General features: G+C 32.1%; 5 protein-coding genes, 3 long non-coding RNA genes and 1 pseudogene across 18 annotated transcripts; 3 read left to right on the top strand and 6 right to left on the bottom strand.

The window, feature by feature from the left end:
• Nucleotides 1-19,242: 19,242 nt before the first annotated feature.
• LOC118064848 (uncharacterized) lies at nt 19,243-22,497 on the top strand. Its single transcript, XR_004690099.1, has 3 exons — nt 19,243-21,574; nt 21,651-21,790; nt 21,858-22,497. It is a non-coding gene; the product is annotated as an uncharacterized lncRNA (long non-coding RNA).
• A 3,323-nt stretch (nt 22,498-25,820) lies between these two features.
• Nucleotides 25,821-29,031, bottom strand: LOC118064875 (uncharacterized). Of its 3 annotated transcripts, XR_004690108.1 has the most exons (7): nt 28,673-29,031; nt 28,308-28,574; nt 27,641-28,004; nt 27,348-27,551; nt 26,580-27,275; nt 26,427-26,500; nt 25,821-26,356 (listed from the first exon to the last, which is right to left on the bottom strand). It is a non-coding gene; the product is annotated as an uncharacterized lncRNA (long non-coding RNA). The 3 variants fall into 3 exon arrangements; XR_004690107.1 differs by having other exon boundaries at nt 28,308-29,031; XR_004690109.1 differs by lacking the exon at nt 26,427-26,500 and having other exon boundaries at nt 28,308-29,031.
• A 34,052-nt stretch (nt 29,032-63,083) lies between these two features.
• LOC118064823 (uncharacterized) lies at nt 63,084-63,790 on the bottom strand. The gene is made up of 2 exons (XM_035079694.1): nt 63,697-63,790; nt 63,084-63,436 (listed from the first exon to the last, which is right to left on the bottom strand). The coding sequence occupies exons 1-2, from the start codon at nt 63,788-63,790 to the stop codon at nt 63,084-63,086; spliced, it is 447 nt and encodes a 148-aa protein (XP_034935585.1).
• A 10,750-nt stretch (nt 63,791-74,540) lies between these two features.
• On the top strand, nt 74,541-74,930 carry LOC118064822 (uncharacterized). Its single transcript, XM_035079693.1, has one exon. The coding sequence runs from the start codon at nt 74,541-74,543 to the stop codon at nt 74,928-74,930; it is 390 nt and encodes a 129-aa protein (XP_034935584.1).
• Nucleotides 74,931-79,120: 4,190 nt separating this feature from the next.
• Nucleotides 79,121-80,152, bottom strand: LOC118064821 (uncharacterized). Its single transcript, XM_035079692.1, has one exon. The coding sequence runs from the start codon at nt 80,150-80,152 to the stop codon at nt 79,121-79,123; it is 1,032 nt and encodes a 343-aa protein (XP_034935583.1).
• An 11,037-nt stretch (nt 80,153-91,189) lies between these two features.
• LOC118064874 (uncharacterized) lies at nt 91,190-112,489 on the bottom strand. 8 transcript variants are annotated; one of them, XR_004690104.1, is made up of 6 exons: nt 112,031-112,489; nt 110,799-111,644; nt 110,683-110,689; nt 110,315-110,356; nt 108,869-110,237; nt 108,436-108,789 (listed from the first exon to the last, which is right to left on the bottom strand). XR_004690104.1 is itself a non-coding variant. In XM_035079786.1 (3 exons), the coding sequence occupies exon 3, from the start codon at nt 92,120-92,122 to the stop codon at nt 91,226-91,228; it is 897 nt and encodes a 298-aa protein (XP_034935677.1). In that variant the 5' UTR covers nt 92,123-93,686; nt 112,031-112,169; nt 112,225-112,489; the 3' UTR covers nt 91,190-91,225. The 8 variants fall into 8 exon arrangements, 4 of the variants coding, with proteins under 4 accessions (XP_034935677.1, XP_034935676.1, XP_034935678.1 ...); XR_004690103.1 differs by having other exon boundaries at nt 110,799-111,631; XR_004690106.1 differs by having other exon boundaries at nt 110,315-110,369; nt 110,799-112,489.
• Nucleotides 112,490-113,374: 885 nt separating this feature from the next.
• On the bottom strand, nt 113,375-118,636 carry LOC118064820 (uncharacterized; annotated as a pseudogene).
• A 9,195-nt stretch (nt 118,637-127,831) lies between these two features.
• On the bottom strand, nt 127,832-128,346 carry LOC118064890 (uncharacterized). Its single transcript, XR_004690113.1, has 3 exons — nt 128,216-128,346; nt 127,934-128,060; nt 127,832-127,848 (listed from the first exon to the last, which is right to left on the bottom strand). It is a non-coding gene; the product is annotated as an uncharacterized lncRNA (long non-coding RNA).
• A 6,504-nt stretch (nt 128,347-134,850) lies between these two features.
• On the top strand, nt 134,851-136,703 carry LOC118064838 (ras-like protein 1). Of its 2 annotated transcripts, none has more exons than XM_035079718.1 (5): nt 134,851-135,326; nt 135,409-135,566; nt 135,775-135,918; nt 135,991-136,197; nt 136,442-136,703. In XM_035079718.1, the coding sequence occupies exons 2-5, from the start codon at nt 135,438-135,440 to the stop codon at nt 136,544-136,546; spliced, it is 585 nt and encodes a 194-aa protein (XP_034935609.1). In that variant the 5' UTR covers nt 134,851-135,326; nt 135,409-135,437; the 3' UTR covers nt 136,547-136,703. The 2 variants fall into 2 exon arrangements, with proteins under 2 accessions (XP_034935609.1, XP_034935608.1); XM_035079717.1 differs by having other exon boundaries at nt 134,860-135,326; nt 135,399-135,566.
• Nucleotides 136,704-144,179: the final 7,476 nt, after the last annotated feature.

Below are 144,179 nucleotides of genomic sequence, written 5' to 3'. Positions count from 1 at the left end.
TCCATAAGTAAATTCTAGATAAAATAAAATTTACTGATAAGAGAGCATTATTTGCAGGCAAAACAAATGATAAAGATTAAAACGAAAAATAAATACAATTTTTTATTGCAATTCGCAAGTTTGAATTACTTTTGATGTTAAGGAAAATTCTTTCAGATAATGATTTTCGTTGATTCAAATTTTCAATTGAAAATCATAATAAATTTTCTTTTAATTCCTCTTACCATAATTTTACCCGTGAAAAATGATGCGCTTTTATTGGCACTTATTTGATTTATAATTTAAAAAATTTTTCATCAACAGAAAATGCCTAAACAGTTTCGCTCAGAATATTCTTCTTTATATACCGCTTCATGGATTAAAGTTTTGTTTGTGAAGATCTGGTCTATTTTATATTACTATAAACATATGCACAGGTTGTACATAACATTTAGCATTAAAACAAGAAGGTTGGAGTAAGGTTTAGTTTCGACTTTATTTTCATTTCATTCACCTCAGAAGAAAATATAATAAAGTCATGATAAAAAGATTGAATGGAGGATCGAAAGGATGAATGGATAAAAAAAATGTAATATTTTTTGCCGACTCGGGTATTAATTTAGCAATATTGCAAAAACTGCTGTAACTAAAATGTATGTACCTTTTTATTATTGATTTTATTAATTTCATACATTAATACATTCCAAATTCAATCCATTTTGATATAGTGAATTTTACTTTAGTCATCACACAAATTACTGCTTTCACTACTTGTCCTAGAACTATTTTCTTCAATTGCTTTGTATTTTCTCGCTCGTTTCTTGGTGTTTAAATTAGTTTCCTCTGAAGATAAATCCTTATAATTCGTTCGTACTATCATTATTGCATTTAATATGTTGGTATTTAGTTTTCCTCTCAAATCTGAAAATATATATTTTAATCCGGAAAATAATCTTTCGACACTGACTTGTGTTGCTGGTGTTGCCAATACAATTATTGCAATTTGATATAATTCGGGGTGAACGAATTTATTTTTTTCCCAAAAATCTAATAAACGTGTTTCTTCACTTCTCTCTTGATCGTTATAAAATCGATGAAGTATAGGCTTCACATCTATTGCTGAAGTGTCCATTTTTGCTTTTTTTTTTTTGTGTAATTTTTCTATTAATATTGATGGCATCGTACCTATTTTTTCACTTGAATTATCTTCATCAATGTCCATACAGTGATCTTTTCGTTCTGCTTCTATTGTAGATGAGTTTATTTTTTGAAGTTTTATCCACACTTCTTCTAGATGATTGATAGCTGAAGTCTTCTGATCTTCTTCTAACAAACAGTTCAACAGTGGATCTAAGAAAATACTCCCTAATAGAGCTTCATTTTGTAATAATTTCTTTTCTCTATTCGTCATGCAATCAACAATATTCTTTGCAAATACGTTATCAATTCTTTGAATCTGCTCTTTGCATAATAGCCAAGTAGAAAAAAATTCGGGCATGATAAGTTGCTCATTTTGGAACGTTTTTATGGCCATTTTTGCTGGTTTTAAAACTTCCACGTAAATATTGATATTTTCCCAATCTTTTTCACTTAAATATTTTATCTCTGTAAGGAAATCCTTGAAATTTAACAAGGAAGCTAGCATGTCATGCGTGGAATGCCACCTTGTTACTACATCTAACACTGGTTTCGAAATAGTGGGAAATAGTTTTTTCATCTGGTTCATGACCGAATCCTTCCGTAAATATTTGACTGCTTTACGAGCCTTAGCAATCAATTTATTAATCTTGCTCATTTTTATGCCATCGTCAATGGCCAACTGCAAAGTATGAGCAGCACACCGGATATTTACTATTTTGCTGCTTTTTTCATCGGCGAAAATATTTTCCAGTGATTGGACTGTCTGGTCATCAGGATCGTCATTATCTACTTCGACTTCCGCTTCATCAGATCCATCGTCGATGTCATCTTCATTCAAGACTTCTTCATTTTCGTTATCACTATCCTCTGCTGCGTCATCACATACTTTGAGAGCTTCAAAATCTTGACAATTTCCTAGTAAAGTATGTAATTTGAGCATATTCGCAGCATTATCCGAGGTGAACGAATAAATATTTTTAATGTTGATACTATATTTTTCAAAAACTTCTAATATAACGGTCTTCAAATGTTCACTAGTATGTTTATCTGTTAGTTCAACAACACCCAAAGTCCGTATAGATATTTTTCCATTTTGAATAAATTGGATGTTCAAGCCAAGAAAAGAGCGTCCGTGACGTGAAGCTACATCAACTTTCAAACTGATTAATTTTTTGTTTTGCACCTCATGTTCAATCAATTTAATGATCCGGTCCGACTCTTCATATATATAAAGTTTAACACTTTCGGGTGACGTATTAAGCTTTTCATCTGGCGGCAATCGTTCCAAAATAGGTTGTGAAATCTTGCGCATCCCTGAGTCTTCTAGGATTGAGAAAGGCCTTCCGTTAACAGTCACGAGCTCCAAGATGGCGTTTTTAAGAGTTGATTTAGATAAATTAACTCGATTTAATAGTTGAGCCTCTATTTTTTTTATGCCCTCAATAGTTGACACTCCTTTACTTGTCTCTTTTTCTTCTTCACTTCGAAATCTTTGATAAATATCTGGGTGAGCTGACATCAAATGCCGAGTTTGGTTACCAGTATGTATGCCCTAAAAAAAATGATAAACAAAATAACCATTTCGAAATTTGTATAAGTGAAAAGTTTTTTTCATATGTATAACTGCCAGTAACTAAGATTTTACACTACATTTACCAAATTTTTGACAATTAGTATTTGTAAACAATTACATGCCCTGTTTTTATTTAATGAAGTTACTTTTATCAAAAAATTAAAGGAATTGACTATCTTGCTTAAAATATTAATTTCAGATTCTATTCAAATCTATTACAGTTGCTAATAGTAAAAAATCACCTTTAAAAATGTTGATTGTTTAGAACAATATATAACTGTTTTCGATGTGACTATGTTGTAGTGGTTAGGTGTTAGTGTAGTGAAAAATTCGTTTCAACAGTATTCAACTGTTTCTATGTATATTTATGGTCAATAATGATGACATTATTCAGTACATAAAACGATTAGTTATTATTCATAGCTACTTTTAAGTTTATTTCTAACTTTCCCAATAATATTTAATTATTAATATCTACGCAGACAAGAATGAATCTTGTAATATTTGCTTTAAATAAATTGTGAAAGATAAAGTAATTTACAATAGACTTTTGGCATAAGTGAGCATACGTACGAGCTATTCGTTGACTTCTTAACGTAATATTCACTATAAAAAATTTTTATAGTGAATTTATCATATTTTAGTGAATTTATTAAATTTTTATAGTGAATTTATTATATTTTTATTAAAAATATAATAAAAACATTTGATAATCTATTCTCAAATTTAAATAGAATTTTCTATACGTAGAGTACATTATACTATGTGGATTAATGATCGAAAGTGAAATATTTCAATTTATATAAATGTTATAAAAGGTTATTTAGTATTAGGATAGCCTAAAGGTTAAAGCGTTAGTTTAAGCTAAGTGCGTTTGATCGGTCTTAGTTTCAAATCTATATTAGAGCTTCTTCATTCCAGCGAAAAAATGAATTTAAAATCGAAAAAATTTTTTTTATCACTAAAAACAACTGAATATTAACGAATGACTAAATTGCGATACGACAACAATAATTTTTTTTTTAATTAAAGAACAACTATAAGCTCGTGCTGTGCTCGTAAATTTACTAAGTTTCGTTCTTTTTTTACTCTTCACTAGTGAAATAAAATTTCTTTGAAGTTTGTGAGAATACATAAATAAATGAATGAATAAATTAATAAATAAATAATGTAAATTGCCTATCGAAAATTTAAACTACCATAACCACCTTCAACCACCAAGTGTACAACAGTGTATATTAATTAATATACAGTTATAATAACAGCACTATTTGAATTAGTGCTATTACTATCACTGTAAATAATGAATATCCACTAATTCATTTTCATTGAATATATATACAGAATTAAGATTCAGATGTAATATTTAATGTCTCAGTTACAGGCAATTCAATTGAATTTTTTTCCAAACATATTAATTATACGTACACAAGAATAGGAACATCCGGGCAGTTGACAGGTTGCCTTCTTCGATTCCATGTCATATTCAAAAAATACTCTAATTGTACTTTTTGGGCGGCCACCACAACTTTTACTCATTTCACTTGATACTTCCATTTCACACTATGAACAATTCACCACTTAGAACAATTTCACAGTTGACCTAATCTGGTATTATCACTCGTAGTACAACACAATGTATAAAAGCAACTTCTCCGTTGATACTCAAAGAAGATTTGAAATATTCGTTCGAGTGATGCCCTTTTATACATGTAAAAGGTTGCAACGCTACCGCGATCAGGGCAAGTTGCCTTAATCCCTGACCGTGTAGGTGCCAATCTACCCAACAAATTTACTTATTTAATGGTTCTTACCTGTGGACGCCACTCGTTTTTTAGGCCAGAAAACGAGAAACCTGGGAAAGCTGGCTAGCTCTGGTTTACCTAAAAACCGCGAAAGGTACTCGCGAACACAAATAATCTTTACACCAATTGTATATGTTTAATCAAGGACTTTTATTAACGTAAAATTAAACTTATTTGAATTAATTAATGCAAAGAAAATTAATATCTCGATTAACAATTTCGTTAACGCGAAAATCTATATATTCAATTGATTCACAAAGTTATACAAATGTCGAAAATAATCGATTCAATTTAATAATAATAATAATTAGAATTTGATTGAACTTAATAGTGAATGAAATCAATCATAATAACCTACGATACCTATTAATGTGACTAAATAGTAGTGATAAACACGCGAGAACGTTCTCGAAAGCATTTATTTCTCGGAACAAAGAAATTCCTCAGCGAGGAACAAGGACAGATGGTCCTAGACGAAATTTCTGGTACCGGATCGCGAAGCACATACTCTCTCTCTCTCACACTTGCACACAGGGAGTATAGAAAGGAAAGAGATAGTAGATAGATGTAGATGGTTTCAGCTTACGGAAGCTCCTCGTCGTCTAAGTATCCCAGACCCCTGGTCCAACGGGGCTTACTTCCTCGGCGAGACATCCACAAATTAATTGCGACTGGTACACGGAACAATAACTGGTCCTCCAAACAGGTGGTAAAGCACACCAACCAACAACGAACTAACTTCACCTCGCAACGTCGAGGGCTTTTTCGATAAATATAGCCTAACTGGCACTTCACTATTGCTCTCGCAACGTCGAGAGACTTGTTTTCACAATTTTTACTTTAATTATTACTCCGCAACGTCGGAGAAAAGATGATTGCAGAGAATCAGAGAAGAGAACTTGACACCACGTGCTTACTCGTTCGACAACAACTCCACAATGGCGTCTTTTTGTAAAATTTCTAGCCGGCTGACCACGTGGTGATGATAGCGCCGCCAAAAATAAACTATTTTGACCTAATTGGTAAATTAGGTCAATCAATGATCGACAGGTCGATAACGTATCGACCTGCTGAAGGGCTGGGTGACACTCGATTCACCCATCTCGTTACAGCTGCCCCCCTCTAGAGTGGAAGTCAGCCCTGTCCAAATAGAAATCTGGTTCAGCTCACAGTATGGTTCTGGTTTGACGTGGATATTTGGTTCAATTTGATGTAGAATCTGGTTCGATATATGTTGCAGTCAGGTTGTTCCTTCGTAGAGTACTGCTCCGGTTCCAGGTAAGGAAAGGCTAGAGTAAGGGATAATTCAATCATGCCTCGCATTCATAGTTAGTTTAAATTGGTTACAGAGACGATGGCCTAATGTCCTAGTTCTTCTACAGCTTATTTGTGTTCGTCTAATCGGAATTATGGAAGATCTGGTCCTGTTAAATAAATTTTCTCAAAATCTTTCAAAAAAACTAAACTTTTATTTCTGAGTCAGGTACTCCACAGGTACGAGTCAACTACTCAATCGAACAGAAAAGAACGTAAAGGGGTAAGGATCATGATAAGGAATAATAGTCCCCATACGTGATAGCTTTTAAAACAAAACAAAGGTACATTAATGTCAAAATAAAATAAATAACCAGCGTTTGGCTGTAGTTTCGGCCTCTATGGCTCAGTTTCTTTATTTTATATCCTTTTACTTAGGTCTAGTAAGTCTTCAAAATTCCAATAATACTTAGAAAAAGAGAAGAAAAAAAAACAGAGATAGCAATGAAGACAGAAGTTTCAAAAATAAAGAACGGGAGAAATACTAAATTAACTATGTAGAAAAATAAATAGCAAAGAGGGTAGATGACGATTTCAGTCAATGTTCTCAAGAGTCCACTGGTCCGTTGGGCTACTTGAGTCCGGTTGATGTTCCTGGTACTGGTAGGTTGATAATCTTACCAGAGGATAATACCAACTGGTTTGGGTTGGCCACTGGTTCTTGCATAACTGGTGCGGAGGTTTTGTTGAACTGCTTTTTGTTCTTGTTGATGTTGATTTGTGGCGGGGCATGATCTGGGATGCGATCCCTACAAAATTTACAGAGCGGGTTCAACAGCTCCTCGGGCCCACCACACCCATCGCAACGCCTGGTTCTCGGTTTGTCATGACAATCCCGAAACGGGCAACTCTCTGTAGTCGTGCCGTCATAAAAACAGGCTCGGCAAAACCCAGACCTTAGCGGGATGCGACAGTTCTTGAACACATGCCCAGCTTGATGGCAATTTATGCAACCAGTACTAGCTTGTGGCCGCATCATCCAAAGGGTTGTCTGAGTTTCCACTGAGTTGGTTTTGGTGCTGGTACGGCTTTTGAGACGTTGATAGTCTTCCGCGAGCATAGAGAGATCCGATTCCCGGTCCCTCAACTGGTTCTCTAAGGAGATGAGTTTCTTCTCCAGGTCCAGGCTTTTGGTTCGGTGCCGAGACGATAACTGGTGCTCTAATTCGGTGATCTGTTTGCGTAAACTTTGGTTATTCAGAAGCGCCTGTCGATACTCGTTCTCGTGAGTGGCAGCCTCCTTTCTCAATTGCTGGCGCATTCTATCCAGGTTCGCTCTCATCTCACCAAGGGCCTGGTCATATGATCGCCGTTCGTGTTTCAGGTCTTCCTGGTTCCTGACATCTCGACGTAGCTGCTGGTTCAATATCTCAAGGCGAGATACCTCCTCTCGTAGGCGTGAGATCTCGGCCTCGGCTTCGATTTTGTACTTATCATGGTCGCTTAGACCGGGCGGTACAGCTGGATAGTGCTCGTAGTCCCGTAGAGGCCTAAAACAACGAAAATTCTATCACATTTTGGTCATGCTATTGTTAATAAAGCAGTAGAAAAGAAGTATAGAAGAGAAAGATAGAAGCAGAGTAGAAGAGAAGCGTGGGTAGGTATCAGGCATTCAATCATTCGAGTTCTTTTAAACGAGTACTTCGCCTAGGTATCTTCAGATCAGTGACATAGTATTTCCCCACGAATTTCCCATTTAAATCCTCCAATTCTACAACTAATTTCGATAGAACTCGTTTCACTTTAACTGGTCCGGCGAAACGTGGAGCTAGTTTAGCGGAAAACCCTTTTTCTGCGTTGCTGAGCACTCGATTACGATAATAAACGAGAGTTCCTGGTTCTAGATCTCTCTCAGCGTCAAACTCTGGGTCTTTAGAGCTGGTTGGTGGATCTTCTTGGTTCCTTTTCCGATCCTTAAGTACTTTGGCAGCTATAAAATCGTGGAATTCTACTATGCGATTAATTCGATCTAACCATTCCTTTTATGAAGACTGTAGTTCTCTTAGGTCTTCGATTTTATAGTTGCTTTCAGAGTTCAATTTGCCATAAGGACGTAAATGTCGACCAGCGTTTGCGTAGGCTGGTGAGACTCCTAAGGCAGCATGCTTCGAAGTGTTATACGCGAAGACGAGTTCGGGTAATTTCTGGTCCCAATCTTTATGTCTTTCTCCAACATACATTGCTAGAGCGTTCTTTAAGTTTCTGTTAATCCGTTCTACTGGATTTGACTGAGGATGGTACACTGGTGTTGTGAGTTGTTGAACACCAGCCTCTTTCAACAGCTTTGCAATATCCTTATTCACAAATTCTGTGCCATTGTCCGAGACTATTACTTTAGGAGTTCCCCAACGGTTAAATACCTCTGTTAGACAATGAGAAACTCGTTTGGCGTCCAATTTTGATACTGGGAAACATTCCAAGTATTTAGTGAATATATCCATAATCACTACCATGCCTGTTTTTCCAGAGACGCTTCTTGGTAATGGTCCTACACAGTCCACTGAGATACAGTCCCATGGTCCTGCAATTGGTCTGTTGCCAGTGGGTAGATTAAGAGCGTAAGACATTGGCTTCTGGGCTCTGCAGACCTCACAAGTACTGACATACTCTTTTATGTCTTTAAACATTCCTGGCCAATAGAAACTTTGAGCTACACGCCCATATGTTTTCTGCGTTCCCAGATGTCCAGCTTGGGGTGGTACATGGTTCTGTTCGATGATACCAGGTATTTCTTCGTTCTTCGGTATTGTTTTCCAAGCTGTATCATCCCCCAAAATCTCTAATATTGGGGTAGGGCGATAACGCTGCAGCTTGTTATCCGCTATTCTCCAGTCAGGATTCTGTTTCGGGTATTCCTTAACCTGGTTCCACTTGTAAGTATACCAGTCAGTATCTGGTTCTATACATGATAATTGAGGGTCGGACTGGTACTCGTAAGCACGACTGAGTGCATCTGCTGCTTCATTCAGGGTGCCTCTTCGATGTTCTATCTTCACGTCGTAGGCTAACAGTTCCATAGCCCATCGTGCAAGTCGTCCAGTAGGATCCTTCAAATTACAAAGCCATCTAAGGCTGGCATGGTCAGTAATGACGGTGAAAGCCATGTGCTCTAGGTAACACCGCCACTTGCGGACTGCAAATATGACCGCTAGGCACTCCTTCTCAGTGGTGGGATAGTTCAGCTCCGCACCCCGGAGTGGTCGGCTCAAACAACAAACCAAATATTCTTTCTCGTCTATCTTCTGAGTCAAAATAGCTGCTATTCCTGTATCAGATGCATCAGTATAGACGTAGAAGCGAGTACCTGGGTGTGGTACACAGAGAGATGGTGCTTTGGCTAGTAGTTGTTTTACTTTCTCGAATGCTTCTTCACATTCTCTGGTCCATTTCCATTCAACTACGGGGCTGCACAGCTTGTTCAACGGTGTTTGAACTGCTGCTATGTCGATCAAGTGGCGTCTGTACCAGTTGACCATCCCATTGAATCGTCTTAGTTCTTTACGATTCCTGGGTGTAGGATACTGCAGGATAGGTTGTATCTTACCGGGATTCGGTCTGAGCCCATGCTGGTCCACCAAGAAGCCCAAAAACTCTACTCGTTCTTTAGCAAAGTGTGACTTCTCAAAGTTAATAATCATATTAGCTGCGAATAGTTCGTCGAAAACCAACTGCAATTGTTGTATATGCTCGTCTAGGCTTGTAGAAACGATGATCCAGTCGTCTAGATAGGCAAAGATTCTATCAGCCCATACTGCTGGTTTTTTCTCTAGACATATTCGTGTGGTTATCTTAGTTTTCAGAATGTCCATGAGTTTCTGAAAAGTACTTGGTGCTCCTGTCAATCCGAAAGGCATTCTTTTGTATTCATGAAGTCCTCTGCCTTCTACCACAAATGCTGTAATCGGTTGACTGTCAGGGTCCATCGGTATCTGGTGAAATGCCTCGCTCAAGTCAATGGTGCTGATAAACTTGGCGCTATGTAAGGCATCTAGTATTCGTTGTAAATTAGGAAGTGGCCAAGCAGGTTTGATTGTCTTGTGATTTACCTTCCTGTAATCTACACAAAACCGATGGTCGCCGGTCTTCTTCAAGACTAACACTGTTGGACTGGCCCAAGGGCTGCTACTGACAATAATATATTCAATGTACGTTAGCCTATCCATCTCTTGATATATGATTTTGTTCACAGCTTCACTCCGACGATAAGGTTTTTGTCTGATTGGTTCTGGATCAGAGAGTTCGATGACGTGTGTGATCAGCGTCGTTGGGACTGGTTTCTTATTTTGAAATCTTGCTTTCTGTGCAGGTAGGAACTGCTCGAGTTTCTGAGTAACTTGTTCTGACTTAAGAGCGAGTCCTACTGGTTCTTTTTCTACTGGTGCTTCTCTATTCTCAGCATCCGTTCTGGTACTTTCTTCAACTGGTTCGAGATGGTTGCTACTGGGTTTTTTCCTTGAAGAAGTGAAGGGATACTCTTTTCCAGTGCCTTGAAAAGACCAACACTTGTTCTTAGTGTTGATAGTCACCCACCAATCCATCATGAAGTGTTGACCCAAGATCAAATCACAAGAAAGGTTCTCCATAATGTAGATATAAGCATAACCTTCCCATCCTTCCACATGAATTTTAAAACGAGCTGCGAACAGCGGTTTGCAGATGGTTACGCCATCAGCTAGTCTGGTTCCACCACATGGTACTGGATCACTGCCTTCAGGCAGGATTTGTGAGTCTTTAACGAACTCATGTAGCCTCTTTGACATGTAGTTTCGATCACTTCCAGTGTCTAATAGTGCTCGTATGGTGACACTACCGAATTTAACCGATGCTGTTGCTCTGGTGAGGTTATCTGAAGGTTTTTCTCCAACAGCTCGGTCTTGTTCATCGAAAATATTTGCGGATTGGAGATTTCTTGAAATCCAATCGCACTGGTTCAATTCGAGGTACTTATTATCAACAAGAGTGTTCAACTCTGGTTCTTCTTCTTCAGAGTATTCGTTCTCACTATCAGAAAATTCCGTAGTCGAACCTGCTCCTCCCTCTGGTGCGCAATTCGATGATTCATTGTCAATTGGTTCGCCATTGCTGGCCATTGCTGTAGTTACGGGTTCAATTTTCTTGTCGGGTTCCACCTTAGGCTCTTCTTGTACATTGGCAGGACTAGGTGGATCTACCTCAGACAGATTGTTGGTGTTAAGTTCATTTTCTGTTGAGTTACTATCAGAATCGGGTTCATCATTTCCCGTGGTGGTCGCTACGATGGTTTCTTCAGTACCACCTGGTTTTAAAATTTGCCTCGGAGAATTGTCTAGTGGCCCTGGTGGCTCCGAGGCGACTACTCGTTTTTTGAAGTGCTTTTCTTTTGAGCACAGGGGCAGTTGTCTTGTCTAACCCCAGTTCTCCAGCAACGAGTGCAATAGTCGACTCTCTCATTTTTGCACTCGAACACTGTGTGCCCCTGTTGAGCACACAGGAAACATCTGAGGGGTCGTTTTCTCTCAGGTGACTTCCTCGGATCTTTGTTAGCCGGCCGACGGGAGTCTCTACCTTTCTTTAGACTATTACTTCCCTTCTGGCTCCTGGGCTTGTCCTCAATAGCGAGTAACTCGACAGGATCTTCTTCCTGATCCTCTTCCATTGTGTCGGAGCTGTCACCACTGAGGACTGCTATCTGGTTCTTGTTTTGATTCGCTCTCCAATCGGTCCTTTCTTGAGCTCGTTTAGTTTTGATAAGGCTAACCGTCTTCTCGGCTTTTAAAACAGCTGCCACATATTTACTGTAGCGCGTATACATGGTAGGCTGTTGTATGTATTGCAGTAGCTCGGACCTAAGGCCACGATGAGTAACCGCTATTTTATCCTGATCGGATATAACTCCATCTCTCATTAAAAAGTAGCTTTCCATAGCCTGAATATACGTGCTAGCATCTTCGTTCTGTCGCTGGTTCCTTTGCCACATCTCGGCTTGGATTTGATAGTCTGCCTGTTCAGCTATGAAATAATCAGCGAACTCGGCTCTGAACTCTGCCCAGTTCCTCCAGGATTTGCAGCGTGATTCGTACCAAGTACGGGCAGAGTCTTGGAACACCCATGATAGCGCTGACACAATCTCATAAAAGTTGGCTTCTTCAGCAAAAACATTTCTCTCCAAAGCTTGTAGGAATACCTTAGCTGGTAGTGTGCTGGGAAATTTGATATTCCAGTCTTTGGCCATCTGAGCTATGGTGCGGTGACCGTTTCGTCCACCATCACAGGTAGTTCTGTTTCTATGAGGTGACGAAGCTTGGTTCTCTCGGATACCCTGTTCAAACCTTGTTTGATCAACTGGCACCGGTACAGTGTGCTGGTTCATTGGCGATGAACAATTGTTCGCAGATTCTAATGGTTGGTTCACAGGTTCTGGTTCTCGATGGATAGGGGCATGAGGTCTTGATTCTTGTACCAGACCAGACAGTCGGCCTAGTCCCGAGGATTCCGCTGGTTCTATATCAGGAATAATGGATATCCTAGGGTTTGGTCGGGGCGGGGGTGTAGGACTGCTTCTGACTGGTTCGTTAATCCTAGCCCGTTGCCTTGATTCTTGCAAGTGCTCCTTTATTTGAGCTACGGCCTCGTTCAACTTCTCGTAATTATCGCTGAGGTTCTTAAGGATTTGATTATGGTAGTTCATCTCCAATCGGTGTTCCTTTAATTCATTCATCAGAATCTCCATTGACTCAGCCCATCGGTGATCCATGTGTTGTAGGTACCGCTTCATAGTCTGAGTGGAATCATCCATAGACTGTGCTAACTCCCTGAGGATATGGTCTGTAGGATGAGGACCCCTTTCCAGGATGCTCTCACTACCAGAGGCTTTTGCGGGCTTCTTTTTCTTTTTAGTTGCCCCCGCGGGTACTTCCAACTGGTACACTTTGTTCCTGGTACGTCGAGTAGAGTGATCTGAGTGTGGAGCTTCACTCTCTGTACCTGCTTCTTGAATATTGGCTTGTTCTCCAGCCATTATCTCCTCTTCTGCTCCATCCGATAGAGCAGCTGCACCTTCTAGCTGTTTACTCATGATTTCTGGTCCTATTTACTATCGATCTAAGCTAATAAATTGTTAAAACGCGAAAGTTTTACTCTGATTTTAACTTTTACAATATTTAAGTAACAATATTATAATGATATTTATTTTATTTAGTTAAATTATTCGTTAATTTATCAATTTATTCAGATTGTTAAAATATTTACTCCGATTGACTATTATTTATTTGAGCTACCACGTACTAAGGCAGCAGGAGTAGGGAATAATAGGGATAATTTTATCCTAGAGACTATGGAAGGCGTTCGTTCCCCCAAAAATCTCAAAACAATCAAAAAAACAAAAATAGTATATAATCTCCCAAAACGCGGGAAAACAATTATTCACCAATTAGAAATTTTATTGTCTCGAAAAATATCTTTAATTACCAAATTTTACTTAGTAAGTTCAAAAAGAACCCGGATTTACAACAAAAAGAATAATTAAATTCAGGAGATAACCCAAAATAAAATAAAGTTTAATCAATAAAAAGAACAATAAAATCAGATTTATTTCGTATACTCCGAAAGAAATATTTTATTTAAATTTTAGTGAGTCTTAATATTTCAATTTAAGTCGACCTTCAATAGTCTCAGGTAGGTAATTTCCTGAAAGAAAATACACAAACAACCAAAAAAAAATGGTACAAGAAATAATAATTTTTACTGGTACAAAACAAAGAAATTATTTACTCACAAGAGTGAGGAAAACAACAATTTAATTTAGGCAAGGGAAAACGTTCTTTTCTGTTTTGAAACTCTCAATCTCAGGCTCACGGGTTCGAGCAAAAAAAAAATAATAATAAAAATTTTAATCAACAAGTTGGCAACTTCGAGCCCCACGTCGGGCGCCAAAAATGCAACGCTACCGCGATCAGGGCAAGTTGCCTTAATCCCTGACCGTGTAGGTGCCAATCTACCCAACAAATTTACTTATTTAATGGTTCTTACCTGTGGACGCCACTCGTTTTTTAGGCCAGAAAACGAGAAACCTGGGAAAGCTGGCTAGCTCTGGTTTACCTAAAAACCGCGAAAGGTACTCGCGAACACAAATAATCTTTACACCAATTGTATATGTTTAATCAAGGACTTTTATTAACGTAAAATTAAACTTATTTGAATTAATTAATGCAAAGAAAATTAATATCTCGATTAACAATTTCGTTAACGCGAAAATCTATATATTCAATTGATTCACAAAGTTATACAAATGTCGAAAATAATCGATTCAATTTAATAATAATAATAATTAGAATTTGATTGAACTTAATAGTGAATGAAATCAATCATAATAACCTACGATACCTATTAATGTGACTAAATAGTAGTGATAAACACGCGAGAACGTTCTCGAAAGCATTTATTTCTCGGAACAAAGAAATTCCTCAGCGAGGAACAAGGACAGATGGTCCTAGACGAAATTTCTGGTACCGGATCGCGAAGCACATACTCTCTCTCTCTCACACTTGCACACAGGGAGTATAGAAAGGAAAGAGATAGTAGATAGATGTAGATGGTTTCAGCTTACGGAAGCTCCTCGTCGTCTAAGTATCCCAGACCCCTGGTCCAACGGGGCTTACTTCCTCGGCGAGACATCCACAAATTAATTGCGACTGGTACACGGAACAATAACTGGTCCTCCAAACAGGTGGTAAAGCACACCAACCAACAACGAACTAACTTCACCTCGCAACGTCGAGGGCTTTTTCGATAAATATAGCCTAACTGGCACTTCACTATTGCTCTCGCAACGTCGAGAGACTTGTTTTCACAATTTTTACTTTAATTATTACTCCGCAACGTCGGAGAAAAGATGATTGCAGAGAATCAGAGAAGAGAACTTGACACCACGTGCTTACTCGTTCGACAACAACTCCACAATGGCGTCTTTTTGTAAAATTTCTAGCCGGCTGACCACGTGGTGATGATAGCGCCGCCAAAAATAAACTATTTTGACCTAATTGGTAAATTAGGTCAATCAATGATCGACAGGTCGATAACGTATCGACCTGCTGAAGGGCTGGGTGACACTCGATTCACCCATCTCGTTACAAGGTGCATAGTCGAACCTCCCTTAACATTATTTTATAAAGTATAAGACGTCCCACTTTACCTGAATGTTACTTTTACGAATGAGCAATTTTCTGTTTCTATGAAAATTTTGAGTAGGGGTAATGAGAAAATCAGGTAAGGTCCTTATTGAAGGAATGAGAGTAAGTCCGGCCCATAGACTTTAAGTTTGGTTGCAATAGAGGTGGAGCTGGATTATGTGTTAAAGTTAAATCAACTCTAGTGATTGGCACACTAGAAAAATAAGTAAAATTGTTACTTTGGCTCATCAACATTTATTGATTTAATGATCAACTCAGACTGGCCAATTACTAAATCATTCATAGATATGAATTTTTTATTGGCCAGTGGTCGTTGTCAATTATCCTCATTAAAAATATTCAATATATTATGTACTTGTTAAGAATGTTTCGGACTAGAGATTTAATAAAAATGCATCGTGTTTCTGGAGACTAATTGAAAATAACATATTTACGACTTTGAAACAGCTGAAAGTGTATGTACTACACTATATTAGTTTATTAATTCTTCGAGATACAACCCAAGCTACGAACAGTAATGTTCACCACTTCTTTTTGTTTCCATGCAAATAGGCAAAACAAGGCAAAAATAGGCGGTAATATATAAAGTGCATGATTGTCAGTAATTATTTTTTGACGTAGATCAGGTTTACCAACAAAAATTGTTCAGCATATTCTTTAAGAATATTAGTATTTGTTTTTCATCAGCAGCGTTTATTCACGATATTCCAATGAGTGGAGTATTTTGATGTAGACAGGTACTTGTTTCTCAGAATAAGTGGATTTTTCATTAAATGTCCACGGATTAAGCTCAATTAGAATTAGTTTGTGTCATTATTCTGATGTAATATGATGATATCTTCAAGGCGTATAAAAATCGTCGAATTATTATTTCCGTTGACGGCACGTTATGTGAGTTCGCCAAAGTAGATTCTAAATTTGTTATCTGCGACTTAGGCAAAATTCTTGTATGTACAATAGAGCTAAACAATTAAATTATAAATTTTTTTTATGACATTTCGTATTTATTTCTAGAGACTGAGCACGTATTGTTCACGTCTTCAACATTGAACATAAAATTTATCATTGTAATTTTATTAAGGCGTATAAATTAGCGCGAGACTCTTTTCTTCTGCCCATTTATTCATAATATTTATGAACAATTTGTGAATATATTCTATTTTTATAGTGAACAATAGAAAAGTAAAATTAGGGGTAGTGAAGGAGCACGCAATACCCAAAATGAATCCAAAAATCCATTGGACAATTATATTCATTTATTGGGTCCAATAAACTTCGGAAATGTATTGTTTTGCTACCTTCGCAGGCATTTTTTTTCACTGCTTTCGCTTTCCGAAAATTTATGAATAAGTTCTGAAAGGCAGAAAATTTATTAGGGGACTTAACCGTTCAGTCACAAAAGTCGAACGATTCTACCTAGGTTAGAAATGCAATATTGAGACCTAGGTTTATTACTCAACATCAAAGTATCCCATTGTTATTTTAACTCAGATTTCCAGTGTGCGCTTATGCGGGCAGGCAAGAACGTCTTGTCGGTCAGGTATTGGCGCACTTGGCAACGAACAATTTTTTCTCATAGTCTTAATATATGTTTCTGATTTCGAGAAACCAGGTTTGCCTATGCTTGCTGTAGATGACAATTAACAATTAAGTGTTCATCGTCATAACAATTGTCATATATTAAATACATAATAATATCGACAAGAATAATTTAACAATAATTCTACTTATTAAAAAAAGTAATTAAATAATATCTTATATATTTTGTTGAAGTAAATAATTAATTAGTCAGTTAAAAAAAAAAAAAAATTCCATAAAAAATTAATTGCTGCTATTTTAAATAATCATATTCTCTTCTGCAATACGATACTACTTAAAGCACCGTCTCGCTTAAATGCATGGGAACATGACGTTGTGTAAAAAAAAAGTTCGTTTTCAATTTTATGCATATGTTCTACTTGCTACTATATATAGAATATTTTACTACTAGAAATTTAAAAATTATGTTTATCACCAAAAACTTGGTGACGAATGAATTCCCCTTCATATATTGAATGAATAATTGATCTTCGCCTAAAAACGATCAGATAGATAATTACCCGACAATCCATGAATCCACCATAAGAGGTGTATGCAAGCACATTCTTTTGAGGTGGATGAGTTAACTTTGATTATTTTTATAGGTAAAATCTCTCATTATGCCATAAATTTTGAAACGTCCAGTGCTCTAGTGCTTCTGGTGTTCGAAGTATACATTTTAAACACAAAAAGTATTTGTTATGTGAATAATTATTTGAATTTATCACTGATTTATAAATAGTAAGTAAGTATAAAATATGAATAAAGTATAAAGTAAAATATAGTATGAAATGGAACGCCGAGGTAGAGAAGAATGCTTAAAAAAAATTCATAAATTTATTGAAGTAAGCTTAAAAATGCTTATAGTGGCTTTTTATCGTCAATTTTTTCATCTTTTCATGAAATACAATTTTTCAATATTTGTAACTTTATTACTTAATTTGTTATACCTTACAATTTTTCTTTATGTTCCATTTTTCTGTGGCTTCCCCTGATTATGCTCCACCATACCATTCAATCTTTCATTGTATATAATTCAAAATAATAAGATATAAAAGTGTTTATATTTTAATGACAAATCAGAAAAATTATCGACATAAGAATTAATTTTTGCGTTCAAAAAGAGGGATTGCATACACCTTTTATGTTGGGCCCACGAATTGAGGAGTTTATGAGGCCCATGCAGACAATTATTAAGGTAGGACAAATTCTTCAGAAAGGAGACTGTATTGTTAACAATGAACAATAAGGAGCCGTAAAGTTTTACAGCCCCAATTGAAACTCAAGGAACATTTTCTACTGAGGCTCCTAACTTTTAACATAGCAAGATTTTTGGTGTGACTCCACTTTGAGCTGAAAATTTTTATTTTTAAAACTAGTTTGAATTTGAGAAAAAAAAAATCTAAATGGTTAGTTAGAATGCGATATAGAAGTTTAATTTCATACTGAACAATAACAGTAAACTGATATGAATAAAATTTTTTATCGAATAATTGTATGGATTTAATTATTTTTTACATATTTGAATTTATAGTAATACTAGTTATTTCATAAATAGTGAGGTGTATAATGTAAAAAATAATAAAATTCGTCGAATAGTTATATCACTATTATTTTAATTCCATTAAGAACAATATAAAGTAAAGTAGTAAATGCTCAAAAATAAGATATAATCATTTGAAATAATATTAGGTAGATATTGACAATAAGAAATGGCTTTTAAAAATATACCACTCGTATACGAATACGTATATTGTTTTATTTTTAATATGATAATCTCATGACTATATGAAGAGAGTCATTATCAACGGTATTCATTACCATTCTCTTTAATACGAATTGTCAAACAGTTAAATACCGAAATACAAAGAAAATTGTAAATATAAGGAAGTACATTTAATACAGGAGCACGCGCGCAATTTTCAAAGTCAAACAACATTGCTAGAGTTAGTACGTAGGTGGGTGCCTGCTTGAAAAGTTTTCAATGAAAACACAATAGCAAATTATTTAAATTCATAAAAGATAATGAGACAATTATATTAAAAGCAGCAATAGACTATTATGAAAAACCAAATATAATAAAAACTAAGTTTTTTTTGAAAACAATCATTTCATATTATTTTCAATTATTGACGATTACCAAAACCAATTGAAATTTGATAAAAGCAATAATTTAACATTAAGTAAAATATAGTACAGAAAAAATTAGTTAATACTGTTGATATCAGAAGCATAATATTAACAAAACTATTCATAACTAGGGATTTATGAATGTCATTATTTCTGATATCATTTGATTAATAGTGATATGTATGATTTTTAAAATATCCAACTAAAAAATGTAAGTAATGAAAACAATGAAATTTTCAAAATTATTCAATAACTAGTTCTGTTATCATCATTTAACTATTATCAACAATATAAACTAATTTGTTTTGCTGTAGTATCCTACTTAACATTAGAGTATTATTTTTATTGAATTTCAATCAGCTTTATCATAATTGTTTACCTCGTAACAATTATCTAATAATTCAAAATACGTTAAATAAACATTAATGGTAAATAATTGTTTTCAATATTTCATTAATTGTAACAGCCTATTATTATTTTTAATATAATTATTTGATTACTGACGAGTATAAATTGTTGTAAAAAACTGTTTTTAACCGTATTTAGTTGATGCTATTCAGTGATTAGCATTAGCAACTGTTGAATGCCTTCTTTTTTATTTTCATTTATTCTTAAAAGTTTAATAATAATATTCAAGTATTATTAACAATATTTTATTTTTTACATCTATTAACTGATGTATGTTAAAATGAAGTTTGTATAGCGGCTGTGCAGCGAAATTAGACAAAGATGCAGACTCTGGATTTCACCGACTCTAAATAAGAAATAAGCTGATTAAATTTTTTTTTAATAAATTTTTTCGAACGGTAAAAGTTGACAGAAATGAATGAAAACAATAAATAGTGAACTATTAAATAATTGTCTATCAGCTTGACAGTAATGTATAATTGATTTAATATTAATACGAATCGTCGTTATTTTTACTGTAAAAAAAAATTCTATCAATTCATTTCTAATTTATAGTTCAAAGAAACGGAAAAAAAAGTGATATATAAAAATTTCTTTTACAAACAAAAAACTGAAAAAATAAGTAAGAGTATTTATGTTTAATTAATATCACCTCAATATAAAGAGGCGTGGACTTTAAAAAAATTCAAGCACACTATGGCTCTCGTGTCGTTGGAAATATTTTGGTGACTTGTTAACTATTAAATAATTTATCAAAGAGTAACACTAATATATAATTAATTCTTTATTATTATCAATCGTTGTTGTTTAAACTTTAAAAATTTTTAGTGACTAAAAAAAAGAAATATGTATTTATTTTGCGTCCGCAAACGTTGTTAACGTTCGAAGCAACTAGAACCTATCTATGCCAGCTCCATCTGTCGGCTTAGTTTCCGAGTGAGTAAAACTCTGGCCATTCGCTTCGCTTCCATATACACGACCCGTCAGGTAGACCCGGTTTAAGTTTATCATCATAAACTATTAGTGTCTTAACATTTTTATTTTAATCTTTTTTCGAGGCTACTACGATTTGCATTTAGGATATCAATTCTGAACGTATTTTTATGCTTACGGCTTTTTTTCCTCAATCTCTAATCTTATATTCAAAGAGCTCGAAAGTAAATACTCTAAACTTGAGGTACACAATATTAGTACTGGAAAATTTTTTTCCTATCAAATTCTTTTATTTTCGCTAAATGTTTTACTCATGTTTCAACCTGAATATTTTCTTTATGGATTCGATCGCTCAGTGAGCAAAACATCCAAAGGATCTAAAGTTTTGCTCCTAACCCCTGTTTTTAACTGATGAAACGTTACTACTCATGTGAATAAATGTAATCGAACATGTTATTGATTACGATTGTAATCGCTCTAAATGATCATATATCAAATCTTATATTAAAATTCGAATTTTTACTGTTTCCTTTCATACACACAAATTTATTACTTTTTTCTTGCAATCATGCCACATCGATTATTGACGATGAATAAGAGATTCTATTAAAGATTGGTATCACTTCGACTTCGTTCAACTTATCTTAAATCAACTTGCCTTGCTGCAATCATTGCTAAAAATGAAAAATAAATTTAAACAATCGTCTATATTTAATACTAATAGAATTTATAATAAATAATCGAATTCAAGATTATCACGAAAAATTTGAATTGTTTTACCGCAAATACGAGCTTTAATTAAACTAAAGTTACCCACGAAAGAGAATAAATTTCAAAAAAACATTTATTGTTATCTATTCATCTTTCGTGTAAAGTTAAGTTACTACGGCGATTCCGCAATATCGTAGGTTTTCAATTTTTTAATGATATCAACATATTTTCAAATTGTTCTACATGCAAAAAATGTTTAAAATCATGAAATTCCGCCAAGTTTGACTTGCCATAATCGCAAAACCATAAAACTGTTTTTATCAATCGTTTAATCAAAAAATCACATAAATGTGCGTAAGAAATTGTAGATCGAATGTTTGATCAAAGTATTAAAAAACATTTGATAGCATAAATCTTATTCAGAATTTTTCTTCAAGTGTTTGAAGTATCCTACTAAAACTGCCATTATTGGATAGAAGTAAAACTTCGCGCCATGTCCACGTCGCAAATGACTTTGCAAATAACCAAATTCTCATTTTTGAATAATGATTTTAAAAAAATTTTGAAACACCAAAAAAGTTTGAAATCAATAGGAGTGCTATGTCATCTATAAAATTGAGTCTTTCTTTCGTCTCTTTCGATGAATTGTGTAAAAAAATACTTTTTCGAATTTTCCCAAAAAGAGAAAAAGGAAGCATGAACTACAGTTTTTAATGAATATAACTCTGGTCGTGAAAGACAAAGGTGTTCAAATTCTATCAAAAATTTCTGGGCACATCAAAAGTGTAAAACACAGAAGAATTACGCTACATTAAAACGAGAGACTTACCGTACAGGTAAATATTAAATATTTCATTATTATTTTTCACCCATTTTGAAGATTACTATGATTCTAAATTCTATTTATTGCAGGAGGAGGTGTCAATGGAGCTTCGTTAGAATTGTTAGATTTGAAAACGAATGTAATCAAATCGGCATCAATTAAAGGACTGGGAAAAATTTACGATTCTGATGCTATGGAAAATGAGAGTCCAAACAAGCCAATATTTGAGGTAACCTATTAATTTTATTTATTTTACGATAAACGTTAGTATATTTGTATTAATATTCTAATTTTAGTTTCTTATAAAAAAAAAAGAAACTAAGTCATGGGCAAGATGTGCAACAACAAATCTAAAAACTGCATTAAGCCCTCCGCTCACACAAGTCATCACAGACACCCCTAACATACACCACCGAGAACCAGGTCCATCGCATGGCCACCCCGGATTCACTTTTAAAAAACCAAAAATGGATAATAATACAAAGAAACCACCGGAAGATAGCTTGAAATCTACTAAAGCTGAAGTCTTCGATCTCGTAAGAGACGCTTTAATAGATAAAAAAAGTTTAGAAAAAAAATTATTTGAAAAACAAATTAAACGCGAAGATTTACAATTAAAGTTTCTCAAACGAAAGCTTCAAGATTGTGGGGGAACGATACTTATGATATTTCAAATTAGAATAATTTGTTTGTGTTATTATCAATTAAATCTTATTTTATATAACTTTGATCTCAAAAATACATAAAAATGTATTTTAAAAGTTGATAATGAGATGAGTTAAAAAAAGTATCGTATTATTCTTATTTTCATTCTTATATGTTCTTTATACGTTATTTTTAGTTCATTTATTATTGTGTGTAACTCTTACGAAATCTAATGTTATTTTTTATATTCCAAGAAAAATATTCAATTACATTACATTCTACAAGTGATCCTAGAAATAATCGAATGTAAAAATATAAATAATTAGTTATATTTTTACATTACATTATATTTAAGATAACTTATAGAGAATAATATGATTAAACATTTTCCTATGATCATTAATAATTACAGAAAAATGATATTTCCAGCAATGTCTTATACTTTTGTAACAAATACTTATGTATAAGAAAATAGTATATACATTTAATAAATATTTTTCAAAAATAATTAATGACATCTGTTATAAGCAATAAAAAAATACTATTAACGTTCAGCATATTATTAGCTCTTCAATTTGGCTTCGATGACTAGAGTACTAAAGCCAGAGCTGTTTTAAGGGATTGCAAAGCTGATGCTACTGGAGTAGTAGTTGCTAATCAACAAAAATAGCAACAACGATAAACTGGAGTTATTGTAATGACTTATGTGGAAGAAGTTGAAGGTAGCACTAGTGCTACATGAGAATTTGTAGTAAATTGGAGAGGTGTTGATGTATTTAGTGAATGTGTTTCACTTTCTGTGAAAATAATTTAATTTAATGAATGCATGTAATTGTAATGAATTTCTTGGCTAATAATCTAATCATAAATGACAATTGAATCTACTTACCAACACTAAATTGGCTATTAAGTGTAGTACTACCTAGATACCAAGTGGTTTGTAGGGCTTCACTGCTTCCTCCACTACTTGATGATGAGCTCACAGATATGAGGTCTACGACTACAGCGATAGGAGACATGTGATATTGATACTGCAACTGAATTTCTAAATCTTGGAGCTGTTATAAAATAAAATTAACATTAGAAATACGATCAATCACAAAAAATCTTTCAAATTAATCTTTTGAACAATCTATGTCAAACTTAAGACTGTAATTGTTTAGTCTGATATGAGTGATCAAAGTAAAAATAATAAAGCTTTTTACTTACACTTTGAAAGTTGAGCGACGCTGATTGATCTGTCGTTTATTTGATCAGCACTAAGTCTATTGTCTAGTCAAGATTTATTCCTTATTCCCATACTTTAACAACGCACTTATCTTTGTAAGCTCCCGCACTTGAACGAAGTAATTTCAATATAAATTAATTTTTTTCTTCTTTTAAATACTTGTCAAAAAAAAAAAAGTAACAAGTAAAGTTTTTCGACTATAAATGTTCGACATTTCATATCAATAATTTTTCAATTGATAAATTTAATATCTATTAATATGTATATTATGAGAAAAAAAGTTATTTTTTTGTCAGGAAATTTTCTAGCTTTACTGAAGAGAATTAGATCTTCAAAGAGAAATACTTGTCTCAAACATTTTTTGCCTTTTCCTTGCAAAAATACAGTAACTCCATTGAATTATTTCAAAAAATCCGAGGTTTTCTTGACTATTTACAATAAACTGGAATTCGTAAAAATGTTTTTGAAAACAATAAAATATTTTCGATCATTGATAACAATAATTATTGGTACATACTCATGGAAATAACTATCGATAATGTGCTAACGTTCATCATTCACGTTGACAGCATCAAAAGTTTGTGGTATATTATCATGAAGAGCCCTGTCTATGACAGGAAGAGAAATCGCTTGCCTCGTGATATTATATAAGACAGCAGAAGCAATAATTACGGCCATTGTCTAATCCGATGTCCAAAATCTTGACCCTATTGTCAATACAGCAAACATCCGACCTCACACACCAAAGCATCGCTCCACCATCGTTCGACTTCGAATTTGGATTCCATTATATAGCATTTCGGCTGGAGTGATTGGATTCAACAACGGCTTCATGATGAAAGATAAATCTGGGTATGCAGGATCTCCTAGTAACACCGAATTTTGGAATTCCCCACTTTCGAAACATTCTTTTATGCGAGAAGTATCGAATATTGTTGCAAGGATTTTTTGTTACGGAATAATTCTTTAAACATACATACATACATACATATTTTGTCCGGCAGGGTTCGATCCCCGTTACGGCCATTTTTTTTTTTTCGTTGTTACAATTATATATAATTACCATAATTACCCATGCATATTACTTAAAAATTGATTTCTGAATTTTTCTAAAAACGACATCTATAGTTACTACGAATACTTTTTATTAAAAAATGTAGATCCCGAGTAAAAATGATCAGTTTTTGGGCGCGCCTAAAGGAGACCCAATTCGAGCTCGAATAATTTTTCAGGATCTCAACACCCCCAATTCGAGCCCAAAAATATTTTTGAATATTTTAGAACGCGCCCAAATCTGGGTTAAAACACGCCCAATTGAAGCCCAGAAATATTTTAAAAATCTAAAAAAGGAAAAAAAATTATCGTAAAAACTTATCATCAAATTAACTTTCGGTTGTGGAATCTCTGATGGAATGGTCATTAAATTGATTAATTTGACATAACAGAAACTTTTGTAACTTTTGAAATCGTCTTTCGCAATATTAATAAAAATTGAATTTTCAATAAAATCAATAATGTAAAAAAATTATATTTGCAATTATATAGTATAGTATATAACATAAGATACATGGCAAACTGGGTAAATTAAAGTAATTAAATGTAATATAATTTAACCTAAAAAATAAATTTTTATATTGTATTCAATACTCATTTCATTCACGGCCATGCTCATTTACGAAAGGTTACCCTAAGGCATCCACTTTATCTACATATTACCTTCAATGGGTGCCTCAGAGTACCCCGAATGCAATAAGTGCTGATGATGATAAAATGTACTAAAATTAAATACCCTAGAGTTCAAATAATGAAGTATAAATTTGAAAATGGCCCGTTTGCTATAATATTTTTTGTTAATCACTAAGAGAAGTAATAAGTTTTGATTCATACAAATTTCATGGTATTTACATAATTGTATCGAAGAAAATTTTGAAGAACAAATCATTTGAGATAATTTCTCATAAATAAAATACTTTTGTAAAAATGGTTTATTTGATCCACACTGTAGACACTAGCGCCATCTGAGAATCTACTGTCGAAAAAATAGTTCACGTAAGATACATGATAAAAAGAATAGTTCAAAACTAAAAGTGCATTCAAACGACAAGGAAAATTGTGTCAGTGCAGTAGATGCAGTCTCATATAAGTTAATGTTGTGCTAAAATTGGACCAAAACCGAGTTAAATGGATTATATATTCATATATTTATTGTTACCAAATTTTTTCAATCAGTAGGAATTTTTTTATTAATATTTTTTTTACAAAAATCTTAAAAATTAAATGATATGAAAAATATGAGTAATAAAAAAAGAGCATTTTTTCAACTTTTGTTTTAAATTCGAAATTAATAAACAAAATAAAAATTAAGTCAATCGTTATTCTTTGAACTTTCAATCCAAACTTTCATAAATGAAAAAAAGGAGTTTATAAACTTTCATTTAGAATTACCAATTTCTTGCTCTAAACTACTAGCATCTTCATCGTCTTCTGTACCATTAACATCACCTTTTTTTTTATTAGCTTTTTAAAATTACTCATTACTTAACATAAAGTATGGTACATGTTGAACTCTTGAAATACCTCTAAAAGACTAGAATCTTCTAAATTTCGTACTGAATATTGTTTCTCGAATTTAAATTTTGAATTGAGATTAGCAAAACAAAACAGGAATTAAATATTAACTGAATCATTTCAGCTGAGATTAAAATAAAAATTATCATGGAATAATCGGTTAAATTTCCTCAGCTTCCCTAGGGTGACTCCGACAAACCGGGTATGTTATCCTTTCTTCTTCTGCTTCTGCTAAGGCTACAATAATTTCACAACAGTTTCTACATAAAACTGCATGTCCACATGGCCGGAATCTATAAAATGGGTACCTTTTAGCACACGCTAAACAGATATCATCAGCTCGAAACCTGGGTGCTGAAATATGAAAAAGGTTTATTACCGATGAATTTCATACAATATACTTGCAACAGATAAGAAACAGTACCAGTAATTGAGAAATAGAGAAGATGAACTGCATAAAGAATGTAAATTTTAAAAGAAAAGGTTCCATTACTGAAACTAAATTTAGGAAAGTTGCTCAGAAATTATTTTTCACATGAAACTGAAAATTTTCAATCATTTTGTTTAAAACTCTTACCTCTTTCGAGACGATGATTTGGCACATCGTGTAAAATAATTTCGTTGAAATTTCCATCATTTTCAATGAATCGTACCTCTGGTAAATTATGATTTAAGTGAACTAGTGTCTCTAACTCAAAATCTGAATCAACTGTCACTTGATTAAATATTAAATCTTGAAAATATTCATCAATTAAGTTTGAAGAGACTGCTAAAAATGCGTTCCTGTCTATAAAATGTCCATTAAATAACGTCCACAATCTTCTTAATTTACTTCTTGAAGGATATATCTTTACACGAGCAGCAACAAGATAATCATTATCTTCTTCCAAACGATTTAAATCCTTGTACATAGAGTTGAACCATTTTAATAATACAATTTGCAAAGGTTCTAAATATTAAAATTATTATTCAGGTGTGATTGTGTTTTTTTCCAATTTTTATGAGAAACTTGACAAAATAAATCAAAGTTTTGATAAAATGAGTAATTATTTGTTCCAACAGTATTGATCCACATTTGGCCATAATATTTAATGAATTCTTCAAAATTAGAGTCTTTCATTTTAATCGAAAGATTATATGATAATTCAACAAAAGCAGGATAAATTTGATCGCTTGGTAACCAGCTCAAACAAATAAATTTTTTCAGCAATATTTGATGATCTCTATTATTAATTTTAAAACCTTCAATTTTTTTTGCACGGGTTAAAAGTATCTGTAATGTAAATTCACATTGTTCCTTTTTTTAAATAATAATTCAAAAACCTAATAAGTTATATCAACTTACCAGACAATGTGATGTAAACAAACTGTGGATGTTGACATTATCAAAAGTTGTTGAAATTAAGTGGTACAGATTTTGATTGAAATTATAATAAACTGTATCGATATTGATATTTGATTCTATTAGTTTATCATGAACGTTTTCAGCAATAACTTCATATATTGAAGTATTGTTACTGTCATTCAAATTCCATATTATTGGAAAACTCTGTAAATATAAAAATTGAAGAAAATGTATATTAATCTATGAGACATTATAAAACTATCTTATTGAATTAAATGTTACAAAAAACATACATAGTTTCGATGAGGTAAAATCCAGGTCATGATTGTAGAAATACCTATATCAGGTGGAACCAGAACTTGGTTGGTATCAACATATAAATCGAGCAGCTCATTATTTCTTGCTCCTATTTTTCGTATTAAACTATTATCAGTAATGACAGCTGCCTTTTTATCACGATGATTTACAGCAATATTACAAAAATTGATTGTCAAGGATCCTCTCTCGTATATCAATAAATTTTCATATATTTGTTATTGTAAAAGAGCTCTGAATATTGACAGCGATTGAGGTTCAGGCAAATGATGGTCTCGTTGCCACCGATTCATATTATTTTTAACAGAGTGAAATGGCACTAATCCAGATGCATCCGGATGTCTGTAAAAGTTACATGTTATTGAACTTGAAATTTCAATGTAAAATAAAATAGATGAATTGTTGACTTGTATGATCTATTGATCGTTATTATGGTGATTATTTATTTCTTTAATTCGCAGATATTCTTCAATTAGTTATCATGACTCAATAAAACTAAACTATCCAAAATTTGCATTTTTATACTATAATAATGTAAAAAGAAATTTAAAGTAATGTTTTTTATTGTTGTAGAGCTCTATGTACAATGCTCAAGCTATCAGAATTATATTAATATCATAAAAAAGTGTGTCAAAATTTACTCACTTCATTGAAACAGCACGATAAATCGTCCGAGTATTTGTGAGTCGTCTCCAGCATTCTTCTTGTAATTCTTCACGAAAGTTTTGCGTTTACAGCAAATTATTGTGCCTGAGATGATTTAGTCCAGTCATATTAGATTTTAAATCGTGAAATCTTGAAATGGATAAAATTTTAATAGACTATTTGTAGGGGATGTAGAATTAGTTTCAAGTTAGTTTTAATCGATTCTGTTTTTTAAGTAAAGTTGATTGAAATAAACTTGAGCTCACTCTGCAAATAGTTTTTTATTATTGTTTTTATTCTACCCCCAGTTACCCTATGTATCATTAGTTAAACTTAGTTTTTTTTAAAGTTTTACAAATGCTGACCTTGTGACGTCAGCTATCCTTTCCTATATTTTGAATACATAAACATAACCTTCCTTGTCTATCCCATGGGTTTTGTTTACGTTGTGTTTCGTTTAGGCACGTTTATTATGATTAAATACTCGCAATGAGTGTGACAAGCGCTGACATATCGCTTTGTTTCTCTCACAGCAGTATCGTGCCCAAAGGGTGTTCAATATTTTCATTGTTTTGAATTTTTCCAACCTTTAGAAGTCAATAACTTTTCACCTGTTACAGGTAAGGTTGCGAAGATGCGGACTTTTTTATGTAAAATTGTAGCCGCTACAACTTTTGTTTAAAATATTTTTTCATATCTGTTATAGTTCTCGAAAAATATGAGAACAAACATGAAAAAATGCATAAAAAAGCGTTTAAAGGGTGATTTCAACCCTTGCCCGGTGTCGGAGCTCACTTTTTTCTAGGGGAAACTAATTCTACATCCCCTACAAATAGTCTATTAAAATTTTATCCATTTCAAGATTTCACGATTTAAAATCTAATATGACTGGACTAATTATGTTCTTTCAAAAGTTGAAAGACATTATTGACAATTTTACATTGTCCCCTGCAAAAAAATTCTCGATATAATTGACATCGCAGCAATCTGAAAAGAGAGTAATTATAATCAATGATAATGAAATTATAAGCACACATTTCCAAGAATATCTAATAAAAAGTAAACAAACTTATATTAATTTGCATTCTCAACTATCGTTTGAAAAGAAATAAATTTTCGTTCGGTTTTCTAAGAATTGTTTTGAAAAGAGTGATACCAAAATGTAAAGATAAAATGTACATACAAATGAAGAACAACATGTAAACAACAATAAGTCTAGAATCTGTTTCTCTCTCACTCTGATGTAATATCCAGTAGAAACTGAATTCAAGTATAACATGCAATAATATATCATGTTTCAAATTTAAATAATTTTTTTTTTTAATTGACAATACTTATTAATAGATAATTATTAGTTTTACATAAATATACTTACGTTGCATAGCCCACTTCTCGATGATAAGAATGTCCGTCAAATATTCTGTGGTCACGGTGGTGAATGATTGGTAAGACCATGTTTACATAAATGTTCACGTAAATAATTAATAGAAAAGTTCAAAATATAAAATCATTTTCGAGAAATGTAGATATTGATTCAGTTTGGAAATGAAGAAAGATATTATTGGCACTAGTCACGTTGAGAACATACGCATGCGTTTATACTGCCGGAGCACTACCAATGTTCTCGAGGTATAAAAGGACCCGCAATGTGTTGCCCGAATATTACCGAAGTTCAAATTCTATAACAAATCCACGAATCTTCGATATTGCTCGGTTATATTCGGTTTATGAAAATTGATAATACATGTGTAAGTTCTAAAATAATTAGATAATCATTTTCACGGTATTTCAAAGTGATTAATATGCAGTGTTTATCATTTCATCATGGACCAGGAGTCTCGGATCGAAGACAATTAGAAAGCCAAATTTTTGATGGTTATTATTATCATTTCTCTAAAAAAATAAAAAATACATCGTAAGTACCAACTTCATTATTAATTAATCAAATTTTTTATAATATTTATGCAATCACATTCCTATACATATGAATATACAGGTAGATCCTTATTCTTATGCAATAATATACTTCTTATAGATATCTGGTTTGTATCCAAAAAGATTCAAATTATTGTAAAGGTTCCGGAAAAATATATAAAAAAACTATAAAATAAGGATGACTTGAGTTGAAGGTTCTAGAACGCTACAGAAAATTATTCAAACAAAGAAATATATTTTTACTCCAATTTTTTTTCCCACAACTCAAACTCTACTATATTAACAATTATTCAATGGTCTCTCAAATACCTTTTACAAAGTCTAACTTTACAAAACTCAAAATTAATTACTCTACCTTAATTCTTCAATTACATAAAATAACTCTCTTTCATTGTTACAATTCTGGATCTGGACCCACTCTTAATAACTTAACTTGAAACAATAAAAATCTTTTCTCTAATAAACAATACTGATAATCTTAACTCAAAATATCATCTCTGTAACGCAACTATAATTTCTTCTCAACTAATCTAACTCAAAATTCTTTCTTCCTTAACAAAGCTAACTTCTGACTCCACAAATTCTAACTCAAAATATTACTCAATAACGCAAAATATTTTCTCAATAAAATAAATCAAAGCAAAATTATTTAACTAAACAAATCAGACTTAACTAAACTACACTTACGACTACGAATACGAGAGCAAACCAAGCCTCACGAATTCCTTTTATTCCATCTTTTAATTCCTTTTAACTATAAAATTTACCTTTAAGTTCCCCAAATACAAACTCATCTCAATAACTTACAATTTCAGCCGAGCTCTAGATGTTAATAGTTTTACTGAACCTGGTCCTAGTTGTTCTGGCTCCTTTCACAGGAGCAGTACTTCTCCTATGTTCTCGCTTGCTGACTGCTCCTTCACTGGATCTTCATCTTCTCAAACTCTAGTCCTGGCTTGATCTTGACTGCCTTCTTCTGTAGTTTGCACTCGACAGACTCTGAGCTTGGCTCTCTCTCAACTGCCTTCAATCTCGGCTTCCTCTCGACTCTCTTGCAAAAATCTCAATCCAAAATTCTTAACCTTCGTTCTTTCATTCTCTGGTTCTTCTTGTTGCCCTTCCAGAGTCTCATTCTTTTCAAATTATCAAGGCACATTTCTCATTAGTGGTTATCTTCACGTGACTTTATTCTAATAAAAATAGAAATATTTAATAAATTAAACAATTATTTACTAAAAAAAAAGTATAATTGACTAAAATATTCAACAAAATAGCTCATGTGAGCTGTGACTATGTAAATTATTTAAATTATTTCATTTACTTTGGACTAAAAAGTCCCTAGAACATCCCTAAGTTGGCCAAACTGTGCCTTACATACTATAAATAGGACGTTATCCCAAAAATAACGTCACAATCTATGCGGATATTTTTAGACTTGTAATGTTTTTTTGTTGGATCTGGTAAAAACATGTATCAAATTTTTTTATTGATTTACTATTCAATTTTTACGTATATATTAAGTTTCCATTTGGAAAGTTGTTTATTTACCCTATTCATTGTTTTTAACATCTATTATAATAAAAATGCTTATGTATAAATTAAGTCGTTAACTTACGGTTGTAGGAAATTATTTCTATTTTAGTTATAATAATTTATGATTCATTCTAGTCTAGAAATTTTGCAGATCCTTTGCACGGTCATTAAAGTCCTGATTAACATAAAAGTAATAAAAAAAAGTGTACATATTTTAACTTTAAATAAATTTTGTACTAAAAAAAATAATTTTTTTAGTACAAAACTCAGAAGATTCTAGTCTTTTAGAGGTATTTCAAGAGTTCAACATGTACCATACTTTATTTTAAGTAATGAGTAATTTTAAAAAGCTAATAAAAAAAAGGTGATGTTAATGGTACAGAAGACGATGAAGATGCTAGTAGTTTAGAGCAAGAAATTGGTAATTCTAAATGAAAGTTTATAAACTCCTTTTTTTCATTTATGAAAGTTTGGATTGAAAGTTCAAAGAATAACGATTGACTTAATTTTTATTTTGTTTATTAATTTCGAATTTAAAACAAAAGTTGAAAAAATGCTCTTTTTTTATTACTCATATTTTTCATATCATTTAATTTTTAAGATTTTTGTAAAAAAAATATTAATAAAAAAATTCCTACTGATTGAAAAAATTTGGTAACAATAAATATATGAATATATAATCCATTTAACTCGGTTTTGGTCCAATTTTAGCACAACATTAACTTATATGAGACTGCATCTACTGCACTGACACAATTTTCCTTGTCGTTTGAATGCACTTTTAGTTTTGAACTATTCTTTTTATCATGTATCTTACGTGAACTATTTTTTCGACAGTAGATTCTCAGATGGCGCTAGTGTCTACAGTGTGGATCAAATAAACCATTTTTACAAAAGTATTTTATTTATGAGAAATTATCTCAAATGATTTGTTCTTCAAAATTTTCTTCGATACAATTATGTAAATACCATGAAATTTGTATGAATCAAAACTTATTACTTCTCTTAGTGATTAACAAAAAATATTATAGCAAACGGGCCATTTTCAAATTTATACTTCATTATTTGAACTCTAGGGTATTTAATTTTAGTACATTTTATCATCATCAGCACTTATTGCATTCGGGGTACTCTGAAGGTACATTGAAGGTAATATGTGGATAAAGTGGATGCCTTAGGGTAACCTGTCATAAATGAGCATGGCCATGAATGAAGTGAGTATTTAAGGCTGGGCAGAAGTCGGGAAGTTTCTCGGAGTTGACTTTACGCCCTCGCGTTGTGTGGCAAAAGGCCAAAGCTTGACATCAATTGAAATTGAGTAAGTAACAATGAAATCGTTCGAAAAACGATAATTTTCAGGGATGCACTACAAAAAGGGAGCTTTAAGGCACCAAGAAATTTACAAATTTCAGAATAATCTGGTCCGAACAAGACAGAGCACAGAATATATCTATTTATCTCCGTCTTATTTTTCAGAGAAGACTGCGAGTCCGAAAAGTTGACGAGCAAGCACATCCCCTACCCTCTGTTACCAAGCCTGAAGCTTATGATATCTAAACGTAAACAAAGCAAATGAAAATATGCTGGCTCGGTAGTCAGAAGGTTAGACAGTGATTTTACTGAACGGTGTTCGATTCAAATTGCGGCAAAATTTTTTTTAATTTAAATTGCATGCGATTGCAATTTTATCATGCCAATAATGAGTTTTAAATTTCAATTTTTATGTAAAATTATTTTTCAATTAATCGATCACAAATGAAAAAATATTTGAACAGGGCCATTAACCTTTTCCTGTACAAATACATTGATAATAGCCTTTTTTAACAACTTATTAACAGTAAAAAATAGTTTAAACAATCCGCGGCGAGTTCCGATACTTCGCCGGCAAGTTCTACTCCCATTCTCTGTGCCTAAGCCCGCAGCTTATAATTTTCAAGCATCGTCTAAGTTATTACTATCACAACAGCTCGGTGGTTAGAGCATCGATCTTTTATTTTGCTGGGCAGGGTTCGATCCCAGTCATAGGCAATTTTTTTTCCTTTTTGTTGTTTAAGTGACTTTATATACTTATAAATTAATTCATATATTTGATTATATTATTCTTCCAATTAATTACGGAGAACAACTTGTTTTTCTGAAAATAAGCTGAGGGTGAGGAACGAGTTACTATGAATTCTCTTTTTTCGAAAGTGTTGTCTTTAAAAGACAATAGGAATTGATTTTGAACTTACATAAATAACCAATTATTGTATCTATATAAAATTTTAATGAAAAAAAAAGGAAAAAAAAATTCGCTTTTACTGGGATCGAACCTTAATCAGTAAAATGAAATCTTAGTGTTCTACCTACAGAGCTAACACATCGTCTCTGATTTGAAGAATCTTTCATCAGTCATATATTTTATCTTCTCTATATTTTATATTGTTGGCAAATTTCTAGAGCCTATAGTAACTAATTGTTACAGTAAGTAACTATAGCTGTTACAGTTTGAAATAATATTTTTGTTAATTGCAAAAGCATACAGGTTTATACGGAGATCTATTGTTTTAATAGCTTGTATAACTTTATTTTCTTCTATTGTAGTATTTTTGTAAGTGAATTTTCATACTGATATTATTAAGGATTTGTAACAAATAAAATTTAACTTTAAAAAAAAAAACATCGTCTCTGACATTACGTTTATGTTTATAAATTGTATAATGCAGGCTTGAGTACGAAGGGTGGGGATAGAGCTTGCCGGCGGAGTGCCGGAAATCCCCGTGGATTATTTCAATTACTTCTAAATATTTCTGAATTGCTTAAAAGAAAGCTACGTTCTTATAGCTATAGTAAAAAAAGTGTTTATAACCCTGTTTATATGTTTTCCGACTCGGCGTCGATAAATTACATAAATAATTGAGAAAAAAAAAATCAAATCGTTAGTAAGAATTCATTTTAGCATGTTAATATTATAATTACATGCAAATCTAACAAATAAAAAAGAAAAAAAAAACTTTGACATGACTGGAATCGAACCCTGCCCAGCAAAATAAAAGAACGATGCTCTAACCACCGAGCTATTATGATTACGATACGATTTTATATGCTTGAAAATTATAAGCTGCAGGCCTGGGCACAGAGAGTGAGGGTAGAGCTTACCGGCGCAGTGCCGGAACTCGCCACGGATCGTTTGAACTACTTTTCAATGTTAATAATAATATGATTTACTTGTTAATAACATGTTAATAACATAACATTGTTAATACATGTAAAGATGTATAAGTTGTTAAACACAGACTATTATCAATGTATTTATACAAAAAAAAAGTTTATGGCTCTGTTTAAATATTTTTCGACCTAGCGTCAATAAATTCAATGAGCAACGAGAAAAAAAAATCAAATTGTTATAAAGGATTAATTATGGCATGTCAATATTATAATTACATGCTAATCTAACGAATGAAGTAGGAAAAAAAAGTGGTTATGACTGGGATCGAACCCTGCCCGGCAAAATAGAACTCTGACGCTCTAACCACATGGCCAGCATAATCTTGGTGTTGAGTTTATGTGTATTTGTTATTACACTACATGCTTTGATACGCCGACTTAGAATTGAGCTTCCTTATTCACATTTATACCTAATAAAAATGATAATAATGGATGAATATATGTATTTTAAGTTATTTTCAGGTATTATATTAATAAATGTTAAATGAGTATCATTATTTTCCTTTATTTTAACTGCAATAGTCATCAAAGTGTAGGGCATTGTAAAGTAATACACTATGTTTACATCACATACATATATTACCCGTACCCACACATACACAAATTACTAGCCAAAATGCAGGACACCATCAGTTCTGGATACGGATTGAGCATTTTTCCAATATGGATGACTGGGATCAACTGTAATCATGGTTCTGCCAGAGAAAAGAGACCTATACTTTGTATGGTCTCTCTTCTCTGGTTCTGCTATCTGTTAGACTTCTTTGAATGAATTCATTCATTAATGTTCAACGATAATCATCCCAAATCGTAGTTTTCTAATTTCTTCGTAATTATCCAATTTTACCACCTGAAATAATTTTTTTTATGCTTAGAAATGTTGCAAGAAGTGCGCTCGGCAACATTTAGGAGCTGAAATGAGATAGAAAATAAATAATTCACGATTGCTTTTTATAACCTTGTAGCGGCCATCTTGGAATTGAAGCGCGGCAAACCGATTCATAATTATTCAATTTTCTTTTTATTTTCTAGTTGAAAAAATTAGCTGTATAATCGAAATTGCTATCTAGCGCACTGCATCATGAAACAAGCTTTAATTCGGGACCAAAATTTTCAAGTAAAAACCTAAATTCGCGGAGAAATTAGAAACCTACGATCCAATGTATTTAGATACGGGAATCAGTCGCCTCTCTGACTTCAGCCCAGCCATAATACAATATAAAAATTTATTTTTTAGGTTTGATTTTTGAAAGTTACAAAAGTTTTTGTTATGTCAAATTAATCAATTTAATGACCATTTCATCAGAGATTTTTTTTTATATTTAATTTTCTAAAAAAATGAAAAATTTAAACTTGTTAAAAAATTTTATTTGCAAAATTACAATAAACAAATAATACATACTTGTGTCATAATAAAACTTAAAATTTAAATTTCAAACAAAATTATTCTCCTTTCATAGTTTATAAAAATATGACAACGAAATGCCAATAACTCTTTTAAAATTTCCGAAAAAATGCAGTAATGATACTTTTTTCACACTTACAAATGTGTCGATAGTTTCAAAATAATTAACATTGTTTAAGATAGTAGTTTAAAAATAACATTAAAAAACGTTTTTGTAATACACATTTTTTCTTGTCAAAAAATAATTTCTGATTAAACGTTTTCATCCCTGGCGGAAAAAATTCTATAGCTAACTACGTTATTGTATAAAGTATTGATGAATTTCTACAATTCTCTGTTACCAATCGACAGTACTTAGAAAATCGTAAAATAACGTAGTAATTCGATGAAAACTTTTAGAAAATTTAACAACTTTCTAATCATTTCTACAGCTGTAACTTTCATTTCTATTTCAAACTACAGCTTATAACTACTGACACATTTTTCAGAGTTCATACGATTTTCGATATCATTATGAAGAAACAGGGTTGAAACTCCAAAATATCCATCAATTCTAGTTGTTTAATTAAAATATCCAACATTGCTTTCGATTTCAAAGAAGATAATAAATAACAATCATTCGCTTTTTTTTAATCTATAATTGTTTTATTTCTTTTTTGAAGTTAGTTAATATAGACTCATATTATTGTAACCGTTGACAAAAATTCAGTATTCTTGAACAGAACTTTCCTAATCATGACTTCCGATTATATCATTGAAAATATAAAAATATCGTATTATCTTGATAACGTAGTTAGGCAAATTAAATCATAAAAAATTGGAGTTTTATAAATAACTACGCCGATCAACAACTTTCAAAATTTCGATTAACAAAAAAAAACTCATTCTAAAAGATTTCGTAGTTGAGCATAATTGATCATAAAAAATTGGAGCTTTACAAATAACTACGCCTATCAACGACTTTCAAAGTCTCCATCAATAATAGATAATGGAAAATTTTGACGTTTTGAATGAAGAAATGAAATATTCATAATGAATGTTTTATTTATTTTAAGCATACACATCAATCACTGAGACACCCTTTTGGGATTTTGCTTATAAAATATTCATCATTAACATGCATCAATAAACGTTGACCTCTAATAAGCTATGGATAACACATTTGCAATCGATGGCACATTCTTTTATATGATATAGACTTATATTATTTATTACGAGATATGCTCTTGTTAATTCTATAATTAAACGGTGAAAAATTACAATTTCAGTTTCTGTTTCATCATTGCATTCTACGTTATAACATTATACCTTTTTATCTATTTTGAGTGACAATAACAGAATTATTACATCTATTCGTTCGTCTATAAACTTCACTGGTAGATCGAAATTCATAACAAATCATTTCTTTATGGACTGTACATACAATTGATCTACCACAACAATTTTCTTTATCATCTGTTAGAATGTAATCTTTACCTGATCCAATTAATGTGCAATATTCTACTTGCAAAACATGTTCAAGTCTGTTACTAAATAATATATTACAGAATTCTATGAATCTCGTGTTTTTTGCAAACTTTTCTAAATAAATAAGTCAATTTTTATAAAAAGAATATCGTTTAGCAATTCGTACTGCTATAAGGTGCGGACTGCTTTTCATTTGAAGAAGCAATCTGTTGCCATTTTCGGAGGGAAAAGTACTATGGGCCCACAATAGACCCCAATTATAAACACTTCCACTCAAATGAGTAAATAAGCAGGGCGGGTTCTGGATCACTCTGCAATACCGGCCAAGTCAAAAAAGTGGCTTCTGATCCGCACTAATTACCGACCGCGATAACTTTGACGATAAGTTACCGACTTACCAACTGTAATAAGTTATCGACACTGATAAATTATCGGCAGCGATTTTTTTTACCGATCCTGATTGGTGATAAATTATCTTCAGCGATAATATTATAATTATCAGCAAAAAAAAAAAAACCGTAGAAAAAAAAATAGCGGTGATGTATCTCAAAGATGTTAGATAATGGGAAAAGGTTTTAGAGTAAAAACAATTTCTCTTTTAAGTTAATTTTTTTTTATTAAAAAAAAAAAAATTATAATATATTTTTTCTTTTTTATAAAAAGAAAAATGATCCCTTGAATGATGGTTCCCAAGTAGCATTAATCTACCTGTAAGAATCAAAATTATTTTCTTTAATAACTTTTTTCATATAAGTAAAACTAGAAAAACTAATCATAAAACAAGACTTACAGTATCATAACCATCATTATAGTCAGTGGAATCATCATCATAACTATTATCGTCATCAATTGTTGGAGGTGAAGGAGGTAGAAATTCTACCTCACTATCCGCCGATGACACAGTCGCTGGAGAAGGAGGTAGAAATTCTACCTCACTATCCTCCGATGACACAGTCGCTGGAGAAGGAGGTAGAAATTCTAACCCACTATCCTCCGATGACACAGTCGCTGGAGAAGGAGGTAGAACTTCTACCTCACTATCACTGTCTTCGACAGTGATGATTTCCTGGCTTAGAGGTGGTGGCACGACGGAGATGTCTCCTTCTATCCGGAAACATATGACGTTACCGGGGAACGTTAGGCAGGTAGCCGTCACGCCACAAAGTGTGAGGGTAGCGCCTTCTATCCCTCCCGTCTCTGCCCAATGATCTTCAAGTGTGATTAGGATAATAATTTCTAGGAGGGTGATTAGTAGGACGAACCAGGCCTCCGGGAAAATGAAAGTGCACATCTTTTTCTAAAAAGTAATCACGATTATTATAGATTTTTTTCAAACTTAAAAAAGAAAAATTCCCCCACTTGATAAATTATCATTTAACAATTCATGAAATTCACAATGACACTCAATAAATAATCATATTAATGCATAAAAATTAAAAAAAAACACACACACTTTTTATACTTGAATGAAGCAAAAGTCATTACTTACTTGGTATGGTTTGATCAGTTTGACTGACGAAAATGAACTAAATGTTTTGTTTTCAAAGAGGCCAATGGTAAAAAAATTATTGAACGATATTGATTTGAATCTATATAGAGTAGCCTTGATAACATCACTTAGCATCCAGTTACAGATAAAGAAAAGAATTTGACAACAAGAAAAAATTCTCACTAAAAAAAAAAATTTCTAAATCACATTTTTTTCATGCCTCTGCTATCTTCTTTTCCTCGCTCTGCCACCGCTTTCTCACTTTGTCTATACTTTTATTCTCCGCTAAGAAGCTGTGATTCATGCAAGAGTTGAAAGGAAATAATCGACTTATTTTATTTCATTTAGAAACGTTAACGTTTGACTCAGTCGGTCGACTGCATCATATTTTCCTCACCCTTATCTCTTTTTCATTTTGTTTATACTCTCATTCTCTGTTACTTATTGGAGTAAGACAGAATATATATTATGAATAATCAATTGAAATATTTCATTTACTGTATGAGTAATCATAACTGAACGTATTTTTAATGTAAAAAAATTATTGAAACGAAAAATTATTATCTTTTTTCATTTTATATTTTTTGAACTACGATTTATAATTATTTACGTTAAATAACTTCTTTAACAATAATAATAAGATTTTTATCTTGAGAAAGAATTTTTATTTAGGAAATAAAAATTATACATTTTTAACTTCCCACTGGGAAGTTATAGTAATGGGTCCGATTTTGCAAATCGCTAATTTTGACATATCTCCACGTTTTAAGGTCCCCAGAGTTGAATACGATAGTTTTTACGTGGACGTCTGTGTGTGTGTATGTACGTATGTACGTATGTGCGTATGTTCGTATGTGCGTATGTGCGTATGTTCGTATGTTCGTACGTGCGTTCGGAATTATTTTTCGCCTCGATTATCTCGAGAGCAAAAGATGATATCGACGTGGGACTGAAAAACTGAAAAAATAGTGAACTACCTAAATTCTGCAATTTATAAATTATACCATTTTTTAGACGGAATTTCGAGATCTTTTGAAAAATATGAATATCAAATGTTTAGAATAATTGTACAGAAATATGATGACAGTATTTCATAGAAAAAAAATTTTAAAAAAACGGAATCAGCAATAAAAAAATTTAAAACTTGTTTTGGGATGGAGAAAATAGCGTTGAGGATAATAAAATAGTCAATGATTATTGTTAATAATAAGAAATTGTGTTCATAACGATTAAACATTGTTAATAACAAATGATTATCGATCATAATAATATTTGAATAAAAAATTTTTTAATTGTTATAAACAATAAAAATAGAGATCGATGCAATATACTTTAATTCTTCTAACGCGTAATTCTTTCTTTTGCTGGAAAAAAATTACCAACTGTACGACATGAATGGAAACTCATTTTTTTTGTTTATAACAATTCAATCTGTTATACACAATGAAAATATACATCTATGCAATATATTTGAATTCTTTTAACGCGTAATTTTTTCTTTTGCCAAAAAAAAGTTACCAACCGTACGACATGAATGGAAACTCATTCTTTTTGTTTATAATAATTAAATCTGTTATAAACAATAAAAATAGAGATCTATGCAATACATTTGAATTCTTCTAACGCGTAATTTTTTCTTTTGCTAAAAAAAAGTTAATAATGAATAAATTCGAAAGCCTATTCTAGAATGAATCGATAGTTTTTACGTGGACGTCTGTGTGTGTGTATGTACGTATGTTCGGACGTGCGTTCGGAATTATTTTTCGCCTCGATTATCTCGAGAACAAAGAATGATGTCGATGTGGGACCAATCGCATCCGACGCTTAATTACGTAACTTAGAACTGATTAGATTTTCAGCAAAATCGGTCTAGCCATTTTTTATGCAGAATCAAAAAACTAGCAAAAATGGAAAACGACCTGAATTTTTCAATTTATAAATTATACCATTTTTTAGACAAAATTTCGAAATCTTTAAAAATATGAATATTAAATGATTAGAATACTTGTATGAAAATATGATGACAATATTTCATCAAAAAAAAAGTTGTGAAAAACAAAATCAGCAATGAAAGAATTCAAAACTCGTGTCAGGATTGAGAAAACAGCATTAAAGACACTATAATAGTCAATAATAATTGTCAATAATATGGAATTGTGATAATAACAATTGAACATTGTTACTAACAAGTAATTATTGATCATAGTAATATTTAAATAATAAGTTTTAAATTGTTATAAACAATAAAAATAGGGACCCTTTCTATATATATAAGTACTTTTAACGCATAATTTTTTAGTTTACTAAAAAAATGTTACCAACCGTATGCCATAAATGAAAACATACTTTTTTCGTGTATAACAATTAAATTCGTTGTAAATAATGAGAAAAAGGATCTATGAGGTACATTCGAATTCTTCTAACGCACAAGTTTTTCTTTTACTGAAATAAAGTAACTAACCATATCAAATGAATAAAAACAGACTCATTTCGTTTATAACAATTCAATTTGTTATAAAAAATGGAAACGGGTTCTATTTAAATTGTTTTTTTATTTTTTCCACTGAGAAGTTGGTCGCGTGGACCTTTCGAGTCGCACCCAGACCACTGCAGAGCACTGATATTTTTTTTCAATCATAATTAAGCTTCCATTCATTTTGTGTTTCCGAGAGATCTTAGAAAGAAAGCCATCTATTTAATATTTTCATAGTATAACAACCAATTATCTTTGGCATTTGAGAGTTATTCAATTGCAATTTTTCTATAAAATCCCAAGTAATTTTTTCAAAAGTGAATCAGAGCGGAAGTAAAAAACTTGTTGGTAATTTTATTTAAGTAGATAATAGATCTTTTTGTAAGAATTATTTATTTTTCCAAGTTCTTTTGGAATCATACTGACTAAATAATAAATCGATAACTAAATAAAATTCAATGAAAATATATATATATAGAAATTCCCAAATAAGAATTTAAAAATGCAAATTTTATGCTATTTCTGATTTAAGGATGTGATATTGCAAGAAAGTACACCATTGAACATGAGAATTTCTGTGCTATAAATGTCCTCAGTGATAGAAATTGTTACGACCTAAAAAGTGTCGTAAATTGATATTATTGACATTATTTTTTCCTTGACATGTTCTGGAAATTTTCAGCGAGAATGATGATGAAACATCATGCATTCGATTTTTTTTGGAAAATCAAGCAAGAATTTAAATGATCTCAGGGCTGATTCGCAGCTTCGACATGTTTTGGAAGTTTTCAGCGGGGGATGATGATGAAACATCATGCAAACGTTTTTTATATGCAAGTTTTCATTTATGATTCCATCAAAAATTGAAACATTCTGGAATCTTTGTTTTGGAGGGAATAAATTGTATTTATACCTATGCAACTCATGTTTAAAATCACTGATCAATTGAAACTGTGAGAAATACATTGTTATACATAATTCAAACGGTAAAAATGGATCTATCAAGAGTAAATAAAATTGCCAAGTGTAAGACGTATTTACCAACCAAAAAGATGGATACATTCAAACCGTCTAAAACGTATAAAAATTACTGGTTTAAAAGAACTTGGAACTGTGTATGGAACAAAAGTTGTGGCAACAGTAAAAAATAGCTACATGATATTTTTACCTCCAAGAACGGTGAAAATTTTGGAAAATCATAAAGAATTTGAAAATTGGTTGAGTTGGCCGCTGACAACAGATTATCATTGTTATACCATGGTGGAGCTAACAATTCTTTTGAATTCATAGTTAATGATAAAATGTAATCTAAAATTTTACATGTCAAAAAAAAAAGTGTAATGGATACTGTTGAGAAAATCTCAACTTGTGAATTTAACCTAACAGTTTAAGGATAGGGATGATTGTGCCGGAACAGAGCAATCGGAAGTCAGGTTTTATGAAAAATATATAATCTTTATTTTGAGCACTAACAGGTACACAATATACACTGAATGACCGTTTGTCACTGAATACAAGAAATAAATGTCGTTAGAAATCACTAAATGTCGATTGTAATTACTGAATGTAAATTGAATGTCTAAAAAGTACTCAACTTGGTGTGTTCAGTATTATTGACCTCCCACACGAGCTCAGCACGCTTCTCAAGTTGAGCAAGAATATAATTGTGCACGTGGCGTTAGCCTATCAATGCAAAATGAATTTAATGTAATTTCGTGAATTTTCTATGAAATGTCTTGAAATGTTAGTTGATTTTGATTGTAGAATAAAAATTGAATATTTCTGGTGGTTCAGAATAGCACTAGCACTAATGATTGACTTAAAACTTCAAGATTGTCTGAAAAGAATGTGAATGGCGTGTACACGTGAATGAGAACAGAAAAAGAATGGCGACAGGAACTTCATTAGTCATTAGGAACACTAAAAATTAGTCAAATGATTGACTAAATTAAGAATTATTGATTATTTGGTCGATTGGTTATCGACCCAGTCCCAAGATGGCCACCGAAGTTCCTGTCATCTGGCAAATTCAAACTTAGAATTAATTAATTTTCAACAGATACAATTGATGAAATGGAAATCTTACGATAATCAATCTAATCTAAAAAAATTTTCATGTTACAGAAATAATGAATACAATAAATAAGAAATAAAAAAAATTTGAAATTGTTGTTCTTTTGATTTAAACATTTCCCCTCCCTACATTTTAAGAAAATCGTTGTTTAATAGAAGTTATATTTGGTAATTAATATTCTCGAACTTTGAAGAAATTTTTTTTAATTATGGCACTCATTACAAGGTCATCCAAAATCGTATATAAATCTTTTTAAACACGCTTTTTCATCATTGTGATTCTGAAATTTGTCTAGTATAGTCGAAAAAATGAGTGCATTAAACTATTATTCTGATTTAATTAAAATGATGGAGGAGGCTTATGCTCTTCTACCATCTTTGAATTATGAATCTAGTGAAATCATTGATAAGTGGGTGCGAATTATTAATGACAATATTACTACATTAAACAGACATTTGCAATCGAGTGGTTTATCGGTTGGTGAAAAACAACGAATTTAATCGATAATTGCAGCACTCGCAACATTACATAAAAAGTTTATAAATCATTCAATCGTTGGAAGAAGCCTTCAATCAACAGAACAATTGATTCGATGGAAAGATTTAGAAAATATTTTCTAAAATCGAATTCGCACTGGTGTTGTCATTAACTTTCAACATTGAAATTTACGAGACTTCTTATTGGACGCTGAAAAGCTGATTACCGAAAAGTTGACAGATATAGTAACAAGTGAGGGAAATTTAAAAGTGAACTTTGTCCTTGCTTGTAAATTCAGTAATCAAACGAATGATGGAACAGTTGTAGAAATTAAGTACTTTAATGTTAAAAATGAAGCAATTTTGCCGTCAACAGATATAAAAAAACATTTTCTGGAAAATGTTGTTGACAAACTACTAACAAAAGTCGAGGATTTTCAAGAATGAGATTCAGGTTGATCACTTGTAGAAATTGAATATCTGCAAGTCAATATTAATCGTTATCAACCTCTATTAGCTGGACAATCTACACTTATACCTCTACCAAAATTTATACAACAAAAAAAAGCAGTACTAAATAATAAAAACAACGATCAATGATGTTTCTTTTGGGCTGTTACTGCAGCTCTTTATCCTGTTTTTGTACATTCAACAAGAACAAGTTCATATCCTGATTACAAAAGTGTGTCAAAATGTGAAGGTATCAACTGTCCCACAACCTTATATGATGTTCCAAAATTTGAAAAACTCAATGATTTAGCAATCAATGTGTATGGTTTAGATGTCTGCACGTATGGTTTAGATAATAATTGTGAAATTATTCCGTTATATTTAAGTAGATATTATAAAGTAGATGAGCCATGTATTCACGTGTTAATGGTACAAAGTAGAGTAGAAGTAGGTGATGAAAATAATATCAATCCAGTTTTTCATTTTTGTCTGATAAACGATCTTTCAAGATTAGTTGGGAATCTAATTTCTAAAAATGCACACAAACTATTCTTATGTGATAGATGTTTCAATCACTTTAAGATAGAAAAATCATCAAAAAGATTGTATCAATATGAATGATACGCGAATTTCACTTCCGAAAAAAGGTGTTGAAATAAAATTTAAAAATTTTCATTTTAAAGAGCCTGTGCCATTTGCTATGTATGCCGATCTTGAGAGTATTCTTGAACCTAATAATAAAGGTAATCAAAAGCATATTTCATGTAGTGTAGCCTATTATATGCACTGTACATATGACAATTCAAAATCTCGATTTAATCTTAAACGTGTCGTTAATTGTATGAACTGGTTAATGACTGAGTTGAAAAAAAAAGCTGAAACTGTCAAAACTTACTCAGAAAACGTAGTACCAATCAAACCATTAACATCCCAACAGTTAAACGATTTTTGTAATGCAAAAATCTGTCACATTTGTAATAAATCATTTTTACATGATAAAACGAAAGTACATTATCACTGTCACTTTACAGGCAATTATCGAGGCGCTGCTCATGTTAATTGTAATTTAAATTAATAAAATTCATGCATAATTCCAGTCATTTTTCATAACCTCTCAGGATATGACTCACATTTTTTTATTAAATCATTAGCTACATCATTCAAAGGTTATATGGAAGTATTACCTGTCAATAGAAAAAAATACATAGCATTTCCAAGAACAGTTGATCAGAAAATTTCCCACGAAAAAAGAAAAAAAGAAATATTTGTTAAATCACGATTTATTGATTCTTTCCGATTCATGAGCAATAGTATTGAAAAACTTGCAAAATTTTTGGATAATAACGCAAAATCAATTACCAATAGTTCTTATCCCGAGCCAGATAAATTTCAGTTAGTAACTCATAAAGGTGTTTTCCTATATGAATGTATTGACAGTTGGCAAAAACTTGACGAACGACAACTACCTGACAAAACCAAATTCTATTCGAAACTCAACGATTCGGACATTTCCGATGACGATTACCAACATGCACGCCACGTTTGGGATCAATTTCAACTAAACACCCTCGGTGAATATTCAGATTTATATTTGAAAACAGACGTTTTTCTGTTAGCAGACATTTTTCAAAATTTTAGACAAAGTTGTATCTCTACTTATGAGCTTGATCCGTTACATTATTACACTGCACCTGGATTAGCTTTTGATGCTATGTTGAAATATACAGAAATTGAACTCGAACTCTGGGACAATGTGGAAATGCTTAATTTCATAGAAAAAGGTATTAGAGGAGGAGTGGCACAGTGTTCAAATAGATATGCAAAAGCTAATAACCCGTATATGTGTAATGATTATAACCCCAATGAAAATATATCATATCTCATGTATTTTGATGTAAATAATTTGTATGGAGCAACAATGATTGAGTACCTACCAACTGGATCATTTGAATGGGTGAAAGATGACATCAATATTTCTAATATCTGTGAAATAATTAAAAATATCTCCAATGATTCTCCAGTTGGTTACATTTTCGAGGTTGATTTAGAGTATCCAAAAATCTTACACGAGCATCATAAAGATTTGCCATTGTGTCCTGAACACCGTAAACCTCCAAACAGCAATAGCAGCAAACTTATGACGACATTATTACCTAAACTTGAATATGTGATTCACTACAGAAATTTAAAACAATGTCTCGATTCAGGAATGATTGTAACTAAAATCCATAGGATCCTTAAATTTAATCAATCACCATGGATGAAGAATGTAGAATGTATGTAGATCTGAATATAGATTTACGAAAAAAATCTAAAAATGATTATGAAAAGAATTTCTATAAATTAATGAATAATGCAGTTTACGGAAAAACAATAGAAAACGTTCGGGAGTATAAAGATGTAAAGTTAGTTACACAGTGGGAAGGTCGGTATGGTGCAAAAAATCTCATTGCCTCTCCAAAATTCCACAATAGTATAATTTTTGACAATGCCATGGTAATAATAGAAATGGATCGAAAAAATATATATTTCAATAAGCCAATGTACGTAGGATTTAAAGTTTTAGATCTTTAAAAAATGTTTATTTACGACTTCCATTACAATTTAATTAGAAGACAATTTACAGACAATCAGGTAAAATTATTATACACAGATACAGATAGTTTAATTTATCAATTTCTTAATGCTGATATTTATGATTGCATCAAAGATAATATACATGAATTTGAAACCTCAGACTATCTATCAAATAGCCGTTTTAATGTTCCATTAGTTAATAAAAAAATTGTAGGCCTTATGGAAGATGAAAATAAAGGTGAAATAATGACGGAATTCATTGGTCTAAAAGCAAAAATGTACACATTTTACTGGGTCCAAACTTATGGTAAAGGCGGTCTTAGGTGTTTGTGGGTTGGTACAGCCCGGCCTCGTAGCAAAACTGCAGAAGCCTGTCCGTCCCGACCGTCTCGAGAATAGGTGCGTCGGTTCCAAGGTTCCCTAACAGGCGCTGCCTGGGTTCCTTTATCCCCGAGCATTCCCTTATCATGTGGAGAGGCGTCTCCTCTTCTTCACCACACCAACGTCCCAGCATCTTCATATGACGTCGAGTTAGCCAGTGCCCTGTGACGGTGCCTACGGCCACTCTTAGCCTTCTTTTATCCAGTTCGATCAGGTCCCTACTTACATGAGTTGTGGGTTTCCTGACGAACGCTCTGGTGTGCCTCATCCCCGAGGTCTCCGCCGAGTAGCTGGTAAATCTTTTGTGCATCCACTTGTCCCCCAGCGCCTTCACAAGTTCCCCGGGAGCGTTAATCTCCACTGGGCCCCTGTCACCTTCGCCGCCGGCGCCAATACGGGCCAGCCTGTCAGCTTTGGTGTTGCCGCGTATACCGCAGTGACTTGGTACCTTTAGCAACTTTAGTTTGTTGCGGCATGCCGCTTGTTTTAGTACCCTTCTGCAGTGGTCTACGAGTTTTTAACAGGTAGCCACTTGCGAAAGAGCCGTTAAGGCAGCATAGCTATCACTGCAGATATAGATATGCTGCCCAGTGCAATCTCTTCTGGTGATATGCATAGCGCATAACAGGATTGCGTACACCTCTGCCTGGAACACGAAAGCGTCCTGGCCCAGGGTGTAGGATTCCTCCACCCGTGGTCCCCCGCATCAGATTCCGGCTCTGGCCTCTCCCCCCTTGAACTTCGCCCCATCCACGTACCAGACAGGCCCCTTAGGAGTAAGCGATTCCTCGCCTTCCTCTAGCCAGGCCCGTCTGTCCATGAAGATGACTTCGTATCCGGGTGAGAATTCTAGCTTCCCGGGGCAGCGATCGACCTTTTTGCCACTGAGTCCCGTGGGGTCCTCCGGGCCCAGGATCGCCGCATGCCCTGCTCATCCACTGTCTATGGCTCCTCAAGCGGATGGCCGCCCTCTTCGCTAGCACCTCCACCATCAGTTCCGGCGGAGGGATGCTCAGTAGGCAGCCCATAGCTAGGGTTGGGGTCGTCCTCAGGACTCCCGTTATACCCAGCAGTGCCGCTCTATAGACTTTGTTTAGTTGCCTCCTGCAGGCGATCCTCCTGACGGAGGTCCACCATACTATGGAGGCGTAGGTTAGTTGGGGAATGACAACAGCTGTGTGCAGCCATTTTATTGTTTTCGGCTTCAGACTCCATGTGACGCTGAACATTCTTCTGCAGGTCCAGAAGGTAGCCGTGGCCTTCTTGACCTGCTTGTCCACATGTGCCCTCCAATAGAGCTTCCTATCTAAGGTTACTCCAAGGTAGTACACTGTTTCCGAACATTTCAGCTGTTTGCCAAAGATGCAGGGAGGCCTGAAATCAGTCCTCCTTCCTCTTGTGAACAGAACCAGTTCAGTTTTGCTCGGGTTAACCCTGAGCCCCCGAACCTGGCACCATCTCTCAACGACGTTGAGGGCCGTCTGCATTCTAAGGGACGGACTTCCTAAATCGTCGCCTGTGACCGTGATGGCCACGTCATCAGCGTAGCCTTGAACGCTGAAGCCCGCCTTTTTCAGGTTCGTAATAAGTTCGTCCACCACCAGGGTCCACAGCAGAGGAGATAGGACACCTCCCTGCGGGCAGCCCTCGGCCACTGCAGCTCGAACCTCTGTACCTCCTGAATAGGCGATGGCCGTTCTACTGGCGAGCAAGTTCATGATCCAACGTGCAAGCGTGACGTCTGCTCCGAAGTTCTGAACTGCCTTACCCATAGTTTTGAAGGGTGTGTTGTCAAACGCCCCTTCGATGTCTAAAAAGACCCCAATTGCCGACCTGCCTGTCTCCAGGGCTCTCTCCAGGCCTCCTACGAGGTCATGGAGGGCAGTCTCTACAGACTTGCCACTTTGGTAGGCGTGTTGTGCTGAACACAAGGGCCTGGTGCACAATGCGCTCTCTTTAAGGTAACAGTCCACAAGCCGCTCCAGCGTTTTTAGGACGAAGGAGGTTAGACTTATGGGCCTGTAGGCCTTTGCTTGGTCGTAGCGGTCCTTCCCCATTTTGGGTATGAATACCACCCTGACCGTTCGCCAAGCCTTAGGTATGTAACCCATGGCAAGGCAAGATCGGAAAATATGTACCAGTCTGCGCCATAGTCGCTCACCGCCCATTTGCAGCAGAAGCGGATAGACTCCGTCCGTGCCTGGACTCTTGTAGCGATCGAAGGTACCGACTGCCCATTTTACCCGATCGTAGGTCACCCCTCGCCTGGCGGTTTTCCAGTCGGCCCTTACGAGCCCACCTGGTCTATCAGCCTCGCTTGTGGTTTCTTGCACCAGGGTCGATCCCGGAAAATGCGTTTTAATGAGAAGCTCCAGTATGCCTTGATGGTCGTCGATCATCTCTCCTTCCGGAGATTCTAGGCCTCGGAGCGCCACGTTCCTGCCGGGGGTAATCAGCTTGCGGATTCTGGCTACCTCAGGTAGGGCCTCTAGTCTCTCGCAAAAGCTTCTCAAGGCTTGCCTCCTTACTGACTTGATCATAGACCTGAATCTTCTCCGTGAGGCTTTGTATTCAGTCCATATCTGATCCGTTTTGAGCTTTTTTTAACCTTTCCCGTAGGAGGGTTACCCGTAGGTTCTGCTCCAGGCCTTACCATGTCGGTCAGCCTGATCTGAGACAGGACCCTCCCCACCTTTGCCAATTCCTGGTTCTTCGTGGGTCTCCTTCGTGCCTCAGGAGTTGGCGTAGCCCGTCCACTGGTCTGAGGTTTGCCTTCTCCACAGTTCGCTTTCTCAAGCCCCTGTGATGGCTCCCTCAGAGGTGGGGGGTTGGTGGGCCCTCCTGGTGCTCTTTTCTCCTTCGAGATAGAGGCTGCATGCGTTTCCGCACGCCTCCTCTTTCCTCTCGGAGGGGGTACCACCTTGGAGGTCCCTGCCACCGGTAATTGTCTCTTTCCGGGTGCGGCCTGCTTCCCCTCCACAGCCTTTGGCGCCTCGTAGAGTCGAGCTCTGCCTAGGCCGCAGTAAGGACTCATTCCTAACCCTTTCAAGAGCTTTAATGACTCGTCGTCCACACCAATGACTAAGCTAGTCAGTGTTGGCGTCGCCTTCGTGCTCCAAACCCGCCAGAGGTTAGTGTGCAGTCCAGCGTTTTGGCTTTCGAGTCTTTTCAAGATCACCGCTGGATCCACCGGTGGCCCGGGAAACGTCGCGGTGACCCTAGAGAGTCTTGGAACTTTCTCCCTCTCGAGAACCTCGAGGTTTACTCCTTCCAAGACCTTTATGGAGGGGACTGTCTCCTTGAGCCATGTAGCTGCCCGTTCATCAGGACAGTTGATCCACAAGAGCCCTCTGTCGAGATTGTGGCCCTTGAATCCCAGAACAGTGCCACTTTTGATGGCATCGTCCAGGGCCCGAAGAAGTCCTGCCAGCACTAGTTCCCCTTGCTGCCTGCTGAGGGTCGCAGAAGGATAGAGGTCCGGCGCGATGGCCACCCTCTGGCCTCCCGCAGCTGCTTCAGCAAAGCTGCCAGGCCCAGGTGCTATGTAAGCCTTCTTTGCTCGACATTTTGCGTCGGGGGGGGAGGGGGGGAATCCTCCGACCTCTGCCTTTAGGTGTTACCCACGGCTTCCGTGGACGACCCCGACTTGGTGGAGCTAGTGGCCCCGGTATTAACCTTAAGGTCAGTCCCGGTTCCACAGGAAGTTGCCTTGCCTCCGGAGATTCCGCCGATTACCACAGGGGCCCCCAGCTTCCTTTGACTTGGCTCAGCCTTCACTGCGGCTGTGCTAGCCCCGGATTTCTCCAGTTCCAGCAGCTTAGCCTTCTTCAACCTCTTCTTCGCTGCCCCGCAAAGCTTTTTCTTATTGGGGCGTGACGGTGGATCAGGTTTATCGAATTTCTCCCCCTGATCCTCCTTGCCGGTAGCAGGTCGTTCCTTACAAGACAGCTCGGTTTGCATCTCGCCGTCCTCGCTGGTTCGTCCCGCCTCGGCTTTTCCAAGTCCTATCTCTTCGTCAGAAGAAATAGGACCCCCACTACTCCGAATGTTGCTTAGGTCATCCATTCGAGTCCCACGAGTGATGAGGAAATAAAAGTCCACCTGTGCAGAGCCTCTTGCACAGGTAAGGCTAGCTACAATAGGGGGTTGCCTGGTACCCCAAGGGCATCGTTTGCGACACAGTGTCCCAGTGCCATTCAGTCTTCAGCACGATGGCTTACACCTTGACTTGGGGAGTTAGTCCACGGTGCCTCTTAAAGTGTGTACACACCCAAGCTGCACTATCCAGCGGCTTCCCTCGTGTTCGCACTCGGTACGCCTCGCAGCCCCCGAGGCCTCCACTCGGTACTACCCGGACAATGCTCCTATCCGCCACCTAGAGACGCGCCCGGTAGGTGCTCAACCTATGTTCCACTCACTCGTTTATAGAGATCGCGGAACCCCGGGCGGGGTTTATGAAAAATATTATAAATTTTTTACATTAGTTTGTATTGAACTCATCTTCTACAAATAATATGACAAAATCATCTGTATTCTTATGGGTCTTATTTTTTTAAATTTCTTTTAACATTCGTTTATTAATTTTATCAAGACATTGAATCATTTTTTTTTCTCTTTTAATTTGTTGTTGTTCTTTATGAGTTAAAGATATCCATTTAATATTAGCAGCTTTATCTTTTGTATAACGTGGTAATTTTTGAGCATCACTATACATTTTGTCAGCCATTGTTTCTAGCTCTTCAGCTAAAGACATTTTGGCAGTCATTGTTTCTATCTCATCAGTTAGAGAAATTAAAAATCTTTTTTGTTAATCCAGCTATAGCGTATTTTATCGAATCCTAACCACTTGACGAAAGCTTGATTACCACGTTTTTTCAGAACTTTTTTTACCAAATAAATATCAGGGTAATGAACCTTAGGCAATTCTTTTTGATAAAAACCTCCTTCAATCGGTTAATCTTGATAGTCGACAAGCTTGTAGGTTACCGGATCAGTGTTCAATACTTGACTTACATTAAAGATTTCACTTGTCCAATTAGGGGTGTATTTCTTCTCAAAGACATGCTTATATTTAATTATGCGTACTTTGTCCCCAACCTAAAATTTATTTTTTTTTATTTTTTGTTGAACTTCAAGTTTATTATTGTAGATAGTATGACGTAATTGTTTCTCATTGGCTGAAGTAACATCAATCGGTTTCATTTTTATGGTTCTATGTTTGCTATTGTTATATGATGTCATCAGTTTTGGTAAGATGTCTATCCACTGGTAATTACCTCGCAACGTAAATTGTTTCTACATTTGACTTTTTAACGTGCGATTAAATCTTTCACATATAGATGCCTTAAGATTACTAAATGTGGAATACGTTTTGATATTATATTGTTTCATAAGTGCTTCAAATTCTTTATTGTAAAATTCTTTTCCTCTATTAACATGCAAAAATTTTGGCACTCTTTTTTGTGATAGAATCGATTTCATTGCATGGGCTACATCTTTACCATTTTTAGATTTTGTGGGCACAGCCCAAGCGTATTTTGAAAAAATATCAATAACAGTCAATAAATACTGATGACCTTTATTATAAGATTTATATGCTGTCATGTCAACTAGATTAGCTTGCCAAGTATCATCAAACCCACGTATATCAACATGTCGTCGTTGATAATTTCTTCTAACCGGTCTATGCAGCTCATTTCTTCCAATTGTTTAATACTTTCAGCTTATTTACGATTTGCTTTTTTCAGTAAACGTAATCGTTCTGACTCATGCAGTTCAATTGTTTCATTCAATTCTTCTTTTAGACGTTTACGATGTTCTTGTGATGAATCAATATGTTGCTCTACTTGAATATTGATGATTTTGATTCTGTCTCTATTTTCTTCAACAATTCTTTTTCAATTTGTTACAGTTTCGCGTAACAGACGTAATTCTATTTCAAGAAATTTTTTCAAAATTGTAATCTTTTCTTTAATTACTCCTAATCATGTTGTATCATTTAAATCTATTGGTTTAGCGAGATTACACAATCTCTTATTATCAATGTCAAACTGTTGATCCACAGTTAATTTGAATCCTTCACCTGGAGGTCTACGAACAGCGCTTTTCACAATATCTTTCGCTAACTGTCGTCCAAAAACGTCAACACTTATTTTTAAACCTATCACTTCAAAAATTCTTTAAAGAATGAGTAGCTGTATGGAATACATCAGATGTATAAATGATTTCAGTTTCACGCAATTCCTCTAAAATTAATAAAATTTCGTTAGTATGACTGAAATTTCCAGCAGTTTAAGATGCAATACGTAAACGAAGTCGATCTACAAGTTCATTGGAATCATCCCAATAAATATAATCGGTAGGATGATTTTGCTTATGTTTGATCATATATTGTAGTAAACTTTCTCCACTTTTTGGTATATATTTACTGATTATGTCGGTGAATTTTTTCAAATTCTTATCTACTCTGATACTTCTGTCAGGAAGATAATGTTCTCGATAGGCGTTTGTCATACTGATAATTCTGCCATAAGTGTTTTCATCTTCTTTTGTTATTTTTGATTAATCAGGTGAATTCATTAATAATAATTCCAATAGACCAGAAGTAGTATTGTATTTTTTATCACAAATATAAATAAAATTATTGTCGAAACCGACTTTAGAATCACTCATCATCAGTCGATTACCTTTTAACTTTCTTATACCATACTTTGTATCTGAGTCTTTGGACAGGAGCTCAGAATCGAACATCTTCAAATACCTTACTACGGGTATGTCTTCTATAAGAGTACTTTGATGGGTAATTGTTGCTGTTGTATAAGATTCATCATCAGTTATTTCATAATCAGGTGTGAGGCTTTTTTGCTTGCTTTCAACTTCTTCTTTAGGTTATTCTTTCTTTATTTTTATTTCTTGAGGTTCCTCTTCAATAAGTGTTTTGTTGAGTCATATCTCTTCCAAGTTTAATCAACTTATGCTTTTGGCGTATTGCATCACTAGCTTTCGCTATTTGATGCAATATTTTTTTTTCTTGTGGCAGCTTCGTAGTTTTCATGTTGACACTTTGACAATCACATACATAATGTACAATTTAATGTATTCACGGTAAATTTACACTTCTGGAGCAATCAACTCCTCTTCTATATCGTCCATTATTAAGATCACTGTCTTTATCAATTACCAAGAAGCCATATTTATCATTATTCCAGCACATTGAACATATATCTCGAAAATGAGAATAAGTCATGTCAGTATTTACATGATCATCGTAAATGTGTTTTAGATTCATTTCTATGTTTACTCATAGAAATATCTGTAGAGTTATCGCAAATAATTGCCATTGGATAGTTCGAAGTAGTGTATTAAATTTATCGTAATAGTGTATACTATGTTATACTGAGATTAAAGAATTGTCATTTTCACAATGATGGATATGAGTTTTTTTTCATGGAAATCGTAAAATATGCCAAAAAATGATTTATTTACCACACATACGTAACTTATTGTTGAAGAAGTCGCTCTATCTGTTCGAAGCAGAACTGAAAGTTGCTGAGTTGCTCCGAATACTTACGAAAATAAAATCACATATATTTAACTATGAGTTTTATATATTTTTTTGCTCGAAAAATTCTGTTATTATATCTATGCAATTTTATCTATCAATATATATTTGACGATTAAATACGTGCTATATGATAAGGATAAGTTTTAATATTTGATTAATTATGAAAGGTAGAGTTCGGAAATATTCAAAAAAGCTCAGCAGTTTTCGACTCTGTTCGAAACATACAGAGAAGCTAACAATCCAAGAGTGTGCAATAACGGTTTTTGATAAAGAAAATTTCGACATTACTTCTTGTTTTAGATAAAGTACCCAGAGGTAGTTAGGTATCTGGGGGTCTAGTTCGGCAAAGACCTTAACATTTCCACACATATTCATAAACGACGGGCACAAGCGAAAAAGTTATTCCATAAGAAGAGACGCTTTTGGCGAATACATTGGGGACTTAATTACCACGGTTGTTCAACTAGATATAGGGAGTGCTTCCTGCCGGTGATTGCTTATGCGACCCCGGTATAGAGCGATTTATGTAACGCTATCTTGGGAGTTGTCGCGCACGCTCACGCATCTACCCCGAGGGACGGCCTCTACATGGCGGTAGACGTCCCGCCTATACGCATAGCGATCGGTGATCTCAATGCGCGATATACACTTCGTACCGACAAAGCAGTTACGTACAACAATGATAGGCTTGATAATAATTGGATACGCCTGAACAACCTGATGACGCCAATATTCACGGGACATAGCATATTTCGTGCATATCGTGCACAATATGCCACCGAAACAGACCTAACCTGCCCTAATTGCAATAGGGGAGACGACGACACAGTGGAGCACTTCCTGCTGCACTGTCCTCCATATAGAGATAAATGTAGGGATCTCATATCGTTTATACGTTCGGAAACGAACGTTGACCTCAGCCTAACATGGCCTGAAATAGCGCCAAAATTCGTCCAAACGAATGACACATGTAAGGCCCTCGAACAACTTGTCAAGGCGTGCGCGGAAGAGAAATTGTTCGAGGAAATCAGAAGAATCCGTGAGGGGTTGCGAGAAAAGAGGAGGGTAGCGCGAACGGGAGCAGCAATGCCCAACACACAGAATTCTCCACCCCGTAGAAGTAGTAGGTCATTACCTACGCTGTAAAACATAGCTCGTGAACTTCACTGATCCACACCTAGGTGTTGTCGGAGCACCTAGGCACAGGTTGCAGACCTGCAACCTTCGCAGAACACCTGTAATCTGTGGGTCAATCGGATAGGGATTTTATTCTTCATTTCACCTTACTTAAGAATCTTCAATTATAAAAACTTTCACATATGTTAGGAAACACCTTACACTAAACATTCTTTTTCAGCTATCGACAATATAATGGTGCTCCCCTCACACCATAAACAACTGGGGCCGCTGACCAAAGTGGATGAAACTGGTACTACGGAAGACCGAAATCCAAGACCGCATCTGAGGCTGCAAAGTCGAAAAATGATATGCAGGAACAGGGTGCTTTCGGTCAATTGAGGTTAAACTCGTAGTGGTATGTTGCAAGGCCTTGAGCTAGATGCTTGTATCCTCGTGCCTCTCTAAAGGCGCGAGAATATTACGTCCCAAGTAACGCCGTCACTAGAAGTAGAGCTATTCCCAGAGTTATGCCTTATAAGGCGAGGTACTCAAACAAAAAGTCCTTCTCAGGACAGGGAAACAAGGATTATTTCTTGTTTTATTATACATTTAACTATATCTTATTGCAACGATACAGTTTTTTATTAATAATAATTTAAAAATAAGCTCAGTTACAAAAACCTGTAAGTATACGATTATAATTATCCTGTATAAATTAATTGTACTGGTTATCTATACAGTTAACCTAATTATGAGAATATCGTATTTGAGAATAAGTAGATCATAATAATTTATCAATATGCAAAGAGTAATAGAGTAATGTAAATTTTCTTTACATATCAAAAAAATTTTTTATTGCGTCATCAGATTTTTTTTATAGTTGAATAACTCCTTATTAATTCATTTTCCAGCAAAAACTTTGTTTGCATACATTTATGAACCATCCAAGAGAAAAACAAGAATAGCTTGACTGCTGATATTAATTAATTTGATATCAATAATTGTAATATTGCAAATGACACATACAATAAAAAATTGGATAAAGTAATTGAAGCTGATGAGAAAAAAGTAACTATCAGATTTGGAAATTAGCAGGTAATAATTTATTATCACACAAAGATAAATTTTTTATTATTGTTTGATTTTAATAGACAATATTTTTCTATAACTACTCTTTTTTTGTAGTGTATTCACTATTTTTTTTTTTTATCAATTAGTATAGAAATTTATTGAAACAATGACAGTATTGGTCTTTCTCCTTAAAAAACAAAATATTAAAAATGTACATCTTTTACAAATTTTACGTCCAATTTGATAATTTACTTTATTGTCAATTTTCTAATCTTGAATACAAAGATGATTTTGACGTCTATGTAACTTTATTATAGTTTTTATTATAAACATCTATCAATACTGAACAGCTTAATTGTCGTTTTGTATAGTATTTTTTTTTTAAATAATAATTAATTATTCTTGTTTACTAATGAAATGAAATATCCTTTATCTTTATTAATTCTATGCATTTAGAAATATATTTATTTATAGCTGTTAACAAAAAGTTAACTTTTGAATTAGCCTAACCGTTTAAGGATAGGAAAGATTGTGCCGGAACAGAGCAAACGGAAGTCAGGTTTTATAAAAAATGTAATATCTTTATTTTTAGCACTAACAGGTACACAAATACTGTACAACACTTGATTTACTGAACAATAGAATGAATGTCACTTGAAAAGTTATAAATATATATAAAATGATCACTTAAAAATCACTGAATGTCTGTAATATTACTTGACTTGGTGTGGTCGATATTATTAACCGTTCACACGAGTTCAACACGCTTCTCATGTCAAGTCGAATGGTGATTGTGCACGTTGCATTAGTAATGCAAAGTAAATTTAATTTCTTTAAGTTGAATTTGCAGTAAATGGTTTAAAAATACTACTTGATTTGGTTATAGAGTAAGAATATGAATGATCTTGTAGGTTCAGAAATGCACTGCAACTAATGATTGACTCACAAAAGATAGATTTTAGAGAACAGAATTAGAATGTTATGTACACGTGAACCAGAACAAGAAAAGAATGGCGACAGGAACATCATTGGTCAAGATGGCGACTGAAAATCAGTCAAATGAGTGACTAGAATTAAAAATTTTGATTATTTGATCGATTGGTTATCGACTTAGTGCCAAGATGGCCGCCGAAGCTCCTATGAGCTGATAATTTGAACTTGAGAATTAATTAATTCTCAACAATAGCATATGATACATTCCTCACAAAAAATGAAATATTCAAATGATAGTTGTGAATGATTTATAGATAATTTTAATTTTAGCAACAAAAGTAGAATTGCAAAGAAAAATAGATCGAAAAAGAACCCATGTACCGAAGTTGGATAAATCCGAGTTTGATGACAGTAATCAATCGGAATCGGATGAAGAAACCGAATGTGCAGCAAAAAAACGAAAGGTAATATTCGTTATTGAATTATTTTTTAAAATACATGGATCGACTAGTTTTGTTATAGGTAAATCGTGAGGATCTAAAAAAATCTGCACAAGATACAAATAATTCTATCGTTGTATAAGCATCTTGTACACTCGAAAAACAAATTACGAAAGACTGATGATAAGTCAAGGAATCAAAAACCTGTTCAAAAGACGGATGATAAGTCTAATAATCAAAAACTTGTTCAAAAGACTAATGAGAAGTCAAGCAATAAAAAAATTGTTAATGACAAATATAATAATAATAAATTGGACTGTAACAAGTCTGACGATAATAAGTCTGATAATGATAGTTTAAAAATCAACAGAGTTTTAAAAGAGAAAGGCAATAAAAATACAGAGATGGATCAGACAGCTAGCTGATATTGAACGGCGTAAAGGTAACAATGTAAGCGTAGGATACTAAAAAATTAGTATTAATGGCGTGGTAAGCAGGTTTAATGAGGTGACGGCTAAGCTTGAGGTACAGCCCTTTCGAGACAAGGGGCCGTTTCCGAAATAATGCAAAAAATGACTGCAACGTCCTCCTGTGGAACACGCACGGGTCAAGCAAGTACAGAGAGATAAGAGATTTTATGGAAAGGTTTAAAATAGTGATTTTACAGGAAACGTGGGCAGGAGAAAAAACAATAAAAAGCGCAATCAATGACACTCAGAGAAATTTCTGGTTCTCCCAACTACTTTGAAGAAGTTAAAAAAACATTGAAAACGTGAAAGTAGTCAGGGCTACTACCTCTAAGTAGTTTATAGGTCGAAGTTGTGTCAACTACCGAATAGTAGTTGATGTAACTAAAAAAATATAATTGATAAAACTATTTTACAGAAGTTCAAAAAACATCAAAAAATGAAAATTAGTCAAGCCAACTGTTTAAAAATCGTTCTATCAATTATAAAAATTAGTTTGCCACAACAGCAAACAATGTAGTTGACGTGACAATACGTTTGTTGTTGTTACAATGATCAGCGACTGTTATGATAACAATCCTGAAGTAGTTGGATGACTACTAAGGAACGGTTGCATTGACTACAAAAATATATTTGAATTTATCATGTTTGTATGAGACCATTCATAAGTTGCTGTAATTACTAAATTAAAGTAATGATTACCAAAAAAATAGAGTTACATGAAACGTTTATTAACAGTTGTGTAAACATACATTATATAGTTATTTGCATTTTACATAAATAGTTGTACATACATTTATTTCACAGTTCAGTCAATTACAATATGATATTTGCAATAAACATTTTGTATCATAGATTTTTGTAAATGATATCTAAACGATATCGTTTTTCAGTCATTGGATAGATATCGTCAAAATGATATCTAAACGATATCATTTAAAAGATGATATTCTTTCGAGTTCCTCGGAATGATATCTGGAAGATATCTATTCGCAGAGGTAATTTTGCGCATGCGTAGAGTATTGCATATTCTAACCTAAAAAGTGATTGATAGAATTCTGTAAATCAATAAATTTATTTACTTTCTTTTTCATAAATTGAGTAATCAGCTTAACCAGTAAAAACTCAGAAATGTAAGTTATCTATTGAAAACATTTTTTAAGGTAGATGTATCTTTGCATATCTACATACTTTATAATAATGAAGATATTCATTCATTCAAAATCGTTCTGATTCAGTGCATTCATCATCAATGATCACATAGACATATTACCAACAATGACTCAGCAGATTCATCTTCAACGAATTTTGAGATTGAGATGTCCAATTTTGAAATGTCTCACGAAGAAGCATCTCGTCTTTAAAGTGATATAGAAATACGTAAATTAAGTGACTTTGGTAGAAACGAGATTCTTGTTAGTGTACCTGATACAGTGAATTTTCCTATTGGAAAGACGAGTAGTTGTGATAATTTTGGAGCTGATGAAAATAAACATTCTAGCAAAAGTAAATTAAGTTTGAAAGATAGACTTGCTCATTGGGCGTGTAGTTTTAATATGACACATCAATCAACATCTTATTTATGAAAAATTCTTCGTACAGCTTCACCTAAAGAATTGTTAACATTACCATCAGATTCAAGAGTTTTACTCCGATCTTCCAGAAAAACTCTAATTCGCAGAGTTCCACCTGGAGAATATTTTCATTATCGTTTGTAGACTGCTTTAGAAGAATTTTGAAAGTATTGGAAAATATTTTTTTTCAGTTCTTGTTTATAGTGTGTAATTTTATTTATTTGGAAAAAGTATTATCTTTAAAAAATATGACGTTAACATTTGTAATGCATTAAACTATTAAATTTACTGCGATCATCTTGCTCCATTAATATTTAATTTACTAAACTCAAAAATTATTTTTTCTTCAAATAGTTTTATTTATCTCTCCTACGTATGATTTTTCCTCGTTCGTGTGAATACAGCGTACATTTATAAAAAAAATTGGTGGTGAGGATTATGTACAACATACAAAACGTGCTTTGCTCGGTATTTTGAATGAACACGTAGCATACGAAGTTACTTGGAGTGGTGCTCACAATAGCACTAAAGTGGATGGCATGAAGTTCATGAAAATTCTAATTGGTATTTGAATATATATCTTCTTTTATCAGTAGATCAGAATGAATGTTAAAACTTTTGAAGTTGTATGTTCTAATCATTGTTATAAGTCTGTGTAATCTTCATTTTTTGTAGTTTATTTAAAAATTCTGCATACAAATTTATATATGCAAATCATTCTATTGACCAGTCAATTGATATTACATTTCGTATATTTTTTATTTTCTTGTAATTCCAGATACGATTGTCAGTTCTGTGAAAAACGTTACACAGGATAAAGTAGTGGAAATAATAAAAAATTGGTTGCAGCATGCTGGAGATCGCTTGCCAAAAAATTTGATAAAAAAAAACCAAAAAAAAATTAATTATATTATTTCAAATTATAAATTTTAATGAAAACCGATATTAAAGAATAATTTTCCTCCTTTTCTTGCTTCTTTAATATCCTTACACTATATTTAGAAAAATAAGATTTGGTATCCATACGATATCTACTCGATATCTTTTCCTGATATCTATCCGATATCTTTTTTAGATATCTTGTAGAGCTCTGAAACCGGCGCATTAGATATCTGACCGATATCTGACAGATAACTTTCAGCATATCTGTCAGATATCGGTCTCTTAAGGTAAGATATCTTTTAGATATCATTTGGCTGAGTAGGAACTACCGTTGTTAAATTGTTAAATTGACGACATTTACGTAGTCAACAGACTACGTTTGAAATAGTTGAATCTTATTCTTTTCACTCGTTGCATTTACTACGTATCAGTAGTACAGACAACCATAATTATAAGATTGTAGATACACCAAAGGAAAGGTTTCTTGGAACGATAGACCATAGTTATGGTGACAAATAAATAATAGTTTTATAAAATCTTTATTTGGAGTTATACGAACATACAAATTGTCGTTTTTAGCACCACTCGAAAAGTAGTTCGTTGTAAAATCTTTTTGAAGTTGATAGAGACATGTGTTTTACAGCTACGAAAAGTACTTTTATTCTGACAACATAATTATAACATATTTATAAATAATTTATGTTGTCAGGATAAAAGTACTTTTCGTAGCTGTGAAGCACATGGCTCTAATAACTACGAAAAGATTTGTTAATTCTCAACCAAAAGTTAATTTAGTTAAGAATTGTTTAAATGAAAACTGCTGAATTTCTGTTACTGCACTTTTTTATTCTGACTAAAAATCGTCATCTTACTTTTTCAGCTAACTATACATATATAAAAATGTGCAGGTAAGCACATCCCGACCCCCTTGAAAAATATTTTCAACATATAAATCAAATGAATGGATGGAAAAATTCTGAAATATTCTAAATATTTAAATAATGAGTAAAAAAACGAAAATTTAAAATTTAAACTGATGAATGAACTTTGTCTTAAATTTTAATCGCCTTAATCTTCTTCTTTTTGACTAGTAAGAGGACAGACATTCACTAAAGCTCTCTTATGTAAACCATCTTTGGTTTTTACTAGAGCTACACGTGCTACATTATCTGGACCTGGATAGACTTTCAATATTGCAAGTCCTCGCCCTTAGAGCACCGTTTGTGTCGCTTTTGTAGCGAAGGGAGATAGTCCATATACTATCTTTTCCAAAAGTATTGGCGCATTTTTTGTATATGCTGCCAACGAGATAGCCTATTAGTTGCTGTATCTTTATAATCAGTTTCTGCTGGAGCTACGAGGGGCTCTTTTACTAAAAAATGACCGGGTGTCAACACACTTAGCTCATCGGGATCATTTGATAGAGGAGTCAACGGACGTGAATTAAGAATTGCTTCAATTTCTGATAAAAGTGTATAACATTCCTCGAATGTTAAAATGGTGTCTTTCGTGATCACCAAGAGATGTTTTTCCGTTGACTTTACGGCTGCCTCCCATAAGCCCTCGAAATCTGGTGTCTTTGGTGGAATAAACTTCCATTCAATATTTTGAGCTAATAAATAGTTAGATTGTTGTAATTGCTGTAAAAATTAGTAAACTTCTCCAAGTTCTCTAGCTGCCCCAACAAAATTAGTCCCATTGTCCGATGAAATTTGTGAACACATTCCTCTTCTAGCAATAATTCTTCGTAGAGCAGCTAAAATGCCTTAGTTGTTAACTCAGTTACTAATTCCAGATGAATTGCTTTAGTAGACATGCATATGAAGACGGCTATCCATGCTTGGGTGATATGAACTCGACCTCTTCGCTTACTCTCTTTTAGTTTCAGTGGGCTTGCATAATCAACACCCGTGTTTTTAAATGGCTTGATGTTTTCTTGCACTCTTTCTTTAGGTAGATTACCCATGATGATTTTAGGAAATTTTGGATTATTGCGAAAACTATCGATACATTTTCTAATTACTTTCTTCAAAAGATCAATTTTGTAATATGACTGAGAACAGTCTTCTTTTAGCTTGCTTCTCAGATTAACCCAATACTACCTTTGATTTTTTAAGTAATATATTACAATATATCTTTCCGATTTATCTCTACTTACTGATTTTGAAAAACTGTTCCTCACAACCAATTTCTTCTTTTTTTAAAATCTTTTTCATGGCCATTTCTTATAATAATACTCTGCATGCTTGCTGTTTGCCATTCACGTCTTCAACTAAAACCTGTGCTGTTGATAATAATACTTGACTTGCTGGTTTTTTAACGATATTAACTCTGGCTGCTAAAACATTATTAATTGCAGAAGTTTGATTTGTCTTATGAGTATAATGCATGACTGTTTTGGATGATTCTCCCTGGTCTGGTGTCTGCTGATTTTTTTGCTGTTCTTCTCGATTATAATGCAATTTTGTGTTATGTTTTTCTGGACAAGTCTTACACGATGATGCTTTACAAACTGCTGCATAATGTTCACTTGACAAGCAATTCAAACATAACTTATTTTCTTTAGAGAAAAAGAAGCTAGAGAAACTATCTTCTCAGATGATTTTTGCGATGTATTCTTCATGGTCTCTTTCTTAAATTTCCTTTTATCTATTATTTCTAAAGTACAACACCTGCCGTTTAGAAATGTAAAAAGTTATTCTAATGTCGGTCTTTTGTCTTTATATTTTTCTTTGTTTATTTCTTCTTCCCAGTCTTTTTGTATGTAATAATCTAACTTGTTTTTAATTATGTGTACTAGTATTTCATCCCAATGCTCGATTGGGAGTTTTAATGTTTTTAATGCTTTTAAATGTGACCTAACATGAATAATTCATTGTTTAATAGTGTGAGGTTTGTCTTTTTCTATTGCTGGAAAGTCTAATAATTGATTCATATGAGTGTTGATGAGAAGTCTTGGGTTATCATAATTTTTTGTTAATAACTTCCATGCACCGTCATAGGTCTCTGCTGTTGTATCTATACCTGCAACTTACGCTACAAATTTCTTCTGATCGTTATGATTTACCAGTAGTGTTTATAATGGATTTCTAGGAACTCTTTATACGATATTGTTAACAGAAGACGATGATGTTTAGCATCACTACGATATTCGTAGTAGTCGTAGCAGAATGGCATCTAATCCTTACTCACTCGTATACTTTTTCATCAATAGCTTGACATTATGAACACTAAATGAAGAGACGTAGATTATTGTAATTAAATGACTTACAATTAATTATTGATGTCTGAAATAAAAAACAGTTCATACGGACAAATATATTTCAATGAAGATCTTTTCTCAAATACAGAAGCTTTTTTCCATAATTTATAATTAACTCGAGTTCACTTTTACAATAAAAGTAAATATTTTAGCAACGAAAAATGGCAGAAATTTTGATATTACCATATAAATTGTAATTGGACATTATTTTTCATGTGTTTTTTGTACAATAATTAATGTATATGCAATACTTAATGAATTAAAATGATAATTTAAAAATAATACCTTCAACTTCAATTTTTATGATGAAATGATAGACTCCATCGAATTTGTTTTCAATTATATTCACCACAAACACTTTTTAATGTTAATTTTCACTTCAACTACAATTCACAATTTTCTTTGTTCGGAAAGTCACTAAAGAAAAGATTCTCTTCTGTTCGCCTCCACGAGGTTTATGCGTTCACAGTTTGTTGACGGACAATTTTTTACGACTTCTCTTATAGTTCGTGGCCTAATGCTAACACCGGACAAGTCCAATTCTTGTAGTAAATAAATACGAAAATTTTATGATAGTTGACACCGGTGATGCTAAGACTCTTGACAGTTTCTCTTTATCTTTCAAAATTACTCGATCAATTCTAAGTATAAAAAACCAATATTTATGTGAAAATTTTACGTATATTCAACCTACCTCCTCATAGGAAAGAAAACGTTATCTAAAAGATGCCTTCTAAAGATGTTTCCAATTGTAAAATTCAAATGAATGGCACAAAAGCATGGATAACCGTAAGTTCTCTCGAAGAAAGTTTAACAGTTCAATGTAACGGAAGGGACAATAAATATTCCATTCAAATAACATCAAAATCATCGAGATATATTGTAAGAGTTGTACCAGCGATAATACAGCCAACACCTCAATCAACGGCTCTTCATATTCGTTCATTCGATGTATCACTTTTTATAGATGATAATTTCAGCAAACTTTGTGATAAAATTCATTATACAATGTTTATCATTTCGAGATATATTTTGTCTGATGTGTTGTTCTAAATTTTTATCACAAATAATCCCAAGATTGAGGCAAAACATCATCATCCAGCCTTCTACCCAATCTTCACAACTCTCTTCTGCAGCTCTACATTTCTTCGTTCGACCTATCCGAATAAAAAATGAACATAAGTACCTATTTAAGAAAATAATGTTAGCAGCATATAATTTGTTACAAGAATTAGATTTGTCGGGAATCATAATTTCATCAAAAATTCTTGAAGGAATATCAGAAACTTGCAAATTTCTTACATACATTCATTATCGGCAATACTACAGGGAGTTATGATCGAGAAATGCAAAAATTATTCTTGCAAGAGAATCTAACTTTAAAGACAATTATCAAACTTGGCATTTGTTACAACAATAACTTTACTGGAGAATCCTTTGTTCATGCTACATCATCAGCAATTAAATCAATTGTATTAAAGGAATGTCACAAATAACAGACCAATCGCCTAGTGGATTTTTTGGAAAAGAAGCAACTTCACTAATTTAATAATAGATGATAATGATGCAGAGGGAACGAATGCATTTTATATTTTTATAAAAATCTTATGGAGGAGCAGTATCAAAAATCTTGATATTACACTTGACAAATATTTAACTTCAAAATGGGATATGTTAAGAGATTGGGATCAGCCTTTTACAACATCAGAAGAACTAACGATAAAAGGATTAGAAAGAGTCGAGAGTAACATAATTAATTGCTTCATGACTAATACACCCAATTTGAAATTAATTTATATTTCAAGTAAGTAGTAGTTTTGACCCGATTTTTTGAATTAAATGTTTTAAAAAAATCACTGTCATTGAATTATTTTATTCCAGATTTTCATATAAAAACGGAAATTTTAAGATTCGACTGCACTATTGTTGAAGACATAACATTGACAAATGTCAAGTATGATAGGTATTGGGATTTTCATTTACCTCTATTAAAATTGATGACTATCAACAATTCTGCTACGTCATGGAAACTATTAAAAAATTTTATATTAAACAATAGAACTGTAAAAGTGGTTGATCTAAGGAACGCGGGTCGCTTGTTTGAATTAGAGGAATTTCTGTCTTTACATTTTCAGGACAGAAATGATCAATACCTTTAAAATACATTTGTACTAAAATAAATGCTAAGTTAAGGCATCATGTCTTGTCAGGGATTCCTCTAATTAAAATAAGGTTCTTGTAATATGTTAATCTATAAGTCGTCCTTCCTTCAATTTAATAATAACATTATCACGCATAGAGCTCTATATTGAACTCTATGCTATTTGTAACGAGAAATTTTAATGATTTGCGTCGTTTTCTTATATTGTATGTTCTGTACCAATTTATCTATTGTAATTCCTAAGAATTGTTATTGTTGTTTAATTACAGAAAAATATACTTTGAAATTAATTAATCTAATTAACTGTAAGAAATATGAAACTGTTGACATTCATAGCATAGCGTTTAAGAATTATTTTGAAATGTAACATTACTTCAAAAGACCTTTTGTGTACTCTTATCATAAACACTTAAGAAATAAACAATTTGCAATTAAAAAGTGTTCAGTAAAGTTAAATGATTTATTGTTTTATGTAATTAGAAAGAATAATCTAAGAGCCAAAGAAAAAAGTAAGTTCAATCATAAAACAACTATAGATTTTCATAATTTATATATTAAAACAGACTACTAGATGTTCTGTAATTACCTTCCGTTCATGGCCCTCCTATTATACTCCATTTTATCAATCCTTAAATAATTTTTGTGACGGATATAATCATGTACTTTACGAATGCGTTGTCCTTCCTCCATGTCAATAACAACCTCAACACGTATGAAGCTCTGTAATACGTAATAATTGTTAGAAGTCAATTTTTATTTCTATCTGTGATAAATTAATGATGGACAAGAATGTTTAAAATTATTATCGTGTCTTTCTACATCAAGAAAAGATTTACATTAAAAACACAACTTTATTATTAGTTCTATTTTCATAATTCCGATAATTTGAAATATTTTTAAGTTATTCATTTACCTGTCGATAAATAGTCACTACAACTAACTTTCCCAGTTGCTCATTGACTGCTTTCATGGAGTTTAATCAACTGTGTAAAACATAGTTGTTATTTTCTAGTTCCCGCACCTATCAAAAAAGAGTTGGTCTGACTACTTTCATTAAGATGAATGCTAAAAGTTGTTCGAATCTTTCCAAATTCGTTTATCCAACTCTTTTTTAACTTCCCAGGGGGAAGTTATAGTAATGGGTCCGATTTTGCGAATCGCTAATTTTGACATATCTCCACGTTTTAAGGTCCCCAGAGTTGAATACGATAGTTTTTACGTGGACGTCTGTGTGTGTATGTACGTATGTTCGTATGTTCGGACGTGCGTTCGGAATTATTTTTCGCCTCGATTATCTCGAGAACAAAAAATGATGTCGATGTGGGACCAATCGCATCCGACGCTTAATTACGTAACTTAGAACTGATTAGATTTTCAGCAAAATCGGTCTAGCCATTTTTTATGCAGAATCAAAAAACTGAAAAAATAGTGAACTACCTAAATTCTGCAATTTCTAAATTATACCATTTTTTAGACGGAATTTCGAGATCCTTTGAAAAATATGAATATCAAATGTTTAGAATAACTGTACAGAAATATGATGACAGTATTTCATAGAAAAAAAAATTTTTAAAAAACGAAATCAGCAATAAAAAAATTTTAAACTTGTGTTGGGATGGAGAAAATAGCATTAAAGACGCTATAATAGTCAATAATATGGAATTGTGTTCATGACAATTGAACATCGTTACTAACAAGTGATTATTGATCATAGTAATATTTAAATAAAAAGTTTTAAATTGTTATAAACAATAAAAATAGAGATCTATGCAATATATTTGAATTCTTTTAACGCGTAATTTTTTCTCTGGCTAAAAAAAAGTTACCAACTGTACGACATGAATGGAAACTCATTCTTTTTGTTTATAACAATTAAATTCGTTGTAAATAATGAAAAAAAGGATCTATGAGGTACATTCGAATTCTTCTAACGCACAATTTTTTCTTTTACTGAAATAAAGTAACTAACCATATCAAATGAATAAAAACAGACCCATTTCGTTTATAACAATTCCATTTGTTATAAAAAATGGAAACGGGTTCTATTCGAATTGTTTTTTTATTTTTTCCACTGGGAAGTTGGTCGTGTGGACCTTTCGGGTCGCACCCAGACCACTGCAGAGCACTGATATTTTTATAATTACAATACTTTCGAGTAGTTGATGCAACTATATTCCTCCCAACTATCGTGGATAGTTACTCCATCAAGTTTTCTAGTTGCAGCAACTATTTTTCAGTTACCGCAACTACAAATATTAGTTGCCGTAACTAGTTTCCCTTTTTTAATGTAGATAGTTGGCTCAACTATCTCGATTTTTCTCAGTGCAGCTAAGCTGTGAGTTAAAATACTGAGCGAAAATGTCAAAAAAGTTGGAAAATAATAAGAAAAAAGGAAGGTTAGATGGCGATCAGATAGTTGCTATAGGAAAAGCCTGGCGATTGAATGGAGTGTCCAAGTGTGGAACTTTGGCTTGATAATAAACAAATGCAAAGAGTATTGGATTATAACTGTCTATAACAACTTCGGAGGGAAAGTATTAGAGAATAAGCTTCAAAAAGCTATTGAGCAGGGGCTGAGTAACTATGAGATGGTGTTTGTATGTGTGGATTTAAACGCAAGAATTGGGCAGGAGTAAGCTAGTAGGTAAGCAGGGCCGGTTCTGGATCACTCTGGAATACGGGCCAAGTCAAAAAAAGTGGGTTCTGATCCGCACTAATTACCGACCGCGATAACTTTGACGATAAGTTACCGGCCGTGATAAGTTATCGACACTGATAAATTATCGGCAGAGATTGATTGTGATTTTTTTTACCGACCTCGATAAATTATCTTCGATGATAATACCGATTTTTTACCAACCACGATTGAAATTTCACTATCAACAAAAATAACTGATTTTCAAAGTTTTGTCAATGTATTAATATTCTCTCAAATTTGCGCTACCGACTATCGGGTTTTTCTGGAAATAAATGAATGAAAACAGTAATCTTTTCCGTGTACACAATTCATTTATAGCAAAAAAAAATTTGATTAATACATGAATAATATAATCATAATTATATAATATATATCTTTTACAATATGTTAGTTTTCTCATTTGCGCACTCTAAGGTTTATACTCTATTATTCGATCATGTAAGATCAATCAATAGGCTGATGTGTTAGCAGAAAAAGCTTTTGATGATTTAAATTCGAGTAGTGCTATGTCTATAAATTTTTTTTTCATGAGTAGAAGTTCTGCTTCTTTATCATTATATGATGTTCGGAAATCTCTATACATATCATATAATAAGGCAAATTGATTGTGACTTCGGTCAAGATTCATGTTACTATATGGATAGCATTGTGAATTGAGGAAAAGTTTTGCATCCCTTCAATCACAATGATCGAAATGACTTGCATCTTTTGTAGCATCATTTTTGCGTGCAGTTTGAAATCCTAATATAACATAGCGGGACTTTTCCAATTGAGTTGATGTTTCTACGACTCATACGTGTTTGGTTGTGTTCGGCAGCATTGGATATTCATATAATTCCAATGATCTGAAACACACTGGAATCGGTGGGTCTTTTGCAATGTAACTTAACAATTCTACTTTTTTTATGTCTGCAACAGTGACATATGGAATGATCCATCAATTTTTATAAGCGTGATCGTCTCTTCAGGTTCCGCTGTAGCTTGTACAATTGCATTAAGATCAGTATTCGAACGAGTAAGTATCAATTCATTTTTGGCATTGACAATTATACGATGATAATCTTCAGCAAATCCTAATAGCATATGTAACGGTATCGAAACATCAAAGTATCCATTATCATTAAATAATCTTTCATTATCAGTTACCCAACCTGCATTATCTAAATAATTTTTTTGACCTGGATGAAGAGATAGATATCCCTTCATGAGACTTGTAAGACCAACATTTTTATTCCGATCAATCTCAATGCTATTCAATATCGTATTTCTTCAAATAAATAGCATACGACCATATTTACGAATCTTAATGTTGCTGCTACTGCATTTCCGTTAGATTTTGTAAATTTCCCCATCATATGAAGGGTTTGATATGAAGTTTTCTTCGATGACTGATGGGATTCAGGCATGATATGTTAGTTTTCTAGCTTCTTCCTACTATTGGTTTATAAACAATCCCCATCACGTGACTGATTTCAAATGTAAACGTATTGTTACAGTTCCACCACGTAAATTTACCAATTGACCATCTTGATCAACAATGCGCAGTTGTAAATTATGTATTGTCTGTACGGTGATTGGAAGATAAATGACGTTTGATGGAACTTCAATGATCTTATATCCTGGTGTAACTGATGGGAAAAATTCGTGAATCGTATGTACCAACTGATTATTCATGTATGCTCCTGTAGTAATATTACATTCAATCCTTAATGCATTAATTTTCAAGATAGACACTGGTAAGTCTGATGTATGAGTCAATTTTGGAATAATAACTCGTGGACTAAAGCCCAACAAACTACCAATAGAATCATGCGGTTTGAAATTTATTGTTGCATTTTCACTGTAAACTTCACTGTGTAGTTCATTATTATTGGGCTTTATAGAAATTGATAATTGAGTATCAGCTTTCTTCAAATAATTTTCAATGTCTTCAATTTCATAGCTTCCTGTGGGTATTTTAATACTTTTATCTGCACCATTGAGTGTATAATAAAATTTAGTATTGCCGTTATCAATATTTGGAATGGAATTGAAGGTTAACAATTCCACAAGTCCTAGGGTATATTTTTTAGATAATGATAATTCAATTGGTGGAAAATAAAACGCTTCTAGAAGGGACGTTTGTCCAGACAATGTCAACGTGAGTGAATCATCTATGACTGATGCTTATTGGAAAGTGCATATTTCTTTTATACTTTTCTACGTAAAAATTTTAAACAGAAGTGTCCGCAATTATCTGTACTGTAATCTTGATGTTTTTCATGATGGTACAGTATTTTATCAACATTGAGATACTTCATAAGCTCATGTGGTGGCTGCAAATTGCCAAAACTGTCATAATACCTAACTTCATTACCACGTTTTTTATATGCCACCCAATGTGTTCCAGGTCCAGTTTTACCATCGAGATTAATAATTGCTGATTCATTTTTCCACGGTGTAGATTTTGGAAGATCATTTCACATAAAAACACCACGAAAAAAGGGTATTTTCATGATTTGTGCATATTTTTTAAGTTCAATATCAGTCAGTGCACGATGGGGTGAATTTAAAAGTTTTTTTTTTGCCGGTTTCAAATACAGTCCTAATCCTCTCTTGTGCGGTTTTAGACGTTGGCCTTTACCCAAAGCTATTGCTTCCATTTTCTCGTTATGTCGTTTAGCTTCTTCTAATTGACGTTTGGCGTCTCTAGCATCATTAATTGCTTTTGCGATAGCAGCAGCGCCACCTGCTACAGCACCGACTGCACTTAAACCTGCAAATAGAGGAATAAGAGGTAAAATACCTCCCACTTTCGGCGGCATTGGTATAATACGTGGAACTTTGATTTTTTTCTTTCCACCAGCATCGCGAATAGTCTTTCGTGCAGCAGCTAATGCAGATTTAATAGGATCTGAACTGGAATTTAACATAAGCTTTGCTGAATTAACAACTTTTTGCAAATGTTTAACTCCCTTGTCCTTTTTGTTTTTTTCTTTCAAACCAATTCCCAATTTTGATTTAACTTTCATGGCGTTGGAAATTCCTAAAGCAGCAATTCGTTCAGCAATATCATTGTTCAAGAACGACTAACTTGTTACCTATAAAAGATGTAAATTTATAGCTAGAATGTTATTCAACATCAAGATGAAGTTCAATCAACAAGACATTAAGTTGCCTGTAATTAACTTTGACCTATCACGAGAAATACATATTAAACGTCACGGACAACTTTTACCAAATAGTATCTGGCGTTCTTTGTGGTCCATTAAATTGTGGAAATACAAATACTCTTTTAGCACTTCTTGTACATCTAAATGGCCTACGATTTGGAAATATTTATTTGTATTCAAAATTATTCAACCAAACTAAATATCAGTTTTTAAAAAAAATAATTGAACCAATTGAAGGTATTAAATTTTATGCTTTTAATGAGCATGAGGAAGTGGTAAAACCGGATGTAGCAAAACCCCACTCAATTATGATTTTCGATGATGTTGCATGCGAAAAACAAGATATGTGAACCTTTTTTTGTATGGGATGATGTAGAGATATTGACTGCTTCTATTAAAAACCTATTGAAAGCATTATCTTCCTGACAGAAGTATCAGAGTAGATAAGAATTTGAAAAAATTCACCGACATAATCAGTAAATATATACCAAAAAGTGGAGAAAGTTTACTACAATATATGATCAAACATAAGCAAAATCATCCTACCGATTATATTTATTGGGATGATTCCAATGAACTTGTAGATCGACTTCGTTTACGTATTGCATCTTAAACTGCTGGAAATTTCAGTCATACTAACGAAATTTTATTAATTTTAGAGGAATTGCGTGAAACTGAAATCATTTATACATCTGATGTATTCCATACAGCTACTCATTCTTTAAAGAATTTTTGAAGTGATAGGTTTAAAAATGAGTGTTGACGTTTTTGGACGACAGTTAGCGAAAGATATTGTGAAAAGCGCTGTTCGTAGACCTCCAGGTGAAGGATTCAAATTAACTGTGGATCAACAGTTTGACATTGATAATAAGAGATTGTGTAATCTCGCTAAACCAATAGATTTAAATGATACAACATGATTAGGAGTAATTAAAGAAAAGATTACAATTTTGAAAAAATTTCTTGAAATAGAATTACGTCTGTTACGCGAAACTGTAACAAATTGAAAAAGAATTGTTGAAGAAAATAGAGACAGAATCAAAATCATCAATATTCAAGTAGAGCAACATATTGATTCATCACAAGAACATCGTAAACGTCTAAAAGAAGAATTGAATGAAACAATTGAACTGCATGAGTCAGAACGATTACGTTTACTGAAAAAAGCAAATCGTAAATAAGCTGAAAGTATTAAACAATTGGAAGAAATGAGCTGCATAGACCGGTTAGAAGAAATTATCAACGACGACATGTTGATATACGTGGGTTTGATGATACTTGGCAAGCTAATCTAGTTGACATGACAGCATATAAATCTTATAATAAAGGTCATCAGTATTTATTGACTGTTATTGATATTTTTTCAAAATACGCTTGGGCTGTGCCCACAAAATCCAAAAATGGTATATATGTGAACGATTTAATCGCACGTTAAAAAGTGAAATGTGGAAACAATTTACGTTGCGACGTTATTACAATAACAATAAACTTAAAGTTCAACAAAACATGAAGAAGACTAAATTTAAGGTTGGGAACAAAGTACGCATAAGTAAATATAAGCATGGCTTTGAGAAGGGATACACCCATAATTGGACAAGTGAAATCTTTAATGTAAGTCAAGTATTGAGCACTGATCTAGTAACCTACAAGCTTGTCGACTATGACGATCAACCGATTGAAGGAGGTTTTTATCAAAAAGAATTGCCTAAGGTTCATTACCCTGATATTTATTTGGTAAAAAAAGTTCTGAAAAAACGTGGTAATCAAGCTTTCGTCAAGTGGTTAGGATTCGATAAAATACGCTATAGCTGGATTAACAAAAAAGATTTTTAATTTCTCTAACTGATGAGATAGAAACAATGACTGCCAAAAGGTCTTTAGCTGAAGAGCTAGAAACAATGGCTGACAAAATGTATAGTGATGCTCAAAAATTACCACATTATACAAAAGATAAAGCTGCTAACATTGAATAAATACCTTAAACTCATAAAGAACAACAACAAATTAAAAGAGAAAAAAAAAAATTAAACTCCTTGATAAAATTAATAAACGAATGTTAAAAGAAATTAAAAAAAAATAAGACCAATAGGAATGAAGATGATTTTGTCATATTCTTTGTAGAAGATGAGTTCAATACAAACTAATGTAAAAAATTTATAATATTTTTTTTTATTGGATAAATTTTTTTCTTTACAAATTATTTTCTTTTAACATAAACCCCATATTTACAATAATTTATTTACACTATTTAATATAAATTATAACCCCAAGGAAGTGTATCAGTTGTTTGTGCTAAAAGAACTCTTTTATTGTCTTCCCAACTTAATGCCAATTTTTGTCTACTAATTGTATGTACATTATGTTTCTCGCTGACTATATGATATTCCGTTTTACATAATTTTTTATGATTAAGTAAGCATTTTTTGTAATTATCAAATGTAATAGATTTTATTGTTGCAGTTTTGACACCCTTTGCTTTACTATATTTGTCTTTTTTATTTTGAAGTTCAAATGTGTACATTTTTGCTTTTAGACCAATGAATTCCGTCATTATTTCACCTTTATTTTCATCTTTCATAACACCTACAATTTTTTTATTCACTAATGGAATATGAAAACGGTTATTTGGTGGATAGTCTGAGGTGTCAAATTTATGTATATTATCTTTGATGCAATCATAAATATCAGCATTGAGAAATTGATAAATTAAACTATCTGTATCTGTGTATAATAATTTTACCTGATTGTCTGTAAATTGTCTTTTAATTAAATTGTAATGGAAGTCATAAATAAACATTTCTGAATGATCTAAAACTACAAATCCTACGTATATCGGCTTATTGAAATATATGTTTTTTTGCTCCATTTCTATTATTACCATGGCATTGTCAAAAATTATACTATTGTGGAATTTTGGAGAGGCAATGAGATTTTTTGCACCATACCGACCTTCCCACTGTGTAACTAACTTTACATCTTTATACTCCCGAACGTTTTCTATTGTTTTTCCGTAAACTGCATTATTCATTAATTTATAGAAATTCTTTTCATAATCATTTTTAGATTTTTTTCGTAAATCTATATTCAGATCTACATACATTCTACATTCTTCATCCATGGTGATTGATTAAATTTAAGGATCCTATGGATTTTAGTTACAATCATTCCTGAATCGAGACATTGTTTTAAATTTCTGTAGTGAATCACATATTCAAGTTTAGGTAATAATGTCGTCATAAGTTTGCTGCTATTGCTGTTTGGAGGTTTACGGTGTTCAGGACACAATGGCAAATCTTTATGATGCTCGTGTAAGATTTTTGGATACTCTAAATCAACCTCGAAAATGTAACCAACTGGAGAATCATTGGAGATATTTTTAATTATTTCACAGATATTAGAAATATTGATGTCATCTTTCACCCATTCAAATGATCCAGTTGGTAGGTACTCAATCATTGTTGCTCCATACAAATTATTTACATCAAAATACATGAGATATGATATATTTTCATTGGGGTTATAATCATTACACATATACGGGTTATTAGCTTTTGCATATCTATTTGAACACTGTGCCACTCCTCCTCTAATACCTTTTTCTATGATATTAAGCATTTCCACATTGTCCCAGAGTTCGAGTTCAATTTCTGTATATTTCAACATAGCATCAAAAGCTAATCCAGGTGCAGTGTAATAATGTAACGGATCAAGCTCATAAGTAGAGATACAACTTTGTCTAAAATTTTGAAAAATGTCTGCTAACAGAAAAACGTCTGTTTTCAAATATAAATCTGAATATTCACCGAGGGTGTTTAGTTGAAATTGATCCCAAACGTGGCGTGCATGTTGGTAATCGTCATCGGAAATGTCCGAATCGTTGAGTTTCGAATAGAATTTGGTTTTGTCAGGTAGTTGTCGTTCGTCAAGTTTTTGCCAACTGTCAATATATTCATATGGGAAAACACCTTTACGAGTTACTAACTGAAATTTATCTGGCTCGGGATAAGAACTATTGGTAATTGATTTTGCGTTATTATCCAAAAATTTTGCAAGTTTTTCAATACTATTGCTCATGAATCGGAAAGAATCAATAAATCGTGATTTAACAAATATTTTTTTTTAACTTCCCAGTGGGAAGGTATAGTAATGGGTCCGATTTTGCGAATCGCTAATTTTGACATATCTCCACGTTTTAAGGTCCCCAGAGTTGAATACGATAGTTTTTACGTGGACGTCTGTGTGTGTGTATGTACGTATGTCCGTATGTTCGGACGTGCGTTCGGAATTATTTTTCGCCTCGATTATCTCGAGAACAAAAAATGATGTCGATGTGGGACCAATCGCATCCGACGCTTAATTACGTAACTTAGAACTGATTAGATTTTCAGCAAAATCGGTCTAGCCATTTTTTATGCAGAATCAAAAAACTGAAAAAATAGTGAACTACCTAAATTCTGCAATTTCTAAATTATACCATTTTTTAGACGGAATTTCGAGATCCTTTGAAAAATATGAATATCAAATGTTTAGAATAACTGTACAGAAATATGATGACAGTATTTCATAGAAAAAAAAATTTTTAAAAAACGAAATCAGCAATAAAAAAATTTTAAACTTGTGTTGGGATGGAGAAAATAGCATTAAAGACGCTATAATAGTCAATAATAATTGTCAATAATATGGAATTGTGTTCATGACAATTGAACATCGTTACTAACAAGTGATTATTGACCATAGTAATATTTAAATAAAAAGTTTTAAATTGTTATAAACAATAAAAATAGGGACCCTTTCTATATATATGAGTACCTTTAACGCATAATTTTTTCGTTTACTAAAAAAATGTTACCAACCGTATGCCATAAATGAAAACTCATTCTTTTTGTTTATAACAATAAAATCTGTTATAAACAATAAAATAGAGATCTATGCAATATATTTGAATTCTTTTAACGCGTAATTTTTTCTTTTGCTAAAAAAAAGTTACCAACCGTATGCCATAAATGAAAACATACTTTCTCCGTGTATAACAATGAAATTCGTTGTAAATAATGAAAAAAAGGATCTATGAGGTACATTCGAATTCTTCTAACGCACAATTTTTTCTTTTACTGAAATAAAGTAACTAACCATATCAAATGAATAAAAACAGACTCATTTCGTTTATAACAATTCAATTTGTTATAAAAAATGGAAACGGGTTCTATTCGAATGGTTTTTTTAATTTTTCCACACGGAAGTTGGTCGTGTGGACCTTTCGGGTCGCACCCAGACCACTGCAGAGCACTGATATTTTTCTTTTATGTGGGAAATTTTCTGATTAACTGTTTTTGTAAATGCTATGTATTTTTTTTTTATTGACAGGTAATACTTCCATATAACCTTTAAATGATGTAGCTAATGATTTAATAAAAAAATTTGAGTCATATCCTGAGAGGTTATGAAAAATGACTGGAATTATGCATGAATTTTAATAATTTAAATTACAATTAACATGAGCAGCGCCTCGATAATTGCCTGTAAAGTGACAGTGATAATGTACTTTCGTTTCATCATGTAAAAATGATTTATTACAAATGTGACAGTTTTTTGCATTACGAAAATCGTTTAACTGTTTGGATGTTAATGATTTGATTGGGACTACGTTTTCTAAGTAAGTTTTGACAGCTTCAGCTTTCTTTTCAACTCAGTCATGAACCAGTTTATACAATTAACGACACGTTTAAGATTAAATCGACATTTTAAATTGTCATATGTACAGTGCATATAATAGGCTACACTACATGAAATATGCTTTTGATTACCTTTATTATTAGGTTCAAGAATACTCTCAAGATCGGCATACATAGCAAATGGCACAGGCTCTTTAAAATGAAAATTTTTAAATTTTATTTTAACATCTTTTTTCGGAAGTGAAATTCAGGTATCATTCATATTGATACAATCTTCTTGATGATTTTTATATGATTTTTCTATCTTAAAGTGATTTAACATAAGAATAGTTTGTGTGCGTTGAGAATTAATTAATTCTCAACATGCCGCCCGCCATCAGCAACTGGTTGATGATTGTCTTCTAGTTGATTCTGCTGCTGGGCTTCAGGAGTTGGGTTGATTGCTAGAATGGCTAGTTTGACGATTGGTCTGACCAACGTCGTTGTTGATGTCTTCACCGTTGCTATTCGTGGAAGCCCGTCTTGACCTGGGTGCAATTGAAAGATCCTCACGAGTGGCCATTTCGTGGGGGGAAATCTTCCATCTGTTAGCAAGGCTAATGCACCGACTTGAATTGTTCTGTTCCTGAAAAACCACTTAAAAATAGCTTGTAATTTTTGTAAGTAAGATTGTGACCACCTGTACCAGAACTGCTGTGATTGTTGTTGAATCATCCGCCATCGATTTCGAATTGAATGTGCAGGTTCTGAGGTTGATGGTTCAGGAACAGTGTTGAGTGCTGACCCAATAAGAAAGTGTCCAGGAGTGAGTGCTTGAATGGCCTCTGGGTCATCACTGATTGGCTCTAGAGGTCTTGAGTGGAGAATGGCTTCTATTTGTGTCAGTAGTGTGGTGATCTCTTCAAACGTGAAGAATGATTCTTTTACTGTTCTCGTCAAATGAAATTTAAGTGATTTCTCTACTGACTCCCACTTGCTACCCATGTGTGGTGCTGCAGGTGGGTTGAATGACCATTGAGTGCCGTTGGTGATGATGAATCTAGAGATAACCTCATGTTCTCTGGTGAATTGTGTGATTAATTTCTTGAGTTCTATATCAGCTCCTATGAAATTTCTGGCACAGTCAGAATAGATTGTCTGGCATACTCCTCGTCTAGAGGTGAATCTCCTGTAGGCAGCAATGAATGTTTCAGTTGAATAATCACTAACTGCTTTCAAATGGACTGCAGAAGTTGACATGCAGACAAATACACAGACCCAAGCTTTTCTAGTCTTGGCTCCTCTGCCTGATGATGTTGCGATTGTGAATGGCCCAGCATAGTCTATACCAGTATGAGAGAATGGCCGTGAAGGAGTGATACGTGATTGTGGCAATTGGCCCATGAGTTGTTTTGCTCTTATGCCTCTTTGTCAAGCACATTCGATGCACCGAAGAATGAATGTTTTCAATGGAGCTCTTCCACCCATGATCCAGTAACGTTGTCTGATTGTTGTGAGTGTACGTTGAGTGCCACCATGTAGTCTAGTTAAATGATAATGTCTAATAGTAAGAGTGGTGAATGGTGAATGTCAAGGTAGAATTGATTGATGTTTTGAATCATGACTCAACTGACCATGCTGAAGTTGTCCTCCTACTCGTAGAACTCCTTCTGAGTCAACGTATGCTGTTAGTCTGTTGAATGAATGGTTTGGTGGAAGATGTTAATTGTTGGATAAAGTCCTGATTTCTTGGTGAAAATGTGCTGCTTGAGTAGACTTTATCCAGAAGATTCTCGCTTTTTCAATGTTAGCTGTTGTGATTGATGCTAAAGGACTGGTAACTGGTGAATGTCGAAATCTTGAAGTAAATTTGATGATTAAGGCGGTGATTCTAAGTAACTTGTTGAGTGCAAGATATCTGTTAAACAAGTCTCATTGAATTACTGTATCTTGAATTGCTGCTATGAGTGAAATTCCAGGACGAGCTTCTAAGTTGTAAGCCTCGTCAGCTGGTGACCAGTTTCCTTGATTTTCAGCTAACTAAGTGGGTCCCCTTCACCATAGCAAGTAATCTTTTAATTGATTGGCTGTAATGCCTCTTGAAGCACAGTCCGCTGGATTTTCCTTGCCAGAAATGTGGTGCCGGTGCGCGTCCGCAACTAGTTCTTCAATTTGCACTACTCTGTTCCTGACAAAGTCCTTCCAGCGTCCTGCATTTGAATTGATCCATGAATGAGTGATTGAAGAGGCCGTCCATAAGTGAGTTGAATGTATGTTCACTCTGTGGAGTGTAGCTCGAACATACTTTGTGAGTTTTGCTAGAATTCACGCAGCAGTTAACTCTAGCCTGGGGATCGTGATTTGTTTGATTGGTGCTACTTTGGTTTTCGCACAGATGAGTGTGATTTTGGGCCCTGTGGACGGTGAATTGATTTTTAGGTAGATTGCTGCAGCCATCGCAAGCTGTGAAGCATCAGAGAATCCATGAATTTCTACAGTTGAATGTCTGGTTGTGTGAATCCATCGTGGAAGTGAAATCTCATGAAGTTGAGTGAATTCTCCTCTGATGATCAGCCAGCGATTGATGATTGATTGTGAGACTGATTCGTCCCAGCTGAGGTTGTGTAACCAGAGTTCTTGAAGGAGCATCTTAGTTCTGATTGTGATTGGTGACACAAACCTCAAAGGATCATAAATTCGAGCTACTTCTGAAAGAATGACGCGTTTTAGATATGTTGACTTACGAGTGACTGATTTCGATAAGAATGTGAATGAGTCTGAGCTCAGATTTCATTGAAGTCCAAGAATTTTTGTTGTGCAGTCTTCGAAGGTGATTTTTTGTTGATTGACTGATGATTGTGACGTTTTTTAAAGAAGTGATTGACTGTTTGATCGCCATTTTGCAAGGGGAAAGCCGCCCGCCTTGCACAAGTTGATTAATTTCTCAGCAACTTGAATTAATTCTTCTGGAGAATCTGCTTCTCCAAATATGTCGTCGACATATCTGCCTTTAATGATTGTCTGAGTTGCCTTTGGATGTTTATGGCCTTCATCTTCTACTAATTGCAGTAACACACGAACTGCTAGATAAGGAGCTGATCTAGTGCCGTAGGTTACTGTTGTGAGTTGATATGGAATGATTTTGCTGTGATTGTCTAGCCAAAGAATTTGTTGAAGCTTCCAATCTTCATGATGAACCATTATTTGACGATACATTTTTGTTATGTCAGTTGCGAATACGTATTGATGTTGACGAACCCAAAGATGTACGTCAAAGATGTCTAATTGAATTTTAGCTCCAGTGTGAGTGATGTCATTTAATGAAATTTCAGTTAAGCTCGGGCTGGATCCATTGAAGACAACTCTAAACTTGGTGGTAGTGCTACTTGGTCTTAAAACCCCATGATGAGGTAGAAAGTATGGGTGAATGTCTTGAGATTCTTGATTGATTGTTGGAGCGGGTCTCATGTGACCGAGTTCTTCGTATTCTGTCATGAATTGTCTATAGAGATTGCTGTATTCAGTCTCGTTGGTTAATTTCCTCAACTGACGTTCCAAGCATCGATACGCAGTTGTATAGAAGTCTCCAAGAGCTGCAGGTGAAGAGATGAGTGGAATGTATCGTCCTGATGAGTGTCTAGAGTGAGTTGATTTGAAGAAATCTTCACATTGTTGGTCCAAGGATGATAATTGATGTTGATTTGACATAGGAACCTCTTCTTGGACCCAGAATTTTGTCAGCAACTCTTAAATGTCTTCATGGTTCTTGATTGTAGTAGCATGATGAATATGATAGTGATTGACTGATGAATTTGGTGCTACTGGACCAAGAATTAGTCAACCAAAGTTTGAAAGTTGAGCTATAGGAGCTGTTGGAAAGTGCGATATGATCTGTTGTTTAATGATTTGTCCATAACAATCAGCTCCAAGTAGAATGTCTATTGATCGTGGAATGTTGAATGTTGGATCAGCTAGTGTTAATCCATTGAGATGAGGCCAATGATTGGTGGGATAATTACATGGCACTTTTGGAATTAAAGCTGTCAACTGTTTCGTTATGTGAGCTCGAATGTATACTGAATTATTGGATGATAATGATTGTAGATCGCAGAATGTTACACCTTTTGTTTGAGTGAGCTTAGAGCTTCCCACTCCTCTTATGTTGATTGTCTGATGGTGTTTTCTCAGTTGCAGCAGATTGGCTAGATGAGAAGTGATTAATGTTAGCTCTGATCCAGGATCTATGAGCACTCGTGCAATGTAACTCCCTGAATGTGAATTGGCTGTGACTTTTGCTGTTGCTAACAACGTTGACTGATCATCGTGTAGATGACTTGGAATTGTTTGACTTGAGCAGATTGCTCTCGTCAATGATTGTCTACTAAGTTGAGTTGATTTAACGTTTCTTGATTGATGATTTTGTGTGCTGATAGCACTACTCGTTGAATGTTGATTGATTGTCTTGTGGTCATTCTGACCTTTTGATTGTCCTAGATGATTTTGCTGCTTCTGAACTTGTTCTTTGGACCATTCCAACTGAACCCTCAACCTTCCTGAGGCCGAAACCTCATGTGCTAAGGTCATCCAGTCAGTTTGACCCTCCAGAGCAAGTCCATCGGCAAGCTCGAATGTCTGTGTGAATGATGATTAATTTTCGAAGACTGCTTCGCCTCCTCATCGCTGCAAAGTTGAAGGCTGATGATGATTGTTGTGGTGATTGTGTCCTGGAAGACGCCTGATTGTTGTTGCCTGATGATTGTCTAAACAGAAGTGAATGGAACATGGTGTGATGTTTGGAGTTGCACTCCTTACATCTGTTCTTGTTAGTGCAAGCTGGTGTGTTGTGTCTTCCAAGACAGTTTCTGCACAGTTTTTTACTGTCTACAGTCCTCAATCGCTGTTCAAGAGGCAAAGCCCTGTATTCTGGGCAGACTACGATGAAATGACCACTATTACAGCAGTCACAAATGAATCTACGCTCACTGGTAGTTGAATGCGATGAGCGTTGTTGATTGTCTGATTTGATGCGTGGCTCCAGTTTCTCCAAGGTACGAATCCGAGCCAATAGGAAGTCATGGAACTCTGAGTATGTAGGCATTCGCTCAAGATCATTATCCTGGGTTTCCCAGAGCTCACGAGTGTGTTGACCGAGATGTTTGAGAATGTGAAAGATGAGAATTGTGTCCCTATTCTTAGTCGATTGTCCCAATATCTTAAGCGAGTCCAATGAATTGTCTACGATGGTGAGTAAGGATGAGATCTTGACTGAATGTAGTGGAGCTCTTCTTGACTCAGCAAACTGGCTGAAGAGTTTTTTTCAGGTGAACATTAATGAGCCTCTTGCGATTCTCGTACCTGGACTTGAGTGTCGCCCATGCTTTTGTGAATGATTCCTTTGTGTGAGGAAGGTTCTCTACCAGAGAGAGAGAGAGCTGGACCTGAAATAGCTGATTTGAGATAATTGAATTTGATTACCTCATCCAGACCAGGTTGATTGGCTATCATGGACTCGAACTGGTCTCTGAATGACAACCAGGAAGCACTAGTCCCATGGAACTTAGGCACTGACAGCTTAGGAAGTCGGGCTAAAGCTTGTGCGACGTCAGATGCACCACTGGTTGATGTTGATTGTGCTGGAGATTCCTTGAAAGCTACCTTAGCAGATATCATGAAGAAGTCTGAGACTGATTTGTTGAATGTCTCAAAGACATCATCCACAATGTACGGATGATGAAATTGAGATGGTGGCCAAACCTCCTCGAGCACTTGATGTTCTGAATTGAAAGACTCATGCAACGCTGTCAGTTGTTTTTCCAGCGAGAGTCTTTCTTTTTTAGTGATTGTCTGTTGTTGGTCAGTGATTTGTTGAGTGAATGACTGGGCTAAGCGTAGCCGAGCCATTTGAGACTTGATTTTAAAGGTCAATTGCACAGGTAGACCTGGATTGTGTGGTGTGATTGTCTGTATAACACTCTCGTAGTTGATCTCCGTTGTGGCTGGAGATCTGGCTCATCAACTTGCTCTTCTGGGCTAACGAACTCCTCCTGACTGTCGTCAAGACTGAACGTAATTTTTGGTTAAAGTTTTGAGGTCTTGGACTCTTGGTCCTCACTCTTCTTTTGTTGGTCGGCCATTTTGTGCACTTAAACACTTGGTTGTCTTTGTCGTTTTCACTTGTGGCACCAAATTTTTAGTACTTCACAACCGAGAGCTCTGATCCGGCTCGAAGGACCATTAAATGTTGAGAAAATCTCCCACATTCTTGCTTAACTTGAGAAGCGTGCTGAGCTCATGTGGGAGGTTAATAATACCGAACACACCAAGTTGAGTATTTTTTGGACATTCAATTCAGATTCAATAATTAAAATAGACATTCAGTGATTTTGAGCGACATTCAGTCTTCCTAGTTAATAACACAAAGTTGTCAGTGTATTTAGTGTACCTGTTAGTGCTTAAAATAAAGATACTTTATTTTTCATAAAACCTGACTTCCGTTTGCTCTGTTCCGGCACAATCATCCCTATCCTTAAACGGTTAGGTTAAATTCACAAGCTGAGATTTTCTCAACAGTGTGCATTTTTAGAAATTTGATTTCCAACTAATTTTGAAAGATCCTTTATCAGGCAAAAATGAAAAACTGGATTAATATCATTTTCATCACCTACTTCTACTCTACTTTGTACCATTAACACGTGAATACATGGCTCATCTACTTGATAATATTTACTCAAATATAACGGAATAATTTCACAATTATTATCTAAACCATACGTGCAGACATCTAAACCATACACATTGATTGCTAAATCATTGAGTTTTTCAAATTTTGGAACATCATATAAGGTTGTGGGACAGTTGATACCTTCACATTTTGACACACTTTTGTAATCAGGATATGAACTTGTTCTTGTTGAATGTACAAAAACAGGATAAAGAGCTGCAGTAACAGCCCAAAAGAAACATCATTGATCGTTGTTTTTATTATTTAGTACTGCTTTTTTTTGTTGTATAAATTTTGGTAGAGGTATAAGTGTAGATTGTCCAGCTAATAGAGGTTGATAACGATTAATATTGACTTGCAGATATTCAATTTCTACAAGTGATCAACCTGAATCTCATTCTTGAAAATCCTCGACTTTTGTTAGTAGTTTGTCAACAACATTTTCCAGAAAATGTTTTTTTATATCTGTTGACGGCAAAATTGCTTCATTTTTAACATTAAAGTACTTAATTTCTACAACTGTTCCATCATTCGTTTGATTACTGAATTTACAAGCAAGGACAAAGTTCACTTATAAATTTCCCTCACTTGTTACTATATCTGTCAACTTTTCGGTAATCAGCTTGTCAGCGTCCAATAAGCAGTCTCGTAAATTTAAATGTTGCAAGTTAATGACAATACCAGTGCGAATTTGATTTTAGAAAATATTTTCTAAATCTTTCCATCGAATCAATTGTTCTGTTGATTGAAGGCTTCCTCCAACGATTGAATGATTTATAAACTTTTCATGTAATATTGCGAGTGCTGCAATTATCGATTAAATTCGTTGTTTTTCACCAACCGATGAACCACTTGATTGCAAATGGTAGAAGAGCGTAAGCCTCCTCCATCATTTTATTTGAATTAGAATAATAGTTTAATGCACTCATTTTTTTCGACTACACTAGACAAATTTGAGAATTACAATGATGAAAAAGCGTGTTTAAAAAGATTTATGTAGGATTTTGGATGACCTTGTAATGAGTGCTATAATCCAAAAAAATTTCTTAAAAGTTCGAGAATATCAATTGCAAAATTTAACTTTTATTAAGTAACGATTTTCTTAAAATGTAGAGAGGGGAAATATTTAAATCAAAAGAACAATAATTTCAAATTTTTTTTGTTTTCATTTATTGTATTCATTATTTTTGTAACATGGGAATTTTTTTTTAGATTACATTGATTATCGTAAGATTTACATTTCATCAATTTTTTCCATTATATTTTTTTTTTTTGACATGTAAAATTTTAGATTACATTTTATCATTAACTATGAATTCAAAAGAATTGTTAGCTCCACCATGGTACAACGATGATAATCTGTTGTCAGCAACCAACTCAACCAATTTTTCAAATTCTTTATAATTTTCAGAATTTTCACCGTTCTAGGAGGTAAAAAGATCATGTGGCTATCTTTAACTGTTGCCACAACTTTTGTTCCATACACAGTTTTAAGTTCTGTTAAACCAGTAAATTTATACGTTTTAGACGGTTTTAATGTATCCATCTTTTTGGTTAGTAAGTACGTCTCACACTTGGCAATTTTATTTACTTTTGATAGATCTATTTTTACCGTTCGAATTATGTATAACAATGTATTTCTCACAGTTTCAATTGATCAGTGATTTTACACATGAGTTGCATGGGTATAAATACAATTCATCCCCTCCAAAACAAAGATTCCAGAATGTTTCAATTTTTTATGCAATCATATATTAAAACATGTATATAAAAAAATGTTTGCATGATGTTTCATCATCATCCCCGGCTGAAAACTTCCAAAACATGTCAAGGCTGTGAATCAGCCCTGAGATCATTTAAATTCTTGCTTGATTTCCCAAGAAAAAGTCTTGAGGGGTTAGCATAATGTTTCATCATCATTCTCGTTGAACGTTTCAGACTATCGAAAATTACATGTAATGAAAAAAAATACAATTTCATAGACAATCGTTGTAGTGATAAAATAATAAAATTAGATGTTATAATTTTAAAGTGGGGATAAACATATAAATAGATGATTTACCAAAAAACTTTTCAGTTGGGTTTTACATTTTGGCATGTGTACAAATTTTTGAGCGCATCATGGAAATGAGATTGGATGTTCAAGGCTTCAAGCAGCCAAATAATCAGTTTTTAGTGAAAGAATTGGCGACTATTACAATCCAAGACAATAGCGATGGTATGGAGGACATTTCAGTGATAATTTTTTAACATACATAGTTCAGAAAATATAAAATGAAAAAAGATAATAATTTTTCGTTTTAATAATTTTTTTACATTTAAAATACGTTTAGTTATGATTACTCATACAGTAAATGAAATATTTCAATTGATTATTCATAATGTGTATTCTGTCTTACTTCAATAAGTAACAGAGAATGAGAGCATAAACAAAGTGAAAAAGAGATAAGGGTGAGAAAAATATGATGCAGTCGACCGACTGAGTCAAACGTTAACGTTTCTAAATGAAATAAAATAAGTCGATTATTTTTCGACACATGGCCCTTTCAACTCTTGCATGAATCACAGCTTCTTAGCGGAAAAGTATAGACAAAGTGAGGAAGCGGTAGCAGAGCGAGGAAAAGAAGATAGCAGAGGCATGAAAAAAATGTGATTTAGAAATTTTTTTTTTAGTGAGAATTTTTTCTTGTTGTCAAATTCTTTTCTTTATCTGTAATTGGATGCTGAGTGATGTGATCAAGGCCTCTCTATATAGATTTAAATCAATATCGTTCGATGATTTTTCCACCATTGGCCTCTTTGAAAAATATAAACATTTAGCCATGGTGTATGATGCATAGGACAAAATATTTAGTTCATTTTCGACAGTCAAACTGATCAAACCATACCAAGTAAGTAGTGACTTTTGCTTCATTCAAGTATAAAAAGTGTGTTTTTTTTTTTAATTTTTATGCATTAATATGATTATTTATTGAGTGTAATTGTGAATTTTATGAATTGTTAAATGATAATTTATCAAGTGGGGGAATTTTTCTTATTTTAAGTTTTTGCTGATAATTATAATATTATCGCTGAAGATAATTTATCACCAATCAGGATCGGTAAAAAAAAATCGCTGCCGATAATTTATCAGTGTCGATAACTTATCGTCAAAGTTAGCGCGGTCAGTAATTAGTGCGGATCAGAATCCACTTTTTTGACTTGGCCGGTATTGCAGAGTGATCCACAACCGGGCCTGCTTATCTACTTAAGCTTGTGCTGAAATGGATGAAAGCTGTCATGTATGGAAAGCAAGAAATTCGCAGGACAAGATCGTTAATAACGAAGGCAAAAAACTATTAGATATAATTGAAGAGCTAGGTTTAATTGTATTGAATGGGAGGGTAAAGGGTAACGAAGATAGAAAGATAACCTATGTTGGAAATAACAATGCATGTGACGGTACTGTAATTGATCTAGTTTTAAAAGAAAAAAAAGTAGAGTTGAAAGAATGTTATCAAAAAATGAAAACTGCTCAAGAAGATGCTGCGTACTAGAAGAACAAATACGAAGAATAGATGACAAATTTTATTTAACAGAGAAAACTGGTCAAAAAATTGTTGAGGTCCTAAGTCAGAAAAGATGTAATCCCAAAAATGTTCTAGGTAAGACTTTAAGTTTTTAATGTATATTGTTCAGTATATTTATTTTGCGATATTTGATCTGTTTATTAATATAAAATTATTATCATTGTTTTAAAAATTATTACATTTTTTCTATAATCTTAATGGAAACAGCAAAGAAAATATAAAACCGAACATGAAAATGATTAATGGTAATATCCTTAGAAGCGAAACAACATTTAAAGATTTAATGAGAGAGACAAAATGTGGTTCATTTATGACAAATGCCTCTTATGCTATTTGGGGAACTAAAACACTTGCTGATCGTGCAGTACGTTCTCAACGCAATGTTGAAGAACAATGTTTAACTCCAGAAAAAAAATCCGCAGTCGTAAGTTTATTCGAAGAATGGATGGTGAACAAAATCCAAAAAACATTTATTGCCCAACATACATCTGGACCAAACATTAATAAATATTTTAAGGGAGCAATAACAGCTGCTTATAAAAAATTGGGATATTTACCAAAAAAAAAAAAATTTCCAACTAAGACAAAAAATAAAGAGAACCCGGATGGAACAGTGAAAGATTATAATAAAAAAGTTAAAGATCATGATGCAGATGAAGTAGATGGTAGTGATATAAAAAAAAAAATTGATGAAGATGAAGTAGATGAAAGTGATATAGATAAAGGAAGAGGTGAAGATGAAAAAGATGACAGTAATAGACTCCTCATAGACGATAGTGTAATGAATGAAAGCGACAATGAAAAGAATGAAAATGAAGATGATTAACATAAAAAAAGATAAGATGTTCAAGCATTACCAAAGTTTCTGTGTTCAAAATAAAAATATATGATATTTAAAATATAAAATGTACGTATCTGCTATTAAAATATAAAATGTATGTACCTGCTATGAAATAGATAAAAATGTAATAATAATTCTGTTCAAATAATTTTATCCTACGGGGTTAAAAGTAAAGTTGTTTACCACAATTTAATTATTGGCTACTTTTACTTTATTCAATACATTAATGAAAATTCATTTTTTCCACGTGTTGAAGTTAAGAAGCTCTATTTCTTAGAGCTAAAGATATTACCTATCAGTAATAGGTACTTTAAATATTATGAACTAGCTATATAAGAATCTATAAGAGCAATCAATGTAAGAATTTATAAGAACTTATCGGAAAATAGTATTTAGATATCCATCACTCAGGTTTGTAAGAATCTATAAGTGGAGATGGCATCAGAACTTATAAGAATGTATTTGTAAAAAATGTACTGCGTCATCTCCTTTAGATTTATATGAATCTATGAGAGCAATTTTTGTTAGAATTTATAAGAACCTATTAGTAATAGGTAGTTCAAATATTATAAACTAGCTATATAAGAATCTGTAAGAGCAACCATTGTAAGAATTTATAAGAACTCATTTATAATGTTATCTAATAATTTTTTACTTAGGTTATTTAAAATTTGTAAGAGTAGTTGTCATTAGTGTTCATATCAATTTATTATTTTTTTTCCATTTTTTCCGTCAGTTTTGGAAGAATCTTTGGGAGTGTACATCGTTATATTCTTTGCGGAGTTATCCGAAAGTAATTACGAGAAACTAATTTTCTAAGTTTATGAAATCGTATAAGAGTAGTGGTCATCTGAATTTATAGGAATTAATGAGTAGTTACTGTTTTTAATTCTTTTGCCTATATATAGGCCTATATATTGCCTATAGGCAATATATTCACCTCAGTAGCCAGCCTTGACGTAAGAATTCCCGTCAGACTTACGTTCATTTGCTTTCTGGCTTAGTCAGATTGCTATCTCTTCCTTACATTTAATTGTTCTGACGGTTATCTGATAACCGTGACATTCGTCTGCTTCAGAAAAACATCAGATCCATACGTAAATGACAAACCCTAGCTGTTATACGTAAGTCTGTTGTCAGTCTTATGTTGATTTGGCTACTTAGGCATTTCAGTTTATTCTTGATATTTCTGTTGAACAACGAAGTGTACTCGTCAGGATAGTTTTCTTTCATTAGTAGTTATTGTGCTTTATTGATAATAAACAGATTGTTAATACGTTACGTTTTTATTTATTTATTTATTTATTTATATATCGCATAATACGTATACTTTCTTTAATATTTGTCTATTGAACTTCGATAGAATTCGGTTCAAGACATACGTATTCATCGTATGTATTTTCATTTGTTGAATCAAGTTTCTGTACTTTAATATATACAACTTTACTTTTGACGTCACTTATGGGCACGACTTCGGTCTTATTATTCTCTTTTTCTATTTTAAATATATGATTTAGTCTATCGTATGGTTTTAATTGAAAGGTTACAACACTTAAATAAGTTTTATTATGTTCTAAATGGAAATTCATTATTCTTCCAATGATATTTTCTCCAAAATATACAACAGTGTTATCCGTCTTTTTTGTTTCCGTTTCCACAAAACGTTCAAATAATGTACCTTTATATATACACCGAGTGTACGATGTGTTGTCATTGCCATGTGATTTTCGTCGTATAGTATTTATTAACAATGCTCCATCACCGCTCCTCATGAAATTAGATGAAACTTCTTTTCTCTTATTTATTATTTCTTTACAAAAATTCCATGCATCATTGTCTGGTGCAATGGATATACTATCTTGTAAATTATTTCGTCTCAACATTCGATTAGCTATTTGACTTAAAACACCTTTTGGACCAGTAATATCTTGTTTCATATGGAAGATGTTGCTTTCAAAAGGATAGGCGGATGTGACCCAAAGTGGACCATTCTGACGAACACTTTCCGGCATGTGCGATAGTGAATGCATGTTGAAAGTCATAAAAGCTTGGCCATATGCCTTTTCACAATCATCTAAAAAACTTAAAAGATCAAGTTCACACTGCAATAATTCGTCTTCTGTAATTTTTGTTGATAGTAATGTATAAACTGATTTTACTAACATTTTATATGATTTTAATTGTTCTTCTGGTAAAATATCTGTCAAACAAGGTATACTATGAACAATAACCATGATCTCCATTCGGTTGCTTTCCAAGCTTTTTCTCTTGATAACACGCGTGGTACTCTATGAATTTCATTTGGTGGTTTTATTTGTAATAGTCGATTATTTATTATCTGTCTACCAGCTGTATTAAAGTAATTCGTATCCCAATATTCCCATAGCTGTTTCGTTACACCTAAAAGAACTCCGTGCATATAATCATGAGGAAATCCCCAAATGCAATCAAACCCAGACAGTGATGATAGTATACTCGGCCCCTTTACACCTTTCCAAGTAAATTTGGCATTTTTCTTGGTCACTGATAGTTGTGTAATCATTTTTTGTTTTTTTATAACGTCTGTCAAGAATTTATTATGAGTTCTTAAAATAATGTCATCCTTCGTCAATACATATCTCACTGCACGTTCAATGTATGTACCTTTCATGTAGCACCAGCTACAACCAAAATAACCATCAAATTGTGTTCTATTTTGGAGAATCGGACGAGCAACTGAATCGATCGGGAAACTAAATACTTTAAATAAATAAGTTACAGTGTATTTAGGTTTCACTACAATCTCAATTCCTTTTTCCATCAAATCTTGAATTTGATAAATGAAATTTTCCAAATATAAATTCATAAAATCAGGAATCGGTTCTGTTTTTGTATACCATAACGCTGCGAGAAATATATACTTAAACCTTAACTCTTTTGGAATTTCGTTGATGATACATTGGATTGGCCAGAAACTGTGGCGACCACTCTCAAATTGTGGTGATCCATCTATGTTAACGTTTAAGGTCAATACTATTTTTCCTTTTTTTCCATAGATTTAATATAACTATCATTGATGTATCTTTCACTATCTTGTATATCACAGAAAACATTTTTACTTTGATTTTTTTTTTGAACCTTCAAATAATCATCTATGATATCCCGGTTGGATTTTTTTTCTAAGAAATTTTGTAGTTGATACTTTAAATCAATTGTCATGAAATAATTACTTTCTTTCAAACTAATTGTATATTCATTAGAACACTTATCACATGTTGCTGCTGTAACTTTCTTTAACTCTGATTTTGGAAGGGATTCAGTGAGTAAAACATTACATGAAGTACAATAGAAAGAATAAACAATAGTTTTTTCTGGTGGATTAAAATATTTCTTCATAAAGTACTTGGACGTATTTAAATTTTTAAAAGCCGGACCAGCCAACAGTTGTATCATATTAAGTATTACTTGTTGAACTTCATCTGAAAGATTGTATTTGACTGTAATAGTTGTCACCATATTGAAAACTTCCCAAATTGAAATTTTAGAGGCTTCAAACATTATCGTATCAAGAAAATCATTCAAATCTGTATCATCTTTGTCATCAGCTGGCTGTGAAAAGTCTTCATCTTCGCTATCTTCATAATCTTTGTCCGATTCTTCATCAATTTGCAAATTTAGAGAATGTTCCATTTCAAAATTATCATTTATATATTCTTCACAATTCGAAGTATATTCCGGATTCTCAGGATTATAAGAATCCGATAGATGAACCGTGTACTGTTCTTCCGTAGTCATTATTACTTGACATAGGATCTTGATATTCTTGACCTGTAACATGCAATTCATTGAAAAATTTGAGTGCGAAATATAAACTAACAAAAAATACATCGAAAAGTAATTGAAAAGAAAACAATTATTTTTATTAACATATAATTTAGAATTTTGATGCATGAAATTTTCATAAATACGATCTTACTGAACATATCCAAAAGAAATATATTTTCACAATTGAGCAAAAATTTGGAAATTTTAAATATTTATCATGAAACATACTATTAATGTGTATTTATAAAATAATAGGTATACCTATTATTTATAGATGCTTATATCATTACTACTAAATACACATTGATTCGTTAATCCGGTAAAATAATCAGATCTATTGCTTCCAATGCAATCATATGGAAAAATAATATCAGTAGATGATTATATAAAGACATTTATATGACATTTTAGAAGTATAAGATTTATGCTTATTATATTTTTTATCGTATGGGAATATTTTCTATAAGTTTTTGTAATCAGGAACGTATAATTATCTAATTATAACTGTTACCATACTATAGTGTTATTAGCTCTTTAAATTTCATACTTACAATCTGATTGAATCATTTTTACGATTTTTATTTAATCAGGCAAATAAATTTCATTCATTACTAGGAATAAATATATTTAGAAATATATCATTTACCAATCAGTTCTTATAAAATCTTATACGATATATTTTTATAGCGAATTAGAAGATCAATTGATATAATTATAATGCTTATAATCCAAATTATAAGTATTTTTTGTCCAAAAGTTCTTATAAGATATTGTTCCATGTACTCATAGAATCTTACAAAACTGGGTAATAGAATTATCCATATTATTTACCAATAATTTGTTATTGAAACTTTTAACGTAATTCTGATCCATTCTCAAAAAAAAACTTATACAATCAAATAAGAATTTTTTTACAATTTATAAGAAAAATAAGAATATATTGGATCAATCGCAAAGACAAAAAGTATGTAGGTGTATTAAATAATAATAATAAATCACATGTATTAAGTGGCAAGAAACTTTTTCTGATTGTATGCATACATGTGTATTTGTCAAAATAAATTGAATGAATTTAATAATTTTTCATAAGCACTTACTGAATATTTTCAATTCTATCACTTAAGATATAATGTGCTTTTGTAAAACTACTATAATTATACAAATATCCACTATAATTATAAAAATTATAATTTTTATGACTTTTAAATAAAATAGAATATCTCTTATTGAATATTACTCTGTTTATTAGTTTTCATATATTAGTAATCAAATTAATGTATATTTCTAGTGGAACACTCCAAATGAAATTGAAATATTGAACATAAGTTGTTAAAATTTTTTTGCTAGAGAGAATCATTTTATTAGAATTTAAACAATTTTAAAACATTGTTTTTACAGAATATTAAATAAATTCTAACTATGAATGTTTTTATACCTTGTTTACGACGTTTTTGCCAGCAATATAAAGTGCTTGGATTAACAATTGCATTTGCAATACCCTGAGCCAATGAACTTTTGTAACTACCTCGTTGTTTTTGATGTGACATTTTAAGAATGCTTATCCAATTTATGTTAATGAACAAATTACACTTGACTATAATATTAATGAAAATAATTTAATAGTAAAATTTTGTACTATCACTTGAAATAATGTATGTTGAGCAGTATCACTAAAACAGATGAAAAAATTTGTACTAGCTTTTACGAAGCTTCCATTAAAACTGTGGGTGCATAGTTGTCACTTAGAAACTGTTGAACGAATATTCTTCTTTCCGAGGACCAGAGAAGAGGGACTGGTATAGAAGTTCAGTCCTGGATTAAAAATCGGGACCAAGTTTGGGTCAACAGGTATACTTTTACCCATATAAAGGTTCGGTCAATACGTGTAAAAGGCCTGTCTGTAAGCGCCCATTTACGTTGGATCTTTAGATTTGTCTATTCTGTCTGCAAGGACACACGTACCTTAATTTTATGTATCGGATACATATACCTGTGTCTCGTTGTGTCCCCAAATTAGTTTCGCTTAGACAGCTGTACTAGCGATGGTACTGATGATTCTGAAGGTGATATAACTTGAGGCTATATCCGGATACCCTGCAGAAATAGTATATTTTTTTGACAGTGCAAATATTTTATAACACAATTTTATAAATTGTGATGAAGCTGAATTAATATAGGCCATCTACTTTTATTATCAATAATTTCAGAATCATTGTTACTTATTTTAATACTATCACAGATCATATATCGCCAACATGAATATTACTGTACAAATTATGTCTTTATAAATTAATTATTACTTTATAAAGTAATAATTTTAGATGTTTTTGTCACTTTTTGTTTCTATGTTTTTAAAATGAATCCATTTAAATGTGGTACCAACAAGTTCAATCAGTTTTATAATTATTATCATTTATTTATAAATTACTGTGATACTTATAAGCCTGAGTGATGAATATATGAATACTCTTTTCCAATAAGTTCTTATAGATTCTGACAATATTTATTCTCATAGTCTCTTATAAAGCTAGTTGATGAATTTTTGGATACCATTTGCCCATAATTTCCTATAGATTCTTACAAAACTGAGTGAGAAAATTAAATATTTTATTTACCAATTAATTCTTATAAATTCTAATAGAGTTCACGATTATAAACTTTTCAAAGTTGAACTAGAAAATTTAAATTATTATTTTCCCATAACTTCTTACCGAATTCCTTTGCATTTGTCTTATTAATTTTTACAAATTCTCATACATGTAGATGAGAATTTTTTAACTTTTATAAATTATAATTTATACTTATGTCGTTTTTTGCTCTTCTGATAGACCCAACAATTTTCTATTTATTCTTATAAATTATTTATTGGCATCTATTGGATATTATCGGTTTATTTTATTAGGTAATATAGGTGATAATTATCAACTACATTACCAACATTTATTTTAGTCTTTACTTTATCTTTATTCTTCTTCATTATCCAATCCGATGAGCCTGCTTCAACAATTAAACTTTCATATAAATAAGAACATTTTAAATCATTATCAGAAGGAAAATCAAAACCATACAAATCAGAATCAACGTTCTCGTTCATTAAAAGATAACCTTTTAGAGGTCATCTAGTCAGTATTTTGAAAAAAATCTTTTTGAAATAAGAAATACTTAAAGCGCACCCCTTCTAATAAAGAGCAACAGGACATAAACAAGAACCACCAAAGGGGGAGACTACGTTTCCGTGGCGCCACGGAAATCGTACTCATATCGGTAATTGGAATAATCTTGCAGCGCTACCTTACGTTTGTTCATGGAAGCTGTTAGGATACCGGAGGTTGTGAGGAAGTTGCTATTTACGATCTTGATGTCACTATAAATATAATTTTATTAATGGTCTTTAAGTATTTCACAATCACAAAAAAAGATAATTATGTAACGAGCAATTTTCAGAGGATGACGATGAGATGCTGGGTGGTGATGATTCCTGGTGGCGTGAAAAAGTCCTGTCGTCACTTCTGGAAGCTGGGCCTGAAGAATCACTGCCAAAGAGACGAGATCACAGAATGAGATAACCAACGTAGTGTTCGCTAAGATTGTTGTGAGGATGAACTGTCCACTGTCATGAAACACGGTTTCACTCTGAAGGTGAACAGACCATAGAACTGAACAATGCAACAAGTTATCACTAACCCCAACGTGGAGTCTTGTGCACTAAGCGATGACACACACGGTGTGTCCCTAGGCTTTATATCAAGGACCACGTAATTTCACCAAAGAACGAAAAAGAATACAGAGATATTCTTCACACTGTGGGTGATTAAAGAAAAGGTTCCCGGAAAGAAATTCAGAAGATGAGTAAAAGTCGCGACGCGCGGAAAGAAGAAAAGGAACTGAACTGAAAGTGTCGAAGGATCAGACAGAACTGACTGGGTCCTGAGAAAAAGGAGAGGGGTGATAAGAAAAAAAGGGAAGGCCTGGTCTTTTGTTTAGGACTCTGGGTTTTTTGGTGTTGAGAACATGGAAAGTTCTTCACACATCTGGCAGGAGGAAAATTCCACCCGTTGGTGACCACATGTTTGCAGGCTGTGGAAGGCTTAAGTGTAAACATGGGAAATCACCGCCATAAAAAAGTTTAGGCGCGCAGGTACACGTGTGCGTGAGGAACCATGAGAACGCTCATGCTTCCCATTTTTTATTTTTTGTGAGGAGAGATTATAAAAAAAAATGAATGAGGTTATTCTTACCAAATTTCAAACAGAAGCTATGAACGTCATGAGTCCTATAGGACGGTTTTGTACTGTGTATTATCTCCATGTTTTCTACTGCGTAATTACTATTGAGTACAGTCGTTCTTGTTATTATTTGCATTAAAAAGTTTCATAAATTGTTTTTCACACTGATAAAGATTTATCTTAATAACAAACATAAAATACTAATTTTATAGAATATATTACTGTTCATACTGTGGATTATTTAATGTAATTTGATGTAATGGCAGAGAACAATACAAAGTGGGCATATGTCTATTTTGACACCACAAAAAAGAGAGAAAAAGTGCCCGTGACAAATATAATGAAATTTAATGCTGACAATTACAATAGCACACAACAATATCATATAAATATTGATGGGGTTACCCATAAAGGGGTAATTTTACTCGTAGCAGATATGTAAGACAGTTATTTTTTTTATAGATCAAGATTGCATATTTAAAAAAGGAATTTTATAATTATACATTAATTTTGGCTAACCTATTATAAAAATTGTATAGATTATAATATAATATTTTTAAATATTTTATAAATTGTTTTGCCGTGCAGATACTGAGGAGGAATTAAACAAGGCTATCAAAGGAAAAAAAAGATTTTCGATTCCACCTTCCAATATAGTTAGAAGCGCCTCAGAGCTGAGTGACTTAGAACATTCTTCTGCGGCTAATAAAAATAAAAGTGCTAGTACTTCAGGAATTAACAATAAAGGTAAAAGTGCTTCCACTTCAGTAATTAGGGATAAAAATCAAAGGGTCTCTACTTCAGAAGCTAAAAAAAAAGATAGAGAAGCTCAAACTTCAGAAACTAAAAATAAGGGTAAAAGTGCTTCTACATCAGAAGCCAATAATAATAATAAGAAAGGAAAAAAAACCTTTTGAAGATTGAATCTAGGAAGGTAAATGCATTTAAATTGTTGTATTCCTTTTTTATTTTTAAACTTGTTAATCAAATAATTTATTTATCCGGCTAAATGTATCATTTGATTTACGTTACAGCGGAAAAATTTTGATAAACCACTATCAAGTACAGATGCGAAAAAAAAACCATAGTTCTGAAACGTCATATTATAGATCAATTAAATAATGACCAAGTAGAAAAAGATATACAACAAGAGAATGCTGTAGCTGTAAGTATTTTTTATCAGAGCTTTTTTTATAACTTTTTAATTCATTTAACATGTTTTACAACATGTATACCAAAGACAATCAAATTGTTAGCTAGTAAATCAGACGTACGTTTAATATAAACAGATACATATTTGTGTGTTTATACACAAATTATGATATGGAGAAAAAAAAACTTTTGCCTCACAGATATGTCAGATGATCACTGATAATCATCAAGTTACATCCGGTCTCATGTTATATCACGGTTATAACGCATATATAAAATTATATTATCATTAGAATGATAATAGAATTCGAATTCATGACAGATTTATAGTAATTTTTTTGAAAAGAAAAAACATCATTAATATAACATATATATAATAATATGCTTGTTTTTATTTTGAAAATTAAAAATAGAAATATAGAAATTTAATTGATAAAAATCAACAAAAAAGGAAAATTACATTCGATTTTTTTATTCACTTACTCTTTAATTTGCTTACACACACTAGTGTGTTTCATTAATTAATAATAATTTTCATTGTAAAGTTGAATGATAGAATCATAAATATTATTATGTCCTTATATAATCTTAGAGCTGGCTAGTAAATCCATAAATATTTATAAATGAGATTTTTTTGGATTTTATAATATAGTTTCTTATACCACCTGGTAGATTTAGGCAAAAAAAAATAAATGTTATTTGACAATAAGTATTTTAGAATCTAGTAGTAGCCTATGCTTTCATAGAATCTTACAAAATTTTGTGGTAGAATTATTTATAATTTTATATAATAATAATAATTTTCTTTAACAATAATAATATCTAATTATAGGTATATCTATAATTCATTGATAAGTACTTGTAATATCACAAAGAGTTGAGGGTTTTATGAAATTTGACGAAATTAAGCGATAATATTATGAGTAATTTTCATCAAAAATTTTTTAAAGAATCTTATATCGAATAATTCTACAAAACAGTTTATAAATGTATATTACAAGATATATCCTATCAAATCCTATAAGTAGATATTCGCAAATTTTTATTTCTACTACAATATAAATGTCTGGTATCTATCTGTGCGCACTAATCTCCGTAACAGCTGAACCAATTGCAATAAAACATTACAGACATAGGGGGGAGTGTGTAAGAAAGAATATAGGCTATTTTTTTTCAAATATCGATTGTTTATAACAAATCAAATTTAAACACGGAATATTTTCAATGAATTTGAGCTTTTTTTAACGTGATATTATTTTTTTAACTAAATTAAAGACACCGATTATAATAAGTGAATTTACACTAACTTCGGTTGTCAGTGATACTAAAATTTGTTATAAACAATTGAATATGACCAATTTTTAAAAATGAATTTTAGCAAACTTCTAATAATAATGACAATAAAATTTAGTATGAACGATTAAGACCAAAGTTCAACTAATAGTTCAGTCAATTAAATCTCGAAAAGGCTGATTTTTGAACTAATTTTAGTATTTTTGTCAATGTTTCTAGGTCCGAAGTAGCATTTTTTACAAGACAAAAGTTGTTATTAAATGCTTTTTATTGATTAATGATATTAAAAATATCAACTGCAGTTCAATGGGCTGTTATGGTAGAGGAACAAGAACAATCGCTAAAACCTGTGCATCTGAGAGAGAACATTGATGGAAACATTATAATTAATTTATTTATAATGATTCCTTGATAAACTGTGCAATTCGCACATTTAATTCTACATTTTGCGAATGTATTTAATTTAATAATTTTTTCCTATTTTTGATCCCAAAAATAGGAAATACTAAACAAAAGACTTTAAAAAATTAGTTTGTTTATACGTAACATCTACTTCTTTAATAAAAATTAGATAATCTCGAGAACTATTGATCACAGAGATCTGAGACTAGTTTCATTTAACTCTCTAAAAAAATCTCTACAAATCTTATGCATCATGCCTCGAGATATTTAATTAAGAATACATGAAAAAAGCTCATTTTTTATAAACAAAAATGCCTACTCACGTTTTTGTTTACAAATAAAAGTAAGCTCTTTTCCTTACTAAAAACCGGCTAGAAAGTAAAATTCATTTATACTACAATTAGCTTAATGTTTTTATCTCAATTTACAGGACTATAAGAAATTAGTGTCTTTTAAGTAATCGTAAATAAAAATCGTAAAAGTAGTGATAAGAATATAATTTGCAGTAGAACCTTGTATTAGATTGAACGGTCTTTTATTTTTATAATGATCGAATTTGTTCTCACGGTTAAGTATTATTTTTCACAGTAAAAAAGTATAATTGCGAACGAAATCGCGGGTACAAGCTAGTCATTTTTATAGTTTTACTGACCAGTTTTATCAGATTACATAAGAATATATTCTATTGGAATATGTGAGAACTGATTGAGTAATAATATTTCAATAAGTTCTTATAATTCAATTCAATATGTTCTTACAATAATTATATAGCTAAGCTTAAAGTGAAATCAAGGAATGAGAAACTTTTTTATTGTAAGCAATTAATAAATAGTAATTAAAGTAAATTCAAAGTGTACGCATAAAAAATTTCTTTGGATTTTATCCTTATTAATTTTTTATGCATAATTTATTATAAGAAAATTCGTACATACATCTTGATAATATTAGATAAGAGAATTATAAAAGTTTACTAATAACTTCTTGTATGATCTGATAACATTCCTGGTTAAATATTTCGATTGAAACCAGTGGAATTCAATTGAATCTAATAGACCTAGAATTGGATTTAATCGGATCGAACAAAAATCTGCCCAATTTGGAAAGAATTGGAATATATTGAAGTAAATTGAAAACATGTCTCTACAGGATTTTTTAGATAATTTTTATTTCATTTCGAATTAAAAATAAATAATATTCAATCGAATAAAAACTTAGATAAAAATAATGTCTGAAAAATATTTTAATTAGATCTTATAGGATGATCCGATTGAGTTTTAATCAGATTTCCTATAGAAATCAAAAGAGATTCTAACAGGATCCAATTGAAATAATGTATCCATTCCTATACTGTTCGAGATATTTTTTAACTATAAATTAGAGTTATCAATCTCTAAACATATTAAAGACTCCCAACATTTAAAAAAAATATTAAAATAATTATTAAATAATAATTTATTGTAAAAAATTGATTTTCCTGACTACGTTCTTATTTCTAACAGAAAGCTGTTCATTTCTAATGGAAGCTAATAGAGATTCTGATGAAATTCAATTAAAACATAAAATTTGAGTTGTCTTTTTTTTAAGTTTACTTTTTCAATTGAAAATTTTCCAATTGAAATCAAAAAAAAAATTACCTGTAGAACTCGGTAGAAACATGTTTCCAACTCACTCCAAAACTAATCAGATATTATGATATTTTTAAATAATATCCTTAATAGACGTACACGCAGAGAAATGTATAGTAAAAATTACCCTGAATTTTATAGTAATTTGGTGACACTGCAGGGTGAGGGTGAAAATTACTGTGCATATTCTAAAAATTACCATACTGCATAGTAATTTTTAGGGTAAAATTAGGGTAAAAATTACTATGCAGTATGGTAATTTTTAGAATGTGCACAGCAATTTTTACAATGTGTATAGTAATTTTTACCCTCACCCTGTAGTGTCACCAAATTACTATAAAATTCAGGATAATTTTTACTATACATTTCTCTGCGTGTATATGAAAATATATTTTATAAGTTTCTATAAAATTTCATTAAGAATGAAAAGCTATTTTTCGTCATACCCGCGCGGAAAGTTCACTTCTCCATTGGAGAGGGGTTGAACTTTCCACGCAGGTATGACGAAAAATCATATTCAGCCCTAAAGAGGGCACTATGACTAGCTTAAACCACGTGTTTACCACCCTCGCCTTCGGCTCGGGTTGTAATTTTACACGTGGTTTGAGCTAGACTACTATTCCTTACTAGGTGGGAAACGTACTATTTATCTATGGTAGTAAATGTAAAGTAGTGACCCAGAAATAGTAAAATGAAGTGATAATATTGAATACCATGAATGCATTTATATATAATAGTCATAATTTTAATGAAGTCGAATAACCATTAATGCTGGATGGTTTATATTAGAAAAATATCACGTATAAAAAAATTTTAGATATAAATTAAAGTGTGTCATATACTTTAATTATATTTGATGAGTTTTCATTATGATACAATTTTATACTCACGAAATGACACATACTCGAGTACTCAAGTAAAAAAATTTAAAAAAACGGTATCTTTCTGAATACTTTAGAGAAAACTTGAAGATACCTTTCTCTCATATTCCCACCAAAGTTAACCTTTGTTCTCCTATTTTCGAAAAAGTCCGCCATCTTTTTAACGTAAAAACAGGAGAAAAATGTGAACTTTTGGAGGAAATATTGAAAAAAAAAATTGTAAGTATACCACGCGAACACAATAGGATGTCTTTTAAAAATAATAATTTAATGAAAAAAACTTTTCTATGTTTCAAAAAACATGAAAAGTCAGTTTTATTAATGAGTAATCAAAGAATTTGAATTTTTTTGTAAGAATTTTTTTTTCAATAAATTATTATTTTTCAGGAGTCCTAATGCTTTTACTTATCAATGAATAGTGTAGCTGTCAGTTGGACAATTGATTTGTTGAAAAGCTGCAACTATTTTTTTAACGGAACATGGCTTCCAATTATAGCTTTCTGTGATAAAAAAATTAATTACAAATCTTCATTGCATATAGCCCGGACTAGTCTTTATTCCTCTTTAAATTTCCTCAAAATTATACCCATTATATATCGATCTCCGATACGTTGTTATTGAGTCATTAAATAACTTTCTATGTGGTCACAAACTCTAATCACCCAATTTCCACGTCAAAACACTGACTATAGGTGTTTACTATCCTCGGTAATATTACACTTGGGTAAAAATGCCTTATTTTGTGCCATATTTAAGAAAACATTTGCATTGTATATCCCCATGCATTCTTATAAAATTGAATTACAGAGACTAACTAATAGGGGAGAGTGGGGTAATTGCGAACACCTAAGGAAGAACTGAAATAAAACAAAAGTAGTTAAAGTTATGAATGTTATTTATTATTGAAAGTTTACTTGAATCAATAAAGCTTAAGATCTCATAGTCAACATGGATGAATCTTTAATAAAAAATCAAATATTTATAAATAAACAAAACATTGGTTTCCAGGATTACCCCACAGCACGTGGGGTAATTACGGATAGTGTGAAATCTATCATTATTTAAATCACAGATAAATCCTTTTGATGAACTTTCACTGATCGTAGAGTTTTCGTAAGCCCTAGAGATTACATTCGTTACATTTTATCCAATCGTCATTGAGAGGATCTTCATGCTTTTCGTCACAATGTTAGATACCTATTCCATTTTACTCAAAAATTACGTAAAATTGTTGAAAAATAATGAAGTCAACATATTTTGTACATCGAGCGTGTTATCACTTTACTACGGTTTGTCAGGCTTTGCATTCGGGATTGACTTCCGATTGCATCACTGGAAATATGTTTCCACCCCTTCTAACATAGCTAAACATGGATGTCTGCGATTACCCCGCGTCCGTGTTTACCCCACTCTCCCCTATATTGTTCACCGAGTGAACAATGTATAATATTCTGACGTAGGTGTAGAACTGTCACGGCGGCGAACACCCAGATCTACCTTATAAGGATGGTTTACTTCGCTCCAGTAGTCCAAATATTATTTTTATTCATTTCATCATAAAAAGTTAAAACTTTGTTTCCTTTTTAAGGTTACAATTATGATGTTTTCTGTTTTGCTAAGAAAGACAGCATCACACCAAAAACAGCCCTAACGGACTTCACAAAAATACGCGCCAAGTATGAATAACGAAGACGATAATCATCGTTCATCAAGTGCGATCTCTATAAAACTTCTTTATGTGAACAACTACAAAAATGCATGAAATCATTGCAGCCAAGTATTTGAACATAAAGATTAATTATATTTAATAAAATAAAATAGAAATGTTTTTTAATTTTCGTTAAATTATTATGTAATTTTTTACATAAATTAAAGACAAACTCTTTATAATGAGATAAAAAAAAATTCAATACATGAAGAAAGTTGACAGCCTTATTACGTTTTAAAATTTTGAAAATAGAAAAAAAAATTGAATTAAAAACAAAATTTCTCTTTTTTTATAAAAATTTATTTAAACACAATTAACTTGGCGTGGCTCTTACAGCTGTAGATAAAACTATAATTGATTAGATGGTTCATATAATCGATAGCCACGCCAAGTTAGTTGTGTTTAAATAAATTTTTATAAAAAAAGAGAAATTTTGTGTGATTTCACGATTTTTTGTACAACAAATGGAATATATATTATTCGACTCCGTTACTACGACATGGAATTTTAGAACAGACATCACTATCTGTGTATAGATTGTACAGTACCAGACATAAATGCTGTTCACTTTTTTAAGGGTTCTACAGGCGATTTTCCTATACCGTCCTATAGAAAATCACACAGCATTTATGTCCGGTACTGTATAATAGTCTTCAGTCTGGTAGTATTTAACTATCAACTCAATAAAAAAAAAATTGTTATCTTTTACCGATCTTGAGATATAAACAAAATTATTGATTGAAGGACATGAATTAGTTTTCAAAAAACGTAAAACGATTTTTTTTAAAACGTAAAACCATCGGTAATACATTCTATGTATTACCTATCAACTTAAAATGTACATAAATATTTGTCGTTTTCGATACCGAAAAACTCGGTCGGCATAATACGGACACGGCATAATGACAGCGCGGAATGTACGATCGATCGTCGCGCATAACATCCACGCAGGTTCAGAATTAGAAGCGGCACCTTAAATTTTTCGGCATATTAGATTTTTGCGCCTTTTCTGATTTTAACTTATGAAATCTAAAAAGTAATAAGTGAGGAGATGTAAGTAAAACAATTAGTGCAATAATTCATATGAGCACATAAATTTTAGTTCTATTCTTTAAATTTTTCCTCCTCTCTTTTTCTTCAATTTAGTAGGATACAATTTCTCTTCTATTGCATTCCCACCATCAACTTTTTTCATGAGAATTTCCTACAAATAAAAGAAAAGAAATACTTATTATGTTCAATTTTTAATTATTGTGATGAAATGCAAAAAATAGATTAGCTACCTTACTTATCATTTATGAGTCACTTAATTTTCGTTAAACATTATAAAATAAATAACAATCTCTGGACTTTGTACACTTTGGTTTTCTTTAGGGGGAAATTGACCGTTCAGAATGAAGTCGTAAGTAGACAGAAGATTCATGCTGCATTCACATGAGAGTGAATCAAAAGTCAACAGAATAACTATTTGAATTCTTCTGTAAATCTATATTTAGAATTTTCCCAAAAACTTAATTCAAATAAAAAGTAATTTTGAAAAAAATTATTAATAATTTTAACACAATTTTAACTGTTGCGTCTTTAATGCCTTATACTATTGTACTGGAGCGACATTTGTACCAGAATTATACTGTCCTGAACATTTTGGTCATATAACATTTGTGCCCCTTTCGAAATGTGCTAGCAGTAAATTTACAATGTTGGTGGAGTAGAAACAGTTTCAACCGTTCATTGTGTTTATTTATTCAATGATCCTCTAGTACATGTATTTATTGGATATAAAGTATATTCATTATGATTAGTAGAATATTCATTGATTATTTTTTTTATATTTTTTTATTTATTTACCAAAAAAAGTATATTTTTAAATTTATCTGTACCTCAAAATTATAAAAAATTCAAAAACACATGAAAACATGATTTTAAATCTACTTAATTTTCTCCTAATATTTTTAATAATTTGTCAAACCCTTTTCTTTTCTTTTCCAACTTCTCTTCTTCTTCTTTTTTTCTTTTTGATGTGTAATATCTGGAAAAAGACATTGAACTATAAAATGACAATGTTCATTTGGTTGTACTTTACTTCATTGTTATTGCAATAAAATAACCTTTACATTTTGTTTCGCAGCTTGAGATTTTTCCCTCACCAGCGCTAAAAGAACATTTATTGAAAGATGGTTGTTTTATTTAAGTAATAGGTACACGGTATATCCCCAAATTGATACACTCCCCAAAACTTTATTACTTTTTATTAATTTTTTATACCAAAAAAAATTTACATTCATAATTTGGCGCCTCAGTAATTCTTTCGTTTTTTACCAACATAATATTTTCCATAGTCATGCAGCAACTTCATGGTAGTACCAACTTTATAAAAAAAAATCGTACTTTTAAGGAAAAAGATTCTTTTTACTTAAAATGTGGTCCAAGGGGCGTGGCCAATTTTTTTTTTGCAAATAAATGATTTTCAGGACACAATAGTAATTGCAATTTATTGTCGTAGCTAATCAATGGGGTTTTCAAAGATTTTTTAATAAAGTTTATGTCATCATTGCAGAGAAATTAGAAATTTAAAGGAGCGTAACCTCAAAAGTGCTAATTTGAGCGGAATAGAGACACGGTAGTGCCTTCGTCACTGCTATTCATACTTGGCGCTCGAGACACTACTAAAATAAACGTGTCTCTTGATATGTCTGCGCTTATAAACAGACGATTTCTCGTTATTCAATTCAGGATAGAATACGTCGCTTTGTTGACTAATAATGGAGACAGAATTCTAATTCCAAAATTCTAAAATATGATTTTCCTCGAGGAAAATATTATTTTCTAGTAAAGTCTTCTAAAAATTCACATAATGTATTTTTATAGACTCATAATAAGCTAGATTATAAAAACCTCGGGGAAAATTTTTCTTATATGACCGTATATGAAACATATAAGATCATATATCTTCCACATACGATCCACATAAGGTTATATACAATTATATAAGAAAATTTTTCTCGGGAATATAATTATTAATTTTTGATTAATTTTTGTAGAAATATTAAAGATTCACAAAATGGAGTTTAATAAGTAACATAGTTAGCTATAATGTAATAATACTTACTCTCTGAAATCAAATCAGGGAATAGTTACAGGTTACCAGTGAATATTGACTGATGCTTATAGTGCCAATCATATGACTGAGAAACAGTCAAAATCTACTTAACAAACCAGTAATTTATAAAAATACTGAAATACAAATTAAAAATACTGAATTAAACAGTTATTATTATACTGATTAAATCAGTAAATTCATTTATATATTTTATATGAATTTAGTAAAAATTTTAATGCATTAATGATTTTAGTTAAATTCGCAAAAAAAGAGTATCAAAAAAATGAAGTTTTCAATATTTCTTTGTTGGAAATTTTAAAAATTTATTTTAATATTTATTATGAGTATACATATATTATCAAACTTTCTATGTTTTATTAATCTTAATCAGTATTAATATTAATATTCTTCATATTAACATGAAGAGAAGCAACTACATTATGAGGCTTTATGTCCATTTTATAAATATATACGGCCATGAAATTATAAAAATGGTCCAACTTATGAGGAAATTCCACATGTAGCACATAAAAGAGTTTAAAAAGAATATCGAAGGCAGTTATCAAATCTGCATTGTCAGGGATCTCAATAATCCATTCGTCTCCCTGGATAAAAATATGACGAAGACCTTGACCATTTACCATAATCATGTATGGCTGAACATTTTCAGTTGCTTTATTTCTAATATCAGCCACATAATTTGATATATTAATATTTTCCTAGAAATAATGAATCTTGGTGAGCATGGAAAGTAATTGAAGTGTTAAAATTAGATACAATATTTACTCAAGAACTTACTGATATGATTCGTAGTAAATAAGGGTTCGGAAAATCTACACCAGGTGTATTATCTTCTTCATTATCTGTTTCCTCAAGAGCCTAATATTTAAAAAAATCGAGATCGTTCCATATTGAAATAATAAAAATAAATATAGCGAAATAGTAATTTGTAACTTTAGATGAAAATATTTATTGCTCCAAAACTCACTCTCTTTTTTCCCTTTCCTTTAATTCTATTACTAATAATAGAATGCTCTGTTAAAAATTTCAATACGCACCATTTTCTATAATTTTGGATTTTTTAAATAGTTCAGATGAAAATTGTTCAGCATAAGCGATAATTCGCTTTGTATAAAATGTTGGGAATTTTAATGAAAAATTGTTTGCTGAATCTTTGAACATTTTTTGAACGACAATCAGATGATTAGAAAGACCATTTAGAGAACCAGGAACACGTTCATTGCACATATAACAATTTAAGTTCACCATGATGGATAATAATATCAACTGAATTTCTAAATACCGGTGGGAATTCTGCACGGAGAGAAAAATCATATAATTTTTGTAGAGAAAATTTCAGAAAAATTACCATGCTCTCTTATAATGCGTGCGCGATCGACGACCAAAGTAAAAAGTATTTTACGATCATGTAAATATTATTAAATTGAAACGTAAATATTATCAAATTGAAACATAAAGAGTATTAGTCATGGCTTCATAAAAATTGTTGTGCTGGCATGGTAAAATTTAATGTGCTGTATTAGAAAACTTCCTTATCGATTTAGTAAAATTTCTAAGTATGCTTAACAATATTTATATATCAATGTATTAATTTCTCTACAGCTTATTATTTATTTTTGATTCAAAAAAAGGCTGTAACGTAAAAAATTAATAATGTTTTTTTGATTTAGGGAAATTAAGGAATCGCGGTTGAATTTGATAATGATAAAACACTTTTATGAATTATTAAATATATCTTTATTTTAATTAAAACCAATTTTTGAGAATAAATTTCGCACCATTAGATGCTCTTACAAGATTCGTAATCTTAAAGCTAAATAGGTCATCCAAATTTAGTACATCCCACGTATACTGATCGTTGTACAATCGATAACATTCAGTTTTTTCGTAGAGGAATGTACTTATTAATTTTTTAACAATAAGACATACTTTAATATTGCTACAAACTATAATATTATCTACTTTGTAAAAAATAGGAGCATCTTTATGGCACTTGGAGAACTGTTTCTAATTGTCTATCTTTTTCAGTGCTGAGTATAAGTCTGCTGAGTAAATTTCTTAAGGTTTTCTTCAAGCATCCATTATCTCGATAATATTTTAAAACACTTTTGCCATCAGCTGAATTTAATAAAAGTTGGTATATAGGCTGTAAAAAAAATTTTTAAATATAAATTATTTGTCCTTTGTTCAAATAGTTATTGATCATAAGTTAATGACACTCACGTTGTTGATAATTTCTGGACGTTCAAAATGCCCTTGTAAATCCTGTAAGATAAAACTATCTAAAAATTGAGAAAGAACACAATTGACTAGTAATTGAAAAAAATGACAACGGTTAAAAACACTGGAAAATGACTACTTTACTACAAAAACCATCATCTTTTGATCACTTATAATTAACGAAAGAAAAATTTTTCAATTTTAATAAATAAATCCACTATTTCACTAACACTGTTAACACTTTTGCACTTTACAAAAATTGAGTTTGAACAAAAACTGATTCGATATTTTTAATTGTTGTCATTTTTTCGACAAGAAAAGGCTTAGAAGTTGTGTTGTGGGAGTTAGACTATTTAGTATGAACTACTTACCATTTTACTGTAAATAAAAAATAATACCAAAATCAGTTAATTATTTAAGAAATGAATAATAGATATTATGAATGTTAAATATTAGTTGTTATTAAAGTTTGTGAAAGATTACTTACGTCGTTACAAAATGACGCACTTTTATGTGTCACTGTATAATGTATCACTCTCTATTGATAACACAGTCAATTACGCACTGAGGAACAATAAACGTATTCAAACCTGCTTCGAAAAACTTCGAAGATGCCCGATCTTTTCCGACCTTCGATTCTTTCTTATGTTAATAGCAGAATGCACGTTGTTTTAACTTAATAGTAGAATATTTCGAAAACTATGAATCCGAGATCTAGACATAATGCGTACAATTTTTAGAAAATCGCTTTACGAACAAAATGACCCCTTATAGGCTTCTCTACGATTAATAGTTAATGAGATATCATTTTTTTTGTTTAAAATAATTCTCATGCTCAACAGCGTTGATACCTTCTTTCTCTTTCTTTCTTTCTACTATTAGCAGATAGCATTTGAAAAATTATAAGACAGCATGGTAAAATATATTAGTTCGTCTAGGACTCTATGGCAGCTTAAATAGTAATTTTTGTAAGAAAAACAATCAAAAAATATTTTTCTGTCGGGAATGGAACTTTTTACTGTGCTGTTTTACAAATTTTACAAAGCTGAATTTTAAGAAAGAATATTTTATCCTTTAAATTTTCTATGATTAATTATAATTTTTATATTTTTGCCGTACAAAATTGACTATGTTCGGCTTTCACACGTCGATTGTAGTGCTGAGCACAGTAATTTTTCTATGAATTTTCTCTCCGTGTGGAAATTCTATTTAATTGAAATACGTTATTTGAAGAAGTTTTTAATTAATTTTGTTCAACACATGTAAATCACTTATTGATTAATGATCAATAATCAATGGAATTTTCTGCCATTTCTCCACCTGAAGCAATAAACTGTTTATTATATAAATCGATATATTGAAGCAATTCAAAGATTTTTTTTAATCGAAAGCGTGCTATTTCATCTAATTTGTTCCATGAAAAATACTTGAATTCAAAAATTATAGAGGTTAAATAAAGATAGGAATCAAGATTTGTAAGTACAAAATATTTTGTACTACACAGTGAAAAAAATCAATTAGACTTATATCATACAATTTCTAGAAAACAAAGAGTATTCAGAGACAAAAATTAATGAGAAATATGAAAGATTGTGAGTAAGATCTTGGTAAAAATAAAAATGGATTTATTCAAAAAACAGTGACCAACTGGTAATTATTTACCCACAAAATAAAAACAGCAATTAAATAATAACATAATTTACTTTCGTAGCTATATACCTTATAAAATATTTAATGTTTCTTCATCTGCGATATACCCTTTTAATTTATTCAGCAAGTCACCAGTTGACAAATCACAAAAATCAATGTCCATGGTAATATAAAAAATATAATTGTCAATAATTTTAAATTTAATTCTCTAAAACAAAAAAAATGTTAAAACAATAAAGAATAAAAATGTTGTAATTATTTACTGTATACTGAATCAATGCATTGACATGAAAATCGATTTATTTTTATTTGACATCAAAACCTAACCTATACTTCAATCGATTTGTATCATATTATTCTTAATACATTAACAATGTTATAAGTCAGATAAATCCCCAACTAGACAATTAATTTATTACGTTCAGTATACACTGTAAATTAATTCTTCTCACTATATAGTATAAATAACCAAATATTTAAATAAAGTAGAACTAAGAAAAGAGTAGTTTGGTCGGAAAACTTCGGCTGTATCCCCACTCTATTCACAGTGACTAAAGTCCCGTCTGCAGAATTACTACTTTTATAAATGAATTATTCCGCCAGCGCGCGTTTCAAAAAACTGTAATAGTAAAAGTTTAATTAAATTTACATATAAAAATATATTTTGATGAATTTATTGATAGACGTATGTTGAAGAAAGGAGTAGTTTTAAATTATTAATTTTTTTTTAATTATTATAAACATTTTATCTATATTATTAGACTCTAATAAAATACCATAAACACGAATGTCGTTGTGTTCATTTCATATAATTTTTTTTTCTTCGACTAAATAATTCTTTCATGAACTATGACAGCAATAAATATTAACTAAATAATATATACTTTAATACAATGAGATATATTTAAGTTTATAAATTGTTTCTCGAAATTTACAAGCTTCTAATCTAGAATAAAAGAAGAGGAATCATTTAGTCTCACTGTTCTTTAATTGTCTTATTAATATATCATACTATTTAATACTAACCGAAAAATTTTAGCTTCTGGAGTTTGAATTTCGTCAGCATGACGTTGGAAAATAATCAACAGAGTTTGCTGATTTTCTCTCAATGTATTTTCTCATTCAGTATCTTGTTTTCTCAATCCTGTTACTTGAATTTCGCGTCTTGCTAGTTCTTGAGCAAAATGTAACAATGGTAGTGGACTGCTGTCAACTACGAGCATTGCCGATACAAAGTCTGTCATTGATTCGGAGGATTTTTCCGATTCTACTGATGATTTATCAAAATTAAAAAGTAAATTATCTTTATTCATTAACATTGCACGAATAGAAGACTTCAAAGTTTTAATTTCTTCATTCACCATTTTTAAAACTTTTGCTAGTTGTTCAGCTGCTATTACTCTTTTTCGTTCTTCATAAATCAGCTTCTTTTAATTTATTATTTACTGTTTCAAGCTCAGCTTCAAGTATTTTACTTGTAGTTTTATTATTAGATTGTTTTATTAATTTCTTCAGTTGATACTCTAATGATTGTTTGGTACGTCTTTCATTTACTACGAGTTTTTGTAATTCTCTAAAATATAAAATTACTTACATTTTTTAATATTTCGATGAAATCATGCCTTCTTTAATACATTACTTGATTATGGCTAAATTATCTGCTTCCTCTTTTTCTCTGTCATGATGTTCCATAATAAGTTTGTATTTGATATGTTCTATTTCTGAATTCACATATTGTTGAGTTTGTTTTAATTTATCTGTTAAGTCTTTTATAACCTTATCACACTAAAACAAAAAATGATTGAAATATTTCAAAACAATTTACAATTATTCATAGCATACCTCTTCACGTTCGGTTCTTAATTGTCCCCTGTCAGTTTGAAAATGTGCTTCCATACGAGATTTTGCAGATGATAGAGTAGCTAATGAATCACTACTTAATTCAGGATTTAATCTAAATGCTTCGACATTGAAGTCTGGACTAAAGTATATATTCCCAGTTAATTGAACACTGGTAGTCAATTTAGGAATAGCAGACTCAATATATTCTGTATAAACTATTTCAATAAAAACAACGAATTTAATAACTTGCAATTCTGAATTTATTATTTTCTAGTATTAATTATTTACCAGATGAACGATGAGAACCTTGACCCGATTTTTTACAGAATTTCTGTAAAGAAGATATGCTTGATGAATGAAGATTATCTGTTGCCAGAGTATGAACAGTAGATCCTGCAGGTGTATTACTAGTCATTGAATTAGGACTCTATATATCCTCGGGTTTAAATTCAGGTCATGAAGAAAATTTTACTTGAAACTTCACTTGTTCAGGAACTCTATCAATTACAATTTAAAACGATATTATTTTATTGTACAACAATCAATAAACGATAAATTATTCAAGAATATAGCGAATTACCTATCCATCCCATCACTAACGCTCTTCTTAAAAAATGTTCCTTTTTTGTTAGATGGTGAAGGAGATGGAAGAGATTCATTGAAGTTATCTTGTTGCTGTGTTTCTAGATTAGTTGTATTTTTTTGCCGATTGTCAAAAAGTTGAGATGTAGATGCATGTTCTGCACATGATACAGGCGGAGCCATGGCGGCTCAATAATTTATGGAATAATTCTAAGAAATTGATTTTATAATAATCAATTTAAAATTAATAAAACAAGTTACCTAATGACTGTCTTCGTTGGAACGGAGCACGACCAAGTTGAGAAGGTGTTGGGGCAAGCATAAATGTACCTTTAATTTGACTAGTGTAATTATTTCTAACAATAGGTCCCTTCATTGTAAAGGAAATACATGGTGTTAAATGATTGCCACTCTGACTGATTGTAGTATGGAATGTATGAGGTGTGTGAGGAGTATAGGCCGTAGATGATGATTAATTATATTGCTGTTTTCCACTTCCTATGGTAATCGAGTCATTGGCGTCTTTTCTTTCTTACTTGTTCTACTTTTAGATTATTACTTATTAAAAATAATTGTATTTCGTCACCATTTCTGTATGAAAAACAACATAAATATTAGATACTTACCACAATATTGAAGATGATTTGTTGATGACAAATTTTCTTTTTTTTCTGATTCTGTAAGTCGTGTAATTGAATGACCAATTTCACGATTATTAGTCGGTGGTGGATTGGAAGGATTAGAATTAACATTGACGTGAGTTTTTGTCACGATAACACTTGGCGTTTCTACTTTACTAGTAGTAACAAAATTTTGTAGTGATACATTTGAAGCTCCGACATCTAAAAGAAAAAATAATAAAACGGAATTTAATTTTTTCAACTTTTTGACAATTATAATTGAATTTTAAAAAAATCATATTATTCTTACTAGCAATAGGAATCTGCAAACCAGGCATAAAAATACATTGATGTTGAGAATTTGGTTCGAGATACTAGGAGTCTTGTGGCTGCTGTGAAAATGCCACCAAATTATTATTGAGAACTCTAAGAGTAAGCGGGGGTTGATAGGAAGCGATTGATATTTGGGGACGATGGGTAGTACTTGAAGTCTGCAAAAGCTGTTGCTTGAGCACAGCCATCATCAGTTTAGATCCAATCTGTTAGTATTGGTTTTATTTTTGTTACTTATATTACTAAATATAATCTGACTTGTATTGACAAAATTATTGTTTAACAAATTGGAAACTAAAATCGTTATTTTCTTTCGTAAAGTTATTTCGAGAAAAAAAATTTCGATTTAATGTTATTTATTTTAGCCCTTACCGCGTGTAAAACAGATGCAGACATAAATTTAGACACATTTCTACCATTTCCATTGTAAACATTTGACACTAAATTGTTCACACTATACTGTGTAGAAAATTTCAGTAGGATTCACAGGATTGTGATAAGGATAAGTAGATAATACTGATACAGTGCTTCCTTTATCCATTATCCATAGTTTCAGTACCTATTGAATTAAAAGATATCCATAATATACTTATTTAACAATAAAAATTTGACACTTCATTGATATCAATGAAAATATAATAACCTTTAATTGATTTCTGAAGTAATATGCAAACCTTCTCGATTTTGACCGCTAGTAGGTGAATATCTCGATTGATTAATCGACATCAGATGCATTACCGTCCTTTTCTTATGTCACCGTATCAGAGTTATCGGTCTGTATTTGATGTTAGTGTACTTATTGAGATACAATTGTCTAATTGATGTTACTCTATTATATAATAAACAATGAGTATTATGTTAAAAGAAAAAAAAATTTTCTAAAATTTAAATAGATTTATTTACCTTCATATTTGTTGTTTCATTATAAACTGCTGCAACAGAAACATAAATTTCATCAGTGGCATGTGGAGTTAATGGTACATCTACACTGGGTGAACTACCAGTATCAGTTTCCTCACCGGTACTGTTTAATTTAGATCTAGTTTCATTTCCTTTAAAACTTGTTGTTGATGATTTTCGTCTATCTTTACTACACTGCTTTCAATCTGGATGAGCTTTAACATGAGCTTCTTTTACTTCTAATGCCAAATCATAATATTTTTGTTTTTCTTCAGCTCCCAGTGTATACCACCATTCACCAAGAATCTTTGAAACAATTCGATTGTCTTAATTAGGGTGTCTCTGATGTTCAACTGCTCGATGGCGCTTTGAAAATATCATGAATGCATTCACAGGATGTCTTATACGATCTTTAGTTTGTAAAAATAAAAATAATGATATTTATAATAAATTTTTTTCAACTTACAGTGAAATCGATTTCACGAAATTTCGGAATTGACTTACTTTTAATGGACTTTGAGGTTCTTCAGTATGTAAAGAAGTAAAAGATTGACTACGACGTTTATTTGAATTATTATCTACTTCAGCAGGAGTAGTTGGTTTAGTACTATCAAAAACATCACCATCTTCTTTCCTAACCGGAGTTATTGGATCTGGTACAGGACACGTAAGTTGTTGTTCTTCACCTGAATTTCCAGTACTAAGTAGTATAGGTGGAGCACTAAGAGGCGGACTCAATGCTGATGGTGGTGGACTTTCTTCAGGCTAGTCTACCACCACGGTTGTCTGGTAGGAAAAAGCTGCAATAAAATTTCGGGGTTAATCATAATGAAATGCGGTTAGTAGTGTACAGTAAAAATAGCAATTTAATAATAGATTTTTTTATTAAAATTAAAGATGAAGATGATAGACAGTAAACACATAAACCCACAGGAAACACTGCTATACATCTGAAGAATATCGAGCTTTTTTCGCTGTTTTATCGCCAAAAATGACAAAAAATCTTTCATTCATTACATTTTAATTCTAAAAAGATCTATTGCAAATGTTAAATTTGAAAAAAATTAGAAAATTAAGTATAAAGAATCATGTAAAATCCCACAAATGACATTAACAAATTTCTATGAAATTGAGAAAATTCAGTTATAAATATTCTTCAGTATTTTATCCAAGTAACAATACAGAAGTCACTTTCAATCAATAACAAAGAATCACAAGCCAATATATCTGGCTCAATAAAAAAAGTTTCAGATACATTGTTATTTACAAATATTGAAAAATATCACTCATCATTGAGACAAAACAGTGAAAAAGACTCAGTATAATTGAACTAAAGCAAATTAAAAAATTATATATTAATTATAAAAATGTATCAATAAATAGATTATCAATTAAAATGTTATTATGATGAGTAATAACCCCATTAAAGTAGATGTTAAATTGCTAAAAAAGAATGATTAGTACAAAAGACGAAATTAATGTGACAAGGAAGTTAAGTATTCAGCAACAGTATAGCGTGCACAGTGATTATTAAAAAATTATATTAAGAAACATCTTAGATTATTAAATGAATTATATCACTGGTATAGTAAAATCTTCAATAAGCATTCATTACTTTGATTGTATACATCAAAGATGAGATTCATACTTTTTTTCCAATTGCGTACTGCATTACTGTGTAATAGCGGAGGGTGAGACGGGTATCCAGAAGATACTTTGTGACTGCCATCTGTGGAATCCTTTCCATTTAGTCATAAAATTTATTGACAACATGCATAGACGAATTTTCGTTTTATAATTAAATAATGTTCGATAACTCTAATATGTAATTTATGTTTATCAAGTATAAATAAATATTACAATATATTTACGTTATTAAACTGCACATGCAAAAAAACCCATCATTAAGGCAATTTAAAATATTAATTAAATAAATACAATCTATTTACAAAAATAATAAAATGTATCCAATACTTACACACAACTCCGTTGCTTTTAGCATTATCCTCAGTAGCATGAGGTAAAGACTTTGGTACTTGAATAACATGACTGGGTTGTACTATTACATATTGGTAGACACTAGTAGGTTCTGACGTATTTGTTGCTGTTATAACGACACTTGTTGATAGCGGCTAATTCATTTATAAATCATCGTGTCTCGACCCATGAAGCCCAACTTTATTTGTTTGCTATAACGTATAAAACGAATTTAGTAAGTGATTTACGTAGTATCAATGGTGAATGAATTATCTTACTGTTAACAATATTACGATAATCTTACCTTTGTCATTACTACAGTTTTATCAGTGTGAATGGATGATGGTATCATGATTGATTGCAACGACTGGCATGTTGACTGATGTAATTGTTGTTGCATCTGTTCTAAATGATTCATCATAGTGCCTTGCCGATACTTGTCATTTTGAATACTATGTCCTGGTACTGGTACATCAGTCCCACTTTTTGATCACACCATACGATTTGGTTCTGGTTTAATAACTTGTTGAAATTGTTCAGTTGAATTAGACTGAGGTATTGGAGAATGGTTCCATTTAGTTCCAGGTGAAATAAGCGAAGTTGGATGATGAGCTGTGCTGGATGTAGGCATGAAAATATTATCTTCATTGAAACCCAGAAGTGGAACTGGTGATTGATTGATATAAGGAGCTATAGAATATTGGGCAATAGGCGATAAAAATTCTGGTGTTGCATAACGAGATGAGCCTAATAATATAAGCATGGTGATTTATCTGAGTCTGTTGAAGTTACTCCACCACCACCATGAAAATCCGCATTTGTAGGTTCACGAAAACCTGAACTTCAATGACAAGAACCACAATGTCAACTTGCTTATTGAGCATCCTTCCCCACTACAAAAGTCTTTGAATTTTTTTCTAATTCCATTGAGCGTAGCAAACAATATTAACTTCTTTCATCAGCTTTCGTCGTTAATATAATCAGTGAAAATTAGTTGACAAATTTGCCAATACGTCTCAGAAGGGATAGAATCAACTGTTAATAATTTAGCAAGTGATTTACTATTGTCGCAGTGGAATAGTCTCGCTCGACCATCATTGCAGTATTGATTGTGTTTGTCAATACTGTGCGAATTGAACATAACAAATGATGTATTTTTGTTACTATCAAGAAAAATTTTGAAGCCGACAGTTTTGTTCAAGCCGATGAATAAGTAGCCGTTATTTATTGTTGTTTCTTTTAATTCTCTTGAAACACAGCTATCAATAGCTGCAATGATGTTGTTGAGTACGAATCTGTCATTCCATTTTCCATACCCAATGTCGTGGATAGTAATAACGACTTCATAATGACCAAAGAATATTGGCTGGAGTTCTTCAACATTAAGAAAATTGGTATTAATGGACGTCTTGCGTTGACTTAGACATTGACAATAATATTTGTCGCCTTCTATCAAAATTTCGTCTAATATTTCAGGTGATATAGTGGTATAATTATTTCCATACGACGAAAGCCGGCATAATGCATACGCACATATTCCTGTACACTGTGCATTTCTGTTATTATGTAAAAATATCTTTTCACTTCCTTGATGGAAATTGGCAGATTGTAACAGATATGCACCTTCAATGTTGATGGCTTCTTTTATGAAATTCGAAGATGCTTTTTGATGTGATAAACTATTTGGTGGTTGTATTGCTGGCAATGTTTCTTCTATCGATGTACTAATAATGTTCGAGAGAATATTTTCTAATATTTCAAGACGGAAGCTGTCCATGTCATTCTGGGTGAAATCAAAATTCTCTCCATGACTTAATTTTAAGGCATACGCACATATGAAAACCCCACAATCACGTCCATTTCATTGTTGAGGCACATCCTAGTTCATGAGGAAATATCGAATACATCAAAATTAGGAAGCAGATGACAAAGAATTTGAAATAATAATAAATATGACTTTTTGTACATTCTTTTTGTTGATATATTTTCCATTTTGATTCATCCAATGGGCTTCCTTTTTTGCTTCCATGCTCCTCAACTATATAATTATGGAAAACCTAATAACAGCAAGAAAAATATAATCGTATACATTTTAATATACATGATTACAATATGTTTGAGTAACATATGTAATATATTACACATTTTTTATACTTACTTTCAAGAATTCATTGCTATGCGTGTATAGGCTGTCATACACAACGATAGTTTCTTCTGAACATCGAATACAGCACAAACACCAATGGGAAGTAAGGTGTATTGGTATAAGGACGAGTTCCTTTGCAAATATATCAACCTTAGCAAAAAATAAATTGTTAAAAAAGTACTATACATCAAAGTCTATATGAATAATGATTTTTAAAAAATCAACCAATAACTACCTTTCTCGTCCATCTTTCGACTCTTTTGTAGTCTCCATCACACAAAGCCGCGAAGAAGAACGTGTTGAAAACATGTATATCCATCGTAGACTGTTTTTTTATGAGCTGGAAATACACATTTATTACCTGTAAATAAAGATTAGTTATTAATTCCAATATCATGATCATGATGCCATAGTCAATTTTATCTTAATATCTGCGAACCTCATTAGTCAACCATGCATCACTACATATAGTTAAGAGGCTATGTGTTGAAATCCGTTCATTGACGATGGTTGTATGTATTAGGCCTTGGTATTGCTCTAACATTTCCTATAAAAGAACATAACATTACTATTACTAGTAGACTGTTTGAAATCTTATTTTATGTAAATAATAATCAATATATTTACCTTATAAGAAGCCAAAGAGATAGACGCAGTGTCTTGGTCTCTCTCGATGATGGTTTTCACCGCGTTGACTGATTCAATAACCATAGTAAACGGTTTTGATGATTTATGTATCGCGTCTATATCTTCTTCAGTGTCCTAAAAGAATAGACACTATCATTATTTAGCTTCATTATCATGTCAGGTATTTCAATCAAAGTTTTGGCAAAATCTGCGAGTTACCATCTTCGGGTCATCAAAAGATAGCTTCCGAGAAACCTTTCTTAAAGAATTTGATGGCGATTCTGGTATCTCATCATCTGTTTCCCAGTCTAAATCTTTCTCAAGTGAAGTTGATGATGAGGATAATGCTGTTGGTGATGGTAATGATGTGCACGATGGTTGACCCGAGTACACCTCTCGAAAATAGTCACTGAGAATTCTGGCTTCTACCTTCTTCACTGTATTATATCACATTTGTGGTGTGACATGATCAATGGCTTCTTTCCAGGTTGCCTGGACTGCTGCTTCAGAGAAATCGCCGTCTTTACCAATCGTGTTATCAAATTTGTTTTTTGCAATGCCCCATACCATCTCTATGGGGTTATAGAAGCAATGATAAGGGGGTAGAAACAAAATTTGATGAGGCATATTATATTTTTCTATGATTTTTGCCAACTCATAGATGGGAGCTTCCTTGTGCGCTTTACATAAAGCGAGTAATTTTTTCTTATTCTCTTGTCGATCGAATGGAATATGTCGTACATCTAGCCATTCTTCGACTTGAGATTTTCGCCAATTACTTGCAGGCTGGCGGTTTCTCTGGAAAAATAATACAAATGTTACTTCATTTATTATTGACAATATTACATTATTGTATGTGGTTATTTGACGTACCGTGACACTGTGGTATGATGCATTGTCCATAATTATTTGTGATGGTTTCGTCAAATTAGGTAAGAGGTTATTTGCAAACCAAGCCTGAAATATACTACTGTTCATTTGGCCATGGTAATCGTCACCAGGAACAGATTTGGCATTAGTGGCATAAATGAACGATGCGTTGGGCACAAAACCATCCTGACCACCTGCATGACAAATGATGTATCGCTGTCCAGTTGCAGTTTTCCGACGTGAACAACTACGGCGATCACTGTCTTGCCAATTACATGTGGTATTGGTCCCGTTCTTGAAGGTCCAAGTTTCGTCTTGGAAAACGTTATAAAACTTCTTTGACGGGTCTTTTTCCATATAATTTTGGACGTACGCTGCCAGAAACTTTTTTCGTTTCACAACAATACTCGGTTCTTCAATGAGAAATTTAGAACCATTTTTTTTCTCATACGAAAACCCAATATCTTTCAGGACCTTTCTAAAAGTTTCCTTGTGTCCGCAAAAATCTATCTTCGAGTCTCTACAAAGTTAATAGAAAAGATTACAAAGAAAGTTCTTAGACATATTCCCATTAGAAATACATTGAAATTAATTAATAATGATCGAACTTACTGTTGCACGAGCTCATAGATTTTCTGGAGACTTAAAGAAATACCTGAAAATAGATGGAACACTACATTAGCAACTATTGTTTAAGATAATTAAACACGATTTCAATTACATGGTTTTCCATTAAACTTACCTTTGCTAGACGCTTCATAAATTATGTTTCGGATGGATTCTTTTGTTTCAGTACAAACTGTACGCAATCGTTTAGCATGTGGTCTACACTTTCTAGGCGTTTCAAAAATTCCACTTCCTTCACCTATTCTTACATATTTTATGACGCTAGATTTTGAAATTTGTAAGATAGCGGCTGTTCGGCCTCTGTAAAAAAATATTTCTTCTTATCATACTTGATTAAGTGTAAATGAGAAAATATGTAAACAAAAAGCTTACTTAACATCACAGAAAGGAACAATGGGAGCGTTTTCTTTAGCCTCTTCTTGACAGAATTCATATGTATGGCATATTAAAGCTTGAGTCTGCCTATTAAAAGAACGACCTCGCTTATCTTTGAGATCTTTATACCACTGATAACGTTCTCGATGTTTTTTCGGGGTTGAATCCACTTTAATATATCGCATTTTAAAATTCGCACTTTCATAAACACTCATCAACAACGAAATAAGTAATGGCTGACATCTTGTGTTTATTTTTCTAGCTATTTTTTACCATCGGCCGGTACAACTTGCGACAAATATGACCCGCGAAAAATATGAAAGGTCCGTAGATTTTGAGAAGGAACACAAAGGTTAGAGAGAGAAGGAGAACAATCTGTCACGTTGTCTTCTGAAAAGGCGGGCTTTTAAGGGCGCTAATTTGAAATGAACCATCTATGTTCTACATAAATTCATATGAATATAAAACTCAAAGTTCATGGAAATAATGTATAATTAATTATTAGTCGCACAGAACAATGTACAAAATATTTTGTTTTTATCCAGAACTAAAAGTAGATTTATCCACCCTTCCGGATAATAAAGGAGGATATCTTATGATTACGATATAAGATTTTATAAAAAGCTCTTCGGCATGAGCATATGCTGTTCTTCTAGTTTTTAAATTCAATAATATTTTATAAGACAAATTTGGACGTAAAAAAAGACTGAAAATTTGATGACCAGTCCATAAGTTACACAGTTTTTTTAATTGGTAGTGTTAGGATATCTATTGCCATGTTTGCATCAGATCCAGCTAATAAACAAGAAGCTATTTGACAAGCTTGTGTCTTCTTTACGAAAGTATGTTTTTTAATAAGTAGATGACCCCTCGTTATAAAATCTTATGTTGCAGCTATTCGGAATTCTCCATTTTGAGGAATTGACAGATTCAATTAATTTTTCATTCGAACAAGAGCTTCAGATGAAGCTTTTTTTGTTTGTGATGAATGTAAATTTATCTAGTCGCCATCGAAGTCTGCATTGAAAGGTGTACAAACGCATTTATTACATCAGAATATTCTATGTTCTAAGACTTTGGCTATGTGAGTCATGATATTTCATTTGTGAAGTTGACGATTAAATAAAACTAAATGATCGTTCATTAAATGCCCTACCACTATGTTTGGCCTACCAGCTTATCTGTAGCTATTTTATTTTTGTTACTATATCGAGGATATTTATTAATTTGTGTTCTTCTTTCTTGAACGACATTAACACCTGGATGAATATTAGAACCATTTTGACTAAAGTCCTTAAAAACATTTTTTTTACTTTTTATTATTTTTATCATTAAATTAAATTATTCGATATTTTTTGGTATTCGTAACCAGTAATGTAAGCTTAATTGATTGATAAAAATGACGATTATTAGCATAATTGCAAAGTAAATGCAAGATAAGAATATTTTAAAATAATATAATGATTTAATTTTCAATGATTAATCATAGTGTTTTTACTACTATGAATTATTCAAAAACGTTTAGTATATAATTTGAAGTATATACAAAAATGAGTGGAGAAACTACGTAGAACTAAAATTTTTTTTTATTAACATTTATACACATTTTAAAGATAAATCGATAAATATAGATGTGAACTTGTGCTCACAGTTTTAATCTTGGATCAGACACTAAAAATATCTGTATTTTTTGTTCATTATATTTGTCCCGTTCATTTTAATAATATTACTATCGAGAATATCATCAGCTATCCACTAGCTGATTGTCATACGTTTTATTGTTAGATCGTTTATTGTTCACATAAATTTTAAGTGCTCGTACTCTACGTCGATTTTCTGATGCTGGAACTCGATGTGTATGGTCCAATATTAGAGCTCGAAGTGTAGGATCTGGTATAGAAGCTCGATTCATTTCCATCTCTCGAAGATGATTTGACATATCAAGAGAATTTGAAAGCTTATATTTTTTTTTTCAGGATTGAAGAGTTATCTTCAGGTCTGTTGAAAAAAAACTGATTTCATTTATTTCAATGAAACAGCAATCTTAAAGAATTATGACTATATATGATTATACAAAAAAAATGCAAACCTATATATGATGACAACACCATCTTCAAATGCTATTGGCCAAACATCATCTGCTGCTGGAACCCATTTTTCTGTTGGATCATGATCAACCCATATATTTGTTCCTTATGCGCCTTTTTTCACTTCTATTTCTTATATTGGAGTATTCGCTATACTAGTAATCTAAAAAAAGCATAAATTATTTTATGTAATGATACTTATATTAATAGCTAAGTCAAATTTTTCAGGTATATTTTTTTAAAATTTTGTCTCAGATCTGCAGTTTTAGCAAGTTTCATTTGCTTCAATAATTAATTATTTATTATGGTGCCGTGAAAATAGCCAAAATGCTGATGACACTCAAATTTTCTTAAGTGGGGAAAAAGCCGAGGTCTGCCGAGTTTTTCGACCAAACTACTCTTTTCTTGGTTCTACTCTACATTATGTGCTCTCTGTCTTGCTCGGAACAGATTAACACCAAAAACAGCCCTAACGGACTTCACAAAAATACGCGCCAAGTATGAATAACGAAGACGATAATCATCGTTCATCAAGTGCGATTTCTATAAAACTTCTTTATGCGAACAACTACAAAAATGCATGAAATCATTGCAGCCAAGTATTTAAACATAAAGATTAATTATATTTATTAAAATAAAATGGAAATGTTTCTTAATTTTCGTTAAATTATTATGTAATTTTCTACATAAATCAAAGACAAACTCTTTATAATAAGATAAAAAAAAAATTCAATACATGAAGATAGTTGACAGCCTTATTACGTTTTAAAATTTTGAAAATAGAAAAAAAAAATTGAATTAAAAAAAAAATTTCTCTTTTTTCATAAAAATTTATTTAAACACAATTAACTTGGCGTGGCTATCAATTATATGAACCATCTAATCAATCATCGTTTTATCTACAGCTGTAAGTGCCACGCCAAGTTAATTGTGTTTAAATAAATTTTTATAAAAAAAGAGAAATTTTTTTTTTAATTCAATTTTTTTTTTCTATTTTCAAAATTTTAAAACGTAATAAGGCTGTCAACTATCTTCATGTATTGAATTTTTTTTTTATCTTATTATAAAGAGTTTGTCTTTGATTTATGTAGAAAATTACATAATAATTTAACGAAAATTAAGAAACATTTCCATTTTATTTTAATAAATATAATTAATCTTTATGTTTAAATACTTGGCTGCAATGATTTCATGCATTTTTGTAGTTGTTCGCATAAAGAAGTTTTATAGAAATCGCACTTGATGAACGATGATTATCGTCTTCGTTATTCATACTTGGCGCGTATTTTTGTGAAGTCCGTTAGGGCTGTTTTTGGTGTGATTTCACGATTTTTTGTACAACAAATGGAATATATATTATTCGACTCCGTTACTACGACATGGAATTTTAGAACAGACATCACTATCTGTGTATAGATAGTACAGTTCCAGACATAAATGCTGTTCAATTTTTTAAGAGTTCTACAGGCGATTTTCCTATACCGTCCTATAGAAAATCACACAGCATTTATGTCCGGTACTGTATAATAGTCTTCAGTCTGGTAGTATTTAACTATCAACTCAATAAAAAAAAAATTGTTATCTCCTACCGATCTTGAGATATAAACAAAATTATTGATTGAAGGACATGAATTAGTTTTCAAAAAACGTAAAACGATTTTTTTTAAAACGTCAAACCATCGGTAATACATTCTATGTATTACCTATCAACTTAAAATGTACATAAATATTTGTCGTTTTCGATACCGAGAAATTCGGTCGGCATAATACGGACACGGCATAATGACAGCGCTGAATGTACGATCGATCGTCGCGCATAACATCCACGCAGGTTCAGAATTAGAAGCGGCACCTTAAATTTTCCGGCATATTAGATTTTTGCGCCTTTTCTGATTTTAACTTATAAAATCTAAAAAGTAATAAGTGAGGAGATGTAAGTAAAATAATGAGTGCAATAATTCATATGAACACATAAATTTTAAATTCTATTCTTTAAATTTTTCCTCCTCTCTTTTTCTTCAATTTAGTAGGATACAATTTCTCTTCTATTGCATTCCCACCATCAACTTTTTTCATGAGAATTTCCTACAAATAAAAGAAAAGAAATACTTATTATGTTCAATTTTTAATTATTGTGATTAAATGTAAAAAATAGATTAGCTACCTTACTTATCATTTATGAGTCACTTAATTTTTCGTTAAACATTATAAAATAAATAACAATCTCTAGACTTTGTACACTTTGGTTTTCTTTAGGGGGAAATTGATCGTTCAGAATGAAGTCGTAAGTAGACAGAAGATTCATGCTGCATTCACATGAGAGTGAATCAAAAGTCAACAGAATAACTATTTGAATTCTTCTGTAAATCTATATTTAGAATTTTCCCAAAAACTCAATTCAAATAAAAAGTAATTTTGAAAAAAATTATTAATAATTTTAACACAATTTTAACTGTTGCGTCTTTAATGCCTTATACTATTGTACTGGAGCGACATTTGTACCAGTACTATACTGTCCTGAACATTTTGGTCATATAACATTTGTGCCCCTTTCGAAATGTGCTAGTAGTAAATTTACAATGTTGGTGGAGTAGAAACAGTTTCAACCGTTCATTGTGTTTATTTATTCAATGATCCTCTAGTACATGTATTTATTGGATATAAAGTATATTCATTATGATCAGTAGAATATTCATTGATTATTTTTTTTATTTATTTACCAAAAAAAGTATATATTTTAATTTATCTGTACCTCAAAATTATGAAAAATTCAAAAAAACATGAAAACATGATTTTAAATCTATTTAATTTTCTCCTAATATTTTCAATAATTTGTCGAACCCTTTTCTTTTCTTTTCCAACTTCTCTTCTTCTTCTTTTTTTCTTTTTGATGTGTAATATCTGGAACAAGACATTGAACTATAAAATGACAATGTTCATTTGGTTGTACTTTACTTCATTGTTATTGCAATAAAATAACCCTTACATTTTGTTTCGCAGCTTGAGATTTTTCCCACACTACCTCTTTTTTTTTTCTTTGTAGAAACATCTATTTTAATTTTTTGTTTCGTTTGTTCATCTTTTAGTAAATTTTGTGTTCTTGTTTCGATGACCTTTAAATTGAATTTTATTAAAAAGTATTCAGAAAATCAATCACACACCGATTTTTCAATATCTCTGTACAGTCACAACTATTGACAGATAAATAAAATATCTTCGTCCGACAATTTATGATTAATTTACCGCTACTATCAACTACCGTACTTACTTGATTTATGTATAGGTACGTTTGACAGAAAGGAGCATTCAACACGCTCACCAGCGCTAAAAAAACATTTATTGAAAGATGGTTGTTTTATTTAAGTAATAGGTACACGGTATATCCCCCCCCCTATTGATACACTCCCCAAAACTTTATTACTTTTTATTAATTTTTTATACCGAAAAAAATTTACATTTATAATTTGGCGCCTCAGTAATTCTTTCATTTTTTACCAACATAATATTTTCCATAGTCATGCAGCAACTTCATGGTAGTACCAACTTTATAAAAAAAAGTCGTACTTTTGAGGAAAAAGATTCTTTTTACTTAAAATGCGGTCCAAGGGGCGTGGCCAATTTTAATTTTTGCAAATAAATGATTTTCAGGACACAATAGCAATTGCAATTTATTGTCGTAGCTAATCAATGGGGTTTTCAAAGATTTTTTAATAAAGTTTATGTCATTATTGCAGAGAAATTAGAAATTTAAAGGAGCATAACCTCAAAAGCGCTAATTTGAGCGGAATAGAGACACGGTAGTGCCTTCGTCACCGCTATTCATACTTGGCGCTCGAGACACTACTAAAATAAACGTGTCTCTTGATATTCTGAAATTTGTAAATTTCTTGTTGCCCTAAGGCTCCCTTTTTGTAGTGCATCCCTGAAAATTATCATTTTTCGAACGATTTCTTTGTTACCTACTCAATTTCAATTGATGTCAAGCTTCGGCCTTTTGCCGCACAACGCGAGGGCGTAAAGTCAACTCCGGGAAACTTTCTGACTTCAGCCCAGCCTTAATAAGAAAGTTTTCAATTTTTCGAAGTATTTTGGGACGTTTGGGATTATTTCTAAAAAATATTTCCCCATTGGTATCTCTGAAAACAATAATTTTTCGAACGATTTTCCGGTTACCTACTCAATTCTAGTTGAGGGAGCGTGACATCCGTCCCCAATAAGATGTCAGTCAAAGGCATTTTTACAATCTTTTAAATTTAAATCTTTAAATGTATGATCTTACTGATTGTCAATCAAATTCTATGATGCCCAGATTTTTTATCTAATGATCATTTTAAAAATAAGCTTTATTCTTTTAATCTTTTAAAATTGGTTTTTTTTATTTTTAATCATTTAATATTCAATCAAATTATAAAAATTCTTCTTTTTTTAAGGCTGGGCTAAAGTCAGAGAGGCAACTGATTCCCCCTATCCAAATGCATGGGATCGGGATATTTCTAATTTCTTCGCCAATTTACTATTATTTCTATAAAATTAGGTACCAAATTACAGAGGAATTAATGCCGGACTGACGTAAACAACAATTTTTTGTATATAGTGAATATTTTTATTAAAAAAATTAGAAAGAATAATGAAAAAATTATGAATTGACTTGCCGCGCTTAAATTTCAAGATGGCGGCCACATCATTCAGATGAAAAATCACTAATTATTTCATTTTTATACGTTTTTCGCCCAAAATTCGTGTTTGCGTCAGTCCTTGCCACCTGTCTGAATGTTAAAAAAATCAATTCATAGTGTAAAATTGAATAATTTAGAAATAATTAGAAATCTTGTATTCCAGATGATATTCTCCGGAAAATTAGTTTGAAAAAATTCTGATAGGTGACAGCATTATGCTCGCAGATGACCTCAGTCATCCATATTGAAAAAATGCTCAATCCGTATCCAGAACTGATGGTGCCCTGCATTTTGGCGAGTAAATTCTGTATGTGTGTGTACGGGTAATATATGTATGTGATGTAAACATAGTGTATCACTTTACAATGCCCTACACTTTGATGACTATTGCAGTTAGGATAAAAAAAAATGATGATACTCATTTAACATTAATTAATATAATACCTGCAAATAACTTCAAATACATATATTCATCCATTATTATCATTTTTATTAGGTATAAATGTTAATAAGGAAGCTCAATTCCAAGTCGGCGTATCCAAGCATGTAGTGTAAAAACAAATATACATTAATTCAACATCGAGATTATGCTGGCCATGTGGTTAGGGCGTCAGAGTTCTATTTTGCCGGGCAGGGTTCGATCCCAGTCATAACCAATTTTTTTTTTCTACTTTATTCGTTAGATTAGCATGTAATTATAATATTGACATGCTATAATTAATCTTTTATAACAATTTGATTTTTTTTTCTCTTTATTCATTGAATTTATTGACGCTAAGTCGAAAAATATTTGAACAGAGCCATAAACTTTCTTTTTGTATAAATACATTGATAATAGCCTGTGTTTAACAACTTATACATCTTTACATGTATTAACAATGTTATGTTATTAACAAGTTAATCATATTATTATCAACATTGAAAAGTAGTTTAAACAATCCGTGGCGAGTTCCGGCACTTCGCTGGCAAGCTCTACCCCCACTCTCTATGCCCAAGCCTGCAGCTTATAATTTTTGAGCATATATAAATGTTTTGTAATCATAATAGCTCGGTGATTAGCGCACATATATGTAATACTCCTATATTGCTAGTCGGTATAGGGAGAGAGACTTAAACATTACGGTGCAGACATATATGCGTTTGTCTCACTTATTATACGCTGCGACTTGTGCGCATGATCGTGAATGGAGTGTGCGCATTAGATAGCATTTCAATTTGTACAAGAAATGAGATAGCATCTCTTGCAAATAGAATAGCGTCATTTTGCATATGAAGTAGTGTCTGTTTTACATGCTACATCCAATTTTTTATATATTTTAATTGACTTCATTAATAATTATAGTATTTAAATATTGAAATTTTTTATTTATATTTTATTTCAAAGCCATTTCAGAATCAATTCAATGTTAATAATAATTATTATATTTATAAATATTTACGTGTACAAATAAATTGGGAATTGTCAGCTATTGCTGAAAACGTTGTATTATATATTTCCGGATTTATTGCATATAAATTAACAAAAAAAATTGTAAAATGTCAAGTTTGTATTATACAATTAAAAGGCGACGCTACTAAAGGCACAATGCCTTTATTATCGCAAATAAAAAATCGCGGACCATATATAACACCATCAAAGGATGTAATGGCTATTTGCAAAGTTTGCGAACAGATTATCAGAAAATATCAATCGGAAATAAGTAAACCTTCAATTAAACAATTTTTAATGAATAAAATATTTAACAACATAGGGATGCAATTTGACAATAAAATCATGAATGAACACATTTTATCACAAGATATTTTGGATAATCATCGATCGCAACTTTGCAAATACGTTATCGAATTATATTTAAATACTCGGTTACATTATGAAGCCAAAAAAATGTCCGAGAAGGATCATTGTATAAGACAGAAATATACAAAACTCGTATTATTTAAACACCAATAAGTTTAATAATGTATAATTTGGTATACTGGTATGTGTAAATAATAAATTATTTATTGTTAAATATTCTTTTTTTTATCTTAGTTTTTTATTTCCTTATATCCTTTCATCAATTCTCCATTTTTTCTAAAATGCCTGTTTCAGATATGTTGTTCATTTGAATGAAGCTGCTTATAAGAAGTAGAATATGCAAACTTCATTTTAAAAAAATTAAATAAAATCTTTTTTCATTAACAAAGAAAAAAAACATTTCTATTTGTAAATTGTTTAAAATTAATTTCAGAGCTCATGAATGCTACATTTTTTATACAGTAAACTTTAAAATTATTAAATAAAGATATTTAAAATCCAATAGCTTGTATACTATGTATAATTATCATTATCACATTTTAATTGTATTTATTGTATAATAACTTTCATTAAAATATAGACAGGAAAAAAAATATTTTTTAAATTAATAATCATGAATATTTATTTATCATCATCACATTTATATATAATTAAAAAATAGAAGAGCAATGTCAACTATTGTGGTGATGTACAAAAGTGATTAGTATGTAGTTTGTAAAATCTAATACAAAAATAATAATTTAAAGGAACAATAATTGACTTAACCCTCTATAACTCAAGAATATGAATTTTTAATTTTATGTTGTTTACGGGTAATTAAGACAAAATAAGATTAGACGAGTTTCGTAGTTTTTTATTTATTCAATTAGTTTCCAAAAAAAATAGAAAAACAGGGAGAGTTGCCTGGGGGGCAATATAATGTTAAAAAACGAATCATATAAATTAAGTAGTAGGTTGAACGGTATGTTGCTTACAGTCTACATCATGATATAGGGCGTTAATTATTATTTTTCGCATTTATTACATGTGATTCTATTACTGTGGATGTTGTGTCAAACTCAAAGAGTTGGGGCAGCTTGGGGAAAAGACTTTAAAATTTCAATTCTCCAAAAACTTTCAATTGTAATTTTTATAAAACAATATAATTTGTACTGGTATTTGAAAATATTATTTATAGTCATCGAATTGAATTACAATTATTGAACAATAAAAATTAATTTGTTCTTATAAGTTTAGATTATTTTATTTATTATAAATTTATTTACAAATAAATAATATATAGAAATACCTTTGAAATTAGATATTTAATTATTATATATAAATGATTTAATTATTATACATGTTTGAACAATTATTAATTGAAGTTATTCTACTAATAATAATAATAGAGAAAAGAAAAGAATGAAGAAAAAAAAAAAACAAAAGAAGATTTGAACACCCGAAACTCACTGCCGGAGTCGGGAGCTTTACCGCTGAGCTACGAAGCATACACAAACTTATTTACTATAACTTAATTTTAAGTTGTGAAAGGGAGGTGGCTTGCCCTTCTCCAATTGCCAATTCTCCCTCTACGGTAGTGACGTTTGCGCACAACAGTTCAAATGAAAAGAAAGAGACAGACATATTCATTTTCTGTCTCACTTCATAGGCCACGCGCCCACTTACGGGAACTAGCAATATAGGAGTATTAGATATATGTTAGCGCATCGGCCTTTCATTTTGATGGGCAGGGTTCGATTCCAGTCATGGTAAAGTTTTTTTTTTTCTTTTTCATTTGTTAGATTTGCATGTAATTATAATATTAACATGCTAAAATGAATTCTTACCAATGATTTGATTTTTTTTTCTCAATTATTTATGTAATTTATCGACGCCGAGTCGGAAAACATGAACAGGGTTATAAACACTTTTTTTACTATAGCTATATGAACGTAGCTTTTTTTTAAGCAATTTAGAAATATTTAGAAGTAGTTGAAATAATCCACGGGGATTTCCGGCACTTCGCCGGCAAGCTCTATCCCCACCTTTCGTACTCAAGCCTGCATTATACAATTTATAAACATAAATATAATGTCAGAGATGATGTGTTAGCTCTGTGAGTAGAACACCAATCTTTCATTTTACCGATTAGGGTTCAATCCCAGTCATAGCCAATTTTTTTTTCCTTTTTTTTTCATTAAAATTTTATATAAATACAATAATTGGTTGTTTATATAAGTTCAAAATTAATTCCTATTGTCTTTTAAAGACAACACTCGAAAAAAGAGAATTCATAGTAACTCGTTCCTCACCCTCAGCTTATTTTCAGAAAAACAAGTTTTTTTCCGTAATTAATTGGAAGAATAATGTAATAAAATATATGAATTGATTTATAAGTATATAAAGTCACTTGAACCAGAAACAGAAAAAAAAATTGCCTATGACTGGGATCGAACCCTGCCCAGCAAAATAAAAGGTCGGGGCTCTAACCACTATTACACTGAGCTATTATAGTTCCAATTATATAAACGATGCTTGAAAATTATAAGCTACAGGCTTGGGCACAGAAAGTGGGGGTCGAGCTTGCCGGCGAAGTATCGGAACTCGCCGCGGATTGTTTAAACAATTTTTTATTGTTAATAAGTTGTTAAAAAAGGCTATTATCAATGTATTTGTACAAAAAAAGGTTAATGGCCCTGTTCAAATATTTTCTCATTTATCATTGATTAATTGAAAAAAAAATTTTACATAAAAATTGAAATTTAAAACTCATTTTTGGCATGATAAAATTGCAATTATATGCAATTTAAATAAAAAAAAAATTTTGCCGCAATTGGAATCGAACACCGTTCGGTAAAATAACTGGCGAACCTTCTGACTATAGAGCTAGCAATTTTCATTTGCTTTGTTTACGTTTAGATATCGTAAGCTTCAGGCTTAGTAACAGAGGGTGGGGAATGTGCTTGCTCGTCAACTGTTCGAACTCGCAGTCTTCTCTGAAAAATAAGACGGAGATAGATAGACATTTTTTGTGCTCTGTCTTGCTCGGAACAGATTATTCTGAAATTTGTAAATTTCTTGTTGCCCTAAGGCTCCCTTTTTGTAGTGCATCCCTGAAAATTATCATTTTTCGAACGATTTCTCTGTTACCTACTCAATTTCAATTGATGTCAAGCTTCGGCCTTTTGCCGCACAACGCGAGGGCGTAAAGTCAACTCCGGGAAACTTTCTGACTTCAGCCCAGCCTTAAGGAAACTTTCTGAATTGAGTCTAGCCTTAGTTAAAAATTTTTTTGTCTTTGTCGGATGATTACATCAAAACACTATCGTTATTTTATGAAACATTTAAATCATATTATTATTTAAATTTCAAATTATTCTTTCGTAGTATTGCTTTTTATACTATGAAATTTTTTAGACTCTACATAATGTAGATCAATAAAATTGATGGTTTTTTTAAAAAAACTCCGCCATTTTTAAGTTGTAATTGTGTTTATATTTAAGATAATGCAATAAATAATTAAATCGAATCGAGAAAATTAACTTTTTCTGATTTGCTGCAGATACTCTTAGTTTTCAAGTTTTTATCTATCATCAACTTTTCAATTTATAATAAAAATATTTTCAAAGATCAATATAAGATTTTTTCTAATGTCAATAACTTTGGTGTACTGGGAGGTGTACACTAAACATCATATAACATATTTTTTATTTTCAATCATCATCCAAATGTTCCCTACTTTATTTTGATAATCACTTTCAGTTTAAAGATTTTAACAATTGACGTAATGTGTTCGATAATCAACCCTTAATTTAAAATTATACATTTTGAATCATTATCAGCGTAAATGAAAAAACTACAATTAATACACAATATAGAGAAATGTTCGAGTAAAGAATGCTGAAATGTCCACGATTAAATTATACGTAAGTTCAATCGTTTTTACTGATTAATTTTTGAAAAATATTTTATTTTTAATATATATTTATTAATTTAAGGAGTTTTAAGGTGGTTTCCAAGTAGCTTAATAAATTATAATGACCGAATATAAACTCGTTGTTGTCGGAGCAGGAGGTGTTGGAAAATCAGCTCTTACAATCCAACTTATACAGAATCATTTTGTTGATGAATATGATCCTACTATTGAGGATTCTTATAGGAAACAGGTATTCATTTTTATATTATGTTTTATATACATACATTTTACACATCAACCATTGTTTGGAACAATTTTAAAAAACTACAACATATATTTTATATTGATATACTTTGATTAATGAGTATTCAAATAATTTCATTTTTTTTTTCAATGTACCTATACTTCATGTAGCTGTCGGAAGAGCGAATGTGAATTAATCTTTTGTAATTCATCAGGTTGTTATTGACGGCGAAACGTGCTTATTGGATATATTAGATACAGCCGGACAAGAAGAGTACAGTGCAATGCGAGACCAATATATGAGAACTGGAGAAGGATTTTTATTAGTTTTTGCTGTCAATTCAGCCAAGAGCTTCGAAGTACGTAGTAAATTAATTTATGTACAATAAATCTTTCACGCAAAAATAATATCAAATACAATTTTTTTACAGGACATAGGTACATACAGAGAACAAATAAAAAGAGTAAAAGATGCAGAAGAAGTACCGATGGTATTGGTAGGTAATAAATGTGATCTTCAACAATCTTGGGCAGTAAATATGACTCAAGCAAGAGAAGTCGCTCGTCAATATGGCGTTCCTTTTGTAGAAACTTCAGCGAAAACAAGGATGGGAGTCGATGATGCTTTTTATACTTTGGTAAACTAACTAATATAAACATTGTAATTAAATAGATAGTTTGAAATTTCGACAGGAATAACATTTGAAAATTTTTACATTTCTTGAATTTTTTTAGTATCAATTAATTCATTTATCTTCTTGTTTATTCACAAATATAATTGTTGAAATTTTCTATTTTTAATGAAATTGAATTTAATATACATGACTTTGCATCAAATAAAATATTGTACAATGGATTTATATCAATATAATTTTATTGTAGGTTAGAGAAATTAGAAAAGACAAAGAACAACGGGGAAAAGAAAAAAAGAAACGTATGAGAGCTGGAAATTCTAATCGCAGGAGAACCCGATGCTGTCTTCTCTAAATATTGCATGATATTACTTCGTAAACGCACAATCAAAGAAAAAAATCATACTCTGGATTCAATAGAATATCTGTAAAATATATATCATTTGAATTGTAATATTTTTTCCAGACATGTATTGCTTTTTTAATTGAATATATTTTGATTTTTTATCTGATACTTGATAATACTATTAGTTGTTCGTTTATGGATAGGTTAGAACTAGAGAAGTTAATCGGAAATTATTTTAAACCGAATTCAATAAGCAGATCAAAGTTAGGGCACCTGCGTAGACCACCTGACGATTATTGCCCGGGAAAAAATAAAATAGATTTTTACACAGACCCACATTTTCGCCATTTTTTAAATCTAATTTGATCTACTCATATCTAAAAAAACTGAAGAAAATCTGATCTAAGTAAATCTATGTATATCTAATGAGATCACTGTGTATCTACACAGATTACTGTATATCTATGAAGATCTCCATTGACCTCGATGATAAAAAAATTTAATATATCCACAGAGATCACAGAAGATCTAAAATGATTGAAACAGATATACAGTATCGGACATAAATGCTGTTCAATTTTTTGAAGGTCATACATGCGATCAAGAGATACGGTAGTGTCTCGTGCCAAGCATAAATCGCCGCCATCAAGCCCTTACGTCACGACGTAGCACTACCGTGTCTCTATACAAATTATAAGATGATTTTTGCAGGTTATGATTTTTAAATTTACAATTTTTTTCTTATTATAATATAAACATGCGCTGAAATTAAGAATTTGCTCGGAAAGCGATCGTTGACTTTCGATTAAGCATACTATGAAGTATTATCATTGCTTCATTCATAATATACGAAATTGAAAAAATTTTGTTGCGCAAAAATTGAGTAAAATGAGAGTTTATTCATGGAGCAATCATACGTTTTTTATAAAGTTGGTGAACAGAGTTTTTGATTGCAATGAAGTTCTTTCACTAACAGATTATAAAGTTGTTAACAAGTTACTTTTGCTCGAGCGCGAAAATACAAATAATTAAAATATTTTCGAAACAGATTTATTTTTTTTTATTATTCCTTTTTAGTTGATATGTTCAAAAAATGGTGAAATCTCCATAAAAACAGCCCCCTCCTTCTGGGCTGTACAAAAATGTGCGCCGAACATAAACAACGACAATGATGAAATTACAAAAAGTCCTAAAATCATTAAACGCCAATTATTTAAATCTATGAATCTAGTGGAAAATGAGTGCATATCTTCATCTTCATTCTTAATTATGATGGAGTAATTAATTTAAGTATATTGTTGTTTTCCGATGTGAAGAATGAAAAAAAAATTTCGATTGAGTCCTATATTAAGGCTGGGCTCATGGAGAATATAATAAGGAGGCCGAGCTCAGGGATAGGATTTTGGTACTAAAAGTAGAGTTGGTGGATAGTTCTCCTAAATTCTACAGGCAGCGCTGATGTCAAGAAGCGTCAAAAAAATTGAAACAAGTGGGAGAATAGAAAAAGAGAGAGGGAAAAGAAAATTAAAGCGCGACAGTGGTAGATCCGCTCACATTAGTTGAGGCCAGACAGCCTAGAGAAGAAGGTACAGAAAACATGATTTTTGTAGCTTTTAAAATCTGTAACTTTTTTCAACATTAATATTAAGGAATAAAAATTGGCAGACTAATAAGGAAGTCTGATCTGTAATCCTGCCCAACTAAAATAATTAAAAACCGTGAATCGACCTTGCGAGCAATTATGAGAGCATCAATTTTAAAAAAGAAGGTACAGAAAACATGCTTTTTGTAGCTTCTAAAATCTGTAACTTTCTTCAATATCGATATTGAGGAATAAAAATTGGCAGACTAATAGAGAACAGTCTGATCTATGATCCTGTCTGATGAAAATGATTGAAAACTGTGAATTGACCTCGCTACAGATTTTAGAAGATGAAAAAGCATGGTTTCTGTACCTTCTTCTCTAAAATTGATGCTCTCATAATTGCCTGCGAGGTCGATTCACGGTTTTTAATTATTTTAGTTGGGCAGGATTATAGATCAGACTGTTCTCTATTAGTCTGCCAATTTTTATTCCTACAGTTATTCAATAGACGATTATTGTTAATTAAATTGATGAGTTGGGAATTTTTTCAAAAGAGCGTCTGCTTCAAAAGTACAGCAAGACGGAAAGGCTGGACGCTGAAAGGTCAAAGCAGCGCTCGCTATCTGTCCCTTTAGATATTCAAAATAGTCATTAAAATTTCTTTTTTTTTATTGATGTTCGCAATCGTCAATTTCTTGTTTTTCTTAAATTACTTTTCTGAAAAATTTTTTTTTCTACGCAGGGAGTTGATTTCAGATTATTTTGTATTAAATTCAATTCTATTAGTTTTTCATTTTGCTTCGATTTCGGTCCCTCAGAGGGAACCACTTTCTGTCTTCATGCTCCTCCTCCTCTCAATTATGATGCTCCGCCTTATAGGGAGCGTGACATCCGTCCCCAATAAGATGTCAGTCAAAGGCATTTTTACAATCTTTTAAATTTAAATCTTTAAATGTATGATCTTACTGATTGTCAATCAAATTCTATGATGCCCAGATTTTTTATCTAATGATCATTTTAAAAATAAGCTTTATTCTTTTAATCTTTTAAAATTGGTTTTTTTTATTTTTAATCATTTAATATTCAATCAAATTATAAAAATTCTTCTTTTTTTAAGGCTGGGCTAAAGTCAGAGAGGCAACTGATTCCCCCTATCCAAATGCATGGGATCGGGATATTTCTAATTTCTTCGCCAATTTACTATTATTTCTATAAAATTAGGTACCAAATTACAGAGGAATTAATGCCGGACTGACGTAAACAACAATTTTTTGTATATAGTGAATATTTTTATTAAAAAAATTAGAAAGAATAATGAAAAAATTATGAATTGACTTGCCGCGCTTAAATTTCAAGATGGCGGCCACATCATTCAGATGAAAAATCACTAATTATTTCATTTTTATACGTTTTTCGCCCAAAATTCGTGTTTGCGTCAGTCCTTGCCACCTGTCTGAATGTTAAAAAAATCAATTCATAGTGTAAAATTGAATAATTTAGAAATAATTAGAAATCTTGTATTCCAGATGATATTCTCCGGAAAATTAGTTTGAAAAAATTCTGATAGGTGACAGCATTATGCTCGCAGATGACCTCAGTCATCCATATTGAAAAAATGCTCAATCCGTATCCAGAACTGATGGTGCCCTGCATTTTGGCGAGTAAATTCTGTATGTGTGTGTACGGGTAATATATGTATGTGATGTAAACATAGTGTATCACTTTACAATGCCCTACACTTTGATGACTATTGCAGTTAGGATAAAAAAAAATGATGATACTCATTTAACATTAATTAATATAATACCTGCAAATAACTTCAAATACATATATTCATCCATTATTATCATTTTTATTAGGTATAAATGTTAATAAGGAAGCTCAATTCCAAGTCGGCGTATCCAAGCATGTAGTGTGAAAACAAATATACATTAACTCAATATCGAGATTATGCTGGCCATGTGGTTAGGGCGTCAGAGTTCTATTTTGCCGGGCAGGGTTCGATCCCAGTCATAACCAATTTTTTTTTTCTACTTTATTCGTTAGATTAGCATGTAATTATAATATTGACATGCTATAATTAATCTTTTATAACAATTTGATTTTTTTTTCTCTTTATTCATTGAATTTATTGACGCTAAGTCGAAAAATATTTGAACAAAGCCATAAACTTTCTTTTTGTATAAATACATTGATAATAGCCTGTGTTTAACAACTTATACATCTTTACATGTATTAACAATGTTATGTTATTAACAAGTTAATCATATTATTATCAACATTGAAAAGTAGTTTAAACAATCCATGGCGAGTTCCGACACTTCGCCGGCAAGCTCTACCCCCACTCTCTGTGCCCAAGCCACAGCTTATAATTTTCAAGCATCATTAACATTATTAGAATCATAATAGCTCAGTGGTTAGAGCACCAATCTTTTATTTTGCTGGGCAGGGTTCGATCCCAGTCATAGGCAATTGTTTTTTCTTTTTTTTGCTTAAGTGACTTTATATACTTATAAATTAATTCATATATTTGATTAAATTATTCTTCCAATTAATTACGGAGAACAACTTGTTTTTCTGAAAATAAGCTGAGGGTGAGGAACGAGTTACTATGAATTCTCTTTTTTCGAAAGTGTTGTCTTTAAAAGACAATAGGAATTGATTTTGAACTTATATAAGCAACCAATTATTGTATTAATATAAAATTTTAATGAAAAAAAAAGGAAAAAAAAAAATTGGCTATGACTGGGATCGAACCCTAATCGGTAAAATGAAAGCTTGGTCAAAGAATACAGACCCATAGAAGCCCAGGGCAATAGGATTTAATGTCGCAGTAGAACGCTCAGTACTAACTGCGACCACAGATGTCGCAGCAGTCCAAATGAGTAGGCTGCAGATGGAATGGCCAGCAGTCGTTGACCAAACGTCAACCGAACCAGTACTGAGTTAGTATGTAGATGAATGTTTGAATTTTTAGGTGATTTAGATAGCAGAAAACATTGATAACATGGATGAAAAAATTCATTAAAGAAACAACGAGGTAAACAATAAATCAGAGCCAGGTTACATATCCGAAATTCTCGAATATTTCCAATTAGCATATCGCATTGTAAAAAATGCAAATTTCGAATAAATGACAATGGAACATGATTTTTTCATCGTTCATAATTGAGAATTTTTTTAATTATCAACATTGAAAGATAAAAAATGGCAAAATTATAAATATAAGTCTGATGTAGAATTCTGTATAATTGAAATATCGAAAAGCCGCGAATCAAGCTCGCGGGCAGTTATGAGAGCGTCCATTTTTGGGAAAAAGGTGCTTAAAACATAGCTTTTTCATCTTTTAAAATTAATTACTCTCTCAATTATTAAGATTAAGGAGTAAAAATTAGCAGGATTATGGATAACATTCTAATGAATAATTCTGCATAATTAAAATATCGAAAAGCCGCGAATCAAGCTCGCGGGCAGTTATGAGAGCGTCCATTTTTGGGAAAAAGGTGCTTAAAACATAACTTTTCCATCTTTTAAAATTAATTACTCTCTCAATTATTAAGATTAAGGAGTAAAAATTAGCAGGATTATGGATAACATTCTAATGAATAATTCTGCATAATTAAAATATCGAAAAGCCGCGAATCAAGCTCGCGGGCAATTATAAGAGCGTCCATTGTAAGGGAAAAAGTGCTTAAAACATAACTTTTCCATCTTTTAAAATTAATTACTTTCTCAATTTTTAAGATTAAGGAATGAAAATTAGCAGGACAATACAGAACAGTCAAATGTGTAATTCTGTATGATTAAAATAATGAAAAGCCGCGAATCAAGCTCGCGGGCAGTTATGAGAGCCTTCATTTTTGAGAAAAAGGTGCTAAAAACATAGCTTTTCCATCTTTTAAAATTAATTACTTTCTCAATTTTTAAGATTAAGGAATGAAAATTAGCAGGATAGTACAAAATAGTATAATGTATAATTCTGCATAATTAAAATATCGAAAAGCCGCGAATCAAGGTCGCGGGCACATATGAGAGCGTCCATTTTAGAAAAAAAGGTCCTTAAAACATAGCTTTTTCATCTTTTAAAATTAATTACTCTCTCAATTATTAAGTTTAAGGAATAAAAATCAGCAGGATAATACAAAATAGTATAATGTATAATTCTGTATAATTGAAATATCGAAAAGCCGCGAATCAAGCTCGCGGGCAATTATAAGAGCGTCCATTGTAAGGGAAAAAGGTGCTTAAAAAATAGCTTTTTCATCTTTTAAAATTAATTACTTTGCCAATTATCAAGATTAAGGAATGAAAATTAGCAGGATTATGGATAACATTCTAATGAATAATTCTGCATAATTAAAATATCGAAAAGCCGCGAATCAAGCTCGCGGGCAGTTATGAGAGCGTCCATTTTAGGGGAAAAAGTGCTTAAAACATAACTTTTCCATCTTTTAAAATTAATTACTTTCTCAATTATTAAGATTAAGGAGTGAAAATTGGCAGGATTATGGATAACATTCTAATGAATAATTCTGCATAATTAAAATATCGAAAAGCCGCGAATCAAGCTCGCGGGCAATTATAAGAGCGTCCATTGTAAGGGAAAAAGGTGCTTAAAACATAACTTTTCCATCTTTTAAAATTAATTACTCTCTCAATTATCAAGATTAAGGAGTAAAAATTAGCAGGATTATGGATAACATTCTAATGAATAATTCTGCATAATTAAAATATCGAAAAGCCGCGAATCAAGCTCGCGGGCAGTTATAAGAGCGTCCATTTTTGGGAAAAAGGTGCTTAAAACATAACTTTTCCATCTTTTAAAATTAATTACTTTCTCAATTATTAAGATTAAGGAGTGAAAATCGGCAGGATTATGGATAACATTCTAATGAATAATTCTGCATAATTAAAATATCGAAAAGCCGCGAATCAAGCTCGCGGGCAGTTATAAGAGCGTCCATTTTTGGGAAAAAGGTGCTTAAAACATAACTTTTCCATCTTTTAAAGTTAATTACTTTGCCAAGTATCAAGATTGAGGAATGAAAATTAGCAGGATAGTACAAAATAGTATAATGTATAATTCTGCATAATTAAAATATCGAAAAGCCGCGAATCAAGCTCGCGGGCAGTTATGAGAGCGTCCATTTTTGGGAAAAAGGTGCTTAAAAAATAGCTTTTTCATCTTTTAAAATTAATTACTTTCTCAATTATCAAGATTAAGGAATAAAAATCAGCAGAATTATACAGAACAGTGTGATGTATTATTCTGTATAACATTATTTTAGAAATTATTGTTTTCCACATATAGAATAATAATACCATAGCAACTATGGTAGTTTATGACTTAATTGAGGTTTGGTTTAGGACGAGCGGTAATACGTTTGAGTTTATTTTCTGTTCTCGATGTGAAAATACTTTTCTAGCTTACATTTTTTGTACGGAAAACGTTGAGCATGACATAAAATATTTTTGGTCAGTCTTTCCTGCACTGATTCGTTCACCTCTCGAACATGATGTTTTCAATAACTTTCTACATTATTAAGATTAAGGAACAAAAATTAGCAGGATTGTACAAAATAGTCTAACGTATAATTCTGCATAATTAAAATATCGAAAAGCCGCGAATCAAGCTCGCGGGCAATTATGAGAGCGTCCATTTTTGGGGAAAAAGGTGCTTAATACATAACGTTTTTAACGTAATTTTATGGAATGTAATGTAGTTTACTACTTTATGTTTTTGTTAGGTATTAGATCTTGTCTACTATGCTTGTTAAAAATTTCACTTTTATGATAGTGTTGACTACAACTCGCTCGACCGTTGCTGCCGTATTATCACTCTGTATTCGTTTATGACATTATTGAGGTGTGGATTAGGACGACGGATGACACGTTTTTGTTTTTCCGTGCTCTCGATATTGGAATACTTTCCTTGGCCACAATGGACGCTCTGATAACTGCCCGCGAGCTTGATTCGCGGCTTTTCATTATTTTAATCATACAGAATTACACATTTGACTGTTCTGTATTATCCTGCTAATTTTTATTCCATAATCT

The sequence above is a fragment of the Chelonus insularis genome, unplaced genomic scaffold (assembly GCF_013357705.1).
Source record: "Chelonus insularis isolate UGA/USDA-ARS -01 unplaced genomic scaffold, ASM1335770v1 contig_25_pilon, whole genome shotgun sequence".
Classification (NCBI taxonomy): domain Eukaryota; kingdom Metazoa; phylum Arthropoda; class Insecta; order Hymenoptera; family Braconidae; genus Chelonus; species Chelonus insularis.
Note: the sequence above shows the minus strand (reverse complement) of the source record. Positions and strands in the feature narration are given on the sequence as shown.

Excerpts from the sequence above, each read along its gene's own strand:
- LOC118064823 (XM_035079694.1), bottom strand. The coding sequence starts at position 63,790 with ATGGGTAATCTACCTAAAGAAAGAGTGCAAGAAAACATCAAGCCATTT. Across the intron at positions 63,437-63,696 it reads CCCACTGAAACTAAAAGAGA|CTCAAAATATTGAATGGAAG; the intron begins GTAAGCGAAGAG and ends ACTATTTATTAG.
- LOC118064822 (XM_035079693.1), top strand. The coding sequence starts at position 74,541 with ATGTGGAAACAATTTACGTTGCGACGTTATTACAATAACAATAAACTT.
- LOC118064821 (XM_035079692.1), bottom strand. The coding sequence starts at position 80,152 with ATGGGCCAATTGCCACAATCACGTATCACTCCTTCACGGCCATTCTCT.
- LOC118064874 (XM_035079784.1), bottom strand. The coding sequence starts at position 92,122 with ATGGAGATCATGGTTATTGTTCATAGTATACCTTGTTTGACAGATATT.
- LOC118064838 (XM_035079718.1), top strand. The coding sequence starts at position 135,438 with ATGACCGAATATAAACTCGTTGTTGTCGGAGCAGGAGGTGTTGGAAAA. Across the intron at positions 135,567-135,774 it reads AGGATTCTTATAGGAAACAG|GTTGTTATTGACGGCGAAAC; the intron begins GTATTCATTTTT and ends GTAATTCATCAG. Across the intron at positions 136,198-136,441 it reads ATGATGCTTTTTATACTTTG|GTTAGAGAAATTAGAAAAGA; the intron begins GTAAACTAACTA and ends ATTTTATTGTAG.